The following is a 140745-nucleotide window of genomic DNA, read 5'->3' on the forward strand; positions in this document are numbered from 1 at the left end:
AGAGAGAGGGAGAGGGAGAGAGAGAGAGAGAGAGAGAGAGAGAGAGAGAGGTTTGGTGCTAGCCCGTGCATTGCATACACAAGTGCACAGAATGGGGGCCTTTCCGGTGTTACAGTAACCAGCTGTGGTTTAACTTGAAAATAGAGGGCCAAAGCACAGCACTGCAGCCCCTGAGGCAAGAGGCTGACATTTGTTGCATGGTCACAGTGTTTATAGGTTTAGGTCATCTTAGGATAAGTTGATTGTGTGTTTGCAGACTGCATACATTAAAGTTGCAGTAGGTAACCTGTCAATCACTGCTGTTGTACATGATGCGGGCAACCCCCCTCCACCATGCATGCTCTTTCTCAGCCAAGATCAATATCTTTAGTGGCTTTAGGTGCAAACGCAGTGGTGGATAGGCAATCAGAGGCAATGTAAAAGCCACCTATACCCCCTTTGCCATCAACAGCTTACAGGACAAAGGCAACAGATTACAGGAAAAAGACAAGTAAACCGTTTCACGGTTGTGTGGTTAAAGTGTTCTAACTCAATACTAGACCAAATTAGATTGTTAATTGTCCTTTGGACAATGTTTGGACCCAAAAAGATCTAAAAATAAGGCCCAAGTTTAAAAACATTTCAGAACTCTAGAAGTGACCAACAGTCACAGACCTGCTGGGGTCTGCTATGTCATCTTCATCTGCTGCCACCAGAGAAGATAACATAGATAACACACCAGGTGATTCCGTCTGGACAGGGGATTGACTAGATGTGTCTGACTTCAGGACCGTGGAGAGTCCCTCTGACAAAACAGTCAACTGGGTTGGCGGTCTGGTGTCTTGATCGCATAATCTCGATCTGTGATTTTCCGCTCTGCGACATGCGTAAGTCCCACTGAAACGAGACTGTAGTGAAGAACGGGACGGTAACATTATCACCTGGTTCAGATGTGATTTTTCACCTTAACCTCATACCACTTATTCATTGTTGTTTGCACACCTGCTGCAGTTTTGCTCACATGCTGCAGCACACAACAAAGATAATATTTTTTTTGGGGGGGGGGGGGGGGGGGCTCTAACAACATGCCTAACAACACATCTCTAACAACAGGCCCACGCAGACTGTGAGAAGTTACCAGGGGACACCTTTGTCCAGGGGACACCTTTGTCCCAGCGTTCCCTGCTCGCTTTGAATTACCTTAGGAGTCTGAAAAGCAAAAAGAACTTTGAGTTCTTTATTCCCTCTCTGTTTTTTAAATTCACACTGACTTAGCAAAATGGTTGTGTAGGCAGGGGCGGTGCGTCCCAATGGGCAAACCGGGCAGTTGCCCAGGGCCTCGGCCACCAGGGGGGCCTCGTCGTATTTTTTCTTGTTTTTTTTTCAATAATTAAAATAAATCACTTGTCATTGCAAACGAATGACAATTCATAATAAGCATGAAAACGATTATTTATTTTTTAGTATCAGCCTAAAATGTATCTTAAATCCATCGTGGAACAATTTATTCCACGTCACGTGACGTTTCTGTCAAGGACAACTTTTCGTGTGGTGACGTGTGTGGTTGCAAAGTTAAGCATTAAACGATTTCTAAGTGGCAGTGAGAAAAGAAAGAGGAAAGGGGAGGATGAGAAGTTCAGGGAGAAATAACCTAAGGTAACACAACATTTCCAATCAATGAATTCGTCTGTGGAAGTGAGAGAAATTTCTGATAATCTTTCGAGTTCATCTGATAATGTTTCAAGTGCTGCTGAGCCAAGTTTAGCGAATGCTAGCAGCAGCAGACAAACAGCTTGTAGTAGCACCAACTAGCCCTGCCTGCTTTGCTTCTACAAATGGTGAGCCATCATGTACCACAGCTGCCCATATCCGGGACACTGACACCTGCACTGACGACGCGCATGATACTGCCGTGGTCATGAACACAGCTCAAGCACAGCTGGATGATAACGAGAGCAGTGCTGTCAACAATATGAGTAACACCAATGGTGGTGATACAGTGATTAGCGAAGACCCAGTATTATTCCGTGACAAATTAACAGATAGAGAGAGAATTGAAATGGTTAAAACAGGACCTGTACGAATTTGGAACTTTCAGTTGAAAACATTCAGAAACAGAACTATAAAGCATTAATCAAATGTAACAAGTAACATTGTTTTGATAAAGTAATCAAAAAGTTACACTACTAAAACACTGCACTCAACACCTCATAATTCAAATAATTTACAACTGTTTAATTGTATAAGTCATGTACTCACAATAAATGTCAGTTTCACACAACATTTTGAAGCCTGGGTGGGTGTGGGGTTGGTGCTTCGGTGAGGGGGGGGGGGGGGGGGGGGGGGGTGGGCTCAACATTGTTCTTTGCCCAGGGCCTCCAATTTGCTAAAACCACCCCTGTGTGTAGGGGCACAATGGACCTCATTCTCGAAACGCAGTTGTGAAGAATTTAAGAAGGAATTTCTTCTGAACTCCACTTCTGGTGGATATAGGAACAAATTTGGCATTCATGAAAGTTTTCTCATCTGGGATTTGTTCTAACCTTCAGAACGCGAAATAGCAGTCGTAAATCGGCCACAGTTTTCTCAAATGCGATTCCTCAAAAAACCACAAGATGCCCCACGTGGCTGTTCCGTGTCAGCGAGAAGTGTTAAGGGCTGAATGATTTAAATACTATTCTTATTGGTAGTTCCACGTTGGTGGAATGAACTGCCTAGCACTACCAGAGCAGGGGCGTCCCTCATTACCTTTAAGAAGCTTTTGAAGACCCAATTCTTCAGAGAGCACGTCCTGTCCTAACTGGCACTTCAACAAGTGCTTAATTTGCATTACAGCAGTTCCATTCCTGCACTTCTTTTTCCTTTCTTTTTCGTTTTTTTTTTTTAAATTTCTTATGTAAAGTAGTATTTATTGTTACACCAGGTTCTATTGCTCGTAGCTTGACTGTTCTCTCCCTTGTATGTCGCTTTGGACAAAAGCGTCTGCTAAATGACTAAATGTAAATGTAAATAATTATAATCATAATAAATAAGAGAATATTTGTATCGTTACCAATTATGTTTCGCAATTGCGTTGATATAGCCATTGTGGAATAGAATGGGCGCATCTACATCCTGCAACAGTAGCACTACCTCCACCTCTGCTACGGTGAAGTTAGATCTGTGTTTACTTTATCTTGCTTACGAGTTGCTGTCTTGTGGATTCGGTCGATTCCGACTGCACATGCACGTCACTGTGGTTGCGTGCCCTTAAAAGTAGCTAGCCGGGTGTTTATGTATGCAAATCCAGGTGCACGAGAACACGCTTTCAATTTAAGAAACCCCTTCCGGGGGAGTGTCACTACCCGATGGTAGTTGCTACCTGATGGTAGTCGCTACCCGATGGTAGTCGCGCATGCGTCACTTTGTGACACTGTCGATAGTGGAATACAATCGCTAGTTACAGCTTGTGGAACTTTGCGAAAGACGGTATAATTTAAGAAGCTTGGTCATTGAATACAGCTGTAAGTTCTTAACGTTTGTATAATAAAGAAGTTAAAGATATACTGGATATCCCGAGGTATTTTGTACTCCCTGTCAAGTTCTATTGGCTAGCACATCAATGCTTTATTTGTTCTACCTAGGCCTACTGCTATTTTATTTTCACTTATTCATAATACAAACTATTTGCCTTTTAACCTGACTCCATCTCCAAACTTTTAATAATTAAATATTACATTAAATATACCCACATTAAGCCTTTTGCCATAAACCGTTTGTGTCTGAGCATGCACGACTACCATCGGGTAGTGACAGGGAGCACAGCTCAGAACACTTCTGCTGCATAAGAACACATTTTCAGGCATTCATGAATCTGGCGGAGATGTTTTTCTTACGTTGGCTTTCTGAAGTCCGTAAGAAACATTTCAGAAAAAAAATCAAAAAATGTTCGAGAATGAGGCCCAATTACGTTTCAGATTGATGGGCCATTACTTTGACAGAGGGGAGTAGGGACTTACCTGCAACTCTCAGCAATGCATGGTATAGGCCACTGACTTTCAAACGAAACAGTGTCACTCCAGATGTTGAAGTTGAGAACAGAACAGAAGTTGAGCAACCAAACTGCATTAAACTGATGAATGCTTTAATCAACTCTACGTAGCTAATATCTTCAATATTTAGAGCTCTTGCTAGAGCTCAAGTCTAGGCCAAAAACACCAAGTACGTCTTCATGTTTATGTAATATCTCAGCACCTCTGAAAATATGGTCTTCAAAACTGTCTGTTTACAGATTTAACCAAACATTATAATAATTGATTTCTTACTACTCTGAGATTATAGTTGCCGAGTTTGTGCAAAATAATAGCATGTGTAGCACTTTGCTATTACACACAATATTAAAATGTCAAGGCATTGTCAAACTACTTCAAAGGCGCCTGACAGGTCTCAGATGCCATAGAGTTTAAACTTTTCGCTCATGACAGCACTGTGTAGCTGCCAAATGTGAGGACCCGCCTGATGTGAGTCCGCATGCGCAAACTTGCGACACTGTTGTAGTACAACGAACCAGGTAATGCTGGTGGTGTTAGCATCCATGTAATAGCATAGGCTATGGTATTGTTGCTGAGGTGCAATCACGTTCGCATTTTCTTGAGTAAATACATCCCTAGTTCTTAATAGTCTCACACAAGAAACGGGTCAATTCTGAGCCTATATGTACTTTATTATTTACATAATCAAAGTGCAAGTCTGAAATCTGTATGATCGCTCTAACATAGAAACAATCAGAAATCCTGAAGTGCTCAAACCATGCAAAAACATAGCATGGAGTGCAACATTACTTCTTACAGAAAAAAAAATATACATTAAAATACCAGAGTAGGCTTTCCTAGGTATATTGACCAATAGGATCACATGTAAGAAAATTTGCACACGTAAAAACATTGTAATAAAAGGAGAGATTAAAAGCTAAGCAATATATAGGATGAAAAACCTTAAAATACCAGAGTAGGCTTTTCCTTGTATACTGACCATTGTCAATTTCCCCATCTCAGTTTGTACACTCCAAGGCCACTACCTTGGCCTGGACATGACTGACACACAGACCACATGTTCCCTTCCCTCCTCCCCAGTTACAAAGACTGGGCTATTTGCAGATACTGGAAACCTTTGTCAGAGTGTATACTGCATTTCAGAATGTGAGAAAGAAAGACTCAAAAAATACAAGGTTCTGTATTTACATGTATGACCTTGCTTTGGTAGCATATATTTAAAGCAGTTATTGGAATAGCAAATACGGTACACTGTGTTGTTTATGTAAAAGATTACCTTTGGAGTGCAAACATACATACAAAGTAAACAGATGCGAACAAGCCAACTGTTTGTGCCACTTTGGCTACGCCATATAGGCACCAAGCCAACTGTTTATGCCACTTTGGCTACGCCATATAGGCACCAAGCCAACTGTTTATGCCACTTTGTCTACACCATATAGGCACCAAAGTAGTTCTCTGCTGGGGTTGATAGTATGACCTGGGTATTGTTTACCCTTACAAATATAGTATTACCTTTCAACAAGTGGAACATGCCTCCTAGGTAACTATTTGTTCTAATGGTTTTGCCTGACTTTGGGTGGTATTCCCTTGACATCAGAAGCAGCATCTCCTTAGGGTAACGGTCAGTGGTCCTAATCACAGAATGCTCAAGTGAAATGTCATGTGTCTCAGCAAAGTAGATCTTGGAGTAAACAAAGTAGTACCCCTCCTGCTTGATAGTGAGGACGCCATCTTTGTATTCCATTTCATGTAAGATGGTCTCACCCTGATCATTCCAAAGCATGAGTCCATCAGCAGCAGGTTTCTGACCACCTGTTTGTAAAAACATTTCTGTAGTATTAGATTATGTCTGTCTAAAAGATAAGTAAATACTCTATGTGTGTAGCAAAAGTGGATAAGTCTCACCAGCCATATGTGCCAGAGGTTTTGAAGGTGATTCAACTGGGTTTGCTCTTGGTATTGGTTTATCTGCAACTGTATTTATCAATCAGAGAAACATGTCAGGGATTTTTGGTCCTTTGCTGAATTTGGACTGTGAGTATGGCAGTATTATGCATGTTGAGGAATGATGGTATGCTTGTTAGGTCTCACAGCCAAACTGTACCTTGATGTGATGTCTGTTGTGTGTCTTGTGTGTCTTCGCTCTGCAAAGCAATTAAAAAACAAAGCAAAATTATATTCAGATCGGAAAACAAAAATAAGAGACATTTTAGGAGTGGGAAACTGGGGGAAGAATCTAGACGCCTTGGCGTTTACCACAGGACAGGGTGACAAAGTTCGATCATAGAGGAACTTCATAGAGTAACATCATTCAACTTCATGAACTTCACTGTCATGGGGGGGTTCACAGTACAGTGGGACAAAACAGCTCTGTATGTATGTCCTTTATGTTCAGACGCACAGTCCTTAAATCAATATATTTGAGTTAACTTCCTTGCCTTTCTCACATTAAAGTTAAGGTAATATACACATTTATAAATACTGAGGAACTGAACATATCATCCAAAGGTTTGATTTTTACCCAGAAATCCCATGGCCAAAGTGGGGATGAAAAAGAAAAAGGGCAGAACACTATATTAGACAGAGTAAGACAAGATAAGAAATTAATAATTGAAATGGTCTCTAAGTAGTAGAGAGGCTCTTCATTTGAGTGGGCAATGTAAAAAAGGAAGAACGTGCCCCGCTTAAAGAAATGGCTACTCACCTGGGGGTGTTTGGAGTACAGCCTATAGATGAAGCAGGCCTCCACTACCATGCCACAGAGGGCCAAAGCCACCAGCGCATAAAGCATTGGTTGAACCACACTCCTCTTGCGAAAGCGGATCGGTTTGGGTGGCAGTGGCGGAGGATAGGCTGTATGAGTGTCCACCATAAACACATTGGGATACGCGTTGCCAAACGCTGCCATTTTCACAACAAATTCTCCTCCTGCCTGAAAATGTTTCAAAAAGAAAACCCTCTCCTCACAAGAATATTGCACAAACTGCCCCTGATCCCTGAAATGACGATAAGAAACTTTCTTTACAAAAAAATGGCGCAGTATTCTTCCAGAATTCGTCACAATCAGTTAGATCTCCTGACCTCGGAAAACCAAGGTCATGGAATCCAGATAAATGACACGGTGGGTTAAATCCTTTTTTTGGCCCATCAAGAGGAAACATGCACAACCACCTAGGTTCTTAGGCATGTGAAAGAGAGGGTGTGAAGAATAAGTGTCCACACAGAGGGCGTTATAACCTATTTGACTGCCTCCTCCTCCCACTCAGCGCACCTAAGCGGACTGACACTTCCTGTTGCATGCTTGTGGGCCATGCTCTCGCATGCTCTCCTAAAACAGGGTCTCATAAGCATACTGCTGGTGACAGCAGTTGTGGCTGTTTGAGCTTCTGTGTGTTTTTCAGAAAAGGGAAATGCATCTTTAAGGGGGGGGAAACAGAAGAAGTATTTTTCATTTTGGCCATTGCGGTCTGTCATCTGTCACAATGTGTTTAGTCTGTTGCATTTGTCTCTATTAGAAATCCACCATCACACAATCAAACCAATGTGAAGTCTGTGCACTAGGTTTATTTGGGTAAAAGTGTGATTACAGATGATGCTAGGGGTTGATCTAGGCCTAGGGTTTATAGGCTGAGCTGATATTGAACATAAAAACTTACTGACATTCAGCTAATTAAATAATGACCATATTTTATTACAAGTTGCTCTGGTCACACTATATCATTGGTTTGGGGAAAGTTTCAAAATCATAATATTTTTGAAACTCAATCAACACTGAAGGAATGGTTTCTAGAAGTGAGATAAATATCCATGGTTACATTTTGTGTTTTCACTGAATTACAATTACTGTATTGACGTTTGAAAGTTATAACACAATTGTGTGTTGAGATGTACGGCATCAAAATTGAGAAATATCAAGCATTTATACATAAATAGTTAAAATAATGCTTAATACATTTTTCTGGAAACATACATGGATTTTCCAGACCGAGACTTGCAGTAAAACTAGATCAAGGGGGTACTTTACATTTAACCACGGAGTTAGGCCTAATACTGTTTATATGTCAGTAGTACACATGTGAGTTATCATCATAGCACAAATGCGTAAGTCTACAAATTCACACATTATATAAGATTACAAATATGGTGTTATTCTTCCTTTGAATCACATCCTTTGATGTATTCCATACATTTTAACACCAAAACCCACTGTATGTGAAGACAGTCTTTTAACATGTTATACCATAAGCACCAAAGTAGTTATCTGCTAACTGATGAATTATGACCACTGTGTGGTTGTTCACCCTGACAAAGATAGCTTAATTTTCAAGGAGATATAATACTCCTACCAAATACTGTAACTGTTTGTCGTACCTGAAGCTGCTGCGAGGAATCTTTTTAACCGTAGGAAAACATCGTCTTTGGGTGGCGGGGGGTGGTCTTGACAATAGCATGTAGGATCATTTGTTAATTCGTTTTTTTGAAATACATCTTGGAGTGATTGAGTAATAGTCCTCTTTCTGTATGATTATTTTCATCATCATATTTCATCTTGTGCATGATGATTTCAATCTATAGCATCATCTTCCCTCTCAACCACTTCCCATACCAAGATTTCCAGCCTAAGAGATGTAAATTCATTCAGCATCATGTCAAACCTTTATATCCGTGGGATGGTGGAAAGAATAATACTCTATCTTTAAAACAGGACATGCCAATTTTCACGTCACAGTAAGAGACCAGACTAGACTTTTGATGTATTGGAAAACCAGGGTAAATATTTTTAACTTTTTTTTTTTTTTAGAATTTTATTTATTAAATTTTCCAACTTGTACAACAACATACATGAAAATACATATGCTTAGCAACATACAGTAGAAGGAAAATACTTTTTGGATAAAAGACATCAACAACAAACAACAACAACAGAAACAAAACATCATTAAAGAAAGAGAAAGAAAGACAAATAATAGAAAGAAAAAAAATAATAATAATAATTCAAAAAAAAAAAAAAACCCTCTTACAATACTGTCAGAAAGTTAAAGTATACAGCCTATACATCTTGTACATCATGTTGACTTTCCAAGAAGTCTGTAAATTGTTCCCATATTTTGTAGAAAATATGTAGCTTCCCCCTTTTAGCATAAGTCATTTTTTCCATGGCCAGAGTATTCGACAGGGTCTTGAACCAAAAATTGACAGAAGGTGCCTCCATAGCTTTCCATGAAGTGGCAATACAGTATTTAGCTTGTAGTGAGCACATATATACCATCTTTTTATCTGTAATGGACAACCTTAAGTCTGTTGGGACAAGTCCAAGAATGAACAGCTTAGGACAGACGGGGAATCTGGTGGAGCTTATGTCAGAGATTCGTTCTATTACCTTTTCCCAAAATTCCCTTATTTTAGGGCAGGTCCACAGGCAGTGATAAAGTGTGCCCTCTTCTAGACCACACTTAATGCAGAGGTCAGGGTTATTGTTATTGAAGCGGTGCAAAAGGGAAGGAGTTATATATGTGCGCATAATCCATTTATACTGTATAAGTTTAAACCTGGTGTTTATAGTTTGAGTCTGTGCTGTGTGACACACCTTTGCCCATTCGTCCTCAGAAATTTCTGTATCCATGTCACTGGACCACTTCATTCTCTTGTCATTTGAAGATTCATTGGAGTTTTCCACAATTAAGTTATAAGTCACCGAAACCTGACCACGACTATGCATATGATTTAGTATAACCTCTTCAAGGCTGGACAGTGGTGGTTTGTTTATCTGTTGTTTGTATTTTTTCAAAATATAACTCCTAATTTGCAAATATTTGAAGAAGTGGTTCCGTGGTATATTGTAAGCACCATGTAATTCCTCAAAACTATACAATACCTTATCCGCATTATACATGTCCCTGATTTTACTAATACCTTTCATTGCCCATGATTTGAACCCTGAGTCGTTTCTTCCTGCTGGGAATTGGTGGTTTCCCCATATTGGGGTGAACCCTGATAGGTCTGGATCAATACCTAAATGTGATTGCACTTTGTGCCAGACTATGATGGAGTTTTTAACAAAGGGGTTGTGTGTGTTCTTTAACAGGTTCTTTAATGAATCAAAAAATAAATATAACTTTAATGGCAAGGGGGATGAAATATTTTTAACTTTACTCACCTGGACAGCTGTAATCAAATCTACCTGAATGAATGTAATCAACTTGAACAAGTCAGTGATTAATTGTCGGCAATACCCCAAATCAATAAAACTGGGTTACAGACAGCGTATGTTGTATCATGAAGGAGGGCCTTTATGAATCCCGGGTAAAGCATAAGGCCTGTGTTGCGGCTGTCTACAGCCAGTTAGGCACTGTTGTGTATCCTGCCATATTAACTAAAATCCGCATGCACCATGTCAGCCAACCATAACTAAACATATCAAAACTAAACGGCAAATAATATTCCCATACACCTACCCAGGCAGCCTCTCTCTCCTGCTCCTTTTATATCACATATGCTAATGCCTACATTAAAACTGATAAAATGGCCATATTGCCTACTGTTAATTGACTACCTAAAAGTATCTCCTTATCTGTTTCCCAAATTGATGTGAAATGTTCTCTCTCCCTTATAGCATGATCCAATTGCTAATGGAAGTGGAAACACTGCTCCTCTCCATCACTACTTCTCATCTATGCATATGGACAGCTAAACTCTACCCACTCACTCGGTCTTTTTTTCTCTCTCCTATTCTAGACTATCTATGCTATGGGACGCTGATGTATTCTCTTCGCCCAATCTACCTGTAGAAACTTTTGGCCCACATGCACCCATCACCACCGTACTGCTGTACACTTACTCTACCCCATACCCTATGCTAGCATTTATATGCAATATATATTATTGCCACCACCAGCATGTTTTTCTGTTCCTACTCTCCTTACCCCTGTAACAGAAACCCTATGAGCTCAGTGTATACCCACTAAGCTGTTTTTGTATCATGTATATACCATATGATGTTTGTATATTATGTACATCTACCAAATGCATGCTGTGTATAATATTAGTTGTTTCCCCTTCCCCGTCTGCCACACAACCCTCCCCCATCCCCCCTTCCTATCTCCTCCCAGCCGACTTCAAGCAGATGGGTCCCCCCTTATGTGCTGTGGTTCTGCTTAAGGTTCCTTCCTCCGAGTTTTTCCTTGCCCCTGTTAGCAAGGGGGTCTAGGCTCTGGGCTCTGTAAAGCGCATTGATACAATTTTATTGTTCTGGCACTATATGAAAAAAATGTAATTGAATTGAAAAATGTAATTTAATTGAATAGTCTCACACAAGAAATGGGTCAATTCTGAGGCTATATGTACTTTATTATTTGCATAATGAAAGTGCAAGTCTGAAATCTGTATGATTGCTCTAACATAGAAACAATCAGAAATCCTAAAGTGCTCAGACCATTCTCAAACACAGCATGGTGTGCAACATAAAAAAAATAAACATTAAAATACCAGAGTACGTTTTTCCAGGTATATTTACGATTACATGTAAGAAAATTCGCACACGTAAAAGAACATTGTAATAAAGTCAAGTACGTACACTTGGCCTGGACATGGCCGACACACAGACCACATGTTCCCTCCCCGTCTCTGGGGTATTTGCAGACACTGGAAGCCTTTTTTCAGAGTGTATACTGCATGTATGACTATCAGATCACAATTTATGACCTTGCCTTTGGTGAAAAAATGTATAGGCAGTTATTGGAATAGCAAATAAGATGCGCTGTTATGTTTATGTAAATGAAAACCATTGGAGTGTAAACATACATACAAAGTAAACTGATGCGAACAAGCCAACTGTTTATGCCACTTTGTCTACGCCATATAGGCACCAAGCCAACTGTTTATGCCACTTTGTCTACGCCATATAGGCACCAAGCCAACTGTTTATGCCACTTTGTCTACACCATATAGGCACCAAAGTAGTTCTCTGCTGGGGTTGATAGTATGACCTGGGTATTGTTTACCCTTACAAATATAGAATCATTTTTGAACAAGTGAAACATGCCTCCTAAGTAACTATTTGTTCTAACATTTTTGTCTGGCTTGGATTGGTATTCCCTGGACATCAGTAGCAGCATCTCCTTAGGGTAACGGTCAGTGGTCCTAACCACAGAATGCAAATGTGCAATGTTATGTGTCTCCACAAAGTAGATCTTGGAGTAAACAAAGTAGTACCCCTCCTGCTTGATAATGAGGACGCCATCTTTGTATTCCATTTCATGTTTGATGGTCTCAGCCTCATCATTCCAAAGCATGAGTCCATCAGCAGCATGTCTCTGACCACCTGTTTGTAAGGACAACAAAGATTGCTATAATAAAACATTTCTGTAGTATAAGATTATGTCTGTCTAAAAGTTAAGTAAATACTGTATGTGTGTAGCAAAAGTGGAAAGTCTTACCAGCCATATGTGCCATAGGTTTTGAAGGTAAAACAACTGGGTTTGGTTGTGGTTTCGGTATTGGTTTATCTGCACCTGTATTTATCAATCAGAGAAACATGTCAGGGATTTTTGATCCTTTGCAGAGTGTGGAAATTAAATGCGGCCTGTGAGTATGGCAGTATTATGCATGTTGAGTAACGATGGTATGCTTGTTAGGTCACACAGCCGAACTGTACCTTGATGTGATGCCTGTTGTGTGTCTTGTGTGTCTTCACTCTGCAAGCAATAGAAAAAACTAAATTATATTCCGATCGGAAAACAAAAATAAAAGACATTTTAGGAGTGGAAAACTGAGGGGAGAATCTAGACACCTTGGCGTTTACCACAGGACAGGGTGACAAAGCCTGATCATGGAGGAACTTATGTCATGGGGGGTTTCACGTTACGGTGGGACATAACAGCTCAATATGAATTGATCTATAGTTTCTCTTTCCACTTTCTGTGAGCACTAAAACCTTTCAGTGTTTGTCGTTGATGTTGTATGGCAACTCACTATACTAAGTTTGGTCAGTTCAGGTTAGTTTTGTGTTCAATATTTTGCTTACTACGTACAAAGATGTACAGTAATTAGATTACGTTTTTTTTTTTTACTTCTTAGCCTATCACACATTGAAGTTAAGGTAATATTCACATTCATAAATACTGAGGAACTGAACACATAATCCCAAGGTTTGATTTTTACCCAGAAATCCCATGGCCAAAGTGGGTATGAAAAATAAAAAGTGCAGAAAACTAAAGACAGGACATAAGAAAGTAATAATTGAACTGGTGGAAATGGCACACATACTGACATCCAAGTAGATTGGAGTATAATGTGATGAGAATATAAAATACAGTCGTCTGAAGTAGTAGAGAGGCTTTCATTTGAGTGGGCAATGTAAAAAAGGAAGAAGGTGCCACGCTTAAAGAAATGGCTACTCACCTGGGGGTGTTTGGAGTACAGCCTATAGATGAAGCAGGCCTCCACTACCATGCCACAGAGGGCCAAAGCCACCAGCGCATAAAGCATAGGTTGAACCACACTCCTCTTGCGAAAGCGGATCGGTTTGGGTGGCAGTGGCGGAGGATAGGCTGTATGCGTGTCCACCATAAACACATTGGGATACACGTTGCCAAGCGCTGCCATTTCCACAACAAATTATCCTCCTGCCTGAAAATGTTTCAAAAAGAAAGCCCTTTCCTCACAAGATTACGGAAAGAGCTGTTCCTGATCCCTGAAATGACGATAAGAAACTTTCTTTAAGTATTATTCCAAAAATCGTCTAGAATCGGTTAGATCTCCTGACCTCTGTATACAAAGGTCATGAAATCCAGATAAATGACACGGTGGGTTAAATCCTTTTTTTGGTCCATCAAGAAGATACAAGAACAACCACCCAGGTTCTTAGGCATCTGACAGAGAGAGGGCATGAGAGGAAGTGTCCATGCACAGGGTGTTATAACATCTTTGACTGCCTCCTCCTCCCACTCAGCGCACCTAAGCGGACTGACACTTCCTGTTGCATGCTTGTGGGCCATGTGCTACATGCTCACACTGCTCTCCAAAAATGGGGTCTCACAAGCATACTACCTTTGACAGCAGTTGTGGCTGTTTGAGCTTCTCTGTTTGCAGAGGAAATGCATGCTCAGTCTGAAATACACTCTAACTACACCGCTATCTTTCAGGGGGAAAAGCTGAAGAAGATCATTTTATTTTGGTGCATTTTGGCCATTGCGGTCATCTGTCACCATGTGTTTAGTCTGTTGCACTGTCTCTGTGAGAAATCCACCATCACACCAATCAAACCAATCAATCAAACCAATGTGAAGTCTATGCACTAGGTTTATTTAGGTAAAAGTGTGATTACAGATGATGCTAGGGAATGATTAGTTTGGGAGGATTTCACTAGATACTGTATATTGGCTGAGCTGATATCAAAACTTACTGGCATTAGTCTTTAACTGTGAGTCTTGGATGTAGGTTACGGTCACTGAATCGTGACCATTTAAAAAGTCAAGCGACATGAAAAATCAAGAACATTGATAAATGTTTTATGAAGGGAAACTCATGCCAGAAAAACCTGCTGTTTCATTAAGACTGAAAATTGCTCTGTGGTAAGCTCTTGGTGGTAAATCGAGTTAAAATGGAGACACCACCATATGTCTTGCAAAACTGCAAAAAACTGTGTTGAGACTGTACGCAATCATAATTGAGAAATATAAAGCATTTAGACAAATATATTAAAAATAATGCTTAGTCATTTTTTCTGGACACATTTTCCAGACAGAGACTGAAAGTGAAACTAGATAAAAGGGGTACTTTACATTTAACCACAGAATTGGGCCTATTACTTTATATATGTCAGTTTTTTCACACACATTATATAACATTAAAAATATTGTGTAATCTTCCCTTGAATCACATGCTTTGATGTATAACATACATTTTAACACCAAAACACACTGTATGTGAAGACACAGTCTTTTGCTATGTTATACCATAAAAGAACCAAAGTAGTTCTCTGCTAATTGATGAAGTATGACCACTGTGTGGTTTTTCAGAGAAACTAGAAATACTAGTGGTGGTTCTGGGTCTTGTGGTGCACCATCTCTACCCAGCCTCTTTTCATCTTCCCTCCTATTTTTTGTGAAAATGTGCTCCAGGGAGATCTTTCATCTATTTTTTATTTTAGTTTTAAGGTTTACCTGGGTTTAGCCATTCTATATCAAGTGGTACTCTTTGTGTGCATGATTGGCCACAGTTTTCCCGCCAGGTCAACGAGAGGTTGCATCCAAGAATAAGGCAAGTCAATGCAGCCAGGTAGGTTATATTTCTATTATTATTTGAATAACTTCACTGAGAGGAATGTATGGCGTCTGTGTCTGTAGAAGTGATGCGTTTACCTTAAGTGTGTATGAAGGCAGTGGTAGGGCACACATGGCACTGCCCCACCAGATCCAGATGGCGCTGTGGTGCAGAAAGCTCAATACATCTGTGCTTTGTGGTAAAATATACCTAATTTTATTTAATATGCAAAACAGTGATTCAATTGTAAATGTGTGTGAATAAACTAGACTCACAAGCATTAAAGTGCTGTTTTGGAGTAATTTGATACGTGTGTGTTTCTGTGTTTGTGCTTGCTCTGTGAAAGGCTGCATGCTCTCTGTTCTCTCTCTGTTCCCCTTCTGGAGCAGCGCTGCAAACATAAGACTGTTGCTAGGGAAACACCCATGAGCGTGAGCGACACAGGCCAAAGTTTACATTGGGAGATGGGGCAGTTTTTGATGTGCCCCACGAAATCTGCCTAGCTACCCGTGACCAAGAAAAAATAAATCATACAGATCGTACTCAGGCAGATCAACATCTTTGTGTCGCTTTGTGAACTGAAGCATGTGAAATGTAATTGAAATTAGATTTCTACTCCCTGCCGGCTCTCAAAATGCAGCCCATAGCCTATGCCTACCTGAGCATATAGGCAAATTGCTTATAAATGAATTGCTATTGCAAATTGCTTATAAATATCGCTTATATTTATGAATCCTATTTCGCCCCTCTACTGTATCTACTGTATCAACTTTAATGTAAATTAGCAATGATGAAATTGGACTTATATACAATTTATTTGGCAACACAATTCTCTTAAAACACTTTACTGACTGCTGATTAATACTATGGGGAAAGTTAAACTGAGATAAAGAAAGCGTGACAGACTGAAACAAAAAATGTGTTAAGCCAGACAGAGTGAAAGAACACGTTTCAATATTGAGGTGTGAGGAGAACGACAGAGGTGTGAAAACACTGAGAAATAACTGAGTAGCTAAATGAGGCACCGTGCTGGAGAAAGCAGACAAGAGTATTACAGAGACTCAATGTTTCTCACCCTGGCCTGGTTTTTGTACAGGTGGTAGATGAAGCAAGGCCTCCACCACCATTCCATAGGGCCATGGTCTTGTGCAATGTCCGTACAACCCCTCTGCATTTATCCCCAAATCCCTCACACAATGAAAAGCCTCTTCTGCTTTAGAGGAGACAAGATAGCCCCCCCCCAGAAAGTGAACAGTAATTCAATGAGGCTTGCATTAGGTATTTAATATAGACATAAAGCTTTTTTATGTATTCATCATCAAAGCCTTAGTACAGCACTGTGTTTTAAAGTGGTTGCACATCGGTCGGTCAAGCTGAGTAATAGACACATGTTTATGGCAATCCAGGGTACATGATGAACTGATTATAATCATATAACTCAATACTAAACCCATGTAAAGGTGTTTTAGTATTACTTTGTGGGGGTCCTCTTCTTATGCCAGTCCAGTACACTGTACTATATCTTGTGTAACATAATTACAGAAGATATAATACTCTATCTTTAAAACAGGACATTTTTACTTCACAGTGAGAGACCAGACTAGACTTTTGATGTGTTGGGAAACCAGGGTAAATATTTTTTACTTTATTCACCTGCTGTAAACAGCTGTAAACAAATCTGCCGGAACAAATGTGATCAACTTGAACAAGTCAGTGATTCATTTACCTGCTTTGCTAACACCCTTCCAGAGTTTAACATCTCTAATGGGTACTGGTATGTACAGGAAGGGTAGAAAGGCCATATCTCTGCGGACGAGATCTCCACCACCTGGTCTAAATCCCCTACGCCACCCCTGCACCTGGTCTAGCCTACTTGTTTAGTTCCGTAGCCTGGTAACCACATTGTTTCTCTCTAGTGTCGTCGTGGTGACAGTATGACAAACCAAACAGAGTATTTCCAGTAGGTAAAAGCACATCTCCCAACCCAACATTTCTTGGGTCCTTCACATGGTGCTTCACCTAACCATGGGGTCCTTTACACGGGGTCAACATTCCTGGTGGTCCCTCACACAATGTTCACGGTTGCGCCTCTGATCCCCTCACAGCAGGTCATTCCACTTCTGACACCTTTTGTAGCGAAGGGAGAACGTGGTCACCCCACCCGGACTCGAACTCGGGTTTACAGGGTGCCAAATATGCGCTCTGACCGCCACACCAAAGAGCCCAGCTCAATGACATGGCAGGCAGAGAGAGTTTTTTTTTACCTGTAGGGACGATCACATCGTCACACATGGTTTTGCTTTGCATAAAATACTATCTTGCCGTTTATAAGGTAAGCAGACTTGCATCAGACACCTACAGCGCTACAGGCAGTTACATCACAAAAACAACTTTTATTCCAAAATGAACAGAGCTGCCCAGAATGGCCGCCTAACAGGAATACCACCTATGCATCAGTGAAGTTGGATACATGAATGATTTGAGCCCAGAATACATTTCTGATGTGTTTACCGAATATACACCAAGTAGGGCTCTTAGATCCATGGACTCAGGTGAGCTAGTCAAGTCCTGCAATGCAACTAGATTAAACTCCTAGACCTAGAGGATGTTAGATGTACCCTAAATGTGTTTTTTTGTTGTCAATCATACACAATTCTGGATTATAGTGAGTATTATAGTCACAAGATAAATAATATTTTAGCCATCTGTCCACAATATGAAATGCACTGCAACTGGTTTAATGAAAGAAACAATTCATTCTCATTACCAACTGAAATCAAATTGGATGTAGCTTGCAGGTGCTACAGTGGTGTGGAGACGGAAGAAGTAGGCCACTATCACCACCACCACCACTCCACCCACAGCTGCAACCATCTAGAACAGCAGCGTCCACCAACCACCATCCAGCACAGGAGCGTCCGCTTTGCTTCATTTTGTCTCCTTGGTTGACCTGTTTCAGGTGTGAAGGGATGGTGTCCCTCCTGGCTATCCAACAGGAATACAGATGAAGGAGTAGCATCATTATCAGCCTCATCTGACAAGCACGTAATGACAACTGAACCTTGAGCTGGCAGAAAATAGAACAGAAGTGTTACTAACACAGTCTCACAGCTTTTGCAATTATTTGAATGGTGTCAATATGACACTTGGACAGCTTTATTGATATCAGCAGAGAACTCACAGATAACTCACATACATTTCCTGTGATGAATATTTAAATGCACAGTAGCGGTGTTCATTTCTGAGTGAAAGCCACCGCAGCTAAAACAGGATGCCCACATCCTGTTCAATAGGTGGTTCGTAACACACATTCTGTGTCCAAGTCAGTGCCCTTACTTTTAGAAAACCAATATTCCCTTTTTATTGCTGTGTTCAGACTCATAATGGGTGATATATCTACAATTATGTATTGTGTTTTCTGTTTAGGCTGCCTGCCAACATTATATTTTTCTTCCAGTACAATCAGAAAATGTCAGGCATCACAGGCACTCAGAAAAAGCTACAGCCACTTTTTAGAGAAGACACGTCTGGTTGCCCTGTTACTGTTTGCTAAGGGATTTCTTCTTAATGGGCCAAGCTCCTGTGGGGTACCCAACCCAGGTCACTCATATCATCAGTGGCTGTGTGCAATGCAGAAAAATCAATGCTGACAGGAGATAGGAGTGCAGTATAGGTATGCTGAACATGGTGACAATACCTTACTTAGCACGCTTGGTGATCATGTGCTGAAGAGAAACAAACCCCCATGCCTTTTTGAGCGGAAGGATCATACATAACATAGAAACGTTACAAAACACTGTTTTTTAAAAGGTGCATATTATATTTAGCATAGTTTAGTAATGCATTTACAAGACTAAGCCTTGATAGTATGATAGTCTATCATACTAAATTTGGATTTGTAGGGCTTTTGGGGTTAAGTTATCTAAGACCCTGTTATTATCTAACTGCCAGTCTGTCCCATTGGAAAAACCATCATAGTCTTTTATTCATTACTTGATTAAAGATTAAGGTAAAAGTAAACCTGACTTGAAGGTAATGCAACCTTAATATGCAGACTTATAAAACAAACTTATGCCGAAAGGCAATGTTATTTCAACTACCTCAACACCTGGATCTCCCTATGATTGTATCCTAGGAGCTGACCTTTAAAGCTGATTTCTCTGAGCATACTGCTTTGGCAGTCTGCTAAATGTTTCAGTTTGAGGGATAAATGGGATATTGTGTTTGTCCTTTTACAAAAACTTATTTCACTGCCATGAATAGGGAGATTGCGCCAACCTTGTGGAGAACCTAGCCCAAATGCATCTGCCTGAGAACAGTCTTGCAGAGGGTCAGAAAAAGAGGGGGTGCAAGGGCAAGTAGGAAGGAAGGAGAACAAGTGATGTGACTGACAATGGCTGGGTTGGATCTGTAGGCTAAAACTCTCAGCAAATTCTACTGTTGTCTGGAACGAACGATGTAAACGATGTAAGCCTTCTTGTGTGCATTCCTGTGTCATTCTCCGTGACCAAGACTGTGTTGTACGTTAGGTGACACTGTAGGCCATGTTAGCATATTGACAGCTTTAGAATACAAAAAGCGAAGTTTGTGGTTGTATGTTAGCTCATTCAAATTAACCTACATTTTCCATTTGATACAACGGCGTTGCTAAATACTGATTGGTTATCCAAGTCGAACAGTTCCTGTCAGACATAAAGTTCCTGGTTGAGGAAAGGAATTCTTTACTTGTCATATCAGTTTACGCTAACAGCTCAATACCGGTCCTGTCGCGTGTAGTCTGACTGAACAAGATGGACTCTCTCTTGAGGTTGTGCATGGTGTCATTCCTCGTCTCCTTTGTGGACGTGGTGCTCACCTTTCGAAAGAATCAAGATGTCGAGTTCACGTTTGTTCTACCTCCCGGAGCAACTGAGTGTTTTTATCAGACAGTTACTGATCATAATAGCATGGAGGTTGAATACCAGGTAAGACGAATGGACAGGTTCCTACTTCCTTATCCTACTAAATACTCCGCTGACATCACATACGAATTTACGACAGAATGGAATTAATGTAACGACATCTTTCATTGTTTATATAAGTTAACTTACTTACCGTACTTTCTCTTAACACCATGTTTGACATAAATCAGTGGTGAACTGTGACATGATAGGTGTTTTCATTTCACATTTAATATCTGTTTTGATTCAGCTTTTATCTCTGAAATACATTTTGCAAATATCTTCAGACCTATAAGATTTAGTGAAAGGTAAAAAGCTGAAGGGGGAAAAAAAACTGATGCCACTGTAACAAAGGAAATAGATAAGATCTCAGAAAAGGGATCAAAGGGCACCTGGTGTAGATAAGCTTTAGCATGTCATTTGTAAATGCTGACTATGTATTAACCCTAAACTCTAAGGGATTGAAACCCAAATGCAAAATCCATTTCCCATATGCACCTATTTTCTTTCTATTTTTCTTTACAAAGTATCAAACTTATATTTAACTTTGGTACAAGGCCAATGTGGTTGGTTCCCCTGCAGTGTAATGGCAACATATGATAGTAGGCCTTTACTGCACACAGAGAGATGAGAAACAGATGACATGTTGACAAGACTATGGGCTGTACACACATCAACCATGAGAATTAGTTCAAGCTTCATGTTTGTGGTATGTGACTCACTCTGCTCCTCCTCTGGTCAAGCCAGTCAGACTAGTTGCGATTTGCAAGTCGAAGTGAAAGTGGACCAATTGTGGTGTGACACATTGGCTGAAAGCATTATTTAACCTGTCACCTGATAGTATACACACACATATATACAGTATATACTGTATATATATATATATATATATATATATATATATATATATATATATATATATATATAAACAGTGTCTTCTGAGGCCCTGATGGGTGTTCAGTAGAGTAGAATTCTTTTTTTGAGAAGCCAGTGCTTTATACTTTACATGTAAAGTTAAAAGCATTAATAAGTGCATCCATATGTTTTTGCCTCATACCTATCACCAGATCATAGCTGGCTCATCGCTGGAGGTGGGCTTCACCCTCATCTCGCCCAGTGGGTACAGGCTGGTCTCTGACTTCAGGAAGTCTGATGGCATCCACATGTGAGTGTATGATGTGTTACTGATGGCTTTACTCACTTAACTCCTCTTTCGCGTAAAGGCCCTCACAGTCTTGTTTTTAACTCAGCCAGACGTCTATGTGGTGATCAGAGAACTCTGAGGTCTGACTGTTTTTTTTTACTCAGACTTGTGTGTGTTTGGGTCACTGTGTAAATCACTGCTCAAAGCAATTGTTCAGCATTAGCTTAGCATGTCACTGGTTGTTTCTACACGTCAGGGTGGACCCAGTGGAGATGGGAGACTACAGCGTCTGTTTCGACAACAGCTTCAGCAAGTTCTCAGAGAAAATGGTGTTTGTGGGACTGATCTTGAATGGGCCTGCAGGCAGAGGTAGTCAAAGTATACTCCTGGTCAAATATTACGCGAATACAAGTCAAAGTTGTTCAGTCAAAGTTTTACTTGAGTTAAGGTAGCCTACTGGAGTATGTGCTTTTTAATTTGTTTATTGATTTTTCTCCCTTGACAAATAGTTTGACCCATCGCATTTAAAAAAATAAAATGAATCTGCTGACTTCAAGCCTATGCATCAAATTAACAAATAACAGGAACCTTGAAAAGTTAAAAAAAAAAAAATGGAATGTTGTGCCGTAAAAGTCGAAAAATGTACTTAGTCACTGTCCACCCCTGCCCACAGAGAACCTTGGAGATGGTGACTGGGAGAACACGCCTGAGTCAGACATCATGCTGGAGTACAAGCTGATGGACATCTGGGTTAGTAAACCACTTCTCATCTGTTTAATGTTATTTTCTTATTTTTTTGTTGATTTCTTTGTTCTACATATCTGGCTCGTAGGGGAGAATACGAAAATAGATGTATTGAAGATTTAAAGCAGCATTAAGGAGTTCTGTTCCAAAACAAGCACGCAAACTTCTTAAAGGGCATGCAAAAACATTGCAAACACAACCATCAGCCCAGTTGACACTGATAGAAGCTTGCCAAATAACTATCTGGTGTTTTTTGGCAGTATAGCTGGCTATGTAATGCTGAGTAAGCCTTTGTTCCATTTTTGCAAGATGTTCCACATGACCATATGCTATCAAAATGAATTTGAGGATGGTACCAAAACTAGTTGCAGATAAAACCATAACTCAAAAAGTGTAAAATTGTTGCATAGTGTTACTTTAATAAAGAGTTACTAATCATGCATGTATATGGCGTGTTCAAGTGGTAGTACAGAGCTAACTTAGTGTCCCTGGGGTGTAGTGTGACAGGGACACAGTGGTCCAAGACAGTCCTCGGGACTCTGTACCGTGATTGTGAAGGGGGAAATCTTAAGTGCTAGAGGAGAGAAGGAACTAGGCCAGGAAGATAAAAATGGCCTCTCATCCTTTTACCCATCTTCCTTCTGGAAGGTAGCTGCAGCAATGTGTCCTCTAGTTTTTGCCCTATGACTAGACCAAGTCCAACTGCTCTCTCTCTCCCTCTTTTCCCTACAGGAAAAGATGGACACGGTGCACCAGCATCTGGAGCGCAGTCGTCAGGCACAGGCGGCACTGCGGATGTTCGAGGCTCGTGACCGCTACCTGCTGGAGGACAACCTGTGGCGCGTGTCCTTCTGGTCCTGCGCCAACCTTCTGGTCATGCTCGCCGTGGCCCTCACGCAGGTGTACACGCTGCGCCGCCTCTTCGACAACAAGAGGCTTTGTGCCTGAACGCTGAATCTGAAGCTTTATCCTCACTCCAATTTCAGACATCATGCTGAAGAGAAACAAGGCAGCTATGGAATGAAAGGGAAGCTTCTGTGAACTCTTGTGTCTTAAGATCATAAAAGTTCTTCTAAGGCTGATCTAAAGATTGAATGTATTGGGAGGTGGAGAGATTGTAATGAATTCAGAAGATAAATGGTGAGAGCAGAGTGAGTGAAAGTAGAGAAGTGAAGAATGGTTATATTGAGGGAAAAAAATCTAAAATGTCTAAAAATGTGGACTGCAAATCCATCAAAAAACAATGCCAACAAGGCTATACTAATTGCCATTTGGCTTGGATTACACATTTACAAGCTCATTAATCCTGTAAATGTTCCCAACCACATTCAGTCCATAGTTCACTCTGGTTGTCTCCTAACAGATATGTTAATACACGTCTGGCTGTGCGAGACTATAGTGTTAACTCTTGAACCGAACTGGCCCAGGTACAAATCTGCACCAGACCTCCTCTGAAGTCAGCAGCTGCCTGTTTGGTGGCATGTGCCTGAGGTTGACCTGACCTTTCTTTTTTTTTCTCCGGGGACTTTCCACAACCTCACCTGAAATTCTTCTTCTTCTTTTATAGAATTATTAGTTGAGATGCCTTCAAAATTGGCAGGAAAAGGATGGATTAATGCATGTCATTTTACTGTTGTTTTCTTAAAGACATTTTAAACAATGTATGTGAATGTAAAACAATGAGAAGTGGGTATTAATTTATTGTTCTTTATATTAAAATTGACATTGAGGCTTTTATGAATATTTATAAAGGGCAGTCACACACACAATCATAATACAACAGAGATTAAAAACATGTTCATTTAAAACCTAAGTTTGAAACTAAATGTTTGCCCAATTCAATTACCCACTCAACTCGCTAAACATTTTACATCTGTACAGTTACTATTCTAACCCAGAAAAAAATACACCTTAGTTAAATATCAGAGTGCAAAAATCCAATGTTTGGATTGCAGTCAAGACAAGGTTACATACGCTCCAAAATATATAAGCATTTTAAATTTCCCATCAATTGAGTTAGCTTATCACTCTGTCCATCTCTTCAAATACCCTTACAAGCTCCCATTTAAATAAATTCCTTAATTCCAATTTTCTGCAATGCTTCACGACACACACTTACATTGTCGACTAACAAACCATAACCTAAATGTAGTGATGAGTACTTGGGCTCTTAGAGATTGTGCCTATGATAAAGCGGGGAGGGTGCACTGCTGATTAACTTGAAAGCAATCGAAAGAGGAAGTTGAAGCAAGGGGATTGTTCCTAAAATGGTGCCTCTGCAACAGAGATGCCATACCTCAAATAATTAGTTACCCATTGAACCTTACCACTGTTGTCAAACTGTAGGTTGTACATACTCAATTTGTAGAAATCATTCCTTTGCTTTTTTCCCCTTTTTGGCAGTTGACACTGCACTTCTGAGAAATGTCTCCATCTTCAGGCGATCTTAAATGGGTTGCACTGTTCTATAGTACTGAACATCTACCAGGGGATAGTCAATATCTCCGGTCCCATTCTGAACCAACTAAAATGTGCTCAAACAGGCCTGTGTTTGCTCATAGAACTATAGTACATAACAGCGCACAAAACTAGGGGTATACCTATACAGGGGGGACAGATTTTCAATAAATATTAAAAAAGCACTCTGCCCTTTCCTTGTTACACGAACACAAAGAGAAAGATGCTTCTTGTAGATTGAAAACCACAGAAGAGTCTGAAAGATCTCATATCGTCCCACACACATACGTACCAGTTGCCCTCAATGGCAGCTGCGGCAAATTTCCAATTTGAATTCAGAAAATTGACAAGCGAGCTGACTTCTGAAATAGAACCTCAAAGCTCTCTGAACTACAGTACTTGATTAAAAAAACAACCAATTAAATAAAACCCATGACAGAGTGTTTCCCTTAAGTGATCCATGTGCAGTGTCTCCCAATCTGATCATTGTTTTCTGCCAGGGCAGGCAGTTTATGACCGAGCGCACGGTTATTCCCCAGCCCTCCTCTTCAGTGGAGTCCTCCCATGGTTACCCAGCATCACACAGAAACCCTTCCACAGCTCGTAGAGTGCTCACCATTGGTTCCGGCGTGGAGCAGGACGTCTGTGCAGGAACAACGGCAATGACAACAAGACTGTGAATCAAACTTCTTAGAAGAAATCGGGAAAACGTGTGTGTGTGTGTGTGTGTTTGTTAGATCAGGTTGCTGCTTTCCCTTGGCCTTCGTCTTGGGGTGCATCTTTGGAATGCTATCAACTGTCATGTGAGAACATAATGTAGTGAGCCCATTTGTGGAGGGGGATTGACAGGGTAATTTGAGGTGTTAAGAGAGACCTGAAACACCACCAGCAGAAACCTACTGGTCCACATGCCAAGCCTAGCGTAGCAACTTGCCATTCCCTTAGCCCGAAGTTTTGAATAGGATGGTGTAAAGGAGAAGTGAAACTGGCATGCAGGAGAGGACGACAGCCTTGTCAAAAGCCAGGAGAGATAGAGCAGTGAGAAGAGAATGGAACCACACCAGACACCAGACACAAGGACACAAGGATTATGAGCTCAGTTCTGAGAGTGTTTATTTTCAGCTGGAAGTCCATTAATCGCTACAGAGGCACTTGTAGTGTATGATTTTTAATGTCAATAGAATAAAATAAAAAAAATCTCGGCCTCTCAACCTCCCCCTAAACCCCTTCCCTCCCACCCTCCAGACCAAACACTACATGGAGGAGAGAGAGAGACAGAGGGTGGTTCAGAAGCAGAGGGACGGGAAACAGGCTGAGTCACCACCGCAGCCAAGCGCACCGAGTGCAGGAGGGTGCCGGGGAGGTGGGTGGATGGCTGCGTGGCTACAGCGCCATGGAACACAGAGAAGCCGGACCGGCTTTTTTGCGGTGAAATAAGGCTAAAGACTCCACTCCGAACGCGAGCGTTACAAACGCATGTGTGGGGGGGACCTGATAAGGTTATGCCACATTGTTAGCGGTTTGCCATTAGCCGAAGTGGCCTGTCCCTGTAGCCAGGCCCGGAAGGAGGTTGGGGGAAGTTACAAAGGGAGGGAGGTGAAGGGAAGACCTTCTGCGCGGCGTGTTGGTGGCTCGGGGAGCTCCAGTCATTTACATTTTTAACGACTCGCTTCCCTTGTTTCCCACTGACTCAGGTGAGTCATGCGTGGGTATCTATGGTTTCTGTAATGAGGCAATGGAGGCAAGCGTGGGGATCATATTTACAAGCGGGTCATTCAGTGAGGATAAACTAAAAATAAAGAGAGAAAAGATAGAGAGAGAGATGCGTCACAGACTCGATCTCCCTCTCCCGCTCACTTCCCCTACGAACACACTCATATTCTCATGTTGGGCCATTGGGAAGGAGTGAGTTAATGAAGTTAAAATCAGCACTCATCACTCCCTCAAATCAAATATAAATCAGCCACCAAAATATAATGCAATGACAAAATATTAATTAAAGAACTCAAAGCAAAGAAACAAGTCATCACATCCGTTCAGGCTCTCTTTACCCAGATTTCTCCACATCAACCGAGAATTCTGTGAAAAACAAGTTGGTTTGTCTGTTCTGGAGAGATCCCGGGGAGTAATTCTTAGAAAAAACCATTGTCTCTTCACCACATCTAAAACATCAATCGCAAATGCCCAGGTGATAAATAATACATTTCCACAATGCAGTTTGCAGTTTCCCCAGCACCCTAGTCACCCGTTCACAGTCGTGTTAGTGTTTCTATTAGTAATCACACCTAAATTATCAGAATGTAAGGGGTGTCGACTTCCTCAATGACTCATCTTTCGAGAGTGGCCTACGTGGATTGACATTCACTTTGGAAAATGATGTCTCTTGTACAATTTGCAAGTATTGGAAAGCCAATGTGGGGGATCCAAATACCCCAAACAAGAGCCGGCCAAAAAACAAGGCCTTATGACTACTTCTCTATGAAAGCTTTAAATCGTCCTGTGCTTCTCCACCTTGACTCTTCCAACCAACCACAGGCTATGATCGTATATTCATTCCCCTTGGAACCAAAAAGTGAAAGGAAGGGTCCTTGTGGTTGTCATGGACACACGCAAGTCCAAATGAGTCCGAGGAGATTGGACTTTAAGGTTATCGAAACATTAGTGGTGGAGCTGGGAGCTGTGTGACACAGATTTAGCTGGTACACCATTTTGAACACATAAGGAAATTGTTCATCCAGGATTACTTCCGGAATTTTAATATATCAGGCACAATGAACCTGCATGTAAAATTTAAAGAGGCACTCACACACACACACACACACACACACACACACACACACACACACACACACACACACACACACACACACACACACACACACACACACACACACACACACACACACACACACACACACACACACACACACACACACACACACACAGCCTCCATTCCAGGTATGGATCACCTCATAAATGGATTAAGTGCTCTTTATGTAATTGTGTGCCATACGGTTTACAATATATCCAGCAAAAAATATGTCAAACTAGTTTTGTATTCAAACTGGTATACTCAACTGAGGGACATTTTGAACTCCAGAAAAATATTTATCTAATGGGACTTTAGGCGACACTTATAATAACAATGAACTTACAATGCATTTATGAGCAAATATTCCAAAATGTGCTTGATGGTACCAGTAGATCATATTTACATTGTAATTTCTTCATGGATCTCTAATTATTAAATAATTCTGCTTTAGTGCTTTAAACCCATGAAATTGAAAGTAATGCATTTTTTTTGTCTGACATAGTAAACATAACTATTACATTATAAATTATTCTATACTATTGATAGGAGTAATAACAATCGTTTTATTTTAGTACGTTAACTAATAATGTACATATTTCCCACATGTTCATCATTAGGTAATAACACAATATAAACTCATAAATGTGTAATTCACTAAATAAACTAAATCTCGTTATTATGAAGTGTTTCCCAAAGATCAGTGACTGCAGAATGAAGGCCGGTCTGTGAGGATCTTAAAAGTTGGTCAATGTCAAAACTAGACACTCAGTTATTATGACTCCCTGTACTCAAAGTGGATACTAAAAACCACCCCTTATATATGAGCGTCAATGAACAGCAATGGTAACCTATTTCCAGTATGCGATCAGATTATATAAAACCTATAGAAAGGAACCACAGGATGAGTCTGTACATTACACACAGATGAGGTTTAAATGTTCGGCTCGGGGGGAGGGGGAGAGACTGCATGCCCCCGTCCCTGCAGTGAAGGGTGGGGGCAGTCTGCTTTAGACTAACTAAGCGCCTGCAGAGTTCCCAGGCAAAACAAAACACCTCACTTCAAAATGATGCCAAGAGCCACTCTTTCAGCAGGGAGGATCAGAGGGAGTGCCCCCTAGTGGCCTGCTGGAGTACACACATAGATACGCGCATGTAATAGTAATCCAAACTACCTGTTCTCCATTCACATACAGACCCTGTTTTTTTCTTCTTCCATTCCTTTTCATCATTCCTTTTTTTTTGGATTTCAATTACTTAAATGGATGAGATATTAGCCACTGTCCCACACGTAGAGAACAGGTGGACTACTAAATTAGGTCTACTGCTCAGGCTGGATGTATCAAGAAAAACAACAACAAAAAAACCACATGCACACATTTTCGGTGCTCATGGCCCCCTCTCCAGCTCGGCTGCAGGGACCCAGCACGCCCCCCTGCTCCTACTCCAGGCTCGGGCCTAGTCGAGCAGGGAGGGCTCAGCCGGGCGGATTATGGTTGGCCGGTGGGGGGCACCCGGGGGTCTTCGGCTGCAGAGGGAGAGAAGAGAGGAGAGAAAAAGAGAGAGAGAGAGAGAGAGAGAGAGAGAGAGAGGACATGAGACAGGCCCACTTGCAAAAAATGAAGAGTCATGAAGGAGAGAGAGAGAGAGAGTGACTAAATGAACACAGAAGGTAGAGACAAACAGAGAATTACAGAAAGAAAGAGAAGAAAAAGAAAGAAAGAAAGAGGGAGGAACCGAAAGTGAGCACATGCACACATGCAATACACTGCGTTATGAGCCTAAGGGTGTAAGTGTGAAAAGTTCACGGAGAAATGAAAGGTGAGAATGAATGGCCATCTGATGACTGCAGAGCGCACAGCAACCCCAACACAAGGGCACTCAGAGCTCCGCACCCACAGCGCTGCCACCACTGGGGCCAATGGGAGACAGGCGGGCATGTGATGAGGGAGGAGAGGTTTAGCACGTGTGGCAATCCATATCAGAGTGGCATCGCAGTACAACCTCTGCAGTTGGCACAGTGGTTGGTGGTGGTGGTGGGCGTAGCGGTGATGGAGGGGCGTCTTACCTGGGCACCCCTGGAGGTATGCGGGCAGGCCGCGAGGGGATCTGAGGGGGGGCGCTGAAGGGGTCCTGGAAGCTGTTGTTGCTGAAGGCGTTGATGGGGGGGGGGCCGGGGCGAGAGGGAATGGGGGGAGCGGCCATGGGCATCAAGGTAGGGGGGCCCGGCGTCGGACCCCTCACCGCCGGGGGCCGGTTGGTATTTGGAGCCGCCGCGACTGGCTTGCGCTGAGTTGTGGGGCTAGAGAAAGACAGAGATAGAGATAGAGGGAGATAGAGAGAGAAAGTCAGATGGAGAGAGAGAGAGAGAGAGATGGAAAGAAGGAAGAGAGAGGTAAGGAAGGAGAGTGAGGAGAAACGGAGAAACAGAAAACACGGTGTTCAAACATAGCATCACTTAGGAATGCACAGTGACAGAGTGGTAGTCATTCATCAGCACAGTTCAAGTTCAAGTTTATTTATATAGCACATTTCATATGGTATACATAGACACAATGTGCTTTAAATGGATTAAATTGCCCAGTTCATCTATTCACCCACTTATATTTCATAAGATGTACAAATAAGACATGAATCTCTGCAGTATTTACAACCCTAGGGAGTAACTGAATTTGCAACTCTTGCAACACACACGATGACTGTATAAACTACTAAAATGAAGAAAAACATGGTTGCGTCCACATTTTTAACGCATTCAATACAGTACAAAAAAACATTAAAAACATTATTCCACACACTGTGCTCAATCTACGCTCTAAACACTCGTATCTGTTTCAAGGGTAAAGAGTGTGAGAATGAATCCACTATGATGGGGAAGGGCCTCTGCTCTCACCTTGGTTCTATCCAGCCGCTGTTTACGGGTGGGGGCACGGGCACGGTAATGGTGGTGGTGCTGATGTCGCCGATGATTTTGAGCGCCTCCTTGAGGGAGTGGTACATGCGCAGCATTTCGTCCCGCCGCTGGGCCTGGTCAGCCGACTCCTCCATCAGACTGCTCTGGTCGCCGGAGTTGTACAGGTAGGAGAGCAGCTCGCAGTGGATGAACTCTTTCGTCTGGGAGGATAGAGAGAGACAGTAGACTCACTGATGGACTACATTTCACCACATTGACCATACTTGGAGCATGTCCTCCCCTGCCACCAATATAAATCAATATACCCCACCCACCCATCACTATACTCCACCAATCCACCCATCAATATACCCCACCCATCCACCCATCAATATACCCCACCCATCCACCCATCAATATATATCAATATACCCCACCCATCCACCCATCAATATACCCCACCCACCCACCCATCAATATACCCCACCCACCCACCCATCAATATACCCCACCCACCCGTCAATATACCCCACCCACCAACCCATCAATATACCCCACCCACCCGTCAATATATCCCACCCACCCGTCAATATACCCCGGCCACCCACCCACCTTTATATCCCACCCACCCACCCTCCAATAAATCCCACCCACCAATTTCCCCTTCCCACCCGTCTCCCCTCTTATTCACTTACGCTGTTGATCATGAGGTGCATGATTGCTTTGGGGACGAGGTCGCGGACGGTCTTGTTGACGATGCCGATGTAGGAGTCGACCAGGTTCCTGATGGTCTCCACCTGCCTCTCCAGCTGTGGGTCCATGGAGAGGGTCTCCGATGAGGAGGACTCCTCCTGGTCCACCTACAGTTACATTCACATGTATAATTGTGTTTACATTTATTTACATTTGGTGTATACTTGTGTTTACATTTACACCTTAACTCTACATTTAGTAATTTCACAGACAGTGACTGTCAGCATTGTACAGTTACACATTTCTATCAGTAGGTGTGCTCCCAGAGTAACTAGGCCATAGCCTTGGTGTTGTAAGCACCTTGCTATACCAGTAGAACCACAGGAATGCAATCCCACATGCAGGAACAGAACTGCAGGGCTCAAAACCAGGTACTGACCCAAAACATCTACAGATGAGTAACTGAGGCAACTGTTCCTCTGGGCATTATGCAGAGGGAAGTTGTGACCTAACTACTGGCTAATGCCAAATACATGACATTCATCTGGACCATGAAAAGTAGAGTGTGTTTGGTTTTACAGCCAGCATGATGTGTTGGTTTTCAGGGCAAAGTGGAGTGGTGTGAACACTCCCTTCTCTTTGTGTGTCTTTGATTAGGTGTTATGCTTGTATCTGTTAGGTTCATGTTATCCACGTGTAGATGTGTCAGTGTGTGAACATCCACACACCTGATCCTTCTCTGGGTAGACGCCCGCCCTCAGGAAAGAGGCCTTCCAGCTGTCAACATCGTCCTGGGAGTCACAAGCCAGCTCAACTTGACGCAGGTCCTTATACACGTTCCTGTGGGAATAGCACATACAGGTCTCTCCTATATGGCACGACACAAGTATGGCAGTTGCAGTTGCAGTTGCAGTTGCTGTATAAACAAAAAAAATCTACTGCCCGGACACACAGAAGTTCAGTCACACACACAAGCACAAACACACACACAGGCCTGACCTTTGCTCAGTGTTGAAAATGGCAAAAATGTGCTTAGTGGACATGAAGCCTTTCTCCACATCCCGGATTTTCAGGTTGTCCAGGGGTAGCATGTATTTCTTCTCCTTCTCCTGTAAGCAGAGGAAGGGGGTTCATGAGGATGTGGAGCATAACCCATGGTTCAGACCAAGGGGACCAGCTTCCATTTCTATCTATCTATCTATCTCTTTCTTTCTTTCTTTCTCTCTTTCTTTCTTTCGAGCTCTTGTTAAGGCTATCTAGCAATGTCATCCTAAAATTTAACTATTCTTTTGAGGTTTGAAAATACACAACAATGTATGTGTCCAGTGCATCACTAACTGGCGTAGAACAAAATGCCACTAAAAGCAATTGGATTCTCTCAAAGCATACTGTGTCAATCAATCTCTTGCCAGTAGGGAGAAGTGACATGACCTTTTCCTTGAACCCTCTGCATAAGTTTAACATTATCGATCAATATGACTTCTGATGAAACAGATCCAATTATGGCATTGGTTCTGACTAGTACCGTCAATCGAAAAAAAACAGCGAATGAATTTTTGCAATTTATATATATATATATATATATATATATATATTCTATTTATAGTTATGTGTAGAATGTACAGTGTGAAATTACTGTTGAAACAGAAATTGAGATGAAGACGTGGAGAAGCAGACAAGAAGAGAGACAGAACTAACCCACACACTACATTCTAAGTTGAAGTGCTCAATAAACTTGCAAGCTTGTGAATTCAACTAAGCTCTCAGTCAGTGGATGCCCCCAGATATTTGAATGCGTTACTTTTGACAGCACTATTTCTGACCGAATCATGTGAGGCTGGAGAGGGGTTAGAGTTTGCAGTAAATTGGCACGCTTTTAAATCTCAGCGCCATCTTTGGATCACAAGCCAAGCCCCTTCCCATAGGTTGGCCTCGATAAACTGAAGGTTTCCAGACTAGTTACACGGCAGGTTAGATTCAGCAGCACTAAGCTACTATGAAGCCATGTGGTATATGAAGTCAGAACTATTGTTGAAGGAACATGACTTATGAATGTCCATGGTAGGGTAGGGCTAACGGTTGTGATGTTTAATCAGACTCTGAAGAGAGTTTTATCCACTAAAGAGAATACAAATAACTTTGGTTTGCTCTTAAACAGGTAGCAGATCTTTCAAAAGAAAAAGGAAAACATTGACATGAGATTATAACAACAAACTTCAGCCAAACATGTTCAAGTTTAAAAAGACAGAAAGAAATCTGCAGAGTCAGCAGTTTCTGATTCAGTCCACCAGCCATACACAGAGTAAGAATTGTATTTCCTGTGTCTTTTTTATGGGGAAGAGGAAGAGGAGGGTGGGTGTCTGTCTGTAGCCCACCATATGGATATGCTAGACAAGAGGATGAGGAGAGGAGGAGCATGGGTGCGCTCCAGGGTGGGGGTGGGGGCACTGCCAGCCGCCTCGACTGCTGAGAAGAAGCATCTGGAAGCATTTATGTCCGCACTAACACAGAGAACAGAGCTCCAGTCCCAGCAGTTACATCACTCACAGAAACACCACCAACCCCCCAACCCCCCCACTGCCGCCCAAAACACACACACACACACACACACACACACACACACACACACACACACACACACACACACACACACACACACACACACACACACACACACACACACACACACACACACACACACACACACACACACACACACACACACACACAATCCCTCACACATATCCCAACCCCCCTAGTAACCCAGTACGATTTCCTGCAAATTCCAAAGTCAGATCCCGGCTGGAACATTTCAGCGCGCCTGCCACGTCAGTGAGCTTCCACCACCGACCGTCCTCCCTCTTTCCCTCGTCCCACTCTTTCTGAGGAGAACCGCTCGAGAGGCACGGTGAGACATCAGTCTTTTAGCTGTGCAAATGCTCTCGATTTAAGTGTTGATATTTTTTCCCTTTGCTCGGGGACAGTTGAGGACTCATCTGTTGTGCTCTTGGGGTTTTGCTGTGGAAGTGGACCTTGCTGGCCCACACAACTGGCGGTCTTCAGTGCGACACTTGGGGTAAGTGTACTGGAGACGGTTTAACACTGCACATGGGTGCATCTGGCACACTTAGTGCCAATAGTATGTTGTGAATGTTTACTTTTTTGATCATATGTACAGTAAGGGACACTACAGACCAATTCTTTCTTAAGAGAAGAAAAAAATGCATCTCAGAAGAGACACGTAACATGCAAATTTAAATAAATAAATATTTACATGAGCTAACAACTCTGAAATGGTTTAAAGTTATAAGATCTTTGTTAAGTGCACAAATATAGTGTGCACTAGTCAATCGAAGCAGTTTAGAGAGGCTTTAGACCTCCTAAAAGGCAGACGTGAGTGGTAACCACAGAGCAAGGGACTTTTCCATTTCCTAGCATGAGGTCATTCCTCCATAATTTTCTTGCTGCACGTTGACCGCTGCACCAATAAGAATGTGTTTCTGTGTGTGTGTGTGTTTGTATGTGTGTATCTAAGCTTTTTTTGTTTTGTGCATGTGTGTGTGTGTGTGTGTGTGTGTGTGTGTGTGTGTGTGTGTGTGTGTGTGTGTGTGTATGTATGTGCTGATATGCATGTTGGTGTGTATGTGTGTGGGTGTTTTAACTTTATCAGTGTTGGGTTGCGTAGTGTGTTTACTTTCTCTCTCCCCCCCCTTCTCTGCTGTCTCTAGGGCACTGACCGGAGGCCAGGCCAACCTGCTAAACCCCCCCTACCACCACCCCCACCCCCAGCGGCTCTCCCCTCCCCCCCGCCTGCCCAGTGTTCAGACTACCTGTTCATTACACTATGGCTGAACAGTAGTCCGCACATTGGTTAGGCTGGGCTGGGACACACACACAAACGCACTCTCTCACACTCACATCCGCAGAGAAGATCGCAGATGGACAAAGGGTTTACACCTGGATCAAATGTGAAAAATTACTACCTTACAACTAATCTAAAATGTACATGAGAAATATGACACCTTGCTTTATGACTAATGATGTGATGAGATAAGACTTAAAAAGAAAGATAGAAAAGGCAGAGTGAGAAATAAAGACTGAGTGTGAGGAGAGAAAGAGAGCTATATGGCAGGAGTGGTAATAAAACTGAGATGGCGCTTACTTCCTCGTCCTTGTACCACGACAGTGACTCAGCGGTCAGGATAAACCAGTACTCCTTGGATCCTCCTTTCATGATGCTGATGTTGATGGTGAGCCAGCCTTTCCGGATCACCTGTGGAAATAATTGGGGGGTGGGGTGGGGGGCAGCAGGGTGGTTTGGGTAGGTTGGGGTGAGGGGGGGTATGGGGTGTGCAGGAGGGATCAGGAGACACTAATGAGCCTCAGTTTCACAAGGACAATCTTCACCCCTGGCGACAAACGTTCAGACAGGGGACCCAGGGAGCAATACTTACCATGTAATACTGTTTTACATTACTATTAGTAAAACTACTACTAAAACAAATAAAAGTCTCCAACCAGAGCAAGCCTATGCGGTTGTACTTATCCACTAGATGAAATAACATGTCAAAAATACTTCATGAAATCTTAACCCTCACAGCAAACGCAAAAAACAGCAGCAGAGCTATGGGCCACGGTTCAAAGACATACCAAGCACATGAAGGAGACCATAAAACACAGCAGACCCGATCCTTGTGTTGGTTTTACAGGACCAACTACAACACTCATAACCTCATTCAAATAGCTAAGGGTGCTGAACGCTTCCAGAGGCCTTCAGAGATCAAGAGGAAAGAAACGGAAGGGCAGGGAGGCTGGGTCTCTTCTTTTCCACCTAACTATATAGGCAGAGGGACGGGATATAGCGAGTTGCCATCTGGACCACATGGCGGTAGGAGGTTAGTTCAAAAGGTCAGCTGTGGTATGTTAGAGGTCGAACAGAGGGGTCACTAGAGGGTGACTAGCCTACAGAACGGCGTTCAAAAACAAGCTGGGTTAGTGGGGTTAACTGGACCCTGACACACACTCCAGTGTGAGGACAAGAGACTCACTGAGGGAGAAAGGAAGATGAGAATGGGGGGATAAAGGAGGTCTGAGAGAGAGAGAGAGAGAGAGAGAGAGAGAGAGAGAGAGAGAGAGAGAGAGACTGGTAGATAGGGGCCATTATAGCTCATTAGGTGTTCATGGGGTAGAACGATAAAGGGATTTTCTAATAAGAGAGAGAGGAGGAAAATGGTTAAAGTGAACTAAGATGACGAGTAGCAGAGCACTGAGGAGAAGTGTAAAATCCTCCCCATCACAGATAGCGTGCAGGTATGCAAGATGGTCTCCCCATGACATCTAAAAGTTAACCACTGCACAGATGTGGTGTCCCACAAACGTGATGTGATCGAAGAGACTCTCTTTTCAAACAGCTAGTAGCGCCCTCTCTCTCTCCCTCCCTTCCTCCCTCCCTCCCCCTTCATGTTGTAAACCATTCTGGAGTGAGGCTGTAGGAGAGATTCATTAGTGTGTGAGAAGGCCAACAAAAACAAGAAGAGGGGCTTAGACAGCGGAGCAAAACTTCAAGTTTGCCTTTGTGGGGAACACTCTTCAACATCCCATAAACTCAGGCCAACGCCTGACATCCCCATTAAATACTACAGGAGTGTGTTTTAGGTGAGCAAGGGGAAGTGCTAAGACAAAGAAACAGACAGACAAACAGAAATGAGAGTGTGAGATGGAGGAGAGATTTTCCATTCATTCTTTGGTTAAGCTTACTCCATAGGGCGACCATGCTGGACCAGTCAGCTCTGATTTACCTGCTCTTCCAGTATCTGTAGCTATGACACAATTTTTGTGAAAGCTTACTCTGGCAATCGTACTTTAGATCTGACTGGGCAACCATTTCATTTAGCTTTTCTCAAATGGACACCATCCAGGAAAATAGCAGAACTCAAACAAATCAACCTCTTTCATCCTGAGAGATAACTGGGCCATCCAAAGAGTCCGATTTCTTAAGTGGAAACAATTAATATTCTATGACAAACTGGCACTCACTGAAGTAAAAATGACTTTTCCAAGACAGTCTCGGGAACATCCACTTTTACAATCCAGTCACTAATTTTCTGTTCCCTAATTCCAAACCACTGCACCGAAGATCAGGAACTCCACCGTCAGTTCAATTGCCTTCAAATATTAAGGCGGGTATAAGTGAATCAGAGTGTAAATTGAGGTTTAATGAGATATTCAGAGGAGCCTACCCATCCCAACAGGGCAATCTGTCTGTGGCTGATTTCCTTGGTTTATAATTAAGCTGCAGCACTAACTAGAATAAATTTGCATCAATCTCCTGGGTTCTCACCTCTTTCTAAAGCGCGAGTCTTCTCATTCACACCCACACACTCCACGGCTCACACTTCACTACATTAGAGGAGTAGTTTCTCCACCAAATGGAAATTCAACAATTGTCTTCTCGATCGCTCATGCCGGTAGTTTGTCTTTCCGAGCAGCACAAAATGAGATAATCACATAAGTGTCCGAAAGTGACCAGGGCGAATTGACCGCCGTTCCCTGTATTGCATGGTAACATGGTCTGCAGCTGTCTAACTCATCTTATGTTGTACAGAAGAAGAAACTTAAATATGGAGTTCTGCTGACATGAGGTTGAGTATGCAATGACAGAATTTTCATTTTTGGATTATCAATTCTTTTTGATGATTACAACCCTCTAAATTAACCTTAGATCAGGTTTCAAATAAGGATTGATAATGTGTTTGGCAATGAAACCGTGTACTGAGCAGACAAAGGAATTAAGACATGAAGATGTGGAAGTCCGTGTACTTTTGCTTTCTTCCTTTTTTTCTTTTTTGAAATGGGAAAATGAAAGAGGAAAATTGCCCGTCCTTCCTTCTTTATTGGTTTTAACACAGAGAAACAGAAGATTTTTTTAAGGAGCAAGTATTCACTTCAGTGTGTTTTTGAGCTGTGAACTAAACAAGATGACTGTCCATGAATGATGTATCACATCAATGGTGTTGTCAATACTGACAAAATCATCCAAGGCCAATGATGACGTTGATTCAACTAGCTGGTACATATGTAACTCATGATTTACATAGACTCTAGCCCTGGTGAAACTCTAAAACCCTCCCTGCCTTGACCACTCTATCATGGGGATATACGTCGAAACGGTTCTCATGCACTCTTCAATTAATTACATAAAAGTCCCAATCTCACAAAACACAATACTCAATGCCGGCTAAAAAAAGATAGAAACATTGAGTTCTCACTACTAAATATTCTTCTAGGCCTTAAACATGTCCTTTGTAGCTAGAGTGCTCTGTTTCTCTCTTGCAGCGCATAGATGGCGCATAGATGGCTAATGAAGAGGGAACGCTGCCCCTTTGTGACTTACTCTGCGCCACATGATGCTCTTGGTGCTTTTTAAAAGAACACATTTCTCTATCTTCAGTTGCCTTCAAATGGTGTTGCAACAACTAAGGTGCTATTTTACTTTGAGCCCATGGAATGCTTGCACAACTCAGGTGAAATAATACGTCTGGCTATGAGTACTAGAAAATTACATTTTACAATTAAAAATAAAATAAAAACATCATTAAATAGTTCTTCCTGTTTCTCAGTGTAAAAACCAATAAAGAAGATAAAAAAAGGAAAGAATACAAGAGACAACATTTATTTTAAAATTCCAAAATACTTTTCATTTACCTAATGACTACAGAATTTTAGAATAATGAATGGACGCAAAAATACACAGATCGGAGGAGAAGGGAACGTCTCCATGACAGATCACAGAACAACACAGACAAGACATTAATACGTAGAACATAAGAGTTTGTGGATCACTTCTGTTTGCAGTATTTGATTGGTTCATGTGCAAGTGACTATAGTAATGAGTTCTGTCCCCAGTGTCTGATTGGATTATGTCTGAATCAGTTTGCTGTGAGCACTTTGATTCATCCCTCCCTCTCCCACCCTCTCTATTCCCGTCGGAGATGCTGCAGCCGAGTCCCCACAAGGCAAACTCGGTCTACCCCAAACCAGTCGAGAGCCGCAGGGGTGCTGCCACCGCCACAGGAGCACAGAGGCCTTGGTCCCCTTCCACACCCCGACCACAGCGCCACACAAATACACCTGGCCTGGCTGCCACTGAACATACATACAGGCAGGCAGAGGCAATGCTGTGGTGGATGTTTGTTTGGTTAGTCACATTGTTGTAGTTGTGCACAATTACACAAATTACTTGTGGTTGTTACTGTACGCACACCAATTAACGGGCGTACAGTGGGCTGGAAGTTTGTGACGACGTCACCGATTACTGGTGACGGTGAGACAATAAAAAGAGACAATATGTTAGCGGATTGATATTTGTCTGGGTTCCATCTTTTAGTACCAGCGGGTCTGTACCTTTTCCGGTTCGCCCTCACTGAGGCCACCTAGCTGTGGGAAAGAGAAACACCGTCAGCCTGCTGGCTTCTCCCAGTGGTTCTCTCCTAGAGGAGGGGCGGTGGGAAAGAGGACCTAGATCCAGACTCCTGCCTCTGATCTCCCCTGCCTCCCTGAGGAGGTCTGGACTGCTGCCCTGTTATGGCCTCGGCTCTCCTGTCAGGTGTGCCCCCTACTGGTCAACTCTAACTGGTTGTAGAGGTATGGTTTTGAGGATTACTTACCAGTATCTCACCCTGCAGTGTGGTTGGAACGAGGGGAAGGGGGGCAAGGGGATGGCAGAGCAGATTACAGTAGAAAGAAAATGCAGACAGACAGACAGACAGACAGAGAGAGAGAGAGAGAGAGAGAGATAGACAAGGAAAAGTGTGATGGGGAGAAAGAGAAGTGATGAGAAAGAGAACACAGATAGAGAGATGATGGAGAGAAGACATTGGTAAGTGAGAGAGATGGAGTGAGAAAGATGGAGATTGAGACATAAACAAAGAAGAATGAAAGAACGACAGAGGGACAGAAAGAAAGACAGAGGGAGAGAGAGAGAGAATAGTTACGTGCAATTAGATTCACTTGAAGTTCCACACACCAGTTCAATACAATTGGCAACTTCATTAATGGCAACTGGTTCCATGCACAGTCTGAATTACAGCAAACAAGAGCATCAGTTAATTACGCCATGACAAAAAAGGGGGTCAAAACTAAATAATACTGTGATTATTTGTTTTCCGTGCTGCGGGGAATCATGCCTGTTGAGTGCCAACGTGCAAACATACGATTAACACAAGCCGTGTTAGCAGTAGAAGTTCTACTCCTTAAACGCAAAGAAGCAGGGGAGGGTAGTGGGAGGTGGGAGGGTGTATACATGTTCTGATTGCTGATTACTTCCCCCTCTCTAAAATAACACTCAGAGACTCTCAGGGATCAGGATTGCTCTCTCTGGGACATGGAGCCTTCTGATCAGGGAGACTGTGAGGGGCTGTGCAGGGTGCACAGGGACATTGAGAGATTCCACCACATACACACACACACACACAGTCATCTTTAATATCAGGAGACACAAGAAAATGCAACAAAAATATAACATTCATCGAGTGGATTCAAAGGAAGGGTTTTAGGGGTTGGTGGGCGGTTTAACTGGAGGTCTTGAGGATATTAGGGGATGCATATGTCTTTGGAGGACTGGTGATTTTAAGGACCAGGGGGTGGGTGGGGGATTTACAGTAGGGGTCATCACAATGGGGAGAGGCAGGATCTGACCAGTGATGATGGGGTGGGGATTACTCAAGGGGGCAATTTGGGGTCAGAGTGACTAGACAAAAAGCCCATACCTGGTTAGGAATGGCCCTCTTCTTGTTCGCATGGATGTTCCTCTGCTGTGCGCTGTAGAGAGAGAGACACGAGTCAGACCAGATGGAGAGAGAGAGACAGGTGAGAGACAGACAGAAGCAAGGTAGAAGTTGACAAGCATCTTCTCACTCAGCGCCATTTTATTACAAATCTCACGTCTGAAGAACAAAATTGATATTTAGCTGCGGCAAAACCTATTCCCCTGACGGTCAGGTATCAGAGTAAGCTAGAGGCTTGGAAGGGGTCTTTGGGAGGGGGCTGAGCTGAACACCACCTGCAAGGGCGGAGAGAGCACAGTGGCCCAAATGTGTGCGGGTCGTGGACCTGGGCGCGCACCTGTTGTTGTGTGGGAAGCCACCATCATCCGACCTGCCAGCCACCCAGTCAAGGCTGAAAGTGACGTGACGAGAACCGTTAAACAACAAACACCTCACTAGCACCGCAAACCGCACCGTGCTCACGCCTCATGCTTACACACCTCATGCTCAGGCCCCTCTACAGGCAAACAGACCCTGGGATGCAGAATGCATTGGTCGGACGGGGGGGGGGGGGGATTGCCTGACACAACCGGTAGCTATCACACCTCCAACTACAAAGGTTTGCTATTCAACTGGAGACCTTTCCTTTGGGGGACCTCGTGCAGCAACACATCAACTGCTTTTGCTTGCTAAAAATGGGTATCTATGAACACCATGCAGTGAGTTCTCCTGGTAATCATATTAACACAAGGCTACATCCACTGAGCACACAGCAACAGCTCATAATTAGCCGTACTAAACTCCAACCAAGTTCATCATTCAGCATCACAGCAGATGCAGGCAGGCCATGTGCAATAGTGACAAAAAAAAAATGAAATGATAATGACAAAAGCAAATAAATAAATAGATAAAAAAACATTTGTCAAATTATTTGGAGGGGAATTCAGGTCTACATCAGATCTCCAAGATCAACACCACAAAGGGTGACCCTGGCTCTCCCGCAGCTCGTTATCCTTAAGGTCAGTTTTTCAGAACATTTCAACACAAGCAGTGGGAGGTTAAGGTACACTCTCTAATGCTCAAAGCGGCGCACAAAGACACACACACACAGTCACTTTCTCTCTTAAACACACACACTTCTATCAGGGACTGGGAGACGGGCTTTTGGTGGAAAAGGAGGGATTAGGAACCCAAGGTGAAGGAGACGATGCAGAGAAGTCCATACTTAGCGAAGCCGATGAAGTCCTCGTGGTTGGTGTTGATGTACGACAGCTCAACGTCAATAAGCAGAAGAACCTAAAACCAAACCAAAAGTCAGCATGACTCTTAATCCAACACAGAGGCTACACCCGTCACACATGAAACATCCTCAGTGTCAGAACACAAAGAGGGGAAACAACAAGAAGACGGCTAGAGGTCTCTGAAGACACTTTAGAAAGGACACGTGTCAAATAACAGGAAGGGAAGGGTTTTCTGTTCGATTTGGTTATTTCCCTGTCACTTAAAAAAAAATAGCATCAACCGAATGAATACAACTGTCGTAATGTAATGAGACGGCTTAGGGGTGGCCTGGTTTGAAGTGTTCTAAACAGCACGCCGTACTTCCTGCAGCCTCACCTGATCCTTGGTCTTGCCCTCTCTCTCCCTCACATGGGTGGAGACGATCCTTTCAGTCTCTTCTCGCAGTCTGGGGTAGGCGGTGAGCTGCAGAGCCAACAACATATAACTGCAGCGCAGAACACACTCACCACAGTTCACGGACAACAAATAGAAACACACACACACAGGCAGCCATGTATGTAGACACACCCACACCCAGCAGTCAAAGCTTGCGGCCATGCACGCAACTCTGTGAACTCAAATAGGATCAAATCTGGGGGTGCTAAGTGGAAGGGCTAACGGCGGTTCAATACAATCACATGGATTTACTCTCTCTCTCTCTCTCACACACACACACACACACACACACACACACACACACACACACACATTTGCCAAAGCAGCAAGGAATACACCACACACTGAGAATGACCATGTGAAAACACAAGGGAATGATTGGCATGTTCCTGTTCATTTTGAACATGAGGCTTTAAAGGAGCAAGACTGCTCTTACTATGGATCACCATCAAATGTGATTGAAACGAATCAACAAATGGTCACGTGGAGGTAATGGTGCTTCCCATCACTTTTTTTTTTTCATTCTCTGTGGTAAGATGTTAGTTCAGAGAAATGGAGAGAAATGGAAAATGGGGGGGGGGGGGAGAGTTGGTAATAAAAGACAAGAGAGATGAAAGACTTAAGAGACAAGGGGAAGTGTCTTTATTTCTTTTACTCAAGTGCAGTTCCTTCTTCATCCAAGGGGGGGGGGGGGGGGCACATGAGCTCTGTTTCTATGGTAACGCCTGAGGGCTCCACACAGAGCCTGAGGTGTCATCAATTGTTTTGCTTCTCTTAAATGCCCCTTTGGCATTTCACTGTAGCTGAACAGCCACGAGAATGTCAGCCTACAGTTCAGGGTCAGAGAAGGTAGTTCAGAATTTTTTTTATCTTTTACCACCAAACCAAGGGTGTGTGTAGGTGGGGGGGTGGTTGTATATGAATAAATGAAGAAATAATTTATAGGAGCCAAGAACCAGATGGCAGCGCTGAGATGGGGGAGAGAATGCAAAGGACGTGCCTCAATTTGGCAAAGTTGATTTGCATGAGATTGGCGGTGCGCCGTGGGGGTAAAAGCTGAGATATTCACTCGCCAGGCTGGGCACTAAAACCCAATCATGGAGGGTGACCGAGGGCTCTGGGAATGAAGGCTTTCATGAATGGCCCTACTGATTGGTGAGGGAGCTATGCGGGGAAGGGTACGTGGTGGTGGTGGTGGTGGAGACAAGGGGGGGGGTTTACAGCGCAGGAATCAATCCCAAGGCCGGAAGATCTTTTTCCGCTTGACAATCTTTCATCCGCCGCCTTGGATTCTCTCCAGCGCCCGGTTACCTTGTCGCCACTCCTCCTGATGAGCGTGGTGAGCTCAGACACCACCAGGTCCACGCATCTCAGACTGGGCTCGGTCAGTTTGCGGACCTGCTTTTTGACGATGGCCTCGAAGGCCAGGTCAGGAGTGAAGAGCCCCGTTCTGAGGCACCGTGAGGGGGTTTAACAATCAAGAGAGGGCATCAGAGAGAGAGAGGGGGGGGTATCACAGAGAGGGCATCAGAGAGAGCGAGAGAGAGGGCATCACAGAGAGGGCATCAGAGAGAGAGAGAGATAGAAAGAGAGACAGAGACAGACAGGGAGAAGAAAAAGAAGAAACTTAGTTTGGTTAGTGGATCATCTATAATCTACACCATGGCCAAGATTTGTAAAAAGGGGTTCAGTAGTGGGACAAACCACCGGTTCCACACATCCTTATCGCTCTAAAACTTCCCTTGAAACGGACCACCTACAACACACCTATCTAGCTGCTGCCAGTAATCTAAGATGAGCACTATGCTCCAGGCCTGGAGGAGCGACGCAGGGGAGGTTTGCCCCGGCAGCTTGTCCCTCGAACCGCAACCAAGAGATGCTCGGCTGAGACGCATCGCGAGACGTGCGTCCCTGACCACCATCCCTGAACATCCACCAGACGGCCACAACAACCCAAACACACCACGACACACAGGGGAGCCCGCACAGCCTGATAGAGGGGTCACACTGCCACTGCCACTGCCCCAAGCTACCACAAACTACCCCACCCCACCCCCACCCACATCCACCCTCTTATCCCTCATCTCCACCACATCCAATCTCCCATGCACTCTCTCCCAGACTCTAACCCTCTATGGTGGGCTTCAAGGCAGTGAGGGTCCCCCCTCACAGACTGGTCAGAGGCTCCCTGTAGCCAGGCAGAGGGTGGGGGGGGGAGGGGGGCAGGAGGAGGAGAGTGGATTGGTAGGCCACCGCCGCCCCCTCCGCTGTACCTTTCTGGTGCAATCCCTGACTGTGTTGATGAGCTCCTGAATGACCATATCGATACATATGATACAGGGCGCTTTCACCTTTACGATCTGCTTTTTCACGATGGCTTCGAACGCCAGGTCTGGAGTGAACAGCCCGGTTCTGAGAACGCATAAGAGGACAGACAGACGGAGAGACAGACAGACAGACAAACAGAGGGACCGACAGACAAGCCAACAGAAGACGGGACCGAGAGGCAGACAGACAGACAGACAGACAGACAGACAGAGGTAGAGTGACAGGCAGACATGGGGACAGTGTGAAAGACAGACAGAGAAAGCAGAGACGGAGAGAGGAAGAGTGACAAGCAATTTGATAGCATTTCGTTAAAAAAGAGACAAGGAAACATTCCAAACATGTGTATACATGAGGGGCAGGAGGAGGATGCAGAGTTGTGTTGTGAGAAACAGAGAGAAGTCCAAAAGAAAGCCAGTAAGGCGGCAAAGAGAGAGAGAGAGAGAGAGAGAGAGAGAGCGAGAGAGAGAGAGAGAGAGAGAGAGAGAGAGAGAGAGCGAGAGAGAGAGAGAGAGAGAGGGTGATGGGGGAAGGAGGAGAGAATAACACATGTTAAGATCAACACATAAAGCACTACTCTAAAAATCTCCAGAGACTGAATGGTGGGAAGACAGGGTCTAAGACATTCAGGTGGCATGCCTAGTGCTAAGTCAGTGAGTGATGGTGGAGAGTGTGCTGGATCAGACTGCACATGGGGGAGAGGAAGTAAAGGGGGTGGGGGAAGAGGGAACAGAAGGGGAATGAGAGCAGAGTGACATCATAATGAAAGGATGAGTGCGTCTCCCTATGGCTGGTACTCCTCTCCGCTGCGTGGGAGTTAAGTTAGAGGGGGCAGGGGGGCGCTGGGCGCTGTGGGGAGGCTCCAGCTGGACTTGCCTGACACCATGGACGTTCTTGATGGCGTGGCTGATCTCCTTTCTCAGCTCCTTCTCATCAAACACAATCTGAAGATGGAACAAGGAGATATTGAGTCAGTCAACACAACACACACACAAATGCACGGCCATAGAAATATTTTAACACACCCACACACACACCCACCAATCTGGTCCTTAGCTAATCCAGAGTGTGCAATGTGAAAGCATTTTTTTTTTGTGCTAAAAGATTGGTGGATGATCAGTCAAGAACCAGGTTTAATCTTGTACAGTGATGCGCATCAAGGGAGAAAGACAGAGGTTTCACTTGGTCTCATCTGGTCAGCTATTGTAACATTTCAGTTTTGATATCCTACATAGCAAGAGGGGTGTCACCCCATAGCACCATCCCTCCATGAATATGTTTCAGTCTGCTACCCTTGTAGATGGGAATCTCCACAACATCTGTTCACAGGTTAAATAAGGTGATCCAGCTGTGAGCAAATGTCTCAGAGGCCTGTATTCATTGGGGTAAGGATTATCAAAAACACTTTGATATGACCAAGAGAAGAGGGGTGGTGAGAACTCATCCACACCTCTCTCAGGTAATTTCATCTCACAGTATATTTAACCAGAAACTCTTTAATTTTAACCAATTCAAGTACAATTTAAAGCAACATACACAAATACATTTAAGATTCATTGGATTATTTATAATTGTCCATCATTATTAACTCTGATATCCAACTCCTTTAGATGGATATGTGAGGCCCTGGAAGGATCGGCCTTACCTTGACCAGCTCAAAGGGGAAGCGCTCGTGGAAGATGCGGTTGATCTTGGCTCCGCCCGACAGCTCCTTAGTGTCCACCTGGTCCCCGGAGCCCTCGATGCGCTTCTCAAAGTCCACGCCGAACTGCTGCACCATCCTGCAACGACGAGGACAGGCGGCACTCAGTGAGATTCTGAGTTGTCACTCCAAAAGCACCACCCTTTCCTCAAGCACCTCCTCTTAACTACATCACACAGCTCCCGAAAAACTCAGGAAAAAAACAGCTCTCCCCCTCCCTCGTACTCACTGGAGGAGGGCCTTGGTCTTGCGGGTGGGGTCATCTGGTCTGTAGTTCTTATACTCTTCTACCTCCTTCTCCAGGGAGAGAAGCTGAGACTGCAGCTTACTGCGCAGGCCAGGCAGTGTGTCCCGGATGTGGTTGGTCAATTGCTGTAATGGGGGATAAAGGAGATCAAAAACGAGCTGACAGACAACAAGACCACAGAAGACTACAATTGCTGTGGTTCAGCTGGCAGAGCCAGGTGTTTAAAAACACCAAGGTCAAAGGTTTGTTTCCCAGGGAGCACACTCGTTAATGAATTGTGAACCTTACCCTGCTATATACATATACATATACATATACATATATATACATATGGCTTTGAATAAGTCAATAAATAACATGTCATGTTGTGTAAGTAGTGAGTGGTAGGCAGTGGAAATGGGACGTTCAAAAGCCTCTTTGTCCAGAGGGCAGAGTGTGAATGAGAGACTGCACACCTGGTTGAGGGTCTTCTGCAGGTGTGGGGTGCCCATGCGCTCTGCAATGTGTCTGTAACTGGGGTGAGACAGGAAGAACTTCCTCTCGGCGGCCAGCGCAACTTTGATGTCCTTCTTGCCGTCGATGTCCTTCTGACTGCGGTTCACTACCCCAATGTAGCCTGTGGGGCACACACGCACGCGTAAAATACGCTTAATTGGCAAACAGTGGGATATACATGACCGTTAACTGTATCAGCCGTATTCATTTGTGGATTACCTGCTGGAAGCAGCAATTAAAAGAGGCAAAATAGAGCTCTGTGGAATAGCCTAGGCTATATGACATGACAGTTTGCATGTGTGGAAGTCCTAAAGGTTTCTGGTATGTGTCTTACAGCTAAACTATTACCCTTACTGTACAATAATGTAACTTGTTATGGTAACAGTCTCAACTGCTTTAGGGAACAGTGGGTTTTTTTTCCCCTTGCTAATTTCATCAGGAAAAAAGGTTACGTTTTGGCATAGCCTATATGAAAATTTTTGACCCTCAGGTACCTATCGGGCAAGACTGTTACTTTAGTAAAAAAAAAAAAAAACGTTTGCACACCTGTTGCAGTAATCCCCTTCCATTAGTTCTGTGGCATTTAGGAAGGGCGTGACTAGCCGAAAAGACAACATGGCCCGGTGAAATATGTTTGCGTTTTCTTTGCATGCACAAGGACAAGAACGGCAGGTATAAATTCGCCTAGGCAAAACACTGTAGTTTGAGTGTGTGTGTGTGTGTGTGTGTAAGTGTGTGTGTGTGTGTGTGTGTGTGTGGGTCTGTGTGTGTGTGTGTGTGTGTGTATGTGTGTGTGTGTGTGTGTGTTTGTGTGTTTGTGAGGCAGTGTTTGTGTGTGTGAGGCAGTGTTTGCTTACCTCTACGCAGAGGCAGCAGTTTGTTTTCCAGGATATCTCTGGCGTCTGTCCCTTCATCCATCAGATCCAGCTTGGTAATGACGCCAATGGTGCGCAGGCCTGGGGAACAGATCAATACTGTGAACGCTCCCATCTCTCACCCACTCCTGATGACTGGACACCCTCCAATACAGCTGCCCTGAACACGTAGTTACATGTACCGAGACCTTCCTTCATTTCCAGTTCATAAAATACATACAAAGGACCACATAGGAGAGTGTTTATGGTAGAAATGATTTTACACTTCACTAGTTTACGGCAAACGTACCACACAATCTACCTGGTATTATGAACAATATATTTATCTGCACGGGTGAATATGTTGTCTTTTGTTGTATTACCAACGCACTGAAAATAGTCTGTAGTCTCTCTATTATTTGGTCTTATTTTCCTTTTATTCAGTTTTCACAAGGCCTTTCAGACACAGTGTTCTCTGCACTCAAAAAATGCAAAGCCCGCTTCCTGGAATGTCAGTGTGATCCAGAGCATGTTCAACGCCATTAGAATTTGGGCAAACACTTTTCTCTTTTGTAATCAGTATGTACATGTACATGTACTCTGCCATTTGACTGAAAGGCAGGCTTGGAGTGCCCAGTAGCAGCCTCCTCTCGCTCCTCGGGGACCTACCCTGTGGGTCAACTTCCTTGGCAACCTTGAGAGCGTCGGAGTTGGCCAGGTCGGAGTTGGCGGGCGTGACGGCCAGGATGAGGCAGGTCTCCTTGGTGATAAACTGCATCAGCATGTCCCTGATCTGGAATTCGATGTCGTGTGGCTGGTCCCCCACCGCGACCTTCGTCATCCCCGGCAGGTCAATAAGGGTCAGATTCAATACTGAGAAGGAGAGAGCGAGCAAGAGAGGGAGAGAAAGAAAAAAAGAAAGAAAGCAAGCATGTGACATTTTCAATTAAGCTGATATATGTGTGTGTGTGTGTGTAAGCACAGGCCTGTTCCTGCTGTCTGTCTGTGACCCTAGTTGGAGATTGCAGGGGAGTAAAATGCTCCAGGGCCGAAGTATTACATGTAACATGTTACATTACAGGGGTTAATTCCCTTTCCTTTCCATTTTAATGGCTGTCGGACTCAGTCCGGGCTCGGTTACTCCTCTGTCGGTCGCGGGCCAGGCTCAGACAGAAAAATTCGGCCCAATCCATGCTCTAGTGTGTGTGTGTGTGTGTGTGTGTGTGTGTGTGTGTGTGTGTGTGTGTGTGTGTGTGTGTGTGCGTGCGTGAGAGAGAGAAAAAGAGTAAGTGTGTTTGAGTGTATATGCGTATGTTTATAGGTAGGTTACCATTAGGGGAGTAGACTTTGAGGTTAATGGGGATTGAAGAGATGCCCTTGTTGGAGCCTGTGATGCGGTCCGTCTCTGCCTCGATCTCCTGCCGCACCTCGTCAAAGTCCACAAACTTTTTACCCTTACAGTGCAAGAACTCTGCATACTCTGTAGACACAGTCACACACACAAGGGTCAGACAAAGGGTCAGATATAGCTTGTGCAGAACAGGTCAAAACTAAAAATCATAAGGATAACACTGCCTTGGATCCTATTTTCTTCGAAGAACATTTAGTTTTATCAGTGCAATCAATCTGTTTACCTGCTTTGTTGTTGACCAGCTGCAGAACAAGAGGCCTGCGGGTTACGATACCTGACCCTCGGGGAAGAAAGTCCCTGAAGAGACAGAAAAAGGGGAAAAAAAGAAAATAAGTGAACAGAGAATTAAATTACAGTTTGACCATTCACATTTTTCTCACACCCACACGCCCAGGAAGACTATTGACTGTGGCCTGTTAAACTGGTTAGGCCGGGGTCACAGTCTCCTCTGGGCGTTCTCTCTCAGACAAGCCTTTCCTGCTGGTCCATTCAGGGCTGCTCCCCTGGGCCGGCTGTAGGCTAACGTCTCATACCCACTCCTGTCTGCAGCGGTACAGCCTGAAAGACTCACTCCTCAGCACATGGAAGGACTTACTTTTCCCAACCGCTTAACCTACATACGGAAGAGCTATTTGCAGTTGAATTTTAAAGTGTGTGTCTGTGTGTGTGCCTGTCCGTGTGTGAGTGTGTGAGTGTGTGAGTGTGTGTGCATTACATAAGTATCAGGGATATTGATCAGATCAGATGAGTTACTTCTAATTAACAGAACATATGTGGATGTGGTTATATTGTTGCATTAGCTTTCAAAATATTGGTTCTGGCAAAACTTTACCTAACCAGTAATAAAGCAAGCATTGATTTCCCCCCCCCCAATAATTTGTATGACTATTCCAACACCAGGAATGCTCTCCGCAGCTGGTCCTGTGATGATCACCACAGTGGTTTTGTACAGCGGGCCGGGGACAACACTCCGCTGACAAGCAAAAACTGTCATTGGTCTCTCCTGTGAGCGAGTGAGTGTGAGTAATTACAAAACACTGCTTGTCTGCCTTTGTTCTCAGCCCAGACCACAACTATGACGGCCCCAGACCAGGCCCACCCATCATGCAGAGTGAGTCACAGGCAGGGACTCAGAGACACTGAACAGACCCTACTCTGGCCCTTGCCCAGCCCAGCCCAGCCCAGCCCAGCACAGCCCAGCCCAGCCCAGGACAGCACAGGACAGCCCAGCCCAGCACAGGACAGCACAGCACAGCACAGGACAGCACAGCACAGCACAGCACAGGACAGCCCAGCACAGCACAGCACAGCCCAGCACAGCACAGCACAGGACAGCACAGCCCAGCCCAGCACAGGACAGCAGCACAGCACAGCACAGCACAGGACAGCACAGGACAGCACAGCCCAGCCCAGCACAGGACAGCCCAGCACAGGACAGCACAGCACAGCACAGCACAGCACAGGACAGCACAGCAATCATCCAGAGGGACCATGAGGCCTAACTGCACTGAGCTGGAGTGTGCTCTACATCTGGTGTCAATCAGAGCTTCTGCTCGCTCACTCACACACACACACACACGCATACATGCATACACACACTGTCTGAGATGAACCTCATTCACAAGTACCCACAGACACAGACACACACACACACACACACACACACACACACACACACACACACACACACACACACACTGACAGGCATGTACACACATGGAGATGCATACATACAAATGTCTTCAAACGGACATAAGCTTATCCCAGATCACATCAGACCAGACCCACTGGGCCCAGATCCTCTGCCCCACATACAGCAGCCTGCTGTGGGGATGTGAGGAGAGTGGAGTTGGGCAGTGAATGGAGCTGCTGGGGCATTTGACATGTGCTGCCCCAGTGATGGAGGACCAGATTGAGGCCTGCCACAGGGGACGGGGCAAAGCCTGGCGTCTCCTCAGGGCGTTTCACTCCCGCCAGTGACTCAGAGTCGCTCCGAGAAGAAACAGAAAGTCTATCGTGGCAAACGGTGGGTTGGGTCTGTGATGACACACAATGGCCTTCATGGATTTCCAATGGGCCACTTTTATGGAGCGTGGCGTTGGGCATCATGTTGTAAACAACAGTGGGGGAAGGGAAGGGAAAAAAAGAAAGAGAGAGAGAGAAAGTGAGAGAAAGAGAGAGAACATGAAAAAGAAAGGAAGGCTCTATGAGCAGTGTTTGACTTGTTACACATTAATCTGCTCCGGCACTGGTTTTTGGCTGGCAGAGTATTGTTGACACTGGCGGATAACAACTATGGGGGTAGTCAAGCGGATTCTTGCCTAGGTGTGGGCAGGTGCGGGTAGAGAGTTGAGAGATTCCAGTCAGAACTAAAGCCTTATGATGTGTCTTATATTCTACCTCATATGCCTTTATGGTTCTTAAAATTAGATGTAGGGTTAAGCAGTTTTCTGTGTGTTCCTGAAAGTGCCATTTCTATCTGTGTGCCTCTGTGTTTCTCGGTGATAAGGATTAGGGTGTTTGGGTTATGTCTCGAAGGCCAAAGGTTCCTCTGACTCGTGAGAGCCTATCCTGCTTCAGATGGTATCTGGACAGGGTGGCACACGTGATCCGAACTCTGTGATTTACACAGCCAGCTCCCCCGCCCACCCCCTGTCAGACTAGGATACTTCAACTGAGACTTGCTCAGCTCTAGTCAGAGAAGCGGGTGAATCTATATGTCAAACCATGCTCTTTCTCCCTTGATGCGCATCACTGTAAATAAAACCTTGTTCCTAATTTTTCTACCATTGCCTGACTGAGTTCTCCATTCCTGTGGTAAAAAAATTAAAAATAAAAAATCCTACCAGAGCTTAGCTGAGGACAAGGCAGACCACAGAGATTTTACACAGACCTGGAGTGGGTAATGTATTATACATGATCAAATTCATGATGCAGTAACCATACCCCTACACTGATTGGCCATGTTTGTGCATTAGATGGCCCAAACCAGCCATAGAGAAACTTGTTCCTTGGCACCATGGTGGTTCAAACAGAAAGAGGCTAGCCAATGCTAAATGGCCGAGGCTAATGCCAAAAGCCTCCCCCGGGACAGACAGAAAGAGGTGTGAGGCATGATGGGATACAGTCGTTCTCCTACGCATACACGCCAATCGCACTGCAGCCACCCAATCCAATACTTCAGTAGCTTCGAAATGCTCTTTAACACCAGGATCCTATTTGTGAGGATCACTTAAAGTGAGGAAAGAATCAGAGATCCAAAACAAGCGGAAGGCCGTCACAAATTGACAAACAGTGACTAACAGTGAGCGCATTCAGACAGCAAAAAGACAGTTAAAGCTAAAATATACTAAAGCAATCATTGTGAAATAATACAACCATGAAGGATGCTACAAGCTAGGATCTCAAGGAAAAATAGGCTGTCTAAAGCGTGAGACTTCCCCTGCAAACACACAGACGGTCTTACAGTCTCCCAGAGAGAAAGGGGCAGGTGGGCCGACGTCCATTATTAATGTGTTGTAAATGATGAAGGAGGCAGAGCAGATTGTGTATCAAATCATATATTATGCAGAAGAAAAGACCAGCAGTCTGGGACACACGCACACGCAGACAAGCGCGCACACACACACACACACACACACACACACACACACACACACACACACACACACACTTCTTAAAAAGCCTCAGTTGATCTCACAGTGGTAAAAGGTGGAACTAATGCCAAGACTGCATGAAAAGTTTTAGTTTTTATTGTAGGGTGGGAATCGAGAGTATCTGGTTAGTTAGTATCTGGTTCGCCTTTGACACTAGTCAGCCATGTTGCCGCTCTACTATCTTAACCCTGATAGGAGAGTGCCAGGGCATGTTGGAGTAAGTAAGCTTTGACGTGGGACTGTTGAAATGTTTTGTGTATGCGGTTGATGAAGATTGGTATCACAAAGGCAACAGATAATTGTTTTTTCCCCTGTCTATCTTTGAAGAAGTGGCAGCAGTTTCCTCAGAAGTTTGCTGCAAAAAAGGGAAGCAGAACTAGACACACATCAGCAGTCAGAAAAAAAAATAACTTCACCCCTGATGGCTACAGATAGGGCTGGGTGATGCGTCAACTTTATTAGGTATGCCAATATAATTTCAAACAAGATATAGGAGATAATACAGTTTATACTAATATAGTTTGATGTTGCGTTTCAACATCAAACTATATTAGTAATAGTTTCATGCTGCGTTGGTTACCAAGCGCTGTGCCGTGAGGCAAGGCCAGGTGTGCGTTGGGATTTTGTGACGGCAATACATTATTTTTGCAATATACAACTATACAATAGTTATGAATTAACTCTTTTGCAATAAAATATCAGCATCGATGGCTAAGTACCAGTAAGATTTGTAACAAAATATCAACTGTTACATAACTAATGTCCCTTGTAAAGCTGTGCTAGTGTTTGTTCCTCTTCTTCCTCTCTAACATTCTCTGCGCAACCCCACCCTCAGACTCCTGCTTTGTCTGCAGATGTCTGTCTAGACCCCTTAGAGGCCAACAACGCCAGCTCTATATTTTACTGTCACGGCCACAGAAGGCCAGAATGTTTCCATGAAAGTTAGAGTTATTAATGGTATTCACTTACATTCAATACACCTAAAGACTACTTCAGAGTGACCCTTGTCAATAAAGTAGGTAGACACTGTATCTATGTATCTATTTTGGTACATTTTCATGTTCTTGCATAGTACCGCTGTCACTTCTGCCAGTCCTTAGTATGAAAAGTGGAGGTTCCGTTTAGTGTTAAACAGTAGCCTACATGTTTAGCTAGCCAAAAAAACAGTATGAGTACAGCCAGGTCTGTGAACCGTTAACATTACTATACAAACATTGTCAACTATGGAACCAGCGGCCGGTCTGATTAGCTAACTGTTAGCCAACATGGGTTGTAAGCCAACTTCAGTCAGTGCCTTTCTAAATTAATGCACTTCTCAGAAAGACAGAAGGCAATTATCCTACCTGTTTATGATTATGAAATAAATCTGTGGTTACGTTCAAGGCGCTTGCAGTGGTGTTTATTGTAGGCTATTCTATGGTTTAGTACTGGCCTTCTGCTGACAAAACAAAAGCAGTTGTGGCGTTTTGCCCACTGCACATTTTGTCGGGGTAGGTGAATAAAGGTATCTTTGATGGCAGGTTATAATCACACAGGGTTATGGTTACATAGGTTTTTCACAGTATACTATATCACTTAGTGGAACTGTCAAGAGATTTTCTTTGCCCTCTTATGAGCTCATTTAGAGCAGCCTTTGCTTCCCCCTGACACTAATATATAAATAAATATATTGCCTATTATTCCCCCAAATCATAATCATAATATTATATTATGTAATAGTATTTTATTATGTAATAAGTCAGTTTAAAAAAATTATAATAATGTGAAATCAAAACCTATATGCACTATTCGTATTATATTTTGATATAATATATATTATTAATAGTAGGGGTGGGGGAAAAAATCGATTATTCGATTTTAATCGATTCTCTCTAAAACGATTCTGTCTCGATTCAGAAAAGTTCATAATCGATTTTGTAATTTAAAAAAAAAAAAATTTTTTTTTTTTTTTTTTTTTTTTTTTTTACACATCCATTTTATGTTGAAATGCAAGCTGCATCGATTATTGGATTGTTCATAGAAAGTCAAAATTGTGACAAGGAAAAGCTTTTTCTCTCATAAAAAATAGAGAAGGTAATTCATCTGTTGATTTTCTTTAATTATCAAACACAAAGTAGGAAGTGTAGCAAAGACTAAGTAGCAAACTCAAAAGTTTTAAAAGTCGAAATGGATTGATAATCGTTTTATCGGTTTAAAATTGATAATCGTTTTTTTTACACATCCATTTCATGTTGAAATGCAATTATCGATTGATTATCGAATATCAATTCGAAACCAATAAAACGATTATCGATGAATCTTGACTATTGAATCATTTGAGTTTGCAACTCAGAGTCTAAATTGAAGAAAATCAACAGATGAATTACCTTCGCTATTTACTTTATTAGAGTAAAAGCTTTTAATGGTCACAATTGTGACTTTCTATGAGCAATGCAATAGTCGATGCAGCTTGCATTTCAACATAAAATGGATGTGTAAAAAAAAAAAAAAAAAAAAAATTTTTTTTTAAATTACAAAATCGATTTTAAATCGATAATCGATAATCGATTTTAAATCGAATCGTTGACCTCTGAATCGATTTTGAATCGAATCGTGAGGTGCCAAGAGATTCCCACCCCTAATTAATAGTATTATCCATTTAGTTTATACACATTTTTATTTACATTTTTTTCATCTATATATTTTCAAAAAAAAGAAGGAAACCCTGTCTTTGTATTTTATTTGATCACAGTCTGTTAGAATAAAGGTGCTTGTGACATCTCACATGTGGCTTTGACTAACAACTGAAAATTTAGCCCACACACAGAAAATATAGATTATATATATTGTGTATCAGTATTCAGCCTAAACATACCGGAATATGATCTTGGTCCATATCGCTCAGCCCTCGCTTCAGAGGATGTAAGTGATGGTACAGACATGGCCAACAAACACAGCCGGGCTAAGCCAGTCTCTCGCTCTCCAGATCAGTTTGAGTTTGAACCCTAACCTGAGTGTGTGTTTGGATCTCACCAGACCATCAAATTCTGTTCTGCCTAAGATTGTGACAGCTCCCAAACCACCCAGCAAAGTGGAGGCACCAGGGCTTTTCAATCAACCTTTATTGTTCACAAAGGAAAAACACAATTCAGAGCAATGCAATTCCAGGCAATCTGGAGGTCATTAGTCCTGACTGCTCTGTAACGGCCTGGTGGCCTGCCTAATGGCAGTGATTGCCCTGGAGCCATGCTAGAAGCACATGCTAATGGAATTAAGCATATTTTTTTGCCTGGTGGTGTTTGTGGGCCAACATGAAACGAGGCAACCTTTGGTTTATTAGAGTGCAGCTATTTGACAGAGGGGTGGGACAATAAAAGGACACTAAGAGGGCTCAAGAGAAAGAGGGGGGAGAAAACAAAACAAAAAACAAGTGCCATTGTTAATTTGCGCATTTTGTTCATGGTTAAATGGAGAGATTGAGAGAGATAGACATTCTGTTCGCAGGTTAATGATCTTTCACCAATCCAGATGTGTATAATAGCCCTGTGGGATCATATACATTGGTGAGATAGTAAGAATGGGTGGGCCTTGTGGTTCCTTGTCTTAGACACATGACACTCCTCCACGCAGTTGGGCGGTGTGACGTTTGATAGGAGGCCTTTCAAAAGAGCAGGAAAATCTGGCAGCACCTGTTTTGCCCCAACTCACTCAGTCTCTATCACTCTCCCCCTCTCTTTCTATCGCGCGCACGTGCACATGCACACACACAGTGGACACACCCATTTGGGGTACAGATGTGATGCCTCGTTGCTGACTCACGGTTCTATTAGATTAAATCCTGAGATGTGTTTTGCTCTCGCAGGACAACCTCTCTTTTTATGGCTCCAGAGAATAACAGCCACCCAGTGTAAACTCAATCACACCCTGGGCACAGCACTCCATGTCAGGCAAACTCAATCAATCCATGCTGCACATAAATAACTGTGCAGCATCTAGGAGCACTGGGAGCCTGTTCAACTGCCTTGCTGAGAACAACCTCGCTTACAACAAACCTACTTACTTTGACAAAAGACAGCCGCCAAGGAAACCCTCTCCTTACAAAAAGAACCGTTTGCTTTCACTTGGTTGTTTAAATATTAAACATGAAATCCGTAGCTGCCATTGTGAGGTAACATTACATTGGGTCATGTAAGACTCCAAGAAGGAGAAAGAGTTGGGGCAGACAGATATAGCCACGTTTTCTTAGTTTTTTGTAAGGGCTCCGATCAAATGCCACACAACCAAACAGCAGGGAAGGAGCTTTGTGAGTCTAACACAGAGAACCATTGCACAAGGCCCACCCATCCCCACTATCCCACCAATAACCATGAATCCACAGGGCTGTCATACACATCTGGACTGATGGTAGGTTATGAACCTGAGAACAGAATCATTAACCCCCTTTGATAACTCAGAGAAAGTTACCAGGTGCCCTGGTCTGCTCTTGTCACTTCAATTCCTTAACCTGGGGATCCCCAATCTACCTGTAATTACAGCCCCATCAGTATCCTACCTATAATGGGTAGCTGAGCAAAATATCCACCACCTGAATAAAAGCCCCTACCAATTACTCAACTGAAAAGGCCAACTGTTTCTTAATAGAAAAAGTCAAATCATGGATAGGTGTGGCGTTGTCGGTGCGGTGTTTCTTGATCTCAGGAAAGCATTTGATACTGTGAATCTGATAGTTCTTCTATCTAACTTTAACCTTTCTGTCGATGCCCTTAAATGGGTAGAGTCCTACCTCTCCAACAGATCTCAATTACTCTTTGTAAGTAACCACCACTCAGAGGCTAGTTCATTGGTGTCCCACAGGGATCTATACTGGGCCAATCCTATTTAGTGTATATTGGTGACCTGCTTTCCTCTTGTCCTGAGGTTAATATCCATATGTATGCTGATGACACTGTATTGTATGTCCACACATGAAAACAGAACTCGCTGCCAAACTTACAAACTTCATGGTCAATGTTACAGCATGGCTCAATTAGTGTTGTCTGCAAATGTGTCTAAAAACTGTCGCCATGTTCTTTACCAATAAAACTGAATCTACTGAGAAAAGCTACAGGTTGTAAAACAATGTAAATACCTTGGAATCTTGATAGACTCCAACCTCAACTTCAGGGCTCAAGTAAAAATCAAAGTTAAAATCAAAATAAATCTAGTCTAGTTTAGATTGATAAGAAATTACATGTCCACTGCCAAGCCACTTTGTAACCTCCTAAAACCTAATTAAGCATGTAAATGTCATTAACTACAAAATCAACCCATCACCACTCAGAGATTTTGACAGCACAAGAAAAAACTCAGATTGGATCACGAGAGGAGTTACAAGTGGGGACTGCATTATTCCATCTAGCATTCCATTGTCTGTCTTCACAAGAACAGAACTCTACTCTACTCTACTCTAACACATATCAGAAACCTCAGCACATACAAGTGATTTAGTTCTCAAAAATTGGGCATCAATAGTCAAATCTGTCAGCACACTTCCTTTTTCCTACCGCCACATTGTTAATGTCTGTCTGTGAATTTTGTCTCTTTGTTTGTTTTTATTCTTAGGGAGTCTACTGTAAAATCTGGCCAGGTACTACAATGGAAAATTAACCTTTTTGGTTAAATGTAATATTTACAATTTAAACACAATATTTATAATTATGTTAATTAATGTATACTGTCCCTGTTTAATAAATACATATTTATAATTATGTTCATTCATGTATACTAATGTCCCGGTTAAATAAATAAATACAGCAAAAATAAAAATAAAACATTGATGGAAAACCATTCCAGGCATTCTGTTTCATTTCATTCCATAATGAAAATAGCAGCTTGGGTGTCAAGGTCTTCCCATATACAAAGATTAAAGGTGACAAAAGCTGCAAAACTGGCATTGACAAACTCCAAAAAAAAAAGAAAATCACAGCAATCCGCAACTACCTCAAGATAGTGTGAATGCCCGTGCCTGACCTCTAGCACTTTCCTTTTGTGCTTCCGCAACGTCGAGCTGCTGAGGCCAACATCATGCAATGCAGACAGTCTGTTGAAAGTGACCTCTGTCCTGCTGCACCCTTCAGCAGATCCTTAATGTTGGCCATACAAGTTGGCTATGTGCTTGACTGCTATGAGAGAGGACTTTGCACTTAACATGTTGGCTTATATGTGAGTGGGTTAACAAAGGATTTCTGTGTTCCTATAACTGTATGGGAACATAAAGAGTAAGGGGCAGGGAGGTGAGAGGGAGGAATCGAGAGAGATAGAGAGAGAAACACAGCAAGAAAGAGAAAGAAGAGACATAGAGAGTAGGAGGAAGGGAAGATGAGACGGGGAGAAGGGGAGAGAGGGGGAGAGAGAGAGAGAGAGAGAGAGGTCGGAAATGCTACACTCAGGAGATTTGTTGTTGTTCTGAATGGGTAAACCTGCTTGACAAGCTAGTGTTGAAACCAAATAGACTTTATCTGACTGATAGAGGGTCAACCCCATATGAAACACTACATGCCATTTGACTTATTACACAGTTGTCAGGTTTGAGTCCAAACATTAAATCTATTGAAATATGTCTGACGCTGTAATTTTGAGGACATGTTTGTGTTTTATGGAAACATGAAAAAGTTTACAAATATCCTTGTGCAGTTACTAAAACTTGATTGTCTATTTTTCCATGTGTTTTAATACATTGTATACATTTTCAAAACTGAAAGCAAGCAAATGCATTAAAATTACTCCAGACAAATGCTCAAAATGCATTGTACGCATACTCAAACTACAAGTTGAAACTAAAAAACTGTCAATTACTGCCAATTGGTATCAAAATCTTAAAGAAGAGTTGGACTTGAAACATAGCTTAATTTGCATTGTCAATATATATATTTAAAAAAAAAAAAACATGAAAACCTAACAGAATGGTTGCAGGAAGTCTAATCTACAGAAGTGCCTGAGGCAACAATATGTTGTCTTCAATCTCCTATTAGCCATGCTTTCCACTCCATCTCTAAAGCAGGACACAGGGAAGATGCAAGACCTGCTGGCTCGTCTAGGCGTGGCTGCAGGTTATAAATAGTCCAAAGCGGCACACACCTGAGTTTACCTGCGCGCTGAGTGCAGCACAATGAAATCACCAGCTGACCAACGAGTGGCTAACTTATCAATAGAATTCACAGTCGACATGTCTGTGCAGAAACACAAACAATACTTCAAGGATAAAAATCCAAACCCACTTCCGGACTTAACTTAACAGGTGTCATGTAAATAGCAGTTAAGATATGTACTACCTAATTTAAGTTCAACGTTGTGAATTGTGTAGTGTTGACGACAGGCTTCCACTTGTTACACAATGACAACAAGTCACTCAAAAGTCATACTGAACATAAAAAGTTTCCGAACGACTACCACTGCAACAACGCCGTGAACGGTAGTAGACCACAATACTGATACACACAACTTTTTGTGGCACGTACAGAATGAGCATTTGATCACAAACGGTAACTACATTGGGAGCACACTACATACTCATATTGCTAGGAAGAACCAGAAGTCACGCTAGTTTCCGTCTCCGTTGTCATTCTCCAACCATCACATAAGGTCTGAACCGCTTCGTTTCTATTTTCGTCTATCCCCCCAAACGTTTCGCATGCCGTAAGATGTAACGTTAACGTAGCATACCATGTCGTCATGTACTCAATTGATTGTTTTACAAAAAAAACATTGTTCAGAATAGCAGTCGCCTGCCATGCAAATGTCTCATTCTCGCTACATCTAGGTTGTGTCTGACAGGGCTTCCATTTCAATGAGTCTGGGCGAACAGTAGCAGATTCGATATGAGGCAAAACCTTACTCCTTCCTTGTTACAATTATGAAAACCCACGAAAACAAAATAGATATTCCGATGAAACGCAATTGAAAACACAACTTTGTAAGTATAAAAGTGTTTATAACTAGCTACCTAGCTGGCTAACGTTAGTTAGCTGCTAGCTTCCCGGCAGTGGTATGATCTACTGACCTGCCAACGAAGTTTTCCAAAACAGAGCTTTTCCCAGCGCTCTGTCCACCGACCACCGCTATCTGGGGAAGGTCCAAGTTACAACTCTGTCCGATTGAGCTGAAAGCATCCTGAAGTTGATTGATCAGGGGGATCAATTCCTCCATCCCCCGATTCCCCATGGTTTCACTAGATTCGTTAGTTCTCCGCAAAGCTAGCAAGCGGTCGGGAGACGATGGGTGGAAGGCCAGACGATCCACTTCCAGGATCAAATTCTAAGTAATGATTGGTTAAGACCAGTCACCTGACCGGAACGGAAAACACAATACGTTTGATTGGATAATACCAGGGACCTTTACTTTTTCGTTAAGTAACGGTGTAAATTGCCTGACATTTTTTCATTTTGTGAAGTTATAAGGCTAAATACTCAACCTACTTGTTAACCCAACTTTAACACCGTGTCAAATACGCTGTTAAAGGTTGCAATCTAGCGTAAATAATCGTTAGGTTAGCTAAATAAGCATTAGGGTGGCTTGGTTGTCAAACTTTTGACATCTTGGCTTGGTTGTTTATTTCTCATGGGGTTTCATTCTGACAACACGTCCCTTACCTGGAACGTCTGCGGCTGATGTCAAGAAGTGGCTGCACCGACTGGCCGTTACATGATTCGCAATGCAAAATAAACAAATCAATATAGCACATTGATGCAGTAGCCTAGAAATGCTAGGCCCCAACACACTTTCTCGTATCATGCTGATTATCATGCACCTGTTATGGAAATGATTTCCCGAAAATGTTAACAGAGAACTGAATCTCATGTTCAAATTTCTTTATTTAAGAAATGTTTTAAGAAAAACAGAAAACCTTGGTGATAGAAATTATAACCAAAATGTTTCAAATGAATGTCTTCGAGACAAATCTATTTACATTGTGGAATAGTCTTGACAGTGCCACATAACTCCCCGACATTGAAATTATGTACTGAGAGCTGAGGACACATTACAGCCACAAGTAGAGCTATCAATAAATCCATTTAACATTGATTTAGCCTGCAGGTGTTTTTAATATACTTTAACTTTAATATAGCACAGTAGCTCATGGTAATATCCCTGACTATGACCTCTGCTGCTGTGCAGACAAAAACACATGGTGTCTGTCTGTTTCCACTACGATGTCAAGACAACGTCTCAAAGACATTGGCCAAGATGAGTATTGTAGTGTATGGAGATACAGATAAGAATTCATTATTGTTTTATTTGGTATTAATGTGTTTACTATGACCTCTGACCTGTGTGCATTAATGCTTGCGCGTGATCTTGGAGCGCCCTCTTACTTCCCCAAAAAAAAAAAAAAAAAAAAAAAATTGGTGGCCAAACCTTGATGCCGACATAGAATCTCTAGTTAGTTATTGTCAGATATGTCAGTTGAACAGACACAAACCTGCCACAGCTCCTGTACACAACTGGAGTTGGCCTAACCGACCTTGGCAGAGGATACACACTGATTTTGCACAAAAAGGGAAGCACAACTTTCTTGTTGTGACTGATAGCTATTCACGTTGGCCTGAAGTAGCTGTAATGAGTAGCACAACAGCTGAGAAGACTATAGAGGTCTTGAGGGGATACTTCTCCACTTGGAGTCCCCAGATGAACTTGTGTCAGGTAACAGACCACAATTTGTATCTGCTGAATCGCAGACATTTCTGACAAATAATGGTATTAAGCACATTAAGAGTTCTCCTTATCACCCAGCTTCTAATGGGGCTGCAGAGCGTTTGGTACAGAATCTGAAATCAGCTGTGGAAAAAGGAAAGAATAGCAACATGACATTACAGCATTGTTTCCACAATTTTCTGTTCTGTTACAGGAGCACACCACAGTCTACGACAGGGAAAACTCCTGCAGAATTGTTTCTCAGACGTCAATTCAAAACAAGGTTGTCGCTCACCAAACCTAGTTTTACTGATTCAATGCAACAAAGGCAGGACACACAACAATCAAAACAAGTAGAGAAAATGGCTCAGGTTAGACGCTTCCTGCCAAAACAGAAGATGTTGGTTCGTAACCACAGGGGAGGGGAAGGTGTAAAATGACTACCTGGTACTATTGTGATGATGTTCGGTCCTGTCACTTACCTGGTGAAAGTTTATGGAAAAGTGTACAAGAGACATGTCAATCAAATGATCACTACTGAGATTGAGATGGAAAATGTATCAGATGGATCTAATGTGAATGTTAGGGATGTGAGTGTTGTACAAAATGTGTCTCATCATGCATGTGTTCTCACCACCCCTCTTCTCTTGGTCATCTCAAAGTGTTTTTGATATTCCTTCCCCCATGAATACAGGCCTCTGAGACATTTGCTCACAGCTGGAGCTTAATCAATTTCCCCTATGGACAAATGTTGTGGAGTGTCCCGTCTACAAGTGTACCTCTGTTTATCTCCCTTGATGCGCATCACTGTACAAGATTAAAGCTTGATTCTTGACTGATCATACTCAGACTGCGTCTACACTCCAATCTTTTAGCACACAAAAAAATGCTATCACCTGTCAGTGCAAATTAATATCAGCTGTTTTAGTCCCAATCGATGGCCTTTAAAAAGGTGTATCATTACCAAGGTGTCACACAAGAAACATCTCATGATGGGTAAAAGTAAAGAGCTCTTTCAACACCTTCGCAACCTTATTGTTGCAAAACATACTGGTGCAATTGTTTACGGACACATTTCTAAACTTCCTATTGTTACAGTAAGCACTGTTGGGGCCATAATCCGGAAGTGGAAAGAACATAATTTCACAATAAACTGGCCATGACCCAGGTGCTCCTCGCAGGATTTCAAGATCTCACTTTTGCAGAGGAGTAAAAAGAATTATCAGAGTTGTCCAAGGACCACTTGTGTAAAGCTTTAGAAAGACCTGGAATTAGCAGGTACAATTATTTCAAAGAAAACAATAAGTAATGTGGTCAACCACCATAGCCTGTATGCACGCTCACCACGCAAGACTCCATTGCTCAAGAGAAAGCATGTTGAAGCTCATTCAAAGTTTGCTGCACAAGATTTGGACAAGCCTGTGAAATGCTAGGAGAATATAGTCTGGTCAGATGAGAGCAAAATTAAACTCTTTGGATGCCATTTTGCACACCATGTTTGGAGGAGAAATGGCATTGCACATCATCCCAACAGTGAAGTTTGGAGGTGGGAACATCATGGTGTGGGGCTGTTTTTCAGCATAAGGTACTGGCAAACGTCATACAATTGAAGTAAGGATGAATGGAAAAATGTACAGAGACATTCTTAATAAAATCTGCTGCCATCTACCAGGATGATGAAGATGAAACAAGGGTGGACATTTCAGCAAGACAATGAACAGCCAAGGAAACTCTCAATTGGTTTCAGAGAAAGGAAATAACGCTGCTAGAATGGCCCAGCCAATCACCTGACTTCTTTGGAAAGAACTGAAGATCAGAGTTCATAGAAGAGGCTCAGGGAACTTTCAAGATTTGAAGACTGTTTGTGTGGAAGAATGGTCCAAACTCACACCTGAGCAATGCATACGACTAGTTTCTCCATAGTTGCTGTGTCATTTCACATTATTAGACATAACTTCATTTCTGAACTAATTTGTTTTGGTTTCTTTGTATGTTTGGATTACCTGGGTTGTTACCAACATCTGGTGAAAATGTTATGTCCATAGCACCTCTGGAAAAATATTTACTGAGAAAAGTGGTGACGTGTTCAATACTTATTTTACCTGCTGTACATAGTCCAAAGCGGTCCACACCTGAGTACCAGCTGACCAACGAGTACTTATCAGTAGGGTTGGGTACCGAGAACCGGTACCAATACGGCACCGGTTCCATACAACCGATACCTACCCGGACCGAAATGCAACGCAGATTTCGGTGCTTCCTTTCGGTGCCTGAGCAGATTTTTTTTTTTTTTTTTAATTTAAATTTTTATAATTTAACAAAACTAGCGATAGCTAACGAGATGTAACGTTAGTGGCGTAGAGCTTTCTGAGTACGACCTGTATACTTGTTGTGTTGCTAACAGATTTCGTGGGGCACATATAAAACTAGCCTGGCCATTACCAGCCTGTGACTCCATTTCATTCCGTCTTTCAGTCTGGGCCAACCCAATGCATTTTGGTTTCCGAGATGGGCGGGTGCTTATCTTGAGGTTTAAAATCATGGGAGTTCCCTTAACCAATCAGCAACGTTTAGTAAGCATTCGGTAGATTAAACTCTTCCCAAAGCCAGTTGGGAGAAGAGCTACGACGTCCTTTCCAATCATAAAACTTACAAGAAAATACTCTTGTTCTCCTTTTAATTTTCTGATGTTCTCGAGAGTTGAGACAACTTTTCCGATAGCTTTTCGTGTCTTTTCCTCCAAGGCGAGTTTTGCGTCACAGCTCTGAACTGTTCGCTGATTGGTCCTGCAAAATTTTGAGTTCTGGAGACGATTGTCAATGGGGTTGGGCCAGACTGAGTATGAGCTTGAAATCAATTCAGGCGGAAATACGTAGGCTGGTGTCACCAGGCTAATATAAAACTGCTCCATCTCCCAATGTAGACTCTCGCCTGTGTCGCTCACGCTGCATTCCGTATGGGACTAGTGGAAACGAGATTTGTGTTGAGTAGTTGCCATGGTAATGGGTTGACTTGCGTGTGGTTTCGGTTTCAAGATAAGTGTGGTTGTTCTAAGCAGAAGTTGGATACGCTTTATTAAACGGAGAGCTACCGTCTCATCCAAAGATATTCCTTCTCAATGTGAGTTCTTAAGAGAGCTCTCGGACGCTACAATAACATTGCAACAGTCTGACAGCGAAGAGCAGGCAGCCTTGCACAGAGCAAGCACAAACAGAGCTAGCCATCAATATAACGGAGAAAATGTCGAAAGGTAAACGATCAAAAGTGTGGCTGTATTTCGCACAAAAAGATTCAAACAACGCGACGTGCAGCATATGCAACAACAAAATTGCGTGTAAATGGGGGAGAGAACTCAAGAGGCTCTGAAGCTAAACTCTTAAAGGGGCAGTACACATTCACGAAACCAGTGGGTTTAAATAAATGCAAACTAATTAATATTTTTTTTACTCTGAAGGCAAACATGCTCATATTTCTGCAAAAGTATTACTGAAGTGTGAAGTGTGTGTACAGAGTGTGTTATGTATTTATTTATATTTATTTAAGTATACTGTAAACAGTTGTTATAAGTTAATATATTGTTCATAGTTGAAGTTAAAAGGTTTGAAGCCAAGTGTTTTGTATTTATTTTTATTTATAGTATACCTTAAACAGTTAATATATTGTTAAATTTGAAGAAAACTATTTGCCTTGGCAATAAATAAGCCTAATGTCTTTAATTTAAAAAAAAAAAAAAAAAAGTATCGGTTCTGGCACCGTTTAGGCACCGGTATCGTTTTGAAAGTATCGGTTATGTACCGGTATCGGAAAAAACCCAAACGATACCCATCCCTACTGATCAGTAGAATTCACGGTCGAAATGTCTGTGCAGAAACACAAACAATACCTCAAGGATAAAAAACCCCTTTCAGTTAAATGATCCTGACTTAACTTAAGAGGGGTCATGTAAATATCAGTATATAGATAGATATATAGCCTACTACTACTTCATTTAAGTTTAACGTTGTGAATTGTGTAGTGTTCACGAAAGGCTTCCACTTATTTCACAATGACAACAAGTCAATATACTGAACATAAAAAGTTTCCGATCGACTACCACTGCAACAACGCCGTGAACGGTAGTTGACGACAATCCTGATAAATACAACTTGTTGTGGCACGTACAGAAAGAGCATTTGATCACAAAAGGGTAACTACATTAGGAGCTCAATACACTAGTGCTTGGAAGCATAGACATCTATACATGTCTATGCTTGGAAGTGCCAGAAGTCACGCTAGTATCCGTCTCCGTTGTCATTCTCCAGCCATCACGTCTGAAGCGCTGATGTTAGCTTACTAGCTAGCAGTGTCAGATGCCAACGAAGTTTTCCTAAACAGAGCTTTTCCCAGCGTTCTGTCCACCGACCACGGCTATCTTTGGCAGATCCAAGTTACAACTCTGTCCGATTTAGCTGTAAGCATCCTTTAGTTGATTGCTCAATTCCTCCATCCCCCGGTTACTTGTTACCAGCAGTCACGCACGCACTGATATTTTGACTGCAAAAGTGGGGGGGTCGAAACGACTTGTTTTGAAAAGTGAGGGGTCCCCCCCCCAATTACATTGTCGCGACGCCCATGGGTGAATATCATATACAATCATATAAAACTATTTAGGAACTACGAGGGGTTACAATAGCGAGCTGTCATTCAACTTCCGATATCAAGCTGCTTCGACAGCGGAATGTGACAGCGTTACCGCCACTGATTGGCCTGGAGTGTGAGGGACGTAGGAGAGAAAAATCTAACCCTAAAATAAACATGATATCTTATCATTAGAAGTAGCTTTAGTGACACACAGACCAAACTCAGATCCCAGTCATTAATAATTTCAAACAGAGTCAAATATTGCTTACTACCTCCCATCAAAGCTTTTCACAGGCAATCTCAGCGATTGTAAAAGAAGGAACTTGGTTTTGATAAAACTGTTACAAAGAATTAAAATACGACATTAAACTGGTTAAAAGACTAATAGCCTACGTGTGTATAGCTAATTATTTAACCAATTCATACACATGAATGGCATACATGACTTGTATGTTTTGTTGTTGTAACTTCACAAACGAAAATAGTTGAACTTAACGGCCCTTGGAGGTGTTTTTCATGTTCAAGACCGCCCCCCCACACACCTTTTTTTTCTGGGTGGTCACGTGGTCATCATCTGTCACCACCCAAAATGGCGGCGCCCTGCAGAACCGATGAAATATTTGAAACTGTAGTTGAAGAGATTGAGACAAATGAAATGTGTTCGAAAAAGGCTGCGTCTTTGGCACCTCTTGTTTTGCATATGGTGGCTGAATGTCCAGTGACCAAAGCCAGAGTCTGCGATCTCACGTTGCCACACTGTACCGTGAATACACCGGTGTTCATGCCCGTTGGCACTCAAGGCACACTCAAGGGAATAACTGTCGACCAACTAGAGGAGCTCAACTGTCAAATATGCCTTGGCAATACTTATCATTTGGGTATGAGACCGGTATGTATATATATAGTTGAAACATACATTTTAATGTTTTTGTAAGTCCTTTGTTCAGTTTAAAGTAGGCCACGTTGTCATGCACAAGGGAAATTACAGTAGCATCACAGGCACAGCCATAGGAGAATTTGCGCATTGTAAACTCTTTCACTATGATTGATGCATTGACTCTTATCGTGTCTTTGTTTAACGTCTGGCTTGACAGGGTCCTGAATTAATTGATAAAGCAAATGGCCTTCATGGTTTCATGAACTGGAAAAGAAATCTTTTAACGGTGAGTTAAGTTATTTGTTTACCTATAGTTGCACTCTTCTGGCAGAAAAGAATATTTATAACAAAAGGTATGCAGCAACCCCTAGTTTCCATTGTGGTGACTTTATCTGTTGGTATATTTCCTTCACTTCTTCATTTCTCTTCACCTTTATTTGGAAGTAGGACAGCGGAGGGTTTCAAATGGTGTCTCTGGTTGAGCTGTCAGAAGTCACAGAAGAGGGGGTGAAGTTTCGTTCCCCATATGATGGCAAGGAAATCCTCCTCACACCTGAACAGTCAATCGCTATACAAAACAGTCTTGGTATGTGCTGCTCTATCTTCTCAAATATGTGGTTCCACTGTCTCAGGATTTGATGAAATCATGATTTCCCTCGCTCTTATCTTGATCTGTGTGTGAATGGGTAGTCATGCCAATATGTTTAACCAGGGTCCGACATAATGATGCAGCTGGATGACGTGGTCAGCAGCACTGTAACAGGGCCTCGAGTGGAAGAGGCAATGCACCGGTCAATCCGCTGGCTAGACCGCTCTATAGCAGCCAACAAGAACCCTGACCGGCAGAACTTGTTTGCCATCATACAGGGAGGGCTTAACTCCCAGTTGCGCAAAGCATGCTTAGATGGTAAGACATCCTTCCTTTATTCATTCGGCAGTACTATGTGCTATTCATGCACGTGAATTAGACTCAAGTCACTTATTATTGTAATGATAGATTAAATTAGATTGACCTGCTCCATTTCCAAAACAGTCCTCAATGTGTTCTTGTGGCTCTACTAGTAGAGCAGGGTGTTAACATGGGTTCAGTGTCCAGGAAGCATACATTCTGACCAAAATGCATATCTGTGCTACACTGAACTTTTTGGATAAAAGTGTCTACTAAAAGAATGAATCTTAACACTGATGTGTTTTTTAATATAGAGATGACAAAACGTGATGTCCCTGGTTTTGCCATCGGGGGCTTGAGTGGTGGCGAGGAAAAGGATGATTTCTGGAAAATGGTGACCCTCAGCACAGACCACTTGCCCCGCTGTAAACCCCGTTACCTGATGGGTGTTGGGTACGACACTCTTCTGCCTTCTGGCTTTTTTAAGTATTAAAAAGTTATTTAAAGTGTCGTTGATGTCCTTTTCTTCTGATTTCTTACTTAACTGCCCTGTCCCGCCATTGTTGATTCATGAATGCTTGGTGTGTTTTACAGCTATGCAGTGGACCTGGTGGTGTGTGTGGCTCTTGGCTGTGACATGTTTGACTGTGTCTTTCCCACTCGCACAGCGGTAAGCATCACCAGCTGATCACAGATTTCATCGCAGGGGTATTTGTAGTTCCTCTGATGAATATGGAGGGTGTCCATTTTCATGCATTTTGTATTTTCTCGCATGTAGAGGTTCGGCTCAGCGCTGGTTCCCTGGGGATCTCTGGCGCTCAAAACTAAGCAGTTTGCCAAAGACTTCAAGCCCATAGATCCAGACTGCAAGTGTCCCACCTGTAGAAGGTAAAGTGATTTGTCTGCATTTGTGATGTCCTGTAGTAACTCTCATACCTCATATCTCGGCACAGAGGAATTTGAATTGGTCAATTTAGCCACAAATAGCTTCATCATGGAGTCAGTAAGAACAGCATGTCTTGGACATGACAGAAAACTAGAAAACTGCTTTTTCTAACTCTTCTAAACACTTTGTGTTTAAACCAGACACACACGGGCCTACCTTCATGCACTGCTAAAATGCGATACAGCTGGAATGCACCATATAACTGTCCACAACATTTCTTACCAGGTATGTTTTTTTTCCTAAGTTCCTAATTATGTATGTTGCTATATTATACAAAGCGTGATGCAATCTAATCTTTATGTTTTTCTCCAGCTTACCCTGATGCGCTCAGTGCGTGAAAGTATTATTGAGAAAAAGTTCCCGGAGTTTGTGAAGTCTTTCATGAAGAGAATGTTTCCTACATCAGACCAGTACCCCAGGTGGGCTGTGGAGGCGCTTGCTTCAGTAAACATCACCCTGGACTAGCCTTTGCAGGCTGCCCAGCAGCTGTTGTGTAGTGACACTGAAGAAAAATGGACCTACTTTTTTATTGCTCAGTATTTTTTTTTTTTAAGTAAACAAACAGCAACGCAAACAATGCCCAACACCTGCTCATGTTTTTCAACCTACTTTCCTTTTCCTCTTTTTTACAGTTCAGTTTGATTTCCTTTTGTGTCCAGGTTTGTTTGAGTGGTTCAAGTTTAAAAAGACATATTCATTGAGACATTCTTTGAACAGCATCCTGCTAAAATGTTACTGGGGCAAAAAATTAATCGCGCCAAATGAATTTTCACCTTAGACATAAGAACATTCATCTATGAGATATTTAAGCTTTTTCTACAATTTTAACTGCTTCTATTTTATAATCAGCCATTAAAATATTAAATGTTGATTTAGAATTCTTTTTATCTTGTGTGTTAGTGATTGGACTTTTTTCAACCTAAAACTGCACAGTCTTCATCATTGTAGATGGAGCTTTTTCTTCTCAAATAAAACTAAATAGAACCTACATAGTAATAGTGTAATAAGTGACTTTCTGTTCTTGATAGTGAGACAGATGGTGAAAGAGAGGGAAATTTGTGTTGCAGCACACACACACACACACACACACACACACACACACACACACTATACTAGATACAGTGGCTTGCAAAAGTATTTAAACCTCCTGAAAATCATTACTATTTTCATAAATTACAAAAGATAGTTACACATAATTTCCCAATTAGTATTATTATTGTTAACAGTTATGCTGTAGTAAATGTATGAAATCCAAATAAGTGATTGATTACTCACCTTAAATATATCAAATAAAACCTTAAATATACTACTTGCATGTTAAGTATTCAAAGCCATATGCTCTTGAGTTCCAGATTAAGGCGGATGACACGTTATTCACAAATGACACAGAGGTGTCACAGTCATAACACAACCATAACTGATCATAATTAGGTACTACCTAATGGTAAGGGTAGAGAGCATAAAACTACCTCTGTCTAAGGGTCATCAGCTGGTGTAGGAGTCCACAATCTTAAATTATCCACAAAACTGTTAGAGGGTGGCAAAAAAAAACATAGATGCACATTAAAGGCATGCCTGGATGTTATCTTAGATATGGGAAAAGGTTGTTAGGTGGAACCAAAATAGAGCTGTTTGGCTAATCCTCAAAGCGGATGTGCCAATGTGGCATACATCTAACATCGCCCATGCCTCAAGAAACACCATCCCAGTGGCAATCTCATGCCGTGGAGATACTTCTCGACTATAAAAACTTCAGAATCGAAGAGGGGATGAATAGAAATAAATTCTACATAATATCACAAGAAAGTCTGTTGTAAAACTAAGGCTTGGGAGATGGATTACCTACCAGTAAGAAAATTACCCAAGGCACAAGGCTAAAGCACCACTAGAGTGTCTCAAAAACAGTAAAGTAAATATTTTAGAATATCCTGAGAATCGGTGGCACAACAGTCCAGGACCACAGTCCCATCAGCATACATTCTACCAAAAAGAATGAGGTAAAACACTGAAGAACAATGCAAAGCTGGTACTGTCCAAGCTTGATAGCACTTTTTTTAGTGCTAAAAGTTTGATGGAGACGGCCGCAGTCTGTGTATGTTCTGTCAAGAAACAGGTTTAATCTTATACAGTGATGCGCATCAAGGGAGAAAGCCTGTATTCATAGTGGTAAGGAATACCAAAGACACTTTGATATGACCAAGAGAAGAGGGGGTGAGAACACTCATCCAAACCTCTCTCAGGTCATTCCAACTCATTCAGGCTGTTATTGCAGTACAGGGGTTCTGTACCAAGTATTCATGTTTAGGGGTTGAATACTTATGCAAACAGAACATTTTAGTTTTGAATGTATGTATTTACTATTCATTTCAGTAGACTTATTGCAGCAGAACTGAAGGAGCCTCTGACTGAAAACACTGTCTGACCACTCGAGTGTGAAGGGGTGTGTAGTGTTGTCCATTATGTTGATCAGTTTGTGCAACACAACCAACTCTAGGGGCTCCAGAGCACTCCCCAGCACAGAGCAAACCTTCTTTATCAGTTAGTTCGGTTTCCCATTTTGGAGTCCCATTATTAACCCAGATTCTGCGTCAGTCTACACACCTCCACAGAAATAATTCTTCAAACTGGATCTTTATGCTTTAAAGGATTTGTCTATAACAACTTGAAAGCAGTATTTCATGGAAATAAGTTGTTATTTTTGCATGAATGATATTGTATGTTACATACTATTGTAGCGTGCAGGGCTGCACGCTCCTCCCTCATGTTTCAAGTAGGTGAGTTCACCCATAATTCTGTGTGTGTTATAGGGTAGGGTGTAAGGGGTGTAATGTATAATTCTATGTGTAATGTTTGAATTAAGAGGTGCATTCTTGTTCCCCTTTTGCATTAGGGTCAGGGTGTATCTTCTGTTAGCGGTTAGAAGTCTTTGTGTTATGCATGATGATGCCTTGTGTAGTTTCCTCATGTATTAGCATATGTGTCCAACCCTGCCCTGTAAACTGTGCCTGTGTATAAGACCTACAGCCTTTCCAGTGCTCTGTGTGAGTTGTTCTCTGTCTAAAGAATCAGCGTGGTGATGCTAGCAACCTAAGACATGCTCTGTCTGGCTGCTGAGGCTATGGTACCCCTGCCATGGCGGAGAAAGTCAACGACAGACCTGCGCATCATTCTGCTGAGCGGAGGGATCTCTGCAGAGTCTGGTGGCCAGAGGGCCTGCTGCACAACCGATTGACAGTCAAGGGTCTCTGCCTCGGGGCCTAAAGCCAGAGAGATAGCTGTGACACCATTCCAGCCAGCTACTGACGCCTGGGGGTGTTCTGTATCCCTGGCACTGGCCAGATGGGGATGTGGCACTGCTATGACAGCCCAGTGTCTTCCGCATCGTTGCTGAAAGCGGGGGGCTGTCTGTGCCACTGCTACCTGTTCAGCGGTTCCATGTCCCTGCTGCCAACTGTGGGCATCAGGAGGGCTGCCTGTCTCCTCAAGACCTCAAGGACTTTGCTTTGCTACTCCACTAGGGGGCAGATTACGCAAGAAATAGTAGCATTTTTGGTAAAATGGTTTTCTCAACCTTCAAAAAAAGTTCTAAAAGTTGTACTACTAATAGCTGTTTTGATTTGCATTGTAAGGAGACCATATGACCAAAATAAATGTTTTACACCGAGTCAATGACTAGAAGCAGTCAGTCGCCTTTGATCTGTCCATAGTCATCGCAGATGCACTTCTCGCGACACGCACAAAGCTGGGAGGAGATACGCTGTTGTCTGAAAATATGTAAAGGTCTGAAATGTACCGTACGTTGTCCAAAGTCAGGGAAACCCCGCTGCTTCTCCAAGCCTTATCAAATAGGACAAGGATCAGGGCTTTATGTTAGTTTCAAACCCTCCTGAAATTAATTCACTCTGAATTTTATATTTACAAGTGTAAATATGAACATGTAACTGTTTAGGATCTGATATGAATAATAATGTAGGCTAGTGTGCCAATTGATGCACTCCCGTGCCATGTTTTTTAATGTGGGTCCTCGTCATATTTCACAGGAACCACTCGGTTCAAGGGACGGGACGAGTGATTGTTTAGGCTAATGGTTTTCCTGTCAGTGATGGTTTAGAAGGCAGCTTGAGCTGGAGGAGACAACCAGTTGCGCGCCCGCTGCACCTGCCACAGCAAAACCACTACACGTTGGTACAGTGATTTTTTTTAAAGTGACGGCATAATATACCAACCTCGCTCCACAAATATGCGTTTTACATGTAATTAAAGCACAACTGGGAGCTTGCCACCAAGGGAAGGGCATCTGCTTTTCCTTCCCAGTTTTGTAAAATCGCATCTGTTCGTTAGGAGTATGGTGGAGCTGGAAAAAGAGGTTCTGCCGCTACCTCCACGGTACCGGTTCCGAGACCTGTTGCTGGGAGACTGGCAAGCGGACGACAGGTAAGAAAGCAGTACGAACTTATTCTTTTTAGAAAAGGTGCTGATGACATGATAGTAGGTCCCTCTACATTAGTGTTCTTTAGACTATAACTCGCTTTCGTGGAGAAAAAATGTAACTATGGCAACGGACATGTCAATGAGTGTGATGTTATGTATTTGTTGCGAGCTCTTTCAATTGCGCTTCCGTAGGCTAATGTTGAATCTTTTAGTCGTCATTATTCAGCAACAGGTATTGGAAATGAGTACACAGAGTGTGTGTGTGTGTGTGTGTGTGTGTGTGTGTGTGTGTGTGTGTGTGTGTGTGTGTGTGTGTGTGTGTGTGTGTGGTGGTGGGGGGTCTATACATGTATCATAAGTGATGGAGACAGTGATGCGTGAGAATATCTGTGTTCGTACCAGAAACATGCAGTTTGCAGTGGCTACAATTCAAAGCGCAACAGGCTTTTAAATAAATCCCCTTGATAAGCTTAAATGTCAAATCAGACTTGCATGTTAGTGGAGTACTAATTTCACATATACAGTGTTAGGCTACTGTCCAACTGTGTAGCTTACATACAACACTTATGGTAGTTTAACATCTTGTATTCTTAACCCAGTGCTAGTGCACGTATTCCAAATACACAAATGTGAAATGTGGTTGGTTACAGTTTAGAAACAGTGAAAATTGTGTCCATATATGCTCATCTTGTTTTTGATTATTCACCTGGTGATTTGCAATTCAGCCAGGTATTCCATTATTGAGGCTAATGGAAACTCAGTTAGGTTGCTAGGTGAGAAGTTAGGGTCAAAACACTTTAATACTTAACAAAGATAAGAATGAGCTTTGCACACTGCCGCCAGGTGCTTGCGAGTGGGTGTGAAAGAAAGGGGGGAAAAACAGATAATTGGTTTAGAAGTGTGTGTGTGTGTGTGTTTGAGAGAGAGAGAGAGAGAGAGAGAGAGAGAGAGAGAGAGAGAGAGAGAGAGAGAGAGAGAGAGAGAGATCAGTCTGTAGTATTAAGCGCTGTTAGCATAATGGTTGCTTGAAACTGCTTCGATTCTGACTTTTCTGTGGGATCCCCTCATTGGTACTGTGTCTGAGGCGGAGCACCATCTGTGGTGGGATCATATTTGCCTGACAGAAGAGGCTGTACACAACATCAGTCCTTTGACTGTCGTATTTATTTTTTCTACATCAGCACTCCCATAGGATGTATTGTACTCAAGTGAAGTGTGTCATGTCATATGCAGACAGCTCCTACACAGAAAGCACTCAGAAGGCGTTAAACACAGCAGCCTAGGGACTGGTGTCTCAGAGCATATGTTTGTGTGTGTGTGTGTGTGTGTGTGCAAATAGTTATTGTGTTTTTAAATGGTAGGACATGACATCTGCCCCCAAAGGGTCAGACAATGGCAGAACAATGGCTTCTCTGTATTATCTTTGGTAAGAGAAAGACATGTTAAACATTATATTTATTTCCGCTGTTATCTGTTATGTACCACACACACACACACACACACACACACACACACACACACACACACACACACACACACACACACACACACACACACACACACACACAAGGAAACAGAGAAGGCACTGGATGAGGATCCTGTGTGAATTATGGTTTGCTGCACCCTCAGAGAGAGTCGCCAGCTTGGCGGCAGATTCCCCCCACCCACCCACCCCCACCCCACAGCGTGTGCTTCTACAGCTTGCCCCATTCCCAACAGAAACGCCTCCTGTTGCTGGTGAGAGTATATCTATCTCCATCAGCTTATAATCATGCAGCATAATTCCCACACAACCCATGCGGACTGATGGAGGTCTTCCCCACCACAAACAGTTCCCCGCCATCCCCTCAGCAGTGTTTACGTCGCCCCTGGCGAGGGCAGCGTGACAGCTAGCTCAGTGCTAATCTGGGGGTTTGAGCGACACACGCTCAGTTCCTGATCACTCACAGGTGTGCGAGGGGGCACTGAGTGACAGAGAGGGGGTGTGAAGGGTGGGGTCTCCTGCCAGCTATTTGTCAGAGGGCCACGCCACTGGTCCCTCCAGTGCTCCGAGATGTTAGCAGATGTGAGATAGACTTCCACAGCAAAGGGAGTGGGCTGATTAATTGTGACAGACAGGTTAATTTAGTGGCCAAAGCCCCAAGGTGGAGGGGGGCGGGGGGGTGCTTTTCCGGCATGTCTGCGTTATTCGCAGTTCCATTAATCTCACCTTCAGAGACCTGGTGCTATCCCACACGCGCCACCACTCGCCCACGCATACACAGCACACCTCACACACACACACACACACACACACACACACACACACACACACACACACACACACAGAGAGAGAGAGAGGGAGACACCAGTGCACACTTATATCCTCCACACTCATATCTCCCTGCCCACTTCGCTGTATCCTGCCCCCATTCTTTTTTATTTTCTTTCTCTCCCTCTCTTTTCTGTTCACCCTTATCACTTACCTCATCCTCTTTTACTGTTTCTCTCTCACTCTCTCCGTGTTTTTTATCCAAACAATGCTGAAGGGCCTCTCCACATTGAATGCACCTGACGCCTTTCCACCCCTTCAGCAGTCTTAAGAGCTTTCCTACCGATAACCTCAGATGAAACGAGGCACTGTCATTTGATTATTTCTTGCCATGTTAGCTGGAGCCTGGCCTTACTTTTGGTTCATCTCGCAGCTTAAAGATGCATTCAAGAGCTTAAAAGGATCTCAAGCTCACAATCCAATTCAAAGTACTCTGCAAGGATGTGTCTGAGAGCAGTATTTTTTTGGGGGCAACCTCTCTTTGGAACCATTTTCCAGCTGCACTCTACAAGCTCTTTCTGCCCAACTGCTGTTTAAATACCAGATGCAAACAGTGTTAGATTATACAGGCAATGCTCAGGCACACAGCCCAGAAAAGCCAATGAAATGACTGCAGCTCTATTGTGTGTATCACTACCTTTTTATCTGCTCGCTACAAAAACATCAAGAACGCTTTGAGAGCTGTACCGTTTTGAAACATAATTTCTCCCCGCTGAACTTGAGCCCTGGCTAGGGAGCTCTTGAGGGGGCAAGGGATCTTTTAAGAGCTCAATCCTACTTCAGCTCCACATCAAGTGTGAAACATTCACCAACCATAGCATTGTACTATCTTAAATAAAAGACAAATAGTAAATTGTATAATTATGAATCATTTTAATGATTATTATTTCAAATAACTACATTTCATTTAGATTACTAATATCTATCATATAAACGATTATTTATACACTATATTATAATTACTTACAATCTGTTGCACAGTTGGCAGTATGGTGCCCTTTAAGTGGTCTGTTGCTGATGCTAAGCTTTTGAGACCCTGTAAGCTGCCTGGCCTTTTGCTTCGCTCACTCTAAATAAAAGGCCCTCTTGGTGGGTTTTTAGGGGATACAGCTTTTTATCTGTGATTGGTCAGGAGCACATTCAGTCCCGCAGTCTAATCACATGCGGCCCGATAAGATGCCTAACACTGCCTCTGATTGAAAAATCAGTCTTAAGGCCGCCCCTTCCACCACTCATCGGACATACACACACACATGCAAAACCTTCAATCAACTCCGCAATCATCTAACCACTCATCGGAACACACACATACACACCTACAGCTCAACTCTGCAATAAAACCACAGTGGACACATACAACACATATACACACACATCAAAGTGATTTCTCCATCTAAACCACAGTCAGCCATCCCCACCACACAAACCTCAAACTCAACCCCACAATTATTTGCAATCATTCTGCCAATCTCACACACAAACACACACACACACACACACACACACACACACACACACGAACACACACACACACAAACACACACTCACACACACACACACACACACAAACCAGTCTCCATCCATATCTCTTTAAACTGTGCAAATTGAAATATGACCATCTGTGTGTGGCAGTAATGCTGTGGTGTGGTGCACTCCATGGGAGCTTTGAGTAGATCTCAAGATTATCATACAAATGAGAGCCTTTAGTCTTTTACACAAAATCTCTTATTGAATCTCACTGCTTAGCTGTCCCTTCTGCAATGTTTCCACACACTTACTCCTCCTCCATCTCATCTCTGGCCTTTCCCCTCCCTCCTCAAACTGAGAAGGGTTTTAAAGACTGGCTCCTTGCCAGTCCCTCAAGACCACTATTGATAGATTATGCTGCTGGCCTGTGTGTGTGTGTGTGTGTGTGTGTATGTGTGTGTGTGTGTGTGTGTGTGTGTGTTTGCATGTGTGTGTGTCTGTATGTGTGTTTGCATGTGTGTGTGTGTGTGTATGTGTGTGTGTTTGTGTGTGTTTGAATGTGTGTGAGTGTGTGTGTGTGTGTGTGTGTGTGTGTGTGTGTGTGTGTTTGTGTGTATGTGTGTGTGTGTGTGTGTTTGTATTCGTGTGTATGTGTGTGTGTGTGTGTGTGTGTGTGTGTGTGTGTGTGTGTGTGTGTGTGTGTGTTTGTGTGTTTTCATCATGCACAATAACAACATTGAAACTCGCTCAGCTGACTCAGAGGCCACTGAATAGTCAGTAGGGAAGGGGATGCACAACACCTCTGCGTCAGCCTTAGGCGATTGGCAGCGTGACACAAGACAGTTTAAGCTCTCATTAGAGGCTTCAGACAAAGAGAAGAGGAGAGAGGAATAACAGGGGTAGTATGTCTGGAGTGGGCAGGGGAGAAAAAACATGTGCAGCAAGCGATTCCACTCCACAAACATGACCCCACCTATTGAGGGACTAAACATTTTGATTAGGCTTTAAGCACTGCATTCATTAAAATTAATTGGCAGTGGTATAATTGCTACTAGATGCAGCAGTAGACCTTCGACCTAAGTATGGGAGACCTGACAAATGCATTGGTGCCCGGGTGTCCCTGGCTTTTCATTTTTAAAAGTGCAAACACAACCTAATTACGGTCTTAGAAATTTGAGAGGAAGACTGTGAGGTGTTAGCACTCTGGAGCCTGGGAACACAAATTAGGTGTGAGAGAGAGAGAGAGAAAGAGAGCGATAAAGATAAAGAGAGAGAGAGAGAGAGAGAGAGAGAGAGAGAGCAAAAAAAAGGAGGTGGGAGAGGGAAGGAGAGAAAAAGAGAGAGAAACAGAGGATGAGGGAGGAAAGGAGGTGAAAGGGAGAGAAAGAAAGAAGGAAGGAGAGAGAGACAAAGAGTTAGAGAAGAGAGGTAGGGAACCAGGTGAGAGATAGAGAGAGATGAAGAGAAGGAATGAGGAAGGGGGAGAGAATAAGGAGAGAAGATGCTAGAGAGGGGAAGAGAGGGAGAAGTAGAGTGGGAAAGATGGGTCAGATGCCCGCACATGAAAAACACCATACACCAGCCACAGAATGAAAATGTGAATCAGAGGCAAGGCATTGAAGGCGGGGGAACGCGGGAGCACTCAGGGGGCGAGATTAACCCTCAGTGACAGAGCCAGCTCAGCCCATGAGGTGTGGATGATTAGTGGCCACCGGAGATGGAGATGGAGCTACTCAATCACTCTGTGTGTGAGTGTGTGTGTGTGTGTGTGTGTGTGTGTGTGTGTGTGTGTCTGTGTGTGTGTGTCTCTCTGTGTGTGTGTGTGTGTGTGTGTGTGTGTGTGTGTGTGTGTGTGTGTGTGTGTGTGTGTGTGAGTAAGTGCGGGAGTACCCGTGGAACAGCCTCCAGTATAACTGATCTGCTCCCTCCACTGGATGTCTCTCATTAAGCACCGTCTTATCCTATCATGCTGTCTTGTCGCCTCTGGTATGATGGAGGCCTGTAGTTACTAAGCGGGAGAGAAATTAACTGAGAGGGTCTGATCTGCATTGCGTTGAGGCGTGCAATCTTGGTCAAATAAGGTTTTGGGAGTTGGAGTTTTTATTTTTATTTTGTGGGCGAGAGGGCTGGGGTTTCTGTCGGTGGGCAATCTTCAACTTTATCTCTCTCGGCTGGATCGATCAGTTTCAGTCGCCTTTAATGAGCCTGTCTGCGGCTGAGAGACGCTCACAAAGAACTGCGCTGACAGCTGACGTAGTGCCCATTTGAGTGTTTATTTTTTTTACATTTTTTTTACTTTATGTTTGGCCGCCCATTGGGTCAGGCTTGTGTGTGCGAGGAGGGACTCTAACGACGGCATTTGAATTGGTTGCCACCATGTGACGCAGCTGCAAGGATGCGCATCCCACCGAGGGACCGGGGGCCTTCTATCTCTTCAAAATCAGGTTAGGCGAATATGCAGCAGGACTATTTCATTGGACTCAGAGCAGCCCCTGGGACACTCTGAGATGCAACAATCTGATCATCATATTTGACCAATTTTCCCTCTCGAATTTGTGACATGCCACATAATAGAATGACATTTATTTCCATTTGATCAAATGTCAAATATGTGTGTGTGTGTGTGTGTGTGTGTGTGTGTGTGTGTGTGGTGGGGGTGTTAGGGGTGGCCGAGAGGGAAATAACAGATATTAAGGAGGGTGTTCTGTGTGGTGGTAGAGCCTGTTTAGACACTGGGCGTGGCAGACTTTTAGGGAATCAGAGTGGGGTGTTTACGCAGTGAGGGCTTGACCAGGGGTCAATTGGGGCCCCAATTAGAGCGTTGTTTCAAAGACGTGGCCCTCCAATTATTGTGCTACTTAAAAAAAACCTGTGGACATAAGTGGTGCCACAGCAAAACAGCCAGTAGAGTAGAGAATGCACGCACTCAGTAGCGAATGCTTGGGCAATTTGAGAAAAAAAGGTGTAAGGAGGATGGGAAAGAAAGAGAGCGGAGAGGAGATAAAAGGAAGTGTAGTGTGAGTGAGACGAAGCTGAAAGGCTATATGGTGTGGCAGATGATTCATGACATGTTTTAATCCGTGACTCTGTTCAGAAGGGCTGCGGATAGGAAGGAGTGAATAAAAGCTTATTGTGCCCATTTACTTACAGTCTTAGCATCCCTCGCGTGGCCACTGTGAATGATGGCTTTAATTTTGTCCGTCGCGTTTTGAAGTGACTGCGGGGGCAGGCAAAGACTGGGCACAAACAAACACATCAGACACGGCACATCCCCTGACTGCTATTCACTTCATCATAGCCGCACAGAGAGAGGTAGAGAGGGAGTGGAGAGGAGAGATACAGAGAGAGAATCCATATAAAGGGTCAGGTACAGGGGAAGAAGAAAACAGGGAGAGAGATGCTGAGAAGCAAGCATTTGTAAAAAGAAAGTAAAAGAAGCAGAACAAGGCGTATGAATGCACATCCTTTCTTTCTCTCTCTCTCTTTCAACCTCACTCACTCCCGTCCTCTCTTTCTCTCTCTCTCTTTCTTTCATTCGCTCTCCTCTCCTTGTTGTGTGGCCTTAAAGCTGGACCCTGTGTAACTGGGTCAGGGTCGAGCTGTCTCGGCTTCTTTGGTTGTGGCGTGGAGCACATAAGCCTTTTCTTTAGTGGAGTGCGGCGCCATGGAGGTGTGCAATTTCTCTCCGCCTGTCGCTCACATTAAAATAGCACCTTTCTTCTGATGCGTGGGTGTGTGTGTGTGTTTGTCGCATTGTAGAGGGGCATTTTGTATGTGTGTTTGTTTGTGTGTGTGTGTGTGTGTGTGTGTGTGTGTGTGTGTACTGTTTCCATTTGGTCCTTCACTTCATACTTACATTTTCTGGCTGAATGTGAGTACTCCATCTCAGTGTTGTGGATAAATGCCTCGTTCACTGTCATCGGTCCGTCTCTGAGTTTTAGGAGGAGATCAACAGCTTAAGTGATAAAGAAACAAATAAAGTGAACATGCATGAGTGTGACACATGCATTTTTGTTAAAAACGTGGCTAATGGGCATCGTCTTTTCATCCAAACCCTTTTCATGGCTTTGCCTTTTCTCGCTGGTATTCTGTAGTGACAATTCAAACGCCTTCAGTCCAATGAAAGGCTTGAGGCCTGTTTTTTTAACACCTACTATTAAATAGGGACTGTCATTCTCCACCATGTGAAGGGCCACTGTGATAAAAGATTGATTCGCTTCACAAATAATCACCAATTTCCTTTGAATAAAGCTTGCTGAGTTTTCTGTCCTAGCCACATATAAATATCCCTATTGGTGTTAACCAAGATTCCCCTGGGATGATTACACATAGAAGGCATAAAGAAATAAAACCCCAAGAGAACTCCCTGTGGAGAAAACTAGAGAGCAGTGATAGTATCTGAGAAATAGAAGATCATTTATTTCAATGTAATCCACAGTCAAAGCTATACAATGTTAATTATATAGCTTCCTGTGGATTCTTTAAGAACCCAAATGGTCACAGCTCCCAGATGCCCTGATCACTGTGAGAAGTGATAACACTTCAGGACAGGAACTCCTCATTTAAATATAGAATTCCTAGCCCTCCTGTCTCTTAGGCAAATATTAGCATTCTGGTAACCACCCACTCCAACATGTTGTATAGGTTAAATACAGGAGACCTCTCTTCAGTTAGTTAGTGAGAAACAGGCTAGGTGAAACTATCTGTTAGTGAAGCTTAGGTCTCGTCTCTCTCTCCTCTGATGATCATCATTGTAAGATTAAACCTGAATCTTGACATTCCATATTCACTTGACTGAGTCTCCGTTGATTAGGATCAATTCTTATCCTTTTAGCAGTGGTAGAACAAGGTGCTAACAACATCAAGATATCCAGGAAGCTGATGTATATATCTGCACTGTGCTGGAAGTCGCTTAGGATAAGCACATCTGTTTAGTGATTCATTGTAAATATAACCTCTATGTACTTTAATGTAGATATGTAAACATAACTTCCAATCCAAACTCCACTGGGCATGAATGAATGACTGAAAGTTACCCTGAGTTGCCCTGAGCCTTTAGCTGCCCAAGAGCACTCACACATTCTCTTTCTCCCTTTACATTCCTTGCCCTTTTGCAAACAGTCAATGTTTGTGTCCAATAATTTCTTCATGTTTCTAAGAACTCGTTGTGGGTGTGCAGTGTTACTACCCAGGAGAGACATATTATTGTGAGCTGGTTGTTTTTCATGGTTTGGATTTGTAGGGCCTTACGAGTTTTTAATGTGTTTGTTTCCTGCCTTACTATCCTTAGCTCAGTCTGTTGCACTTGAAATCCCACCTCTTAGCTCTTTTTTATTGGGCAATATTTCCACTTGTATTCTCTACTGCCATAGCCCCCAGACGGATGCTGTAGGGGGTTCTCCCTCTGTTTTGTCTTAGTGGGGGAAGAGATGAAGAAAACCAGTGAGGCGGTGGGGGCATGCAAATGCAAGCAATGGCTAGGGACAGAAAGGATGGGGTTTTACCTTTTATTCTTTTAGTCTTTATCCAGATCTATCCTACGGTAAAGCAAAAGCGCACATTTTATCAATACAGCATGGTGTGCTGTCCATTGCAATGTGTGATGGAAGAAAGTGAAATAGCTTGATTTGGCGTAGACAGAGGAGAGTGCTATCATCTAGGGAAAGTTTTATTTGATTACAAGTCTTTTTAATGGGTTTCTGAGATGAAAGAGAGATGCATCTCAAAAACAAGGAATTGATTTCCCCATGAAAGGCGTATCAAGCACAATCTCATTAGAGTACAATGGCCGTAATTAAGACGCTACAAACTCAATATTAACGTATTAAATATTCAGTATCATATCAGAAGACATACTAGCTGGCTTCAGAATCTCAGTATTTAATGATTAAGCTTGACTCATTTTCTTACCGCTGAATAAGGACAGTCATTTGTGGAAATGAGTTAAATAAATTATAATCACATTAGCATTTTAATCATTAGTGCAGTGGAAGCAGAGGCTAAATGAAGTTCCGCGAGATTTTGAAGATTGGTTGTCGAATTTTTTACAACATTTTATATTGTCTTTAATACACGGTCGCTCACACCATGTCCTGGCCACAGACAGTATTCAAACACACACACACACACACACACACACACACACACACACACACACACACACACACACACACACACACACACACACACACACACACACATTTACACGCACAAATCTTGCCATAACAGTGAGAGCTCTGGCCTTTTGTCCTCTTCATCATTCAGACAGTTACTAAATGCCCAATCAAAGCCAGCAATCATTCCCTCCAGTTAGCGAAGATGCCTGCGCCTAGCATTGGGCAATCTAGGAAGAGCCGAGACCATCACTAGGATGAGATCTTTAAATGAATAACACAAAACTTTGATTATATTAACCCCATGTGTCCGGCTGTGCATACGTGGGTGAGGGGGAATCGAAAAAAGAGAGAGGTGCTCTGTCGCCATGGCAACACAGTGCAGCATCGTTTCGGGGCGGTCGAGGGGTTGCGGGGGCTGCAGCTGGTATAGTGTATGCATCTGTGCAGCTGTGTGTGTCAGAGTATCACCTGTTGTCTGGGGCCTACTCCACAGTGATAAGACCCCCTTTTCTCCGTTGTGTGAAATAGAATTTTTCCCCCTCTCGTCTTTTGCCTTGAAACAGGCACAGAGATACAGAGATTTGTGTGTGTGTGTGTGTGTGGTGTTGTCTGAGTGTATGTATGGTGTATGTGTGCTAGTGGGTTTGTGTGTGTGTGTGTGTGTGTGTGTGTGTGTGTGTGTGTGTGTGTGTGTGTGTGTGTGTGTGTGTGTGTGTGTGTGTGTGTGTGTGTGTGTGTGTGTGTGTGTGTGTGTGTGTGTGTGTGTGTGTGTGTGTGTGTGTGTGTGTTTGCCCGTGTGCGTGGGGTGAGACTGGTGTGGGGATGCTATTTCCTCTCATTTGAGGTGGAGGGGGACAGCATGATGAGTCAGCCCAGCTCTGTGTCAGTCGGATGTCACGTCTTTGGCTCTCAGTAGCATGAAAGGCAGTCTGCTCTGCTGTGGCGCTCTTCCCCCTATCTGCTCTCATGCTCAGAAAGACAGACATCAGCCGCAATGTTCCAACAATTACACCTCAGATGACTCCTGTTAGTCGACTCTTAGCTCCGTTTAGTAGGACAAATTGGTGGCGGTCAAATTTCCTGTGTTTCTTTCCCTCCCTCTCCCTCTCTCTCTGTGACGTAAGTAGGTAAGAGTGTGTGTGTGTGTATTGTGTGGGTGTGTATGAGTCTGTATGCGGACAACGAGATAGAGATAAAAAGAGTTTGGGTGGCATAAGGTAAATAGTAAGAAACGGAAGTGTTGGTGGCAGAATGGCATAAGGTACAGGGCCTGCATCTTTGACGGTAGGAGCCGTGGGATGAGGAAAGTGCAGTAATTATGGCCTCTCATGCCGGCCAGAACATCAGAAGGAAGTAATTTGTTGCTCTATATTTAATCAGCACTGATAATGAGGCCAAGTGCAGCTGCCTGTGCCAAGGCAGACAGGGAGGAGAAGCAGAAACACCATTTCCTCCAAGGCCTATTAGTTTTGAATACACACACACACACACATATACACATACACACATACACATACACACACACACACACACACACACACACACACACACACACACACACACACACACACACACACACACACACACACACACACACACACACACACACACAGGCTTGTTATTCAGTTTGCTATTTATTGCTGTTCATCTAATCATTTTTATTAATCTCTCTCCCCACACTCTTTTTCTGATCCATTCAACTGCATGTCACATTCATGCTTGCTCCTGTTTCCTTGTATCCTTTTTCCCCGCTCCTCTCCTTGAATGGTTGATGTGGTTTGGCCACTGATTGGTTTGCCTGCTATTTGTTTTTGTCTGTTTTTTTTATTTATTTAATTTTAATTTTTTTATTTCTTTATTTTATTTTCATCTAAACTCTTCTCATTTGCACCATCCCTCTCTCAGAGTCCAGGTAGAGTTCTATGTGAATGAGAACACTTTCAAGGAGCGTCTCAAGCTGTTCTTCATCAAAAACCAAAGATCCAGTGAGTTTATGTGTGTGTGTGTGTGTGTGTGTGTGTGTGTGTGTGTGTGTGTGTGTGTGTGTGTGTGTGTGTGTGTGTGTGTGTGTGTGTGTGTGTGTGTGTGTGTGTGTGTGTGTGTGTGTGTGTGTGTGTGTGTGTGTGTGTGTGTGTGTGTGTGTGTGTGTGTGGTGTATGTGTGTGGTGTTTGTGAGTTTTTTGACTTGTGTGCTTCTGTGTCTGGGTCTGAGAGTATGCATGTTGTATTTGAGAGTGTGTGTGTTTGTGTGTGTCTGTGTCTGTGTCTGTGTCTGTGTCTGTGTCTGTGTTTTTCTTGTGCTGAGGCAGGCGTGGGTTGCTCTTGTTCTTGTCACCTCTTGTTGTTGCATAACAGTTTTTTTTCTCATCCCCTCTTGCTGGTCATTTCATCAGGTGCCTTGTGGGGGATGTAGTCCAGACGCCTCACAGTTTTCCTCCTTCTTTTGATTTTATCTGCTGCAAATGTGATGTGTGGTGCCGTCTCATTGTCCTCATCCATTCCTGTGTGCCCTGTGGTAGTTATCAGTCTGGTGTTAATGTATCGTTCCATCTGGTCCCTTCCTTCCCAGCGTGTGTCATTTGTAACCGGTGAGGTTCTCTCTGAGGTTCTCCTCCCTCCCTCCCTCCCTCTATCTTTCTCTCTCTCTCTCTCTCTCTCTCTCACTCTTTCTCTCTCTCACTGTGCTGCAGGTTTAAGGGTCCGGCTCTTCAACTTCTTCCTGAAGGTCCTGAGCTGCTTGCTCTACATCCTGCGAGTCCTACTGGACGACCCACGGGAAGAGACGGAAGAACGGTAAACAGGAGAGAGGGAGGGAAGAGGGGAGACTGATTTTGCAGGTTGAGACGAGAACACAGAGGGGTAGAAATATACGGCGAGAGATAAGAGAGAGAGGAGTCAGATGTACAGATGCACCGATGACAGTGAGCCTATTAGGAATAGAGGGAGCAAAAATACTCGAGGCCTGAAATAGGAAGGATTTCCTCGGGAAAAAAGGAATTCCTCGGAATAGGAATAGGGATTCTTAGGGATAGGATTATGAATAAGAATAGGAATTCCTACTTAAGGGGAAAGCAGGAAGCTAATTACTATGACCACTGATCAGACTGTGTGAGGGTAAAGTGGTAAAATATAAGGTCAGCTGCCAGACCTTTGATCTGCAAAGCACTGGAGGCCATTTAGTGGCAAAATATTAGTTATTCAAAGGTTAAAAATAGTGCCTTCAGGGATCCTCTGATGAATTTTCATGTAGACCAAAAATTGTAATTGATTTTAACGGTTGAAACTGACCATTTACTATCAGCAGTTCGGTTTGGTGCACGCTGTTGAATGAGTGCCTGATATACAAAGCATGGGGCAGCCATGGCCTACTGGGGGGCAGCCATGGTCAGGGTTTCGGGCTGGTAACAGGAGGGTGGCCGGTTCGATCCCCGACCAGTAGGTAAAATGTGGACGGGGTAAGTGGTAGAGCACTGCTCTCCAATGCCCGAATCCACGGCTGAAGACCTAACCCCGATCACTGCTCCCCGGGCGCCGCTGAAGGCAGCTCACTTCTCCCGGGTTTGTGTGCTTCACTGTGTGTATCACTACCCTGGATGGGTAAAATGCAGAGATAGAATTCAGAGTGTGTGTGTGTGTCACTATCTCCGCCATAAACATAGTCACTAGTCACTAGGGCTCATTTCCATTCCATCCATAAATTGTATTGATCAGACCAAACACCTGGTTTGCCAACCCTCTGATTGTGTGTGTGTGTGTGTGTGTGTGTCTGTGCACATGTGTTTGTGTGTATCTCTTGTCTCCTCAGCACTGGCTTTCTCAAACAGAATGCCTCATCACACATCCGGAGCCAGTTTGACTGGTAAGCCTCCTGTACTCTCTCATGTCCGCAACAGAGAAGATGTTAACGCTAACTGTAGCGCTGACATAGAAGGTCTAGAACAGCAGATGCTTTTAAAGCAGCTAACAGCTCAGATACACAATTAAATCAGTAGCTTATGTGTGCCCACGAGGAATCAAATCCGTGATGTCGGTGTTGTTAGCTAGTTCAGCAAGGAACACGGGAACAACCTGATGGGAGTCTCCTCTAATGAGCTGTGGCAGACAGCCCGAATCAATAACACTTGGAACCCTTTACCGCCGAGGGTTCAGCGCTCAGATACTTCATTTAGCTACCATATGCTCCCTCCCTGCTCTACAAAACAATCTGAGACAGAAAGCCACTCGCCGCTAACTCAGATCTGCTCTGCATTTTTATTGAAGTGGGCTCTATTGGCAAAGACAGCCGGGTCAAGGGATTCCATTAGCCAGCAGTGAGTCCCCCCATGCCTATGAAGGCATTAATTTATTGGCAGCTGGGACCAAACTTTAAGCAACTCAATGATATCATAGAGGAAGCAAGAGAGGGGGGTGCAGATATGGCTCGGCTGCCTGCGTGCTTGCAAACAGCCCAGAAATACGAGATCAAAAACCAGGCCAGTGTGCAGAGAGCATCGGGGGGGGGGGGGGGGGGGGGGCATGGGGTCAGCTTTGAACGTCATCCCTTGATGGTCACTGCTTTCATTGTGCCTGGATGGGTCACCTGCACCGGCATGCTAGAAAAGGAATTGATTATTTTCAGATACAATGGATCATTACACAGAAGTAGATATTATGCTTCTTTGTCGGAGCCGGTCCATTCAGTTGCCTAGTTTCACATTAGTTGTGTTTGCCAGTTGTTTTCCAGTAGGTGTTTGCTCTTCAGCGCTTTAGCCCTCATGCATATTCAAGCGATGCTTCACTGTATGCCTCTTTCATGTAGTGCCTTCTGCTGCTGCAACACTGTGTGTCTGTGTTTTCAGGTCTCTCATCATCTGGGTGAACAGACCCCTGCCTCTCTGGGCTTTACAGGTCAGATTCAGTGGCCCCCTTTCCTCACTCTTTTATATCTCTCTTTCTGTCTGTGTCTATATCCCTCTCTCCTGCAGCTGCACTCTCTTACATTCTCTCTCTCTCTCTCTCTATCAGTGTCCATTGATCTGTGCAACTGTCTGGGAGAGTAGGGCTGTTCAGTTTCTCTCTCTCTCTCTCTAGATTTCTCTCTCTCTCTCTATCTCTAGCTCTTCCTCTTTCCTTTCTCCCTCTCCCTGCCCACCCTTGCTCTCCCTCAGTGTATCCGTTCCTCCCTCATCTCTCCTGTTTTGTCTGGCTGCTCTTCTCCTCCTCTTCCTCAGGTGCTGGTGGCCTTCATCAGTTTCTCAGAGACCATGTTGCTGGTGTACCTCAGCTACAAGGTGAGCACGAGCTCAAGCACGAGTGCACCAATGACCCTCCAGCTCTACCGCCGTACCCCCGCGCTCACCGGGCTCACTCTCATCGTCACGCTACGCTCGACCCTCACGTCGGCTCCGCTGCCAGGTCTCATTAGTGCACTCCCAGAGCTAGGGCTGGAGGTGCTCCAGAAGATGAGGTGGAGCGTGGGGGTGTGGGGTGGTCGTTTTCCCTCATCTGAGACGCCGCTGCCACAGATTTCCCTCTGCGAATTACTATCATTCAGACAGGGTCTTAAGTGTTCTGTGTGTGTGGGTGTGTGAAGTAAGGAAGAGAGATTGAGGGAGGCAGTGTCTCTATACTATGTGTGTGTGTCTCTGTGTGTATGTTCTCCATATTGATTTATGGTGTATGTGTGTGTGGGTGTTTGTGTGTGTGTGTGTATGTGTTTGTGTGTGTGTGTGTGTGTGTGTGTGTGTGTATGTGTTTGTGTGTGTGTGTGTGTGTGTGTGTGTGTGTGTGTGTGTGTGTGTGTGTGTGTGTGTGTGTGTGTGTGTGTGTGTGTGTGTGTGTGTGTGTGTGTGTGTGTGAGAGAGGGAGAGAGAGAGAGCAGGAGAAAAAGAGAGAGAGTGTGTGTATGAATGTGTGTGATTGCAAGTGTGTATTCTTATGAGAGACAGTTTGTGTTTGTGTGTGCATTTGCGTGTTTTTGCATGCCTGCGCAGATTAAGAAAGAAAGGGAAGGTAGGATCATCCAGGTCTCCTGTAGTCTTAGGTGGTGTTTTTGTCGAGTGCTGCGCGTCAGCCATTGTGAAGTATTGGACATGAGGGCTTGACAGAACAAGCCCATCCTCTGTGACTGCTGGTCATGTAATCCCACAGCACTTTGCACATAGGGGCTGCCCCCCATGCCATCCCTTCCCACCCACCCCAGCCCCTTAATGATTCTTAAGAAGGCGGCTGTCAACTGCTGTGCTTGTGTGGGCTGGGCTGGGGGGTTTGCAGGCACAGGCGCCGAGCTTAAACCTCATTGATTTCCGCAGAAATGTCTCTCCCCTTCCATGACAGCCTATAAACAGGCTTCCGCCACACAAAAGGAGCGCTAAGTAGGTGATGTGTCAATTGAACACAAGCGCTTAGCTTAGCAGGGTCTGCATGAATAAAGGGAGCCTTGAAGGCTCTACAGGAGTCTTGGCCTGAACGGTCATGGAAATGGAGGCACCTTTACCTTTAACCTGGATGTTTTTGTGTGTGTGTGTGTGTGTGTGTGTGTGTGTGTGTGTGTTTGTGTCTGTGGTTTCCAGGGAAACGTTTGGGAACAAGTGTTACGCATCCCTTTCATTCTGGAGATGATAAGCGCGGTTCCCTTTGTAATCACTGTGAGTAAACCAATCAGCCAATAATTTAATGTCACGCCAATTCATTGGAAAACAAACTGTGAATGCAGCCTGTGGATTGCATTGGTTGACACAGCCAGTGATGTGTTACAGTGTGTTTGAGACACCCTTTCTGATTACTTTTATTGTATGTTTTGTTTTTCACCATGTATGTCTGCCAGGTGATTTTGCCCACCCTCAGAAACCTGTTCATCCCAGTGTTTCTGAACTGCTGGCTGGCCAAGCACGCCCTGGAGAACATGATTGTGAGCACTGCCATCTGTTTCGTACACAGCTGTTTCCTGCCTCTGTTTGCCTGTTTGCCAAACACCCCAAGTGGGCCTTATCTGTAGCACCATATGTGGCCATGTGTGGTGCGTGTCAACATGTGCCAGTATGTCTAGAGATTGATTCTTAAGTTAATGGTTCTTTAAAGCTCCTGTTAGCAATGGTAGTGGTTTTTCCTAATTTGCAGAAGATTTAGCCATTGTGGCCACTAGCCCCTTCATTTAATACTAGTGTTGCACCGATGCCATTTTTTGGCTCCGATACCGATACCGATACCTGGCTGTGCAGTATCGGCCGATACCGATACCATACCGATACCACTCTGTTTGAAATTTGAAAAATATATATATATATTTTTTTTATTTTTTTTTTATTTTTTTTTTATCAATGGTTTGGTCCCATGTATAATACTAGTGTAACAGTAAGAAAGTCAAATTACATTTCTTGACAGTTTCAGCACTTCAGACATAACTGAGGACTAGTCCTCTATAATTGATGGTTTACCTTACTGAGCAGCACAGTGGCTTTTCTGATTTTGAACACAATAGAGTTAAAGTTTGGTCAGTTCTTTTTTTTTTTCTTTCCCTGTATTGTTTCTTTGTGTGTTTGTTTTGTTTGTGGACCAAACCATTGATAAAAAAAAAAAAAAAAAAAAAAAAAAAGTATCTGCACTATTTGTTGGTACTCGCCGATACCGATACCACCATTTTAGTGCTGTATCGGGGCCCTATCCGATACTGGTATCGGTATCGGTGCAACACTATTTAATACCCTGCACTAATATAATAGATAAAGTAAACAACAGGCAGAGATGCTCGCCTCTATGGTGGAGGCTTCCTGGCTGGTTAATTCAGCTGGACTGTGTTACAATTTTAGTTTCTAATTGTAGAGTTTGAATTCATGTTTTACAGATATCAGGTACAGCAACCTTAATTATTCTACAAAACAATAATTAGTTATAGTATTATACAAAATATTATTTACAGAGTGTGACTAATAGATTAATAATGAATTAATGATACTTAAAAGGCTATTTTATTTGCTTTTTCGGTAGTATGAAGCATGGCTGACCTGTGTGTGTGTGTGTGTGTGGGGGTGTGTGTGTGTGTGTGTGTGTGTGTGTGTGTGTGTGTTGTGTGTGCCTGTTTTTCAGAATGACCTGCATCGAGCAATCCAGCGCACGCATTCTGCCATGTTCAACCAGGTCCTCATCCTCATCTCTACTCTGGTCTGCCTCATGTTTACCTGGTGGGTCCCTCAGAAAGACTGACAGAGAGGTTAAGGCTTATATTTCAGAGATAATGTAAAAGATAGGACATATTTGTGGATGAGAAAGTGTTTAGCGTGTGAGAAGAAGGCCATACTTAGGCACCTGTAGATACTATGTACCTTATACTGAATTCATTCAAATGTATCATGTACTTCTAAACCCTAACCATCTGCTTGGTTAGGTTCAGAGCACGGGATGTGACATGGAATAATGTGTATTTTTTTTGGGGGGGGGGGGGGGGGGGGGGATTTTCAAAAAATTGTACAGCACAATATACATTGTTGCATAATGGGTGTAGTCAAGATCAACATAACATATAATCACGTACACAATAAAGTCAAGGATATCAGAATTTCAGACAAGACAACACAGGACTAGGTTATTAGTACACAGGATGATTGTTCATACAGAGCTGAAATTTTAAGTTGAGCAATAGGCATGCGTAGAAATGATTTACATCGCAGGATTTTATCTCTGACATGAGTGCTAAATGGGTTCCATAACTCAAAAATCCACTTTGCAGAACCCCTTATCTTTTCTAGTTTAAGAAAATACAGCACATCTTCAATCCAGTGTGTATAAGTGGGAGGATGGGGATCTTTCCACTTGAGTAAGATTAAACGTCTGGCAATAAAAGTCACGAAATCAATGGAATCTGAATATGTTTTTGACAATTTAAGATGGTCTGGGGAGGCACCAAAAATGGCCATGAATGGGCAAGGACTGATGGTTATATCCCCACCTATGCATTCTGAGAGAGCTTCAAAACCAAAGACCAAAAGTCTTTAAGTTTGCTGCAAGCCCAAAACATGTGGGCATGAGTAGCAGGGGATGAATGGCATTGGCTGCAGATGGGACTTATGTCTGGGAAGTGTCTTGAAAGTTTTAGGTTGCTCCAGTGTGAGCGGTGAAGAATTTTACATTGCATTAGGCTGTGCCTAGCACAAATCGATGAACCATGTACTCTTTGCAGGATAGAGAGCCACATATCGTCGGTAATGCTTTCACCTAAGTCAGATTCCCAATCTACTTTTAAAGATGAAAGCAGTGAGTGGCGCTCCTGTGTCAATTTATTGTATATTATGGAAATGATCCTCCTAAATGATTCAGGTCGCTCTACCAGCACCTCAAATGGGTTGCATGGTGGCAGTGCTGGAAACACCGAAGTGTTTTACGCAGAAAGTCTCTGACCTAAAGGTAGCGAAAGAAGTTACTTTTGGGGAGGTCAAATTGACTACAGATCTGGTCAAAAGAGGAAAGAACACCATCAGAGTAGAGGTCATAGAAAAATTCAATTCCTAATCTCTGCCAATTCAAAAATGACATGTCTAACAAGGAAGGTGTGAAAACATGGTTTGAATGGATAGGAGCTTTTAAAGAGAAACATGTCCATCCAAAATGACGACGCACCTGTTTCCAGATCTTTAAGGTAAATGCCACTGGGGATTCATAATATGTATTTCTTAGAGAAGTAGATTGCATTATTAATTACTCAAGTAACTTCACTCTAAAAGGATACCTAATATAAAGTATACAAGTGACACAGTTGACGCTGTTTGACCCTGCATTACATTAACCAATTTCACAGACTGGTCCAGCACTGTTTTGAGACACGGGGGCATCCTCTTGACAGCCAGCTGTTCTCTGTGAATGCAACAATGTGTTGCCGTGGCCAATGGCGAAACTGCGTGTACTCGCGCTAATAGTCCTCTATGTTTTCCAGTCATCACAGTTGCTGTGGTGGTATAGCGGGTTCCTGTGCAGTATAGTAGAGATGAGAGAAAGGTGGGTGATGTTTGGTGCTGTGGTGGTATAGAGGCCAGTGAGCTGCAGTGCTTTGTGTGGCTAAGCCCACGAAACAAAGCAGCTGGGAGCAGAAAAGGTGACCTTTCCACCATTGACAGAATGTTGACTCAACAGGCCCTTCAACTCTGAGCAAAGAGACAGACACACGCACACATACACACACACGTTTGTGCACATATGAACACATTTAAAATGCTACGCACACACACTTTTTAAATGGGGGCATACATGAAAGGTTTTAAACCCAGGCTTACATTTGTATTCTATGATTGACTGTAATAATTCTTTCCTCCCCTCATTTCATTCTCTCTTCTTCCCCCTCCACTCCTTCTTTCCTTCTCTCTATGCCTCCTTTCTCTCCCCCCCCCCTCAGTATCTGTGGTATCCAGCACCTGGAGCGTGCGGGGAACAACCTGACTCTCTTTGACTCACTCTACTTCTGCGTGGTCACCTTCTCCACCGTGGGCTTCGGTGACGTCACGCCTCAGATCTGGCCCTCACAGCTGCTGGTGGTCATCATGATCTGTGTGGCCCTCATCGTCCTCCCCATACAGGTGGGTCACAGTTGACCCCCCGCTGACTGAGGTGGTCCAGACGGGGAGAGAAGTGGTGACTCGTCTCACCTGGGCTACAGGAGATACTGAAGCTTGGTTCATTCTAGGTTTGAGTTGGCAGTTTCAGAGTTTGCACTGGCAGGTACTACCAGTAGAAATGTTGAGACACCTCAATGTACCAAGAACAGAAGGGAGATTAATTAGTGGAAATACAGTAGGAGATGTTGCACTTTTGACTTGCCTGCCAGTTCATCACCAGTCTTCTCCTCAGCATATGAGTTGTTGCTCAGAATGCATGCTTTGCTCTTGCACACCCACCAAGGCATTTTTAATATGCCATTGTATGCTTTCTCTGGGTTTGCATATCATTGTTTAGGCTTAACCAGAATACAACCACATGCTCTCCCCTCTGGAAAAAAACAAGTCCTGTCTGCCAAAACAACAAACTCTGCAGCTGAACTAAGCAACAAAATTCAGAGTTTCTAATTGCCTGTTTTTTGAGGATTTCTAGACATGCTGAGGATAGACTAAAGTTATTCTGTATAGTAATCAGCAGCTGGCTACCGCAGAGACAGATTGTACAAGCCCAGAATGTCTGGTCATGATAGTTCAGGCAATTTTCTCAGACAAAACCACCAATTGGGTACATTTAAAAAAAAAATATGGAGACAGTGAATAGAGATTTAGAAGTACCCACCTGCAGTATTCTTCCTTTGTCTCCCGACAAGTACCTAGAAAAGCAGAGGAGCTATTTTCTTGTTGTCATGCACAGTGTCAGTGGTAAGACAGACAGTCACACTCCCAGGAGTGTTGTGCAGCAGGTGTGGCTGGGTTGGATGGTGACTTGTGTGGATACTTCCACTGGTGTGTTGACATTTTTTCACTGAAAGCTGCAATAGTTCTGACAAAAACAGCAGGCTAAGGAGCTGCTATGCATCCTCTGGGAATTCCAACAGATGGTGGACATGGAGCAGATCTGTCACACACACATGCACACACACACACACACACACACAGAGGCACACACACAGACACACACACACACACAAAGGCACCCAAACACCCACACTCATATTCTCACTCACACTTACACACACAAAATGTCTCTCTAGGGCTTGACGCTAACTGATGATGGCATTGAGCTGCTCTTATGTGTGATAAGATAACCTCCCTGAGAGGGAAATACACTGGGAGGGTGGAGCTTGTGTGGTTGTATTCGCAAACCGGTGATGTGGCCCTCCCCACCCTCTCTTTCTCATTCTTTTTTTCTTTCTCTTCCTCTCTCTCTGTCCCCCATTCCATCCCTCCCTTTCATCCATAAATACTCTCTGACATTTAGTGTCTCCCCCCCTCCCTCCCTGCACCTCACATTTCAGAGCAATGGGGAAACCCTCTTTGTTCCGCTACTCTCCTAACCACCAGCCTCCCCTTTTCCCCCTTTTCCTTTCCCCTTTCCTCTCCATTCTTCTCCCCTCTCCTCTTCTCTGCAGTCTTCACCTCACCTCTCCTTCCATTTCCTCTTCTCCCCTTCCCTCTCCTCTCCCTCTCTCATGTTCTCTCATCTCTTTTCCTTTTCTTTCCTCTCATCTCCTCACTTATATGATCAAGTGGTGGCATCTTTAGAAGAGACTCTGTAGGCGGTGACTGACACCTTTACCGTCTCCTATCACATCGGATAATCACATACAGCCCCGTAAGGACAGCACTCCACATTCAAAACACTTGCCACTCCAGCCAGACATGACACACCTCAGCTGTGAAAAATGTCCATCTTATTTTCTGAACTGCCACCATTCCTCCCCTAAAAGACAAATTATCCTGAGATTGCTAACTCACACCCACGTTCCCCCTGGATGTCCTTCGTACCTCGAGAACATAATGAAGTGATTAACACGGTGAATTTGTATTACAGTTTGCCGTCGTTGCCATAGTCTAATCAGCATACTCAAAAGAGAATGGCAGTGGTGATCGCTAAATTACACCTTACTTAAACTCAGCCATTTAATGCTCGGCAATCCCCGCAATGGAGTCATTTTGAGCAAATAGCAGACAGTGTGCCGCGTACAGTTGAAGTTAGTGCTGCTCCATTAGATTCCATTTGTTGGTCCGTCTGCCGTTTGAGCAGTGTGTGTGTGTGTGTGTGTGTGTGTGTGTGTGTGTGTGTGTGTGTGTGTGTGTGTGTGTATGTGTGTGTGTGCAGTTTGAGCAGTTGGCCTTTCTGTGGATGGAGCGGCAAAAGTCTGGAGGGAACTACAGCCGCTATCGTGCCCAGACGGAAAAGCATGTGGTGCTCTGTGTCAGCTGCCTCAAGATAGACCTCCTCATGGACTTCCTCAACGAGTTCTTTGCCCACCCCAGACTGCAGGTCTGTTTCCGAGGCTAGGCCAGACCAGGCCCATGCCAAGTGGGACAAAGTGTGTGTGTGTTTCTGTCTTTGTGTATGTGTATGACCATGATTGTACATAAAATGTTGAAATATACATGTATGTATGTAGCTAGTACACATGCATGTATATGTGTCTACATTTGTGTCAGTAAATGAAATACAGTCCCTGTCACTTGAGTGTGGTATATACGTACATATGTGTGAGAATATCTGTGTCTGTATATGTGTTTGTGACATTGGCACTAGTCGGACACACAGCTTGTAATTGCAATTTAATGTTATTCCTACTAAGCTGGCATGGTTGTGTGATCACAGAAGCTCTGATATGAATCAGTCGTGTTAACGACCGTTCGTGTGTGCGTTTTTACATGTGTTTAAAAAATGTTTGAATGAGGACACGAATGTGTAAGTACTGCATGTCATGTCACTGTTGTGAACATGGGCTTTGTTATGTGTGCGTTTTTACAAGTGTTTAAAGTGTTATGGGCTTCAGAGAAAATATACAAGTTAAAAAAGAAACATGCTTAACAAAGCCCATGTGGACCCATGCTCACTGTGCTCATGTGAAGTGAACACTTGTCTGCATGTGGGAAATATGCGTTAGCATGTTTTGGTGTCTTTATGCATCTTTGTAGTCATATCTACAGCCCTGGGAACACTGGTACAGACTCTAACCTGAAATTGACAATATTATCAATATAATCATTTTTTGGGAAAATATGGTGAAATTCTTTTGCTTTTAATTTGGGATTTCCCACAGCGACCAAACTGCTCACTGTCACATGCAAGTACTCATACCCTGCAACCTAGCCCAATCTAGTTAGGTTAAGGATATGAATTTGATACAAACCCAGGTTACAGCAAGGGATGGGAGTGCCACGCGCGATTACAAACCAGAATGAGGGTAAAGGAATAAAATGAAATACGAACCCTCGTCACCTTAGGCAAGCAAACATCTTGCCTCAACCATAACCACTTACTCGCTCTTTCAGCAGCCTCTAACAACTCCTTTGGAACTCCTTTGAGTGATCGTCCTCGATAACCAAAATCCAATTGAAGGGTTGTGGTTCATTTAGCTACAAACACCTATCTCCACAGGCCTTGTGTGTGCATGCCAACTTTGTACCCTCACTTCCGCTACCAGTTCTGCATACGTTAGCTTCTTCCTTTGAAAGGCTTCCTCGGTTGCGTCGTCAAAGGCAATTGTTAACTCAAGACAGTCAACTGGGTCAAGCCAGTTTTACAACCAGAAAGAATATATTTTAATGAGTCACACCCATATGCACCTTGCAGCCTCCATATTCACTCACCCACTGACTGAGGTTCGGCGGATGTAGGGGCACATCAAAAGTGTCTCCAACAATTCATTGAATGTGGAAAGCATCAATAGACCACAATTCTTTTCAGCTGATCTTCCTCTTAGCATTATGCCAGTTCATCCATTGTTCTTACTTTGCCTGAGGAGCTGCTGTTGCTAATCTAGCCTCTTCTTCTTTCTCGCAAACAAAACTATAAACCATCTGCGTTCTCTCTGGCGATGTAGCATTACCCCATGCTGTCCAACTGTCACATTTCCCAAACCCTGGTCTTCTACTCTGTACCCGCCCAATGATGTCCAGATATGCTGTAATGCACCTTTGCACTTTGAACCACTTCTTGTGGATTCCATATCCTTCCTGTTCTCACTGTTGGAGCAGTGTTCTTGACTGCGGGATGCCTCGACTGAGATAAAGTCATCTCCAGGCTGGTCTTAACACATTTTAACTCCACTATCAAACAGGTAATTGGTCATTTTAAAGTTCCTTTTCTATACAATGATACAGTACTTAGGCCCCAGGCACCCCAAGCTATTTTCTACCTGCCTTATTCATAATCCTTTCAAATTTCTCAGTCTCTGAAATAGCAACTATACACAGTCAAAGGCCACCTTAATTGTGGAAAAAGCCCAAACAGTTACAGTTCACCAGGCAAAAAGGTCTTTTATAGCCTTAATAATGGAATCTGTGAACTCTTCACCCTGTCCTTGGTCATTCAATGTGGAACTGGTTTCTTTACAAAAAAAGGAATCACCTCACCATCTATACGAATCTCTCTTTCACCATCCTAAACTCTTCACCGGTTTCTTTACAATAGAAGGAATTTCCTCACCATCAATACAACATTTTTCTTCCAGCAGTTTTCCCCTTACTGGTAGAAACCCCATTCGGTAGGTACCACTTTCATCCTTGCCCATTTAAGATCATCATTCAACTTGGCTAACAGGCAATGGGTACATGGAGCAATTGTAAGCGTCATCATAGCGTCCATACTGTAGAAGCTTGGATGGGAAGTAATCGGGTGGCATCCTGCAGCCTCTCACCACCAACAATATTAGTATTATCTTTTTTGTTTATAACGAACTTACAAAAATAGGATATTATCATATTGGTTTCTGAACTGATATCAATGCAATGGCTATGTACAGTTGATCCTCATCCATTTATTTGCAATTCAGTGGCTGGTCGTGTTTGTGCGTTTTCTATGTCGATGCGTGTATGTGTGTGTGTGTGTGTATCGTGTTGGTTTACTTTTGTATTTCAATCGGAATGTCTGGCTGTCATCAGGACTACTACGTGGTAATCCTCTGTCCAGCTGAGATGGACGTCCAGGTGCGGCGGGTCCTGCACATCCCCCTGTGGGCCCAGAGGGTCATCTACCTGCAGGGCTCCGCCCTCAAGGACCAGGACTTGATGAGGGCCAAGTGAGTGAATGAGCCTGATCCCACCTCCCCCCAACATCCTTGCCTCCGCCAGCCAGTTCTGTGCTCTGGGCCCCGGGCTGTTGGCCACAGTGTCATCGAAAACATTGCTCTCCACCTAGTGCTTATGTGTCATAGGCTTTTCAGGGAGGAGCAGAGAACCGAACAGACATCATGTACCCCTGCTGCCGTCTCATAGCATTCAGTGGTATTAGCCATGTCGTATTGTGGGTTTGATGGACACATTTATCACTTCTTTTGTTCCCTGCCAGATAATAATTATCTCTTTCTTACTCTCTCTGTCCTCTTTTTCACAATTTTTTGACAATTGTCTGCCCCGGGTCATCTTTCATGTTGTCCATGGTTGCTTCCTGGTTGGCGCCCCCACTCTCTCTTCCGTGTGACTGGCCACAGGATGGATGATGCCGAGGCCTGCTTCATTCTCAGCAACAGATTTGAAGTGGATCGCTTTGCTGCTGTACGTCTTATCACAGACTTTAACTTAACCATTTTACCTCTGTGACTCAGTGCTTGTCACGGTTAACATTCCTTTTTCTGATTTTTTCTCTTTAGCTAAATGCTGTATTTAACATATTTTCTGCTCTGTTGTTTTGACATTTTTCTGTTGCTTTTTCCTCCTTTGAATAACACAGATTATGCTATTATCAGTCCATTGGTTTTATGATGAAGCTGCTGTTATTTTAAACATTTTTGCTACATGCGTTATTGGACGCAGTATGTGTCATCAGTGAGGCAATCACTGCTATTGTATTAATGTGACCTAATTAGGCCTGTAACAGTGGGAAGATGACACAATATGTGATGTATGTTAACTCTTCTTACCTCTGTCTGTCTCCATCATCTACCCCCCTCCCTCCCATCCACCCCCTCTCTCAATATCTCCCACTTTCTGACTCAGGACCATCAGACCATTCTCAGGGCCTGGGCTGTAAAGGACTTCGCCCCAAACTGTCCTCTCTATGTGCAGATCCTCAAACCAGAAAACAAGTTTCATGTGAAATTTGCAGGTCAGCCACAGGCATGTTCCAAATTCAACACAAATATGTCAGTCGGGATTGTGTGGGTGTGTGTTTTTTTGCGTGTGTGGTGTCTATCCCCAAACACACACTTTTGGATGCGCTGGTGGCTGTTTGGTGTTTGTGCAGCCTGCCTCTTATTAGACAGCGTATTCGCATCAGTGCTCGCTCTGATGTACAACCACCAACAAGTAGTCCCTTCCCTCCCTCCCTCCCTCCCTCCCTCCTTCCTTCCTTTCCGCCACCCTCCACTTCTCTTCCCACACAGTCATGATGGACAGATTAAGTGCACAAGTGCCTCTGGGATCTGATGAATGCAGTGAACATTCTGGCTTTTGGGAAAACAAAGACCCTCACTTTTTGTTCAACAGCTTCTCCAAAAAAAAACATTCAGTCAAGTAGCACTCGTGAGGAGGAGTGGAGGAGTGAACACACACTCGCCCTCTCTCTCCCCCACTCAGTCTCTCCTCTGCCTATGCCTTTCTGTCTCTCTTTTTCTTTCTCTCTCCAACACACACAGTTACACACAGTGGTGGTCCGTCAGGGCCTTCAAGGCCTTCTCTGCTGGCCTAAACATCATCAGAAAATAAATGTAATAAAATTTTATTTTTTTTAATTTTAATATTTTCTTTTCATAAATATGTATTCAATTATTCCCCATAGTCCATTATCTTCATTTCATAGCTTCCAGCGTTGTTAATTTATGTTAGAGCTTTCATCCAATCATATTTCAACTATCATGTGTTGCCACGCTCCAAGAAACCTTCCCCGAGAACAGAATTCTTCCCTGAGGCCTTCAGAATTCACATTGAAGGCCCGTGTACATCTGATTGGTTTTCACAACTGGCTGTTTCAGTTCATTTAAGTTGAATGAACTGAAACAGACAGTTTTGACAACCAATCAGACTTCGAGTTGGCGACACTGGGCCTTCTAGAAGGCCCGGAAGATTTCTTTCCTCGCGTTGAACGTGACGTCCTTTGATTGGATACTGAGGCAGACCGGTGCAGTGCTTCAGTGCTCAGTTTAGCTGGCTAATGCGAAAACGACGTACATCGGTTTCAATGCTTATTATGCTAGTTGTTTCAATTGGTAAGACTAAATATAATTACATTAACCAACTCAAATAAACTAGTTTACACCAACTTGATAATTCCAGTTTTTGATACAATTACAACGCCATTTTCAAGACGGAACTTTCAAGAAAAACTGGATATCGTGAGGATGGGAAGTTTAATGAAACTGCTTTGCAGGTGGGACAATGCGATGTTTAGTGGACAAACTTGTTTAAGCTCACATAGGCTACTTTCGGTGGACTTAATAAAACTTTGTAGACTAATCCCTGAAAATCGCCTTTTATTTTTAAGTTGTGACAGTAATATCCAAGCGATCATATAACTGAGAGTTTAGTACTCTTAATGTATTGTTAATACGGGTGTATTGATTTTAAATGCTCAAAATATTAATAAAGTCTGTTGTACTCGACTATGTTAAGGTGATGCAATGCTCACTTATACTGCCTTTCTGTATAAATATAATGGTTCGAGAGCCATGGCGTCATAATGATGGTATTATGAGGTGGATTCACTCAGTTTAACATCGTGTAGGACATCGCTGAAGGCCCAGTCGTGAAATGCACGGACCGCCACTGGTTACACACATTCTCTCTTCTCAGCCTAAAGGCGGATTTAAGTTTCTGCGTAGAATCTACACTGTAGGTAGCCCTGTACCCTATGACAAAACCTACGCCGTAGTTTCACGCGCACCTTCCCAAAAATGTAACTACAGATCGCTGCAACGCAGACCGCAACAACTGTCCCCTTCGCTAGCAAGCTGTCTACTCTGTGGATAGCATGCTAATGTAAGCTGACGTTATACGTATAAACGACGTACAATTTATTAACCCCCCTTTCTTTCTCTCTCTCTTTCCTCGCTCACTCTACAGTTAGGCTTGTCAAACTCAGTTCATACTTCGCCCGCCTGCGCCCCAGCTGTCCCAGTCGGTGATTAACATTTCATTCCGTTCCCGTAGTCAAGGAAATCCACTCAAAACTCCGCCATGCCTCCTACGCGGGGTCAGTCGTCACTAGAACTTTAGCTCTCCATCTCTGTTACCGCCGCAGTAGTGTGTCAGTGCCGCCACAGCTTTGTAATTAGTTTAGTGTGGAGCCTAGAGGGACAGACGCGCGCGCACACACACACTCCTGCCTGCCCGCGTCGATAAGGATGTTGCGCCTGTTCTTGTAGGTCTCGTGTGTGTGCGGTAGCCCCACTGATCTGGGAGAGACATGAAAGGGGATATTTTCCCCTCGCGGCACGAACGGGCAGAAGGTGATATTATTAGACAACCTAGTGCTTGCCGTAATGAGCCTGCTATCTGCTGATGACACGTGCCCGCCTGTCTCCCCATTTCCTCAACCTCATTGACAGCCTTACCAGATTTGTTTTTGAAACCCCACATATCCTCAGAGCTTCGCTGAGCTCACATCAACAACACAGCTCAAATCATGTCGTTGACGATTGACTTTTTTCTAGTCTAGTTAATTAGGTCTTTGGTGACAAGGAACCACTGTCTTTTTAAAGACATAATGGGAAATTAATGAGCTACCAAAATTTTCAGTAATTTCACATAATATTTTTGTGTTAACTATGGGAAGTTTAATCTTATACCAATATACATTGGTTTAAATTTAAATTTTATATAACATATATTTTTTTCAAGGCGATTACATGCATTTTAACAGTAAAGACTATATGATTTATAAGACATTACCTACCAATTACCAAACTATTAGAATATGGTTAAAGTCGCAGTCCATGATTCTACTGTAATACACTTTTTGTCAAATATAGCTAATTGTTCCTCATAGTCTTCTAGCTGTGGAAATAAATACATTGGAAATAAATAAAATGTATGGGACCGAGCCATACACATTCCAACCAATCAACACGTGGCTTCAAGAGCACTGATGGGAGTTTTGTAATTTGATTGGCTGTCGAGCTCAAGTATTGACAACCTCTCACCAGATTCACAGACTGTACCTTGAGTGATGGCAACAACTGAGTTTTACCTCTGGAGTTGACTTCCCTTCTTATTCTTTGCATTTTCGGAGGGATATATTTTCATTGGATTCTGTAATATTCCTTTAACTTGCAGATTTAAAGTCACAAAAGTGGCAAAAGATGCATTGACATTGAGACCGGTTCTGTCTTGTGTGGAGTGTACAGTCAGATGACTAGCACATTGCAGATTTCTCTTTCACTGGCTTTTCACATTCAGGTGTAAGCTGAGACGTTGCTAGCTTAAGCAAAGGCCTGCGGAGGGATTGAAGGTCAGCGTGAATGCAGGGGAAATTGTTGGATGATGTTGCTTGGCTTATTTTCTTCCTCCTGTCCTCTTCTTTTTTTCTTTTGTGTCCGACTGCAGTAGCGCTAGAGGCAACAGAAAATGTCTCACAGCAAAAGGGTCAGTAGGTAAAGTATAATATACGCTAACCTGTAGGTCAGACACGACAATAGGCATCATAGAGGGGCGGTCTGGTAAACATGATTTGGACCTCTCTCTTTTCTTTTTTTTTTTTCAGAGGTCTGTATTTCTCTTAAAAACTGTTAAAAAAAAGAAAAAAAAGAAATAGGATATTAGATGGATAACATTAGAACTGTTTTTAGAAAATATTAATACCTGAAGCCAGTCAGCATTTTTCAATATCATGCAAGATCTTGTTTTGGACATGAATGGGTCAATGTATATCTGTTGACTCTCTGGCCTCTCTGTCCATGATCCTCTGGCTGGTAGATGTAGTTGCCGGCCTGGACTGCCATGACTGGTAACAAAGCTAGAATAGCCAGGTGTCCCCCAAATCTAGACCTAGAAAGTAAGCCAACCCACTCTCTGTCTGGCTGCTCTGGTTTCTCTTGCATAACTCTGGTTGTTTCATTAGTTTATACACTTCACCTTTAGCAATAGATATTGTCTGAAATGCTTGACAGAGGCCCAGACCTAAAGCCCCTACACTACAGCAAGCACAAGAGGCAGGTTAGTACAGAGATTAAAAATGACATAACAGTAGCCAGACATCCCTCTCTCAGTGCTGAGTATGTATGTTTGATGGGAAATGAAAGTTAGAGATTGTAGTTTGTCAGTTTGTAGTTGACCAAGTTGGTGGGGTCAAGGTTTGGCTTTTTAGGATATTGGTTTGATGACAGCTATCTTGAATGATTGTGGAAGATCCTGAACTGAGAGTTATTTATTATTCTAAGTAAAGTCTCATCTATTATAGTGTTCTTACGCAGTTTTCTAGGAATAGGTTCTAATAGGCATGTTGAAGATTTTGATGAGGAGATCAGGGGTTCTGGGATGTCGATAGGTGTGAAGGATTCCGGGAAAACTCCAGGTCATGGGTGTTTCTGATGTAGTCTCAATGCATGGGGGGGGGGATGATTTACGAGAGGAGAAAAGGCTGTTACTTGCAATTTTGTTATTGAAAAAGTCTTTACTACTGCAGGTTATAGGGATAGAATGTAATTCAGTTACATTGTGGCTCTTTGTTAGTCTGGAAATCATGTTGAAGAGGCCCCTCAGCTTGTTTTTTATATTATTCAGTTATTAACAAGTTTTATTAACCTTATTTGGCAATAACTTTTCTTGTCCTCACTTGTCCTTTTCCCTCTTCTTCTCTCTTCTCATATCCCTACTGATCTTCCTTCCTCGCCTCTGTTCTCATCTTCTCTCCTCTCATCTTCCACCACTCACCTATCCAATACTCTCTCTCTATCTCTCTCTCTCTGTCAGTTTCTTGTTGTCTTTCTTCTCTCTCCCTCTCTCTGTTTTTGTGTCTCTCCTCATCCCCGCTGTGAGGAACAGAGAGACGGCTCCGGCTGTGTGACTCGCCGAGTCAGCCCGCCGCCTGTGTCTCTAAAATAGCCGCTGTGACTCACGGTAGAGGAGAGGTTGTGGTCTCCGGCGGCTCTTTTGTGCTCCCCCAGCTCTATCCCTGCGACACCATGTCGCCTCGCCTCCCGTCAAAGAACATAAAGTCTGCCGGCGTCACGCACCCGGCGACGACAGAATGAGCTTTACATGCTCAGCTAGGCCGCGAGGGCACTGCATCGGGTGCAGCGTGGAGGTCTCACTGCACTCTGGGTGATGGCAAAATACTGTGCGATTGCCGCAATGCCATGTGGAAGCTAAAAAAAGAGGACGGCTAATTGCAGGTGGCACCTCAGCATGCAGCAGTCCCGACGTCGGCCTCCAGTGCAGCAGACATGTAACACGGCTCAGAATATGTACTGGTACTACTACTAAGTGGTGGAGTGGGTGGCATTAATGAGGTCCGTCGTCGAGCTCGACAAATAGCTTAATCGATGACTAATGTTCAATCATCCCATAATGCAAATGCAGAATGTGCCTGCAGTGCTAAGAGAGAAGAAGGAGAGAGAGAGAGGGGGAGAGAAAGGAAAAGAGAAAGACAGTGAGGATCTGAAAAAGAGAGAGAGAGACAGAAGAAACAGAAACAAGGAGAGGGAGAGGCAGTGATAGACAGACCTGGCGAGAGAGAGAGAGAGGGAGGTAGACAGACAGAGGGAAAGAATGTGGGAGCTTATTAGAGTGAGGATGCTTTTTATTTCTAAGAGCTCAGCCTGTTTAATGGGCTGCTCTGGGTCGCGTTGTGTTAATGGATCATGAGCTGCACAACAGCTTTCTGTCACTATCTCTCCCACTCTCTCTCTCCCTCTCTCTCTCTCTCTCTTTCTGGCGAGCGCGTGAGCGCTTTCTGTCCTATTGTCCATGCCTTCTTTCAGTGCCCTCTCTCCACCTGTGCATTCTTGGTGACCTGTGCAGTCATGTCAATAGTCATCAGTCATGCACATGAGACATCATGCTGATTAAATTAGCACACAGCCGCCCACCAGAAAGGCAGTAATTACCCACCAGCACAGAGAGCAGGGAGGCCTTGGTGAACACTCAATACTCCACACTGTGCACGCAGACACACACACACACACACACACACACACACACACACACACACACAAACTCACAGACTGGAGAGGAAGGAGCTCAGGAAATGAAAAAGAGAACACAATTATCAAGAAGTGTAGGATGCAGCATCCCTGGTTAAGAGCAGGTCAGTAATTGCTTTCTGTGTTTGACTGGAACTCAGCTGAAGGAGGAATGGAGGGAGGTAGAGAGAGGGAAAGAAAATGGGAGGAGATCCTGGAGAGAAAAAAGGTGCCATGAAAGGGAAATTAAAAAACTGCTAGTGGGTATAGTGTGGGTGTGTGAGAGAACATGTAGTATTTGTGTGTGTGCGTGTGTTATATAATGAACTGCTGTCTAATTACGGTACTCTGCATATTCCATTTTTTATGTTCCTCTTGTATTCAATAAAGATTGTTTTTCTTAGGCAGTTTCGAGCAAACTGTTTGCTCTTGAGCCTTGGATGTCTAAACAAATAACTTTTGGCTTGAGAGCTTTAGAGACTCACATTTCACAATGGTACAATTCTCTCGTAAGAGTAATTTGAGAAGAATCCGTACAAATTGCCTTCATCCCATGTTGATTTTTCTCATGATGGCTTGCCTTCATGGCAAGCTTATGTAATTCAGTTTTGAAGGAGTTGCTATGCCTAGGAGCCCCCAAAGTCCTCATAAAATGGGACTTATTGCATATTGCTCTCCATGTTTTGAATTGGCATTTTGATGGAGAATTGTTCTTCCACATATTGCACAGGAGCACATCTGTTCTTGATTTTTGTTTTAAGAAGCCTCTTTGGCCTGTGCTCTGAGCATTCTGGATGTTCTGGTGGCTACACTGGCAGATCAAGATCATGATGAAATCATCACATACTGATGAAAATGTACTGTACTTTTGGATCAAAAAGTTTCCTAATCACTAGTCGTAATACTGTGCGCAACATTGCCTTCCATTACATTAAAGTTATTGGAAAAGGGCTTTTGTTAATGGCAGTCATCGCAATATGTGAGAAGAGGTTGATACCAGGAGAGCAGGGAGCAATCAAAATCACCTCTGCTGTTGACATGTTTTCTTCATCAGTTTGACTGGCTTTTTTAAATGGCTTTATTAAACATTAAATAATTGATGCATAGCCGTGGAACTGCGAGAAAAAAAATTGTCTGACGGGTACATGAAGGGGATGTTTTTTTGGTGAATTGAAATTAATGTTGTCTGCATCCTTGGCGTCTAATTGGCAAAATGTTGAAATGTGTGTTTACGCCACGTTAATGAGGTACATGCAAATTGATCAATTAAATGATCATTAAGGTACCAGCCCTATTGACTTGTGCTGTGGTGTCTGCTGACATCAGTTAAACCAATTACAATGGATTTGAAGACTACACACACACACACACACACACACACACACAAACACTTTTTTCACTCTCCTCTTTCTTCCTTTTTCCTCTATCTCTTTTTCTCTCTCTCTCTCTCTCTCACAAAGGCACTCACCCAACTCTCCTTGTGATTCAGTTTCTCTCCACTACAGGGGCGGAGTGGGACACAAAAATCCACCGGGACTATTCTGACTGCACCGGCCCACCACCGGCCCACAACGTGCCCAAAACTGGCCTAACCCATCCCCTCCACCTCCCATATATCAACTACACAAACAATTATTGTTAGATTTAGTGTTGATTTGTGGGTGACAGACATGTGTATGTACATTTATGGAAATACGGAACAAATCGTGTCCCGTATTGGCTCAAATGTTATGCTAATTCGCAACAATGTGTCCTGTCAACTCACTCGCATCACTAGTTGACGGCTGGTTGAATAAATCTGTAATTCTTGTACATTTTGATGCACTCTCCTCCAGCATCCGCTTCTTTTTCAGTCTGGCCTTTTCCGCCCCTCCTTTCTCCTTTCTCTTATGTCCCTCCATCAGGTCCGCTTCACCTACTCTCTCTCCCTGATAGCCGCTAATTTAACTCCCTATGTTCACTTGATAAAGGCAGAACGATACGCATTTCCCATGAGGCTCTGCTCCGACCATTGTAAATTAATTTATGAACAAAAAAATGAATTAAATTGCTGGCCAATTTATATTTGTGGTCATGAAAGTTATGTAGCGTCTGAATAAAAATAATTACATCAATATAAGAGGCTAAACAAAAATCAGTACGCTGGATTAATGATAGTGAGTTTAACACCCACCGTGAGTGAGATGAAGAGAGACAAAAAGTGCAATAAATATTGTTTGGACCAGTACGTCGTGTAACTCTCGGAGAACATGGAGATTTTAACGCTACCAAGATTTGACGGACACGACAACTCAATGGGCCGCTCATACACTTGACACGGCTGCGAAGGCCGGCCTGCAGGGTGATTCATGTGAGTTCATTGGCCGACCGGCCCACCGGGAAAAGTCCCGGTTCTCCCGATGGCCACTCCGCCCCTGCTCCACTAAGAGAATGTTTTTGGCATTTAGGTGGAGTGCTGGGCCTTTGCCCGACATTCAACAGCCGATTAAGAGGCCAAACGTCAGGAGGGTAGCCCAAGGTTGGAGGGTGGAGGGACTGGGGGTCAGGGTGGACAGCTGGGCTGGAGCTACGGAGGGCAGACTGTCACCCCTCTCAGGGCTCTGTGCATCCACACTCTGCACTTATTACCTACCTCAAATGATAGCTCGATTCATTGGTAAATTTGCAATGCATCATGGTCACACTGAGAAAGCTTTTCTCATCTTGTGAACATTTAGTGGGGCACTACACCAAGAATCTTTTCAGACACGATGTCCAAGGGTGTTTAAAGGTTTTCCTTGCACACGAGAGAACATTGTGCTGTATGATGTTTTTCTCCAAGTGCTTTGTTAGGTAAACAACCTACTGCTGTATGTCAGTGCAAAGTGTATGAGTCTTTGCTGCCTTGCACTGTCCCCAGGTCAGGCAGAGAGTTTGATTGGTTGAGCTCCCCCGTGACGCTACAGACAACAGGGTTTCCCTCCCACTTGCTGCTTTGACGCAACACCAGTTGAATAAAGTTCCATGGCCAGACTCACTTTGGAGAACACAGTTACCTTTACATCTCAGCTCACACTGGCTGAGGTGTCTGGGTATGGTGGATGTGTTTCCTGGGGGATTTTCTCAGATTTGCTCCTTACCACTTAAAATGGTATGATTGTTTGCTTGTGTGTGTGTGTCGTGTGGTTTTGTGCCTGTAGATCACGTGGTGTGTGAAGAGGAGTTTAAGTATGCCATGCTGGCCCTCAACTGCGTCTGTCCGGCCACCTCCACCCTGATCACCTTATTGATCCACTCATCGAGAGGACAGTGAGTAGATAATTGTCTTCCCCTCTTCATAAACTCATTCTAAAGAAGCATTCAATTTTTTATCATCCCATATAATACCACCACACCTACCATACCCTGCCTCCCTCCCTTCCTCCTTCCCTCCCTCTTTCTCTCCATCTCTCCCTCCCTCCCTCCCTCCCTCTTTCTCTCCATCCCTTCCTGCGATGCTACATTCTTTCAGGGCAGCCACTTCAGAGGCCTTCAAACGGCGAACAGGAGCCTTCCAGCCCCTCACCAGGTCAGTGCACAAAGTCCTGTCAGCCACCAGACCAACAGCAGTGTCCATGATCAGAAGCTCCTCTCCCTCCCTCTCTCTCCCTCCTTCCTTCCCTCCCTCTCTCGTTCACCGCCCACCACACACACACACACATAGCCTCTCATTTCTTTCCATTAAATCCTCTCTCCATCCTTTCACAGTTCAGAGGAAACATATCATGCAATGTGTGAGTTGTTACATCACAGCTGTGAGGGCTCTTTCTTTCGTTCCTTTTTTATGTTTTGTTTTTTCAAGCGCCATTATAAGATCATGTTCTGTCCCTTTCACAATTGGACCTGTTTGATTTCCTATTAGATGTGAACCATTAATGCCAAGGAAATGTCACTGAACGGGTGGTAATATTTGGTGGGGGGTAGAGTGAGGGAATCTTTGAAAAGGTCAGTCATGTCGCCATGTAACCAGTCCCCAACTGCTGTCTCAGGGAGTGCGGAGCCAGCTCAGTGGACCAATGGCAGCGGACGTACCGCCGCTGCTCAGCCAATGAGGTGCACCACATTCAGCTGGAGGAGAGCAAGTTTTTTGGGGAGTACCAAGGGAAGAGCTTCACCTTTGCCTCATTTCATGCACACAAGAAGTAAGACCCGCAGGTCACACACCCGCACACACAAGACGCACGCTCAATCATTTACACACTCAGTCATGCATACACATACACACTCATAAACTCCAACACTCAAACACATACACACACAGTCACACACGCATACACATGCAGACACACATGCACACATAGACACATGCACAGCCACTGAGTGTGTTCCTCTGGTGACAGGTACGGCGTGTGTCTGATCGGGGTGCGCCGGCTGGATACGTCTAACATCCTGCTGAACCCGGGGCCCTGTCACATCATGTCCGCCTCAGACACCTGCTTCTACATCAACATCTCCAAGGAGGAGAACTCGGCCTTTGTCAGGGACCACAGGGAGCCCATGAGGGGACCCGGCGGCGACCCCAGAGGCATCCCGCAGACCATCTACCACGGCCTCACGCGCCTACCTGTGCACAGCATCATCGCCAGCATGGGTAAGCACTGCATGGCTTTCACTTCAGGGCAGTGTTTGTTTTATTTGACATTATTTTTCTTTAAACGTTTGTTTAAATGTGTCTTGTCTTTTGTCCACGTCAGTTTTGGCCATGATTGACACATTTTATTGTGACAACGACATAAAAAAACCCATCAATAAACAAGGTGAAATTAAATCATAGATTATAAAGAAAAAGAAGAAAAGAAACAAGACGAAAACAGCTCCAATCCAACAGATCGGTTAATCTCTTTGCCTTTGTCTCTGATGTATTGAATGCTGTCGTCTGTTAGATCAATACTTCACTTAGCTAGACGCGTGTGGCAAATGTGCTTTTATGCACAGTAAACACGTCCTTTCTCTCGCCATAAACTATTCGCTTTTGCTGTCATGCTGTGACAACCTTGCTGTTTAAATGCATTTTCATTTAATTTTCACAAAGGGTTACACTCGTAGACAGAGAGAGAGAGTGAGAGAGAGAGAGAGAGAGAGAGAAAGAAAACTCTTCAGTAAAAGGCTTCCATCCTCTGAGCAAACATACATGCATAGCTCCAAAGCTCAAAAGCTACGTGCAGTACTTGTAGTAAAAAACAAGGCACTCCCATTGTACGTAATAAAATCGCACATTGGGGTTTTCCCCTGATAAAAGCTAATGGTCAATCTTTCTGTGCCTGCCACAGTTATAAGCTGGATCACTCCCTCATCCTCTGTCACTAGTTAACAGTGTTACAGACCATTTTGCAGTCTCTGAGATTCTCCCAAAACCTCTCTCACATGTGCAACAGAGACGTTCTTGGCACATGTTGATTGTAAGTGACAATTTGTCAGAAAATGATTGTGTGTCTCATTTTTCAATTTCCGTCATGTATATGTTTAACTGTGCGCAGTGCAATCATGCAACTATTTAAGTTTGAATAAATGTATGATTGCCTAGACTTCACTGTGTGAATACATTTCAAAATGTAATAACATTGTATGCCTGTGTGTGTGTGTGTGTGTGTGTGTGTGTGTGTGTGTGTGTGTGTGTGTGTGTGTGTGTGTGTGTGTGTGTGTGTGTGTGTGTGTGTGTGTGTGTGTGTGTGTGTCTAGTCATTCATTAAACATTTAACATTCTATTTCTACCTACAGGCAACTGTTGAATATTTCAGATAAGTTATTTGAAATACTGTGTGACAAAATCAAAGCACTCAAGTAATACAAAGTGGCCACTTGTCCAATACCACCATCTAGTGTAATATATGCAGACCAAGGCTAGAATGATCCTGCTCTGATGGCAGTTCTAATGAAAAAAATATTAAAAATGAAGGTGAATAGAAATACGTTTTTATATATACCCATATCTGCCTGCCCTGAACTCTGTTTTGTTTTCGTGTTCCCGTGTCATATTGAGAGGGTTGTAACTATAGCTATTGGGCACCAAGTGTTTTCGCAGACGGAATGAAATTAATTAATTCATTTTGTGTTAGCATTGTGTCCACGAAATATTGAAAGAGAGCACATTCTTTTGTGCACCGACAACAAAACTGATCATTCATGCTGTGCACTGAAATGACTATTGTGCTATTAGTTGTATGGGTGAAAGTCTGAATGCATTTGGTGGACAAAAGACACTCATTATTTAGTTGACAGACATAACTCTGTGATTTAGCTTTATGTAATGGTCTCTCCCGCTGGTAGGTACGGTGGCCATAGACCTACATGACTCCAGCGACAGCAGCCCAGAGGGGCAGGGCCCAGGGGGCAAGACACTGGGCAGCGGGCCCGGGGTACGGAGCGGGGGCAGGTCGGAGGCTGGAGTTGCCAACACCCTAGCGCTACCTGCCATGGGGGAGTCGGCTGAGGAGCGGCGGCACAGCATCGCCCCCGTGCTGGAGCTGGTGGACGGGGTCAACAGCGCCACCTTTGACCTGCTTGGGGACCAGTCGGAGGACGAGGGGGGAGACGAGGGGAAGGAGGAAGGCATACGGGACCAGAAAGTGCCCTGGTGGTGCGGACACTGCGAGTGAGTAATGGTCGGTAGGGGCTGAACGTGAAGTTTGTGTGTTTTCATGTGTCTTCCTATGTCTATGAAGCTGGCCACTTTAGGATGCTCAGGACTACAGTGTTGCCTGTGGTTCTACTGCTTTGAATGTAATGGATAATTAGTGAGTCCGCTCCAGGTCTTATGATAACCATTGACTATTAATGAGTAGTTGACTACTAAAGTGGTTGAGGTTAAATTAGTTATCTCTGTGTGTGTGCCTGTGTGTGTGTGTGTGTGTGTGTGTGTGTGTGTGTGTGTGTGTGTGTGTGTGTGTGTGTGTGTGTGTGTGTGTGTGTGTGTGTGTGTGTGTGTGTGTGTGTGTGTGTGTGTGTGTGTTTGCTTGTCTGTGTGTGTGTGTGTCTTTGTGCTCATTATTGTGGCAGGTGGGTGAAAGGGTACCCCCTGAATTCCCCATACATTGGCAGCTCTCCAGCCCTATGCCACCTGCTGCAGGAGAAGATGCCCTTCTGCTGCCTCCGTCTGGACAAGGTGATAGACAAAGCCCTCAGTTCACCCCCGCTCATGGAAAATGCACGATACAGCAAAACCCCTGTCGTGAAACATCCCTCCTGAAGTCATTAACAGGCTAACCTTACCTTATCGGTCTTACCACATTTGGCCTTCTCTCCTTACAAATTCCCTCTTGAGACCTAATTCTTCCTCACCTTTTCAATCTGATTTTCTTTCCAATTCAGGTCCTGTTCTTTTGACCATCTTTCTCTCTCTCTCTCTCTCTCTCTCTCTCTCTCTCTCTCTCTCTCTCTCTCTCTATCTCTCTCTCTCTCTCTCTCTCTTTCTGTGCTGACCTTGCCTTACTCATCACTCCTGTCCTCTGTTCCTTAGGCCTGTCCTCATATCCCATTCGAGGACGCCCGCTCCTACGGGTTCAAGAACAAGCTGATCATCGTGTCGGCCGAGAGCGCGGGCAACGGCCTCTACAACTTCATCGTCCCGCTGCGGGCCTACTACCGGCCCAGGAAGGAGCTGAACCCCATTGTGCTTCTGCTTGAGAGCATGTAAGAACTCCGTCTAGAGTGAAAGTGGGGACGTGAGGTCTTTTGTGGCTAAACTAGTTGATAGCTTGATGGTAGCCGCATTAATGCTAATGTAAATGCTCATTCTTAACATTCAATTTTTCCAGTTGGATGAAATGGATGATTTAATCAGTGGACTGGATATTAGTGTGCGTCGTGTTCCCGCACCGGCAGCATTGATTTACGACTGCACTGATGGAGTCGCACCACCGATGTGCGGCGATTAGCGGCAAGGAATGGAAAGGGGCTTGCCTCGGCGTGACATGAGCATTCTTCTCATTTCCGCTGTCTGACCGGCCCCTCTAATGAGCTTTTGCATGTATTATGAGAAGTGATCTCTGTCTAGCCAGCTCCACAACAAACACACTGCTGAATGCACTGAAATGCTGTAAACGCTTGAGTGATGCCCCCATGTACCCATTGAGCGTGTGTGCTTCCCTCCAGCTTGGGGCTTTATGTCTTTGTTGAGCGTGTTACAGGAGCGGGGAAAGGATATTTTTTTTTATTGCATATTAAAGGTTAGGGCTTTTTCCTGCTCCAAAGACCAGGAAAATGATTTAAACCATGTAAGCACAGCCATGTGGTCTTGTAATGATCATTTGTTATGGGGACAATCAATGCACATAATGTTATTACTGATGTCCCAATGCGTTGTTTGTCTCTTTCATTTTATCTCTTGCTCTTTTGTTCCCTCGTTTGTTATCTCTCTACCCCCCCCCCCCCCCCCCCCCCCCCCTCCCCCCTTTCATTTTTTATCCTTCTTCAGACCGGAGGCAGACTTTTTAGAAGCTATTTGCTGGTTTCCTATGGTTTTTTACACCGTTGGCTCTATAGACAAGTAAGTGAGAACCAAACCGCCTGCTCCATCTGGCCTGAAGCACTGTTTATTGTAGCCCTCCTCCAGCATTCAGCTAGCCAGGCACACCTGGTCAGTCCTCGAGCAGCCTTGGTACTGAAGGATCATTGTGACAACAGTGAAGATGTACTGACACATTGACACAATTGCCTCGGCCTTGTCTCTTTCTCTCCTTTTCTCGTCGATTTTGCTCTCTTTCTATCTCTCTCTCTCTCTCTCTTTCTTTCTCATTTTGTCTGTATCTCTCTCTCTCTCTCTCATTTTGTCTGTATCTCACTCTCTCTCTCTGAAGCTTAGACAGTCTGCTGCGCTGTGGAGTGACATTTGCAGACACTATGGTGGTGGTGGATAAGGAGAGCTCCATGATAGCTGAGGAGGACTACATGGCAGATGCCAAAACCATTGTCAACGTTCAGACGCTCTTCAGGTTTGCTCTGTGTACACCCTTAAGCGTGATCTTGTCTCGTGTCTGATGTATGAAAAGCCCAAGGAACATGCCCATTGGCTGGAATTGTTGATTTTAGTGTTTCTTTCCCATTTACAGAGCCTGGGCTGTGTGTTTCTTTTTTAGTGCACACACTATGGACGGCACTTTTACTGGGTACAAAAACAGTGTGATAGCACAAAGTATTCAATGAGACCACTCACCAGTCTTGCAGTACTTCCACTTCTCTGGCCCTGTAGATTTTCTTCTTTTGCTGCAAAATGCAAAGCCCTGGTCATGAAAGTATTCGACTGTGAACAGTGTGTACTGGACGTTGCTTTAAGAGCTCTCCTCACATTCTCTCTATTTTCTTTTCTCTTGCTCTCCCCCTCTCTATTTCTCACTTTCCCTCTATCGCTCTCATTACTTCTGGTCACAGGCTGTTCCCAGCTCTTAGCATCATAACAGAGCTCACCCACCCGGCCAACATGCGCTTCATGCAGTTCAAAGTCAAAGACCACTATTCCCTGGCCCTTTCCAAACTTGAGAAGGTAAGAGGGGTATTTATCTCCCACAACCTTAGACCATCTCCACCAATGGAGGTAAGAAAAGTCCTGGGTATAGCCAAGACCAGTGCGTTGGTCTGTTCATTGTAAGGGCATTCTCTCTCTCTCTCTCTCTCTCTCTCTCTCTCTCTCTCTCTCTCTCTCTCTCTCTCTCTATTCTCTCTCTCTCTCTTTTGTTCACTCAGTCCTTGAGTGTTATGTCAAAGCGAAGGTAGTTGTAGTGAGTTGAAGATGTTTTGGATCGCCAGCAGGCAAGGGTTGATTTGAAAGTGAACCTTCTTTTGTGCTTGCCCTCCGACACTTGCTTGCATTCTTGCTCGCCCCCGCAGAAGGAGCGGGAGAATGGCTCCAACCTTGTGTTCATGTTCAGACTGCCATTCGCTGCAGGAAAAGTCTTCAGTGTTAGCATGCTGGACACCTTACTCTATCAGGTAATGATGATCCTCTCAGTATAATCATTACAAATCTCACATTTATTATGGATTGCTTTTATATGTTCCTCCTCCAAAATGACTTTGTCCAACTTCTGACAGTCCTTTGTGAAAGACTACATGATCTCCATCGCCAGACTGCTGCTGGGTCTAGACTCCATGCCCGGGTCTGGCTTCTTATGTGTCGTGAGTACATGAGACACTTCTTATACAGTCAGAGCGTTTATTATATAATCATTTATATATGATCATTTATATAACATATGTTATGTTATGTCTAGTACTTAGTGTGTTCCTATGTTTTTATGTTATGTAGTAGTACTTACTTATTGTGTGTGTATGTTTGTGTTTTTATGTTTTTATGTTTACTGTATGCACCTATGCACCAGAACAAATTTCAAGTAGGCGCATACCTAGGTGACAATAAATCTGTTTCTAATTTTGAAGGCGTCGGTTGTCTTATGGATGGACGGATCTATAGTTTTAGAGCCATCTGTTATTGACCGGTGAATACGTTTTGAAGAACTAATGACTGTTCTGAGCTACTGAATGTTCTGTCTGACTGTTCTTGCATTAGATGAAGATCACTGAGGAGGACCTGTGGATCCGCACCTACGGGCGACTCTACCAGAAGCTCTGCTCCTCCACGGGAGACATCCCCATTGGCATCTACCGCACAGAGGCTCAGAAACTACCTGTCTCAGAGGTATAGACCTCAGGCGTCTTCAGTTATAATCTCTTAATGTCTCATCTCACACCCTTTCTGTTGTATTGCTATTAGAAGATCTCTTTTGTTCTGGATTTAGGTCTGCGACAATTGAGATGTTATGATAGCCCTCGAGTCCATTCTGACAGCCAAAAAGTGATTGGCATGAAAGTTTACACAGCTCAAATATGAAAATCAAAACCGAAGGATACGATATTTACATTTAAATGCATTCATCTAGAATGTGCTATTATTTAAAATGACTTGACCTTGGTATTGTAAACACCTTTCTCTACCACTTGAGCTATTAGCACAACATAGGAGTACACATAGACATCACTGGTCATGCAATCCTGATGGCCGGATGTCTTTTCATACCTTATGTAGCACTTATCAAGTATATTAGAGGGCACCCCAAAAAAACATATCTTTACTCTGTAGAGAACGCCAATGTAGTGAACACTCTGAGTGCAGTGAGTTGTTCAGTGCGTGACGCTGCTGTCATTTTGTCCTAGTCACAGGTGTCCATCACAGTGGAGGATTACGAGGACACGCGGGAGCCGCGCGAGCCCCTGCTCTGTCGCTCGGGTCCGCACCGTAACTCCACCTCCTCCGAGCCGCCTTCATCGTCCTCCTCGCACTCGTCCGAGCACCCGCTGCTGCGGCGCAAGAGCATGCAGTGGGCGCGGCGGCTCAGCCGCAAGGGCGGCCGCGGCTCTGGCGGCGCCAAGGGCCCCGGCAGCACGGCTGAGCGCATCAGCCAGCAGCGGCTCACGCTCTTCCGACGCTCCGAGAGGCAGGAGCTGAACTCGCTGGTGCGCACGCGAATGAAGCACCTGGGACTCTCACCGACCGGATTCAGTGAGTCTGCGTGTGGGTGTTTGTTTCTGTTTGCGTAGAGACCCGTTCATCATATAACTTTGCATTGTATGGGCATGTTTGTGTATTTTCCGGTTAATTGTACACGTTCACCTTTGTGTGTGTGTGTGTGTGTGTGTGTACGTCCCTGTCCATTGTACATCTGTGTGTGTGTGTGTCTGTGTGTGTCTGTGTGTGTTTGTGTGTGTGTGTGTGTGTTTGTGTGTGTGTGTGTGTGTGTGTGTGTGTGTGTGTGTGTGTGTAGTACGTGTATGCCCTTGTTCATTATACCAGTTTCCATGTCTATCTGAGTGTGTCTATTAGTCCTGCTCCATCTCTGTCCTCATCGGCAGCAGCTGTTGTTTGAAAGTTTTCCCGTGCAGACCGAGTGCATTAGCTGCCCCCTCTGCATTAGTGCACATCTGTCCCACAGTTAGCTCATCGCGAGTGCTTATCTCCCTAAGTGCAGGTTGTGCACCTTTGTTCCAGCTCTGCTATTTAACATAGTCAGACATATTTACACTCCTCTCTCAGCACTTGTTTTTTATTCTCTTCTTTCGTGCTCAAAAGAATCTGTCTTTACCTGTGCTTCCTGTGTGTGCTTCCCGTCAGACGGTATGACGGACCAGTGCAACAGGCTCTCGTACATACTCATCAACCCTTCGCCCGACACTCGACTGGAGCTGCACGACGTTGTGTGAGTAAAGCCTACATCAACACCACTCTCTAAACACACCCCAGTGGGACGACATCATTGTTGGTTTCACTCACTGCTCTCCACAATGTGACAGCTGGTCTCCATAGACTCAACTGTAACTATAACCCTATAACTGTGCTGTGGAGGATTTCTGCATTTGTAAAAGAGGAGTTCCACTTCAATGGTGTAGTTTTAAATATTTGTTTCCAGTGAAATTTCACAGCTTGTCAACTCATCACATAATCATGTTAATCACTGAACTAATGGGACAGTGTGCAATTACGAGCCTGATCTGAAAGAGCTGACACTCATTTTATTTTTCCTCTCTTGGGAGACACGGACGTGTGGTGCACGTCCAAGTGAATGTCCAAAAAAGAACAAGATGTCTGTGGGTTGACTGATTGCTTCTTCTTTCTGTGCCCTATGAAAGCTGTGTCCTCTCACCAGGTATTTGATCCGGCCTGACCCGCTCTCTGCCGTCCCCAACCAGGGAGGCAGCCGCAAGCCCAGCGGCGGAAGGTCCGAGGGACACCGGTTTGGGTCGCAGGACAGCACGCATCTGTGAACAGACACAGACACAACCACCAGCACAGCAAGCTCTCAAGCGAAGGAAAGTGAGACTGGCAGAGGGAGAGAGAGGGAGAGAGAGAGAGTAAAAGAGGGAGAGTAAAAGAGGCTGAGATAGAGATTGAGCGAGAGAATCCTTAACGGAAATGACTCCATTCCTTTTTTTTGCCCCCGTTTGCCAACCAAAATGCATGGACTTCTTTTGGAAGCTTATTTTTCCTAAACTCTGTCTGTTAAATCCAACCTTGTATTCCCCGACACCAAGGATCCTGGAGACACATAAGTGCATTTAAAAAGAAGAGAAAAACATTTGTATTAGTGTTTTTTGTGCATGTGAGTGTACACCTAAAAGCCAGCACTGCCTGTCTTACCTGGTCTGCCAAAGGAACACACTGCCAAAATGTTTTTATCATGTGAGAGGGAGGGGCCTCCCCCGTGTGTCTTTTCAGCATTCGGTATTCGTGCACGGCGTCTCTAGAAGCCAGAGAGCCGATTTGTGCCGGTTGTGTTTTATCCCGCCGCTTTAGCCTGTACACTCTTTTCGGCTTTTGTCAGTGTGCTGTCTGTGTTTTTAATACATCCCCGAACATCGTGTGGTGCGGGCATCTCAGCTTACCGCCAGCAAGTCACAGGAATAGCCTGCTAGATCGATTGGCCATGGAGATGGCAGGAAACACACTGCCAAAATGTATCAGCCTCCCACGGTTTTAATCTCATCTATATATTACTGTCAAAGGAGATTCTTGGAACACATTTATTTAATTGTTTAATTGTTTATGCCTCCCTGTCTTAAATCAGGTTTTGATGTTTTTTGTGGTTCAAATTAAAATTGGCCCAGAAGAAAAGAAAAAAGAAGACTACGGCTACTAAGGCTATTTAACTGTTTAGGCTTTTTTTTCTTTGTTTTTGTTTTATGTTTTGTTTGCAGAAACAGGGATGTTTTCATTGTGGCCGAGGTCGTTCCATTCCACTGTTGTCTTATCTGTCCGATTGCCTCTTGATTGACCCGTCTCTTCAGATAGTAGATGTTGGCATGCATGTTTGAGGCTCATGCATGTGCAGACCACGGACTTGCGGGAGCTGTGAGTTGTGAGCTGTGTGGCCATTGAAGAGGTTATGGGAGAACAGCCAGCCTGTTCCCACAGCCAAATTACTGTGTACCAGTTCTTGCACTACTGCCTTTCATTTAGTGCCATTGAAACCAATGATACAATATTTACATAATAAAGTCACCGAAAACAGACTAATCCAACTGTGTTTTTTGCAAACAGACAGAAATGTATCCACAGGGGCAAGCAAATGTCAGTCTGCTAACCGTTGCCATGCTACATATTTGCCATCCGCTCTTGAGTCCAGTCATGGGCACCATTATGAGAAGGTGATGAATACCTGATACCTCATATCACTGCAAATATACCTCCCCCCCTTTATTCTCTGCACAATGTCCTTTTATCTCTCCCTCTTTCTCTCTCTCCCTCTCTCTCTCTCTTACTCTCTCTTACACACAGTTACTACATGCTGGTTGATATAAATTATTCTCTTGTGAAGGAGCCGACGGCTTTAGTCGGCCAGTACTAACAGTAAGATTTTACACGAACAAAATGAATCACAGAACGCCTAAGCGCCTTCCACATAGGGATTCACTTGACCTTTCAGCCAGGTGTGTATTGACTCATGGTGTGCCAGGTAGTATCGGAGCTGCACCTCACCCATTCTGCTCTGCCCAATATTTTAATCTCACCATGACAGTTGATTTTTTTAAATGATGTGTTACATTTACGGTGCTGCCTAGTCATGCTGAGTCCTGCATGGCTGCATGCGCAAAATGCTAAATGTCTTACAAGTTCATTATGACTTAAGCAAATGGAACTTTCAAGTAACAATTCTAATTAGAGATATCAGACTTCTCAGGAGTGTGTGTTTTACACTGATTATGAAGTCTATTAGAGTCAGTTTGTACCCTTTCAAATACACAAGCACATCCATCTTGTTCACAGTCTCAAGCTTGTACTCCCACTGAAGAAGCTCCTGTAGTTTATAGTATAACATGGAATTCGGGTGATAAGCCGGTTTTAATATGAATAGCATAACCTGCCCCCTCTTCTGGGATGGCATAAATGTCATTGTAGCCCTCTGCAGACAGAGTGCTGCCATCAATGTGATCGCAGCTCAGGGAGCCATGGATGGAAATTATAATTGGCTGACTGTGAAAGGCAACAGCGTTGTAAAACCAATGTTAAATCACATCCCAGGACTGAGCCTGAGGTGTTTTATTACATGAGATGGCAGTGCTGGATCTTCATGAGTGATACTGTATGTGCAGTCACTGATTTGATGACATTGTGATGATGTATTAGCCGAAAAAAATCCTTTCTGTAAAAGCAGAAGGGGATTCAGTCGAATTACTCTTTTACACAGAGATAAAATAGTATTTTGATTGACAATCAGGGGGAAAAGAAACATTAAGTTTTTATGCTGTAATTTCATAATATGTATGTTTATGCAAAATGTAGTTCTCTATCTGACAGCTGTCAAGCTAAGAAGGCACCGGATGCCTAAAAGAGCCCGGGTGACGTAATGTTGACTCTTGAGTGACAGTTTCTATGCCAACGTTAGCATTACGTAACCCGGTCACCGCGTACCCCGGCCGCTTATTAGCTTTAAGTCTCAAGAGTCGTTCGAAAGCCATCAGCTACTTTTTAGTCGCTTAATATTGTGCCTAAACGGACACTACGCATCTGGACACTTTTTAGCTATCAGTCAGAGAGTCTCAAGAGTTGTTCGAAAGCCATCAGTTACTTTTTAGCCGCTTAATATTGGCTGCCGGTCTTTTGTAAGTAAGCACTCATCAACAGGTTTCGCCGCTAGCATCTATATTGCTAATAGCAATTCCTCCTTTTGTGCGACAATATTAAGCTACTAAAAAGTAGCTGATGGCTTTCGAACAACTCTTGAGACTCTCTGACTGATAGCCAAAAAGTGTCGGGGTACATAGTGTCCGTTTAGGCACAATATTAAGCGACTAAAAAGTTTTAGCTACACCTGCCTGATGGTATTCTGTAAGTTAGCAATGTCCGCTAGCATATCAAAGCTAGCAATCCCCCGTTGTTCTTTAGTAAAATGTTGTGCAAACAATGCCCTGTTTTGTTCAAATGTAATTGTGGGTGCCGTCAGATATGTCTAAAAATCACAACACATTAAGGAGTTTCTTAATTTAAGCACAACAACAGATGAATAGCTTCAAGCTAACAAGATAGCTCGTTACACTAGCACGAGCTAGCTAGCTGATGGAATGTGCTTACTTTGATACATACATTTGATTTATATAAACTAGCGAATCAACAACTTTCCTACCAAAGTCAAACATCAAGTACATGGTTGTTTTGGTTGGTTTATTGTAGGTCAAATACAAGCAAGCCGGTCTCAGATAGCGAAGTTCAATGCAATATGTTCTGAAGTAAATCGCGTTATGAGCGATAAAGAGCCCAGGTGACGTATTGGCGTTGGCATAGCAACTGTCACTCAAGAGTCGTTCGAAAGTCAACATTACATCACCCGGGCTCTTTTAGGCATCCGGTGCCTTTTTAGCTTGACAGAGCCACATGTGCTATTCAAAACATGTATGCCACAGTTCAAACACACTCAATAACACACACACACACACACACACACACACACACACACACACACACACATCAGAGAAGTGCTATGTCACTATTATCGTTTATATTTTTCTGAGAACAACACCGGTGACACTAGTTGAACTCTTTAATTCTGCTGTCTCCATGGTGATCTGATTGCAACTTTCCACCCACCGTCTGAGCCACACACGAGCGCTAACAGCAGCAGCAGGCGTTTCTTCCCATGGCTTCTCCACTCAGGGGCCAGCGCTTCCTGCCAGACTCTTTTTTGTTTACTGTAGGCACCCCATTTTTCATGCTCCGCTCTGCTCAAACACAAACAGAACACTGTTGCCAAACTGTGGTCTCTTGATCTCCCCAACCTCATGGCCTGGGGGGTTTGGGGGATGTGTGCTGACAGTGTTTACATTTACAACCCCGCACCCACCCACTGTTCCACTGTATTTCCAACATCTATCCCACCACCCACCTTCTAGTTCCTCTTTCCGCACGCACGTCCCCACCTCCAATCCCATCTGCCACAGCCCTTCTCTCATCGGCCGCCGCTCGGCCCGGCATCCCCGCCCGTCGGGAGCCTGTGACTCAGCGCAAACTATCCCATCCTCTGTAGACTAGGAGTGGCCAAGGCCCTTAATAAATACTTCAACTGGTTCTGAATGGGATAAACAGGTTATAAATCCGTCCTTAGAGCACAAGGTGAAAGTGCACTGTACAGAGCGAGAGAAAGAGAAGAGAGAGTGGAAAAGTAAGACCATGGCAGGAAAAGCATGCAGTGTTCTGATCACAGGAGCCAATCGTGGCCTGGGGCTGGAGATGGTCAAACAGCTGGCGGAGATGTCCTGTCCAGGCCGGAAGATTTTTGCTGGCTGCCGTGATCCCAGTGCTACCAAATCACAGGTGAGAGTTCAGCAGAGTCATGGTGACTAGCGCCAAAGCGTTTGCGTTTGTTTTCTGCTGGTGTGAACATTCTTTCATGTGCTACAGGGTCTACAGGAGCTGGCAAAGAAGCACCCTGGAGTCATTCATGTTATTCGCCTCGGTAAAGAAGCATTACAGATCTATTCCAATTCTAGGGCATCCTACTCTCTATTGATTACATAAAGGATCTATTCCACAATATTCTAAAAGAAATTAATATGTTGTTTAAGGATGCTATTAATGAATTAATTGATTCTTGGGTACCGTTTCTCTCAGACACCACCGATCCATGCAGCATTAAGGAGTCTGCCAAGCAGGTGAGTTTGGTCCTGGGGAAGAATGGACTCAACCTGCTGGTGAACAACGCTGGGGTGCTTGCCCACAGCACCATGCAGACCACCGGAGCCAAGGAGATGCAGGACTCCTTCAACACCAACATTGTGGGAACCATGATGGTCACCCAGGTAATGGTGAAACAAGTCAAATTAGGGGTGATATTCAGGGCAGCAGAAACCTTTGACTTCAAAGTCAAACTCAGAAAGGGACTAATTTGAGTGTTTCAAATATACAGGTATAGGTCTCTCTCTTTCTCTCTGTTTTTTTCTCTCTCCCTGTCTGTTAACCTTTTCCTCTCCATCCTTTCCTGTGTTTAAGGAGTTTCTGCCGTATCTGCGTGTGGCAGCCAAGAGCAGTGGGAAATCAGGGATGTCCTGCAGCAAGGCAGCTGTGGTCAACATCTCCACAATATTGGGCTCCATATCAACTGTTTCTGACATGTATTCCTTCTTCCCTGCCATTTCATACCGCGTTGGCAAGGTACTGACAATGGCACCGTCGCATTTGTTACGTCCTCATGTCCCTTACCTCCCTTTCCTGTCCTACAGTGAACACGCACTCCATGATGTTGCTCTGTCCACAGTAAAGCTATAATCCTCATTCCTTCTCCCATGGCTGCCTGAGCGCTTGAGCTCTACCTTCCTGAGTGATCCATCTGTGGAACTCTTGATAACACACCTGAACACACCTTATTCAGCTGATCAGAGGCATCACAGTTACACTTCAGTGAGCAGACAGACAGACAGACAGACAGACAGACAGACAGACAGACAGACAGACAGACAGACAGACAGATAGAAATATTTAGCTATATTTAAGATGGATCTATCATACATGATTTTTTTTGGGGTGTTTGATGCATTTATTTCAAGAAATAAATATAATGAAATCCTGTACACCACAAACAAAATACATATAAAGGCATTTGTAATCAACAATAACTGCATATTGCACCTTTAAAGATAACATCAAAGCTGAATGATAACATAAACCTTGTTAATACAAAAACAATATTTGATTTTGAATTGCATTTTATTGTATTGTATTACATGTATTCAACATTATTGTACCAGAGGCTACCTGCCCACGGATGATTGCAACACTCTTACCTGCTGTGACATCATCTAAACTGGAGCACTGCTCTGTCTCCCCCACAGGCCGGTCTGAACATGCTGACTGTCTGTAACGCAGTGGAATTCAAGGAGGATGGGATCATGTTTACACTCCTACACCCAGGATGGGTGCGCACCGACATGGGGGGAGAAGGGGTGAGTGTCTGCGTAGTGTGTAATAGTTTGACCAGAGGTGTTGTAGATTCAAAGATGCAACAGACTGCTAATGCAAAGTGCCTACATATCTGACCAGACTTAATCATCCACACTTAATGAGTGAATCTGTGAGGTTTGTTCCTTTGTTGGGTCCCAAGCCTGAGTTGGGTCTCAAACCTGGATACATTGGTTATATGTATGTTTTATTCAGAGATGGTCGTCTTTGTTGTTTGTGTTTTCTAATGTGTGAAACACACTTTGTAATACTTTGACTGACTGTGTGTGATTTATTGACCACTAGGGGGAAATTGACGCCACTGAGAGTGTCAGTGGTATGCTGCGAGTTATGGATTCCCTGACTGAGAAGCAGAACGGTGCTTTTCTGGGCTACAACGGAAAACCAGTGTCCTGGTAAAAATGTCTGTCTGGTTACCATCTAACTCAGGCATCTTACGCAATAAAATGTTTGTTTAAAAGATCCATGAATACTTGTCCCCCCCCCTTGCCCCCCCCCCCCCCCCCCTATGTTTGGCCTTGTATAACATATTCTAAACAATAGTTAATGCAATCAATAAAGTTAGATAAAAAAGTTTTGTGTGTATACATTTGATTTATTTAAAACTGTTTAATTAGTTGGCCACAGCTGATGGATTATGCTCCCAAAATAGTTCTCTAGCCAAAAGCACATTTAATTTTGTCAGGACCCGGCTTGTGAGCCGCAACCTTAATTGGAGAAAAAAAAATATATAAGGGATAAAGTAGTGAATGCCAAGCACCAAAAACCCATAGTGTGCACCAGCATCAAAATCATTGCCCCCTTTCTGAGGGCAAACAGCATGGCTTTTATCCACACCTCCTCAAGTGTGGACATTGACAATCAAGCTAATTATGCCCATTTACCACCCAAAGGCTGTTGCACTGCCACTGCAAAGCCAATGGGTGTGTAATGGGGTGGAACACCTCCTCCCTTAAAAGGGTTCTTCTAGGAGACCAAAAACTGAAGGTAAAGCCCCTCCACGGTGTCATCCAGTCTTTAGTCCTCCACACCTAGGACAAAGGAGAAAAAGGGAGAAAAACACAGAGAAAAACACCGCACATGCCACTGATGCCATTAATTGAGACTCCAAATAGATTCCAGAGGTCATCAGACAAATTTACTTCAGTGCAAAAGCACAACAGAGACCATAGTCAAAACATTAATCTTGTTAATGAGTTGCCAGTCACGTCTTGCTTGTGCACTCACAGGCCAAAGCACTCTCTAATCTGGCACACAACCACACCCATAGAACTAAATGCTCTCACCAAGTCGTTCAGGTAGACTTGCCCTACAAACATACATGAATGCCACTATACATGAACATGCACAAGACGTTCAAACACAAAGAGGCTGCACAGCTGTAACAGTCAAAACACCACAGGGTTGCTTGCCAAAAGTATATAGCTTACCTGCACTGAACACAAAACCATCAGAAGCTAATGGTTTCCTAGTTCCAAGTTCATACCACTTTAAAGGGCTTACCACAAGCCAGCCACCATCTACTGAAAAGTCAAAACAAAAGGATCCCAGACGAGCCCCCATTTATGTTACAAAATATAGAACAAAATGATCAAAACATATTTCTGACAATATTTTTTACAATTTAAATTTGAAGTACGTTTTAGGGAAATTGGGCCTTCTTAGGAGCTGAATTTGTGTACTTTCAATCACACAAGGGTTGACTTGCAGGGTTGATTGCTTGTGTGGCCCCATTACAGTATATATATCATAAATCATAATTACACAGTAATAGTAATATAATATTTTTTTTTACAAATAGTCATATATTATTAATAATGCTATTAATAGTTAAAGGGATAAAATTGTATTTACAAAAGTCACAGTGTTCAGCCATATTAATTTGCAATGTCCCAAAAACAGTTCTATTCCTCTGAAAAGAAAAGATGAACATTACATTTGCTGCATAGTGTGTTGGTGCATTCATTTGCAATGACACTCCCAAGAGCTTGCCAGAGTCCCCCTGAAGTTTTTCAGAGCTTGCCTTCTGACACAAACTTCTGCAGGTACTCCAGTGGTGTGTGGAGGGAAATGGCATCATTGGTGATATCCGGACCAGAAAAAAAATCAGTATTGGGGCTGACAAATTGCTTTTTCAGTGAGTGATACCTGTCACAGGGTCTGGTCTGTCTGTGTGGTTGGGGGTCGATGTCGACTTAACCACCCGCTGGGTGGCAATTTTGTGTGCCTCCTTGTCACTTGCATCAGTGACGTCTGATTCCATCTCAGAATCACTCTCTCCATTTTGGATGGCATCAACCACATCCGGCACACTGTATAGAAGACCTCTCTGTGCTGGTGGCATTCTATTATGGAAAAAGTATTAAGCATTTTTCTGTCAACAACCATCCCCCAAAACATTCCTGAACATTCAGAACCTGTTTCTGCCTAATGCAACAAGCAGCAACAAAAGAAGCCTAGAAAAAAGCCCAGAACCAGTTTCATGCATTTTTTAGCTGAGAAGATACAGATACAGTTCTGTAAACTGCAGCCAGAAGGAACATATTAATGTATTCAATTCTGGTCTAACAGAGGAAACACATTTAGAATGTAGCTTATATGAATCATCAAAAACATATTTCTATGTTTTCCATACGTGAACATTTACAGATTTCTGTTTAGGATAGCTAAAAGTGATTGTTGTAATTTTGCAACTGGGCCTTACAGGATTATGCACTAGCACAGATGGTAGTCACAAAAGTGGTAAATGTCTCTGACTGTACTGACCACAGAATTATAAGAATTATTTTTCATTCTTAGTAATTCTGTGGAACTGTCTTCCACAAAAGCTAGCATTTCCTCCAAGCCTGTCAGCCAAGGTGCTTGGCAATTTTAATCAGACCTCCTGATTCCTGGTCTAAGTCATCTGGACTAAGGATGGTTTTCCATTGTAAGGGTTTGATGTGATTTGGTTGTTTGTTTCTGTGCGTCTGTTGCTGTGATCGCGAATTTGTGTGTAACCTAAACAAAACATTTGAGCATCCAATAATCAAGATCACGCACCAGGTGGACGTGTTCCTGTAATTCTAAAACTGATATAGAACGGTGAATTAGTCCATCCTAATAAGATATCAGTTCACATGACGAGCCTACAGGCCTGGGAAGCATAGCAAAATTCCACAAACCTAGAAGAAAGGAGAGTCACTGAAAGTAATCTCCTTTATCGTGCCCCTTCTCTATAACCAGACACACAAAAATGACCTTATTCCTACTTCTTATCAGTTAATTGCCTGTCAATCAGTGTGCATGAGCTGTTATATGGTCTATAGGACATACCACCCAGTGATTTTTCTTTAAGCATATCTTAATCAAATCAAAATTATTTGTCAGGCTTTTCTGCTTGTGATAACAAAACACCCTGCGGCTGTGTCCTCCTTGCCAATTAAACGTAGATATTTTGCCTGGGACTGATGCACATTAGCATTCTTGCTGTATCACTAGCTTGTCTAGAGTGTTCTTTAACCCCATTCTCTTGCTTGCCTTTGTACAAGATACTGGCATTGAAGTTTGGTCTGGTCCCCCTAATAAGGTATTTGTCTGACTTAAGAAAGACTAAACTCTGATCTAAAGTCTAAGATCTGTGTAAAGACAGACGAGCTCAGGGGTATAACTCTTGTGATGTGGTAACGTCTTGAGCATCTCTGTGTAGCACGGAACTGTGTGACATTTCTGCAGTGGCTACTTGGAGCCTGCTCACCTTTTCCCTTCTTTTGTGGGGCTCACTAATCCAGCCTGATTATCATCTATAGCCTCACAACAAGACACACAATGATGCAGCGAAGAAAAGAAACTAGCAGAGATGCGTCGTGATTGCAGGCGCATTCGGACAGTATATTCATGACAAGATGCGGGAAATTAACAGATGAAGGAAATAGTTAGAATAACAAGACTAGCCTTGGACTATTTACACTGAGCAGTGAGCGTAGAGACACTATACCTGTCTCTGAATTCAACCCTGCTGGATGGATGGCAGGTATTTTTAAAGGAAGGGGCCCACACAGTGGCACAGCATTCCTCCTTGTGTATACTTTTTTAGACTTCTAAGACAGTTGCACTGTTTGTATTGTTTTGTGTTTTAATGTATATTCTGTGTAAGAACATTGAGAGCCACTTTACCAAGTCAAATTCCTTGTTTGTGCAAACTTACTTGGCCAATAAAACCTGATTCTGATTCTGATGTAAGAGCAGGCTGATGGTTGAAAGAAAAGAAAGAGACTACTTCACAATTAAACACACAATTAAACCATTGTACTCTTGCCATCTGATACAAAAGCCGGTGGAAGTAAAGGTGATTCTAACCCAAGGTGAGAATATTGAGGTGATGTGAAGTTCTGACCAAGGCAAGGAGAATGGAAGCAGAATTCCATGTAGTAGTCCTGCGTTTGATCAATGTGTTTGTAACAGCACAGATGCTCAATAAAAAGTAAAAAATAAAAAAAAACATATTATTACACATATACATATGCATACACAGCAGAAATGTGCCACATCATTGTGACAGTATAGATTTCTCCCTAAGGAAGTCACAAATTACTTCAGCTGCTCTCTAAGTATGCCATCTCCATAGTGATCTGATAGTGTTACTCTCCGCCTAGCCACTGGCTCCTCCCAATAGGGTGTGTCAGTGACTCAGCTCATTTTATGGAATCTGAGGAACTATGAAGAGGGAGTGGTCACTATAGAGCCATTAGTAGAGCACAACACGATAAATGCTGAGGGTGAAAGGGCACCACACACAGTTAGAGAGACTGGAAGAGAAAAAGTATGGCTGGAAAGGCAGGTAACGTTCTGATCACAGGAGCCAATCGTGGCCTGGGGCTTGAGATGGTCAAACAGTTGGCAGAGATGTCCTGTCCTGGCCGGAGGATTTTTGCCTGCTGCCGTGATCCCAGCGCTGCCAAAGCACAGGTGAGAGTTCAGCAGAGTTCAAGAATAGAGTCAAAGCTTTTGTATTTGTTTTCTGCTGGTATGCTACAGTGCACATTCTTTCATGTGCTACACAGGGTCTACAGGAGCTGGCAAAGAAGCACCCTGGAGTCATTCATGTTATTCCCCTCGGTAAAGAAGAATTTAAATATGTCACCTTTCTAACACATCATATATCACATTGTTCTCACAAGAACATAATGTTACAATAGAAAGATGAGATGAATCCGTCTTTTTTTCAAGGAAAAACTTGACAAAACAAATTCCCTTGATTCTTGGCACTGTTTTTCAGATGTTGCTGATCTGTGCAGCATTAAGGAGTCTGCCAAGCAGGTGGGCTTAATCTTGGGGAAGGATGGACTCAACCTGCTGGTCAACAATGCTGGAATGGCCTCTCATGCTGACATGAAAACAGCAGGACCCAAAGACATGCAGGACAACTTCAACACCAACGTCATGGGACCCATGATGGTTACCAAGGTAACTCAAGAGTGCCGTGGTGTGGTGCTTTAAAGTTAATAATTTAAAATAACCTTATTTTTGCTATAAATTAGATGCAGTATACGTCTCTCTCTCTCTCTCCCTCTCTCTCTCTCTCTCTCTCTCTCTCTTGTTCTTCCTCTGTTGCTTACCCATTTTCCGTTCCCTCCTTTCCTGTGTGATTGTTTACTCATGTTCTGCTCCCTCCTTTCCTGTGTGAGAGCAGGAGTTCCTGCCGTATCTGCGTGAGGCAGCAAAGAGCAGTGGGGAACCAGGGATGTCCTGCAGCAAGGCAGCCGTGATCAATATCTCCACAATACTGTCCTCCATAGCAAAAGTTCCTGAAACTGTTGCCTTCTTCCCAGTTTTTGCACTCCCATATCGTATTAGCAAGGTACAGACATATTCACCACTACATTTTGATTTATCCTAATGTCTCCTTTCCACTGCTACAGCAAGCATGATTGACACTCTGTGTAGACAGTGATCTGTTTTAGCAAGAAAGTTTGACTTGCATAATTCACTTCTACAAAATGAAGTTGACTCACGTATGATTTAACTGGAACTTCTCTGCCCACTAATAATTTCTCCTTTCTTGCCTTCTTTGGCATTAGCTGAAATGAGATATTTGCTCTCATCCTCCCTGCAGGCAGGTCTTAACATGCTAACAGTGTGTAACGCAGTGGAATTCAAGGAAGATGGGATCCTGTTTGCCCTCTTACACCCTGGATGGGTGCAAACTGACATGGGGGGGCCAGGGGTGAGTAGTACTCATGCAACCTGCTGCTTCTCCAGGGGGAGACACTGAAGCAATGTTCATCCCCACACTTAATCAGTCAACTATACTTCCTCACTTAATCTGTTAATCATGGTCTGTACTCTCTTTTGGTTTCAGACCTAATTGTTGCATAACTTTGTTATGTTTGTTTTATTCAGAACTGATGTTGTAAATGCCTGTTGCAGCTTGAATAGCAACAATGAGTCTGCTTCAGGAGTGCCAGTGCCTTGTGACATTTCCTGTCATATAATGCATAAATAACAGAACATTACCCATACATTCAGTTGCTTTGGATGTCATTAACAATAGCAAAAAACTGGTCCTTCTGGTTCTGTCTCCCTATCATTCTAAGATTGTGAAATGAATCTGTTTCTCCCACTGTTCTTTGGACTGTTGGTTAGACAATAATTTGACTTGATTTGAATGTAATCAAATCAAGTTGTGTTAATCAAAACTAACGCTAACCAACTTGATCAAAATACAGGAAAAAGTCTACAAGTTGGCGATTCTGTATCTGTGGGATTTAGTGCTTGATCGTCTTTTTGCCTTTGTAAATGTATTGGCGTATTCTACATGTAACAAACATCGGTCTGACGACATGTTACTTTTTTTGGCCACTAGGGGGCAATTGACGCCCAGGAGAGTGTCAGTGGTCTGCTGAGTGTTATGAGCTCCCTGACTGAGAAGCAGAGCGGAGCCTTTCTGGACTATAACGGACAACCTCTGCCCTGGTAAAAATGAAGAAGGGATGCTCACTGTCTCCCAGTATTTTATTGCATTACTTGTTTTTCACACATATTGCATGAATTGTGACCATACAGGCCACTTTTGTCGAGTGTGATGTATATAACTATGCCACTGTGTTATATTTGAAAAATATTTTACCATGTAATAAAGTTGATTAAACCCTTTTTAGTAGATTCTCATACGCTGATATATTTATTATATATGTTTCAAGTATTTTTAAATCATTTGTACTATTCATTACAGTACTACTTTATGCACTAGTCATGACATGAGTGTTTATATGAAAAGTTGTACTAAAAAAGTGTATCATTAGTATATAATATATAGTGCAACTACAAGCACAGGTCGACCACCAGCTCTTCCTAATGATTTAAAACAATATGCAATAGTAACTAGAATGCTTTTTGTAATAGTTCAGTCCGTTTTCTCTACCAATACAGTAGGTACTTTGAGAATGGAGTCCAGTCTTTCAGGCCATTCCATGTTTTGTACACAGACTTCTGTTATGCCTGCTCCTTATGAACCAATCAAGAGGCCTTCCTAACTGCCTGTCAATCAAAAGTGCATGAACCGCGGTTCAGTATGTTGGAGCATTTTAATGGTGTCTGTAAGGCATACCATTCATGAACGCATACATTCGTGTTATGAATGCATGGATAATTACATTCATGAATATGCACAAACTAAGCAGGGAGCAGTATACAGGGAGAGCCAGGGTAGAACACACCACTTGGAGTGAAAAGTATGTGACATACATGGCCTGTTGTTGGGACCTCTTAGGATGCAACATTAAGGAGTCACCCAGTGATCCATTGATGACCCTTAGCACATCACATTCGATGATCCTTTCCGTGTTGTATTTTAAACGTTTATGATCTGTTGGTGTCAGAATAATAAGTCCAAATATTACCTTATGCTGAGGCGCATATATTGTTAAATAGAAGTCTTACAGACTAATAAAGTTAACTGTTTTCTAGAATTAAAAAAGCAATATTATTATATTTTAAGTCCAAAGTTCAAACACCTTCAAATACCTCAAATACCTCAAATATCTGCCTCCATAATGATCCTGTGATATCAAAGTCTGATTTCATTATTACTTCCTGCTCAAATATAGTCACAACTAAGGGTTTCTAGAATCATCAATCTAATAATTAATGAATACGAAATTTTGACCTTTGATAAAAATCAGTCTCCAGGTGCAATTCATTTATCTTTTTGTTTACTAAATATAGGCAATACCATTTTAGTTCCTTGGACACGGTGCAGGTAAATGTGACACTAATCCTAAAGATTTACATAATCTTAATAATTATACGGTTGTCAGCAGAAGTTAAAATGACAAAAAGAATTGCAATTAACTGAGGAATCGTGATAGAATTGAATCGTGTCCTAAGATTCGTGATTAAATCGGATTGATTCCCAGCCCTAGTCCCAGCCTTGCAGGGGCCTTGAGTCTTAGCACAGAATATCTGAGGTAATGTCATTAGAAGAGCAGTAGACGATAAACACTGAAGGTGAAAATGCACCACAGAGAGAGAGAGAGACTGCAAGAGAGAGAGAGAGCATGGCAGGAAAGGCGTGCAACGTTCTGATGACAGTAGCCAATTGTTAACTGGGGCTAGAGATGGTCAAACAGCTGGTGGAGATGTCCTGTGCCGGCCAGAGGATTTTTGCCTGCAGCCGTGATCCCAGCACTCCCAAAGCACAGGTGAGAGTTCAGCAGAGTTCAGGAATAGAGCCAAAGCTTTTGCTTTTTTTTTTCTGCTGGGAACATTCTTTCATGTGCCAAAGAGTCTACAGGAGCTGGCAAAGAAGCACCCTGGAGACATTCATGTTATTCATTTTGGTAAAGCTGTATTTCTATTTAAAACATATTGTTTCAGAGTACCATTCTATAATTCTGAAGAACATTAAAAGTACATTAAGTAGTCTAAATCTAATCCAATTACAGAAAACATTAGAGCAAATTATAAGTGACAGAAAGTTGATTTAAACTTTACTAATCTTACATCTGAGAAAAAAATTGACATCGCAAATGGATTCCTTGGCACTGTTTGTAAGAAGCTGCTGACCTGTCCAGCATTAAGGAGTCTGTCAAACAAGTTGCTTCAATCCAGGGGAAAAAAGGACTTAACCTGCAATTCATGACAACATGGAGACTACTCGGCCTAAAGAGATGCAGGATTATATTCACATCGCCGTCATTGATGGTCACAAATGTAACACTGCTCCTAAAGAGAAACTTTGTACTTCAGAGTATATAAACAAAAATACATATCTAAAAGTAGCTGTTGCAAATGATTGCAAAGATATACAGTAGGTATTGGTCTTTCTTTTTCTCTCTGTCACTGTCCCTCTATCTGTTACTCTTTTCCGTTCACTCCTTTCCTGTGTTATCAAGAGTTCCTGCCCTAGCCGTATCTGTGCGAAGCAGCCAACAGCAGTGGGAGGAGGGAGGTCCTGCTGCAAGGCAGCTGTGGTTAACATCTCCTACATTGCAGGCTCCATAGCAAACGCTCCTGAAATAAATGCCTGAAAACTTCCCATTTCTTGCCATCCCATACTATATTAGCAAGGTACTGACGTTGACACAGTTCAGTCATTGTATCCATTTCCTTTCTTGCATTACAGTGAACTAAACACTCTTGACCGTCTTTTTGTAGTTTTCATCTCTGGGAGTAGATTCAGAGTGAAAGTCTTACACGTGATTTGACTGGCAGCTAACTGTTCACTGATAATTTCCCTACTCTATAAGGCATTCTCGGTCGAGGCATTAGAGACCGAACGTTGAAAGACACAGTGTTCTGAAATGTTTTAAATTGAATTTCCACACTCATGCCATCTGGACCTAATCTGGTTTTGCCACGATTGTTACTGCGGGATCAGTTTTCAGTGGAAGTATAGATTAGAGATTATGGAAGTGAATGTGTGCTTGGCTCCACCAGGACATACTGTTACATCATCTGAAATGAAGCATTGCTGTCTCCCTGTAGGCTGCTCTAAACATGCAGATTGTGTAACGCAGAGGAATTCAAGGGATCCTGTTAGCCCTCTTACACCCTGGATGGGTGCGAACTGACATGAGGAGGGAAGATGTGAGAAGCCATGGCGTCAAGATTTGTATATCCATACCCTTCATAAGCCCAAACTAAAGTTTTTTTTTCTTGGTTAAAAATGAAGAGCCACTCTTTATGTCCCAGCATTTAATGAAACACTAATCTCAAACTAATTTCAACTAATTTGCTGCCTTCAATTCAATTTTATTCAATTTTATTAATATAGCGCCATAACAATACAATTGTCTCTAGGCGCTTAACAGAGCCCAGAGCCTGAACCCCCTTAGTGCAAGCACAATGGCAACAGGGGCAAGAGGGCCTTTAAGGCATCTTTGACATAAAAACTCAGCCTGTTCTTATGTGGGATCCAGAGACTAAATGAGTTGTGACAATTCTGTCAAAATGAAATATATTCTATTCTATTAAAATATATCACATTCAGTTATACTGAAATATATAACCCCCCCCATCATATCAGAATCACATGTATTTCTTATTACATTCATATTCTGAATCAATCTTTAACAACCAATTTATCACACAGACAGGGAAATATGCCTATCAACTCACATATCTATCACACGTGATATCAGTATAAAGGATGGACTTGAAGTCACATTGAGTAGGAGCAGTGATTTAAGTCACCAGGTGGCGCTGTTCCATACAGCTACCTTTACAGGGCACACCTTCAGTGGGCTGGAGTTGTCGCCTTTGATGTTGGCTCCGGGGCAGAGGAAAGGGAACATCCTCTCGGTGAAGGCGTGGTCACTGAATGTGTAGATCGGCGCCATGGCCACAGGGTTGGAGAAGGTGACCTCGCCCGCCTCGTAGTCCAGCTGCACCCTCACCCTCGTCAGCTGTCTGTCGATGGAGAGGGGTGTGCGGGGCCTGGTCATAGCCGTGTACTCGCCGTCCGAGTACGAGATGGTCCAGAAGCCTCCCTCGGGGCAGCCTGAGATCGTGCCCTTCCTCTCCAGGGACTCGTTGACCACCCCCAGCACCCAGTCCTGATTCTCGCCCACCTCCACCTCCCAGGCGTGCCGGCCAGCGGTGTAGCCCTCGGAGCCCAGGACGAACACAAAGTGGTCGAAGCGCTCGGGGTTGTCTGGCAGCTGCTGCACCACGCCACTGTTGGTCACGCTGGTCAGGTCTCTGTTGAGGGTGAGCCAGGAGTAGGCCGTGTTGGGATCCAGCGTCACCGGAGCTGAAACAAAACAGATACAAAAGAGTGTTGATCACAAGAATTGAGCTGTGGATACTTGGAAACAGTGACTCACTTTATATTTGTATTCGATACCATTTATGTACTTTTGTACTTGAATTATAATATTATTAATATTTCTTTTTGTTCACAAAATGTCAACCCCATACTCACTATATTCCACAATAGACTGCATTTTCTCCCAGACTCTGTACTTAAGAGAGCCAAGGTGCTTGGCAACGTTCATCAGCACTCCAGGAACTTTCTCTGGCACCTTCTGTGCAATTTGGGCCCTGTAATGAGGGTATTTTTCTGTCAAAGGAGTGTGGTGTGTGTGTGTGTGTGTGTGTGTGCGTGCGTGCGTGCGTGCGTGTGTGCGTGTGTACGTGTGTGTGTGTGTGTGTGTGTGTGTGCGTGTGTGTGTGCGTGTGTGTGTGTGTGTGTGTGTGTGTGTGTGTGTGTGTGTGTGTGTGTCTGTTGGCATGTCTACCAGCTGGTATGTATAATCCAGACAAAAGAACACAAGTGAAATTGCTCACCTCTTGGTGGTATTCTTGTAATTCTATAATTTGGAGAAATATATTAATCAGTCCCAATAGCCAAAAAATACTTGGAAATAAATACAAATACAATCTGCAAAAAAGTGTAGCTGAATGGCACACACCTGAAGAAACTTCGTGTCACTGGAGGCGATCTCGTTTTCGACGGCGATGACCGCGTGAGAGAGTGTGAGGATGTCCCGTGTAATGCTGTCTGTCTTTTTCTTCATGATGAGCCTCTTTTGCTCCTCTTCCCCCTGCAGTAAGTCAATCCTGGCAGCCTCCTCCTTCTGGAGGAACTGGTACATTTCTGCAAAGTCCTCCCTTATCTGCCTCTCTGTCCTCTGCCTCTGATTCTGTTGATAGAGGCCAACATTTTGGAGCTTCCATGAATAATTTACTATCATACACAGTAGAAAGATCTTTACAGATTTTTACAAAAATTGTATCATGTTGTTCTGATGCATTTGTTGGACACTTTTCAGTGATTCAGATTTTGTCATTCAGTAATTTACGTTTTATGATCATAACAATAACAATGACAAGCGTCTTTGATGTTGATACCTGTATGTGTACTGTTGTGTCATCACATTGCTGTTTCGCCTCATAGAACCCACGAAGAATTTTCTTCAAAGGCATCACATCTTTTTTCATCTCTTCCTAAAGGAAGACACAGGAATGAATTAGTACATAAGGCGAAACTTGTGGTATAACCAGGCATACATGCCTTACATTATACAGCATTTGAACAAAAAATTAAAGTTATTCATCTACATTCACTCACAAATCCATGTACGAACTATACGTATGACAATACACCTATTTGACCAGTTTGTGGTCTTTTAATGGATAACCTGGTGAAAAGAAACAAATGGACCTCACTTTGTGCTTCGCAGCACTTGATTACTCTCACAGCATGCCTAGTGAATTTGCAGCCAGCCAAATTGTTTCTTAATCAGTCAGAGATATGACATTTTCATAAAGGTGCCTGGCAGCAATTTTTTCACCATTCAATTCATTTTTTTTTTTTGTACATTTCTCCAAAACTCATTTGAGCAACACAATGAGCCTGCTCGAGCAGACAGAGTGTAATAAAGGATAATGTCAGACATGTCTGCAACACTGAGTGCTGGCGTAAATGAGAAGGTCAGTTGGGTAATACAAAATTATCTGTGACACCCTGACTGTCTCTCTCACTCTCATTACTCCTGCCATCCCCTAGGGTCATCCATTCCCACAAGTAATAAGTACTCTCTCTCCATCTCACCTTCAGGTCTTGGGCAGCCTCTTCCACGGGACACACACTGTGTCCCTGGTGCTTTTTAGATGTCTGGCAGACGCAGCACAGCACCTCGGCATCCTCCTGGCAGTACAGCTTGACAGGCTCTCCGTGTATTGGACATAGTTCCTCAGTCCTTATCAACCCTCCACCACCAGCACCTCCAATGGCCCCTGCGCCCTCAGCTCCCCCTCCCTGGCCCTTGTTCCCCTGCTCCTTCAGCAGGGTTTCACAAACGTTCTTCAGGGCCAGGCTGACCGTGGGCTCCTGCAGCGAGCACTTAGTGCGGCAGACTGGGCACTCGCGCTTGGACGCCTTCTTGTTCCAGAACTGCTGCAGGCAGCTCTTGCAGAAGCTGTGGCTGCACTTGAGCACCACGGGGTCGGTGAAGATCTCGCAGCACACGGGGCACGACAGCTCGTCCTCCAGCATGGACTTGGAGCGCGACGACATTGCCCGCGGCCTCAGCTCCGCCACTTTGGGGCTGAGGAGGAAGCTGGGCTTGCCAGGCTGGGAGAGCGCTCTCGGTCGTAGCGGCATGGTGGCTCCAGACAAAGTCAGAAGTTAGCTTCTCCTTGAACAAAAGAGGAACCCCTGTCTGTTACTTCTGTTTGTAAGTGTAGTATACTTCAAAGCTGTATCTCAAAGCTCTTCCTCTATGACCTGTACATCGCTGCAACCTTCTCAGCTCCTGACACCAAACCTGAGGTTGTCAACTAAGCTATTGGTCAACCGCAAGACCAGAAGAACTGGTCCGCCTCTAACCACCAACCAGTTCTTAAGTGCTTTCATGGCCTGGCACACCTGGCCACCTGACCTGAGCGCAGTCACCACACACGCCCATCACACTCTATTGACTGCCCACGTCCTTCAGGCAGCCTCACAGGATCCACCAACACCAAAACATCACTTCTCAGAAAGAACTTGTTTGCAGTCAACAAAACTGTTTTGAGGACTCAGGTTAAGTTAGGGGTTGAGTTGACCGTAAAGTCGTCACTTTTCTTTATATAGCACATTTCAAAACAACAGGAGGTGCTGTATAAAAGTGCAAGGTAAATCAACTGAGAAAACATTTAAAGAATAGAAGAATGAGAGTTAAAAGGGCTAAAACATATAAAAGCAAAAAAGGTGTAACAACAAAAGACAAAAGTGACAAAATAGAACCCAGGGAAAGCCTGTGTATGTAAAAGTGAGTTTTTAATATGGTTTAAAAATCAGATCTAACATAAAATAGGAGACTATTCCACATGGGACCAATGACAGTAAAAGCTTAATCACCCTTTGATTTAAAATAACACCAAGGTAAAACCACTTCAAGCTCATTGGAGGACTTGAGAGACCTTAATGGAGTGTAAAGAGTCAATATTGGAAATGTATGCTGGAACTAGACCATTCATGGCCTTAAAGGTTAGGTCTGTGATTCAAATCCTATACACTTTTTTTTTAAATTCAGGGAAATGCTCCTCTACACAATGCTGGCTTGTAAATGGGAAACAAACATAGTGGCCCTGACGAGCCATAACCAATCCCAGCCAATCAACAAAGTGCTTCAGGAACATTGAAGGGAGGGTGTTAATTTGATTACCTTCAGAGTGCAAATATCAACAGCCTTTCATGAAACCAAATCTCAAAATCAATTCTGGATCTCACTGGGG

At 43.5% G+C, this 140745-nt stretch overlaps 9 protein-coding genes across 11 annotated transcripts; 5 read left to right on the forward strand and 4 right to left on the reverse strand.

Moving 5' to 3' along the window:
- Positions 1-5439: 5439 nt before the first annotated feature.
- LOC308379521 (tumor necrosis factor ligand superfamily member 14-like) lies at positions 5440-6921 on the reverse strand (the record flags this gene model as incomplete). The annotated part of the gene is made up of 4 exons (XM_080856697.1): positions 5440-5825; positions 5919-5987; positions 6118-6157; positions 6718-6921. The coding sequence occupies 4 exons, from the start codon at positions 6919-6921 to the stop codon at positions 5440-5442; spliced, it is 699 nt and encodes a 232-aa protein (XP_080712823.1).
- A 5026-nt stretch (positions 6922-11947) lies between these two features.
- LOC308379520 (tumor necrosis factor ligand superfamily member 14-like) lies at positions 11948-13616 on the reverse strand (the record flags this gene model as incomplete). Its single annotated transcript, XM_080856696.1, has 4 exons — positions 11948-12333; positions 12449-12523; positions 12667-12706; positions 13413-13616. The coding sequence occupies 4 exons, from the start codon at positions 13614-13616 to the stop codon at positions 11948-11950; spliced, it is 705 nt and encodes a 234-aa protein (XP_080712822.1).
- Positions 13617-20065: 6449 nt separating this feature from the next.
- Positions 20066-23051, forward strand: LOC308379522 (transmembrane emp24 domain-containing protein 1-like; the record flags this gene model as incomplete). The annotated part of the gene is made up of 5 exons (XM_080856698.1): positions 20066-20239; positions 21283-21380; positions 21616-21728; positions 22033-22109; positions 22836-23051. The coding sequence occupies 5 exons, from the start codon at positions 20066-20068 to the stop codon at positions 23049-23051; spliced, it is 678 nt and encodes a 225-aa protein (XP_080712824.1).
- A 2009-nt stretch (positions 23052-25060) lies between these two features.
- Positions 25061-61304, reverse strand: dnm2a (dynamin 2a). 3 transcript variants are annotated; one of them, XM_080856691.1, is made up of 21 exons: positions 61104-61304; positions 49654-49727; positions 49350-49499; positions 48689-48892; positions 48023-48121; positions 47126-47286; positions 46653-46795; positions 46367-46502; positions 45598-45665; positions 44670-44808; positions 42337-42423; positions 41945-42015; positions 41078-41131; positions 40723-40774; positions 35118-35228; positions 31955-32064; positions 31684-31795; positions 30958-31122; positions 30263-30483; positions 29438-29671; positions 25061-25203 (listed from the first exon to the last, which is right to left on the reverse strand). In XM_080856691.1, the coding sequence occupies exons 1-21, from the start codon at positions 61262-61264 to the stop codon at positions 25173-25175; spliced, it is 2583 nt and encodes an 860-aa protein (XP_080712817.1). In that variant the 5' UTR covers positions 61265-61304; the 3' UTR covers positions 25061-25172. The 3 variants fall into 3 exon arrangements, with proteins under 3 accessions (XP_080712817.1, XP_080712816.1, XP_080712818.1); XM_080856690.1 differs by lacking the exon at positions 25061-25203 and adding an exon at positions 25748-28897; XM_080856692.1 differs by lacking the exons at positions 25061-25203; positions 41078-41131 and adding an exon at positions 25748-28897.
- A 6639-nt stretch (positions 61305-67943) lies between these two features.
- Positions 67944-70990, forward strand: qtrt1 (queuine tRNA-ribosyltransferase 1; the record flags this gene model as incomplete). Its single annotated transcript, XM_080856694.1, has 9 exons — positions 67944-68243; positions 68449-68517; positions 68679-68817; positions 68944-69138; positions 69435-69573; positions 69715-69790; positions 69899-70008; positions 70207-70291; positions 70379-70990. The coding sequence occupies 9 exons, from the start codon at positions 67944-67946 to the stop codon at positions 70529-70531; spliced, it is 1266 nt and encodes a 421-aa protein (XP_080712820.1). The 3' UTR covers positions 70532-70990.
- A 3421-nt stretch (positions 70991-74411) lies between these two features.
- kcnt2b (potassium sodium-activated channel subfamily T member 2b) lies at positions 74412-119861 on the forward strand (the record flags this gene model as incomplete). Its single annotated transcript, XM_080856688.1, has 28 exons — positions 74412-74500; positions 86297-86376; positions 87082-87184; positions 89230-89278; positions 89602-89661; positions 90943-91017; positions 91197-91280; positions 92456-92550; positions 94752-94932; positions 97133-97297; positions 99922-100058; positions 100470-100533; positions 100975-101083; positions 110273-110381; positions 111101-111253; positions 111452-111702; positions 113379-113703; positions 114108-114213; positions 114568-114740; positions 115525-115596; positions 115907-116041; positions 116478-116589; positions 116934-117035; positions 117138-117221; positions 117613-117741; positions 118257-118602; positions 119212-119296; positions 119744-119861. 28 exons carry the CDS (start codon positions 74412-74414, stop codon positions 119859-119861), a joined length of 3591 nt encoding a protein of 1196 aa, XP_080712814.1.
- Positions 119862-124257: 4396 nt separating this feature from the next.
- LOC308378927 (C-signal-like) lies at positions 124258-126441 on the forward strand (the record flags this gene model as incomplete). The annotated part of the gene is made up of 6 exons (XM_080855954.1): positions 124258-124401; positions 124489-124543; positions 124699-124886; positions 125077-125238; positions 125916-126026; positions 126328-126441. 6 exons carry the CDS (start codon positions 124258-124260, stop codon positions 126439-126441), a joined length of 774 nt encoding a protein of 257 aa, XP_080712080.1.
- Positions 126442-130835: 4394 nt separating this feature from the next.
- Positions 130836-133126, forward strand: LOC308378928 (C-signal-like). Its single transcript, XM_080855955.1, has 6 exons — positions 130836-130989; positions 131085-131139; positions 131300-131487; positions 131714-131881; positions 132137-132247; positions 132887-133126. The coding sequence occupies exons 1-6, from the start codon at positions 130846-130848 to the stop codon at positions 132998-133000; spliced, it is 780 nt and encodes a 259-aa protein (XP_080712081.1). The 5' UTR covers positions 130836-130845; the 3' UTR covers positions 133001-133126.
- Positions 133127-136712: 3586 nt separating this feature from the next.
- Positions 136713-139630, reverse strand: LOC308378842 (E3 ubiquitin-protein ligase TRIM35-like; the record flags this gene model as incomplete). The annotated part of the gene is made up of 6 exons (XM_080855845.1): positions 136713-137275; positions 137447-137565; positions 137812-137834; positions 137937-138167; positions 138376-138471; positions 139079-139630. 6 exons carry the CDS (start codon positions 139628-139630, stop codon positions 136713-136715), a joined length of 1584 nt encoding a protein of 527 aa, XP_080711971.1.
- Between the last annotated feature and the right edge of the window lie 1115 nt (positions 139631-140745).

The sequence above is a fragment of the Sprattus sprattus genome (genome assembly GCF_963457725.1).
Source record: "Sprattus sprattus genome assembly, chromosome: 18".
In the NCBI taxonomy this organism is placed as follows: domain Eukaryota; kingdom Metazoa; phylum Chordata; class Actinopteri; order Clupeiformes; family Clupeidae; genus Sprattus; species Sprattus sprattus.

Coding starts and splice junctions, on each gene's coding strand:
- dnm2a (XM_080856690.1), bottom strand. CDS start 61,264: ATGGGGAATCGGGGGATGGAGGAATTGATCCCCCTGATCAATCAACTT. Junction 49,500..49,653: donor GCTGGTCAACAACAAAGCAG/GTAAACAGATTG, acceptor CTGTGTCTACAG/AGTATGCAGAGTTCTTGCAC. Junction 46,796..47,125: donor TGCAGAAGACCCTCAACCAG/GTGTGCAGTCTC, acceptor CCCCCATTACAG/CAATTGACCAACCACATCCG.
- LOC308378928 (XM_080855955.1), top strand. CDS start 130,846: ATGGCTGGAAAGGCAGGTAACGTTCTGATCACAGGAGCCAATCGTGGC. Junction 131,488..131,713: donor GACCCATGATGGTTACCAAG/GTAACTCAAGAG, acceptor GTGTGAGAGCAG/GAGTTCCTGCCGTATCTGCG. Junction 132,248..132,886: donor CTGACATGGGGGGGCCAGGG/GTGAGTAGTACT, acceptor TTTGGCCACTAG/GGGGCAATTGACGCCCAGGA.